The sequence below is a fragment of the Vulpes lagopus genome, chromosome X, assembly GCF_018345385.1.
Source record: "Vulpes lagopus strain Blue_001 chromosome X, ASM1834538v1, whole genome shotgun sequence".
In the NCBI taxonomy this organism is placed as follows: Eukaryota; Metazoa; Chordata; class Mammalia; order Carnivora; family Canidae; genus Vulpes; species Vulpes lagopus.
Window position 1 is genome coordinate 101481984 of NC_054848.1, and position 144179 is coordinate 101626162.

Here is a 144179-nt window from a genome sequence, read left to right on the forward strand (position 1 = left end):
CAGTATCTAAAGGCAGGAATGAGTAAACAGATGAAGGCAGCCAAACTTGGGGATACGTGATATTTGGGCAGAACTGCCTGCCATTTATTTGCAAAAGTTGGGTTAACATTTATGGCTTATAGGTACAGCATAAGAGAAATTTACTTGTCTAGAAATATTTCCCCAGGGAGTTTTGGATAAGGCCTTGACGTTCCTCTGACCTAACTTTTTGGATAAAACTGAGGTATGGAATGACTAGTTGGGATCATCTTCCTGTTTACTGAGGATGGAGGGAGGCTAGAGTGGTGTTTCTGTCTCATGGAAGCAGTTTCTAGCCAAGCACTGTTTGAGGCCAGTTGGAAGGTACAGGTCCTGATATACTCTTGTGATTCCTTGACTTTGGTGGTTCTAGAGGGGGCCTGTCCTTTCTCCATCAGTGGAGTTTTGGCAAGTGCAGGAACAGAGATGTGACCGGAAAGCATGAGGTCCCTCTGGCCACATTGGTGGTTTATGTGTCTTTTGAAGGGGCCAAGAGGATGCCTGGAGGCTTCAAATCCCCTCTGAGGAGTCAGATACTTGCACTGCCGTAGGTGTTTGGGGGATAGACTCTGGAAATGACTTTCAGGGAATTTTTAAAAAATATTTTATTTATTTATTCATGAGAGACACAGAGGTTGGGGGGCGGGGCAGAGACACAGGCAGAGGGAGAAGCAGACTCCATGCAGGGAGCCTGATGTGAGACTTGATCCTGGGACTCCAGGACCACGCCCTGGGCTGAAGGCAGGCACTAAACCGCTGAGCCATCCAGGGATCCCCTTAGGGAATTCTTCAACCTAATCTGAACATGCTACTGCCTGAGGCCATGTGCTGACTAGGCTGGCACTATCCAGTAAAGGAGCCACTAGCTCCAAATGGATATTTATTTTTAAAAAGATTTAATTTATTCATGAGAGACACACAGAGAGAGGCAGAGACATAGGCAGAGGGAGAAGCAGGCTCCCTGTGGGGAGCCCGATACAGGACTCGATTCCAGAATCCCGGGATCGTGACCCGAGCCGAAGACAGACACTCAACCCCTGAGCCACCCAGGTGCTTCACTCTAAATGGCTATTTAAATGGAAATAAGATGAAAAATTCAGTTCTTCAATCATACTAATCACTAAATAGCCATGTGGGGCTAGTGGCTACTGTACTGGAAAGAAAATGTGCCCAGAGGGAGAGAGAGAGAGAGTGTGTGACAGAGGATTCCATTGGACAGCACTGAATTAGATCATTCAGGCATAGCAGCATTGTATGCAGCTCTGAAACCAGAGGCAAAAGCCTTCCTGGTGCTTTCTAGACCTACCCAATCCTACCTGTCCTTTGAGGATTGCCTCGATTGCAGTTCTTCCAGGAAACTCATACTGACCACTCTAGCTCACAACCATGAGTCCCTTCTTTGAACTCCTAGAGTACACAAAATATATGATGACTCACTCTTACTGGTGTTATACTTTTGCTTTTAAGTAAGTCTTACCTTCCAAGCAAGGCTTCAGTGCCCTCAGGAGCAGACTGAATCCCAGACTGCCTGGCAGATGTATCTCAATGGGAGGCACTCCCTCTTTTTTATGCCAAAATGCCTATCAGAAACATTTGTCAAACCTTTCTTCTCTCCAGCTGCCTTTTTGTATGTTCTTTGCTCTTATTTATTTATAAGAATTTAAAAGTACTTATAAGAATGAGTGTGTAGGACACAATGTCATGTTTCAAAAACCATTTATTTTTTGAAGAAGGTCAGCACCCTTATCGATGTTAGGTGTAGCAGCCTCAGCTTCTGTCCTGGTGAGGGGGTGAGGATGAGGAAGATTTCGAAACATTGGCATTAGATCTTGAAAACACTTTGGACAGAGCTGATGATCCCTTCTTCATCATTTCAGACCCCTGTTTGGAAGTACTGGGCTTATCAGCACCTGTAAACAAACCAAAAAAGAAGTCTGGTCTTTTATTGGGCTTCCAATTAAGGCTGTCAGGCTAGGGGTTGATGATTTAGGATTCAGAAAGAAGCATTTATATAATAACTTCTGAGTTTTACAGTGCTTTCACAAAGAGTCTTTTTTTTTAGTTTTTCATTTTCATTCCATTGTAGTAAACAGTGGCATATTAGTTTCAGGTGTACACTATAGTGATTCAACAATTCTATACATTACTCAGTGCTCATCATGATAACACAAAGACTCTTCATTTGCTCCTTCTGACACCCTTGGGAAGGAAACCAGAGACACTCATAAGATAATGTCAATTCTAAGACATTCTTAGATGACCTTAGTGACTTCAGATGAGGTGGGCAGGTGGCAAATTGGCATTAGAGCCCAGGCTCTGATGTACATCTCTGTACTCCCTGCACTCTGATGCTTCTTGAGCCAGGCTCAGCAGTACCTTCTCCCTCATGCCATCCAATAACTATCCAAAACAGCCTGAGGAGCTAATTCCAGATGGAAAGGTAACTTCCAATTCTCAACACTGTGGGCATCCATTTCAGAATGTCCAGGTAAAAGCAGCAGTGCATTAAAAAAGGTTATCATTTCTCGCTTGCTTTGGGTAAATTTTCAGTTGACTGACACCAAATGATCTGTTTGCTGTGTGAGCTATAAAGGACTTGTGTGGCCAATGAGTCTCCATTTGGAACCATTTTTTCTGCACCACTGGTTTTGTGCAAATCCTATCATAGTTTATGTTAACAGAATGGTTACTGTATCTGTAAGGACAGAAATGAACATTTATCCATGTTGCTGATGCATCACAATAGAATGTCATGAAAAGACACAGGGTAATAAAGCACATATTTTCTTGTTTCTAGTAAACGACAAAGTTCTCCTCTAGCTTTTGCAGTTATCTAGCTTTTAATCTCTGCAATATAACCTTGGGAATCTCAAGAATCTATAATTAAAAGTAAGGTAGGAGATAGCAAATTCACTCACAAATAAGGGGGAAAGTTTAGCTTTTCAAAAAAATGATGCAGTACTGGAATGTGCTAGTAGTTGACAAAATAAGAACAACCTAGAAATTAATATGGAAAAAGTAAAAATCTGCATAGGCAAAGACAAAGGCTCAAATGGAGAGATGTACAGTCTGAAAAAGCAAGACTAAGACTTTTAGTTATAGGATTGAGCCATGTGCTACAAGGCCATATTCTGAAAATCTCATGGGAGAGGAAAAATGAAGCTTTGTTTTTGCAATTTGAAGATCTTAGGAATGCAGATGCCTGTCTCCCATTTCCCAGAAATACTAACTGGGCAGCTCTGGGGAGGGGTCAGGATTCTGAATTGCTAATAAGTCTCCTAGGTGATCCTGATGCAAGCTGGCACTAAACACCACGTTGGGACATTGCCCTGGTAGGTGCTGCATATTGTTCAAGACTGGCACTGGCTAGAATAACTGTGGACACAAAGCTCATCCCTAGGGGCCCAGTGAACCCTTTGACTAACAATTACTCCTCCTTTCAAAGCAAAACTCCTGAAAAGGGAAATCAATCAGTGGGCATGAAATTCACGGTGTATTGGAAGTAGGAGTTAGGTATTATATCAAAATGAAGCCAGCGTGGTGAGACCGTCTTGCGAGATACCATGATGCTGCTTTAAATAGCTTGTGGGCAGTATAGTGGGGCTTACATGGTTGGCACTATTCCTATGAAGAGAGAGATGTGTTTATGGCCAAAGTGAAATTGCCATGATGCATGCCAAGTGCTATAGAATGACACTTCATGTTATGAATTGATTTAGGTTCCCAATACAACCATATTTGTAAACAACAAAATACCAAAAACAAAAAAACAAACACTGTAAGCTGTAATGGGCATGTGTTTGTCTAAAAGTCCTCTTTTTCTTGTGGGTTTTCATAAACAGGCATCTCTGTAATTTCTAATCAATTCTCCTCTGTGGGCTTTTTTTTTTTTTTTTTTAACTATTTTAAGCACCAGGTTGGCATTTGTGTCTTTCTTCCTCCAAAAGCCCTATCAAAGCAAAAATGTGTCATTTGAAGTCATAGCTGCTGCCAGTGAGTTCCTGTAATGTGCAGAATGCAGGGGCTGGGGGGATGTGTCCCCGTCATACTAAAGGTACAGAAGAATGTGATTTTACTATTGGATTGGATAGACAGTTGAAACCTAGATGTGATATTTCCTACTTGCTACCAAACGCTGCAGGCTGTCCTTGGTCACTACCCATTCTGAGATATAGCCCCTGGCTGGCAGGAAGAATGTAGGATAAAAGCTACAGGACCTGTGAGGTTAGAGCCCTGGTTCTACAACTTGCTGGCTTTGCAATGTCAGGCAGGTCACTTGCTTCCATTTTCTCTCCTTGAGGACTTGTAGAGGGAGCACAGTATGGGAAGTTATTGGTCAGTGACTCTGTTTCCTCATCATTATGATGGGCATGATGCTTCACAGGGTGGATGTGAGAAAATCACTTAGCAGAATGCCTGGTACATAGCCAATACTTGATAAAGGTTACTGCCAGGAACTGCCACCCTTTTGCTGTGAGGTTCAGCTCAGAGAACCGCATAACAACTTGCAAATCGCAATACTATATACATAGTAATATTATTTTAACCCCATATTGGTGGTGGGTAAGGGTGCAAGGCAGAGCCACTCACTGCAGGGGGAGTGAATATATTTAGAATGACATAATTGATAGTTTTATTATAAAACCATAAATATGTTGTACCTGAAGTGCCATCACTTGAAGGACACAGGCTGGCCAGAGCACTTTCACGTTGATAGAGGGTGATAAACTGCCAAGACAGAGGTGAAGTACAAGCTTAAGTCTCTGTCCTTTGTTGGACAATGAACACCAGAAATATCTAGAAACCCCCAAAGCACAAAGCACAAATAACCATGTGGCATTTCTGTACCCCTGTGTTGGTACTCTGCAGGCTCAAAGAATTATCCTCTGGGATTTTCGCTGTTCTAGGCACGACTTTTCAGAATTCTTGCCAATTATGTCACCCAGGATTGGCCCCAGGCTTGGACATGTGCTGCCCTTGTAGGATAATTTCAAGGGCTCAAGTGTCCCAGGTGGCAAAAGATGCCAGCCATGCACACCCCCTCCCTCCTGGGGCCTGGAATAAATAATATGTTGTAAGTCCTTTTCGGAGGGAAGATAATGATGGAAGGAGGTCTTAAGGGGAGAAAGGTTGTCTAATCCACTACCCCAATCTCCCTTTAAATAGTTATTAACAGTTGTGAGGTCTGGAGCAAATACGTGGCAATGTGGGGCTGCGGGGATAGTGGCTCAGATGCTGGCTTTGCTCTATGGACCTTTATCACCTCCTGGAATGCTAGAAGCAGCATGATCCCAGAAGGGCACAAAATAGGCTGGGGGTGGGGGTTGCCAGGCAGTAGGGTAACCACTCCATGGTGGTGGCAGTTAAAAAGGAAGTGGCCAATCCATGAACTAAGGCATAAATACATGCAAGATGAGAGAAGTGTGTTTCCTATTGATGGTGTGGAGGGCATAGTATTATTGTAAAAGTTTGACTAATACTTCTAAGAGGATTTGAGGCACTTTATGGATTAAGACATTACAAAATAGGATGTTTAAAAGGATAAACCCAGGCAGGGACAATCTAAAGAACTGGTTCTCAACACTAGCAGCATGATAAAACCATCCGGATAAATATTAAAAACAGGCATGCTTGGGCCCCACCCCAATTGAACAGGAATCCCTGAGGGTGGGACAAGCATTTATCTATTTTCTAAGTTGCCCAGGTGACCCTAATGTGCAGCCAGGCTTAGCACTCCTGAGCTAAAGGAAGGGGGAAGGGGGCGCATATGGGGGGGGAGGAGGCAGATGCTCCTAAATGGTCTGAAATAAGTAGGTTAAGTCAATCGTTTGCAATGTTGGCTATACATTAAAATCACCTGGGTAACCTTTAGAACTCCAAAGGCCCAGGCTGCAACCCAGACCAATCAGAGTCTCTGGGAGTGAAGCTTGGGAATCAGTTTAGAAAGTTTGCCAGATGATTCCAATGTGCAGCCAGGGTTGCGAACCTCTACTCTGTGTAGTAGTCCCCAAATATAGCTGTACATCTGACTAATGGGGAGAGGGCTATGGAACTCCCAACAAAGAGACTAAATTTGGCTCTAATGGCTAAGGCTGTTCTTTCAAAAAAATATTGTTGGGCATCTGCTATATTTCAGTCCTGTGTTAGGTGGTGGACATACAGTTATGAACAAAACAAACAAAGCCCTTGCCATCATGAAGCTTATAGTCAAGTGAATATAAAGTCTACCAGAAGATGATGGCAGGAATATTTGTCTTCTTCCTTTACTGAGTCTCCGGTGCCTGGCCCATAGTAGGCACTTGATAAAAAAAATTGTTAAATGAATGAACGATTGACTGAATAGTGACTTGAGTGTTGTGAAGAAAAATAAAGCAGGGTAAGGTAAGATAGTTTCCATCTTACATGGTGTGGTCAGGGAAGGCCTCACAGAGATGGTGACTTTTGAGCAAAGACTGTAAGGAGATGGGGGAGAAAGACACACAGCTATCCGGGGATAGAGTGTTCCTGGCAAAGGAAGAGCAAGTGCAAAGGCCCTGTGGTGAAAGCATGCTTGGCATTTTAGGGGAGCAGTAAGGAGGCCAGTGTGGCTGAAAGAATGGCAGTGAGTGGACAGAGGGGTAACAGAGTGACATATGGGTAATGGGGGTTGGGAAGAGAGAGGGTGAGCAGCTCATATAGGGCCCTGTAGACTATGGTAAGGACTTTAGTATTAAGGGAAACATGATGGCTTCTTTTCTGTGGCTGACACTGGGGAATATATGTATTCATATGTACAGTGACTAATGTTTCCCTGGAGCTGAATGCAAGCAGGAATTTCTGTGCTACTCAATAAAGAACACTGAATATCTTAATGGATCATGCCTTTAACTATAATTTTGTAATGGGAAAAAACTTAGCAAGTGAGAAGAAAAATCAGCAGAGTCATGATGAGCTAGGGCTTCAGCTTGGCAATGGAAAAGCCTTTTAGCAGGCCTCCAGACTGGCCTCTAAGTGATGCTTGCGGTTGTCAAATAGATGTTAGTATTGCTAAATGAGAAGTGTCTGGAAAACTGATAAGGGGTGTGCACAGGTGTGTGCGCACGTGTGGGGGCACGCACTGGGAGGGCTTAGAGTAAACCTAGAGGAAAGCCAAAGTGATACAAAACAGAAAGGAGGGTGCATGCGGATCTATGGCTTTGGCTATTATTGGAAATTTCCTAAAATCGCCGTAGGGAAGGGGCATTTCTTGGGATCACACTGAGGAGTTGCCAGCCTTTTGGCAAGCTGCCTGTGAAGGGTCAGTGCGCTTGGGGACACTGGGAAGGGGTTGGAATCAGGACTCATTTTCTTCAAGCTGCACCCCTTTCTCTTTGGAGTATCTCTTCTCTCCCTGGCCTCACCAGGTCCCTCTCCTGGGCCTGCCTGAGGTGCGCAGTGACTCTCTTCAGCTTTTCTCTAGAGGCTACAGGAACCAAACTGAGTGGCAGTGTTCTAAGGTGCTAAGGAGGGCTGTAGCTTACTCTATGCATTTGCAGAAGGACAATAATTTAACCCAAGTGTGAGGATTTGGATGAAAGGCTTTTCAGGCACCAGAGGTTGGCCTCAGCTGGGAGAGGTTTGTGTGTGGGAAGGTGTGAACAATGGAATGCTTCCTAATGCCCCTCAAAGCATGCCACCCAAGCAGTCCCTTATTTCTATCAGGGCTTCACTGGCTCACAATGAGGGGCCAGTGAAAAATATTTACCTTAATACTGCTTGCATTCTCCATATCTGAAAATTCAAAACTTTCTGTGATAGAAATACAATATTGGAAAACAGTTATTTCAGAGACATTCACAAACTGTGGCACAAACATTATCTCAATAGTCTTATCAAAGGATTGTGGAAATGAGGCAAACAGAAAAAAGTTGAAAAGCGGTGAGATTCCCTAGAATTTTGGGCACAGGTCTTGGTTCTTTACCCCCAAACTGGGAAAGATGGTGTGTGATGTGGTGGAAGGAGCACTGGCCAGAACATCAGGAAAAGAAAGGTTTGCAACTAGCTTAGGTATCCTGACGCAACCACTCAAGCTCTGTGGCCTTCTTTGTTCATCTGTAAAATGAGAAATTAGGTGGTGGGTGACTTCTAAGGACCACTGCAGCTCCCTGGTTGTAGACAGTTGAAATAACTGAATGAGGTTGATAGCTAAAGGAATGCTAGAAAGGAAGGTAGCTGGTCTTAGGATATGGTTACTTCCTATGAAAATCCGAAGAGCCAGCTAAGGCATTATCCTGAATTCCAGGAGACATCGGCGCATTGAAATTTGGCCGAAGGAGGTAGAAATGATACCAAGAGGAGAGTTTCAAAAAGACCCACAGCTAGGGAGGGAGTGAGTAGTAAAAGGAGCAGTGGACTTGTATGGAGTCAGAAAAACTGTGTTTGAATCTTAGCTTCACTATATAGAGCTCAGTGAACACTGGTAAATTCTAACTTTTCTGACTCTGTTTCTTCATATGTACAAAGGGGATGAAACTACTTTCTCTCAAGAGGACCAGCTGAAGTAATGTATATGTATTTGATAGACATTCTATACATGTGTAATCATAAAGAACCAAGATGAGAAGATTCTCTCTGGATTACCCTTTGAGCCAAGGATTCTAGAAGAAAATACAGTAAAACCTCAGGTATCTTGAATATGAGAGAGGTCCCATTACTTGAATTATCTGATGAAACTGGTTAACCAGAATACCCACTAAATTTTATTACCAGTTGCTAGTTGTTCAAAAGTGTCTGCATGCGCTTTCCTACCTTAAAGTGTCTTGTATGCTGTACATATTTGACCTTTTTTTTGATGATTGGGGCCATTTCAATATAATTTTTTAAGTGTCTAGGCTAAATGCATAGCATCCCTTCTGGATATGTCTAAGAAGCTGTTTTGATAAAGAGGAAATGGAAAAATGGACAGTACCAGAGAGTCAGGGTCAAGTTGAGATTTTATTGTCTCCTCGGTGAAACTGAGGATGTGTATTGCCAGCCCTGACCTCGGCACTGAATTCTAAACTTAACTATCCAACTGCTCCTGTGATCTCTGCACTTGAGTGTCTAACAGCCTCAATCTCACACAACCCAAGCAGAATTCTTGCTCCCTCTCCCCTCTCCACCTTTGTTCCCCTCCCTGTCTCACCACGTGGTACCACAAGCCACTTAGTTGCTTAAGTCAAAACTAGGAAGAATCATCCTTGATTTTTCTATTTTCCCCCATCTTCAACATCCGCTCCATTAGCAGTTCCTGCTGATTCAACCTTCAAAATACATGCTGAATCTGTTCACTTTTTACCACTTCCATTGTTACAACCCTAGTCCAAGCCACCATAATTTCTTGGCTGGATTATTGTAAAAGACTCCTCACTGTTCTCTCTGCTTTAATCCTCTCTCTACTCAGCTCACTATCCAAGTAGTAGCCAGAGGGATTTTTTAAAAAATTCATAAATTAGATTATATCACTTCTCTGCTTAAAATCTTCCACAGGATTCCTATTGCAACCCAAAAAACAATCCACACTCTTCTCCACGGTCTGTGACAGGCCCTAACATGACCTGATGGTTAGCTATCTAACTCCATCTCATACCCATTTCTCTTCTCACTGGGCTCCAGGTACTGGCCTTTATTCTTTTCCTCTAACATGCCAAACTCACCCCCCTCGTAGGGTCTTTGCACTTACTCTACCCTATGCCTGGGATCCTCTGCTTCCAGATCTTCCTGTGGCTGCTTCCTTTTGTCATTAAGATCTGATGTTTCTGGACTTCTTGAACTAAACTAATCTAGCCAGCCACTCTCTATCACATTGGCCCTTCTTTCTTTTCTTCATATTCCATGAATTCCAAAAATATTTACTGAGTTCCCACTCTGTGCCTCTTTTCTAGGCATGTGGGGATAGAGTGAACAGACAAAAATACCTGTTCTCATAGAGCTAAATTCTAGGGGAGGGAGAGATCCAATGAATAAAAACATGCAATCTATCAGATAGTATAAATGCTAGGGAAAATAAAGCAGGGAAGGAGGTTAGGGAATACTGGGGTGGCAGAGAGTCCTGGGGTTGCAATTTTAAGGAAGGCACTCAGAGGAGGCTTTACTTAGAAGATGGTATTTAAGCAAAGATCTGAAGAAGACAAGGAGTAAGCTATGCAGATACCTGGGAGAAGAATGTTTTAGGCAGCTCAGCAAGTGCAAAGGTTTTGAGGAAGGAGAGTGCCTGGCATGTCTGAGGGTGTGTGTATGGCTGGATTGGAGTGACTAAGAGGGATTGTATGGAAAAGTGCTCAGAGAGAGTACAGGGAATGGGAGAGTACTGTCCAGAGCACGTGGGGCCTTGTAAGCCCCTGTAAAGACTGTGTGAGATGGGGGTACTTATTCTTATCTAGACATATTATGTTTATGTTGCCCCCTGACCCCCCTCGCCCCCCCAAGTTAGGATGAGGGTAAGGACTTTGTCTCTCTCACTCATGGCTTTATCTCCGGAACTCAGAACAGTGTCTGGCACAAAGAAAGTGTTCAGAGAGGGATGCCTGGGTGGCTCAGTGGTTGAGTGGCTGCCTTCTGCTCAGGGTGTGATCCCCAGGTCCCGCACTGGGCTTCCTACGAAGAGCCTGCTTCTCCCTCTGCCTGTCTCTGCCTCTCTCTGTGTGTCTCTCATGAGTAAATAAATAACATATTTTTTTAAAAAAGAAAAGAAAGTGCTCAGAAAATCTCTGTTGGATGTGATTGAATGAATAAACTGGACAGGTGCCAATATTACCAAAGGATAGAGGAATTAAGCATGACACAGTGCAATGAAGTTGAGGAAAACAATGCAACAGATTCAGGGTTAGGAGACTTAGGGTCTATACGCTGACTCCATGTATGACTTTGGATAAGTCACTTCCCCACCCTGAACCTTAGGCTCTTCATCTTTAAAGTGAGGTTATATTAGATGGCTTCCTTCTGGCTCTAAAGCCTATGGTGATTCCATACTGCAGACTGCACACCAGTGATATATGATCTCATCCTCTGATTATGACATGTCCATGGAATTCTGGCAAACTTAATGGTACTCTATGGTTCATCTTTTAAGATTTTATTTATTTGAAAGAGAGAGAGAGGGAAGAGAGCACAGCAGGGGGAGCAGCAGGCAGAGGGAGTGGGAGAAGCAGGCTCCTCGCCAAGCAGGGAGCCTTATGTGGGCTTGATCTGGGACCATGACCTGAGCTGAAGGTAGACACTTAACAGACTGAGCCACCCTGGCACCTCTATGGTTCATCTTTTAATAAATATTATTTCCACTTACAAATGGAGAGGATAGCTTTCTTGAGTAACTTTTTGAGTGGGTTGCAGACTTGAAATAATCAAGGTCAACTCCAGCCCTGTAGTTAGTTTCAAGGCCACCTTTATAATGAAGAGTACGCTCCCAACTGTAGACCAGTGCTGCCACTGTTAGAACCACATTGATCCTGAGCAATTTAAAAGAATAGGGGACCAAAAACTCAAGTTGTAAATATGCTAATGAGTCAGTTCTAACAGATCCAAAAGATAAAGTGGAGTCTACCCTAGCTAGATTCTAACATAAACAAATAAATTTAGGTTTAATTTTTAGCTTTAAAAGCTTTTTTATGGGGCATCTGGGTGGCTCAGTTGTTTAAGCATCTGCCTTTGACTAGGTCCTGATCCCAGCATCCTGGGATCGCTCAGCGAGAAGCCTGCTTTTCCCTCTCTTTCTGCCCTTAGCCCCTGCTCATGCTCTCTCTATCTTTCCCTCAAAAATAAATAAATAAAATCTTAAACAAATGAAAAAAGTTTTAAAAATATATTTTACTGGGGCTAAGCTAGTCCTACAAAGCTAGCATACACTCTTAAAAAAGAAATGATTAAACCCTAGTAGCATGAGCTCTGGTCCACATATAGATGTGATAAACTCATATTTCCTGTATATTTCCTACAGGAGCATGGCAATTTTAAACTCATAATATCACACCATGTACTTTATACCAAATGTATTAGGAGATCTTAGTGATTCAGAAAAAGCAAACTAGTTGGCTCATGTTAATTACTCTCCTATATTAGGTCAACCTATTAGAGAACTCAGTGTTCACTTCATGTTTCACAATAGGAAACTTTATCGATGCAAAGAACAAAGTCTCCTTTAAATAGTATCTAAATTAAGAAAAAAAATCAGTACAACCTTCTGTTACTTTGGCACTTGGATCTGAGGGACGATCATCATCATCACTAAAAAAAAGATAAAAGACATTTGATTTTCTGTGCATTTAATAAATGAAGGAATATTGGTTAAGTAAAAGAACAATCTGTCAAAATCATTATTCATATAGAAGGAAAGTTAGAATGATATGTCCCTGAGTTCTCAAATCATGTGAAAATGACTGCTATATAGACTTTTATTTTTGTTTTATATGCGCCTCTTTTCTTCTCCAGTGACACAAATAATCGAGAGTCACCTGCAGTACTACTTCTGTATGTTACAACAATCATGAGGGGAGAAAGGATCAATGGTGGGCCAGGGGCAGGTGTCCTAAAATGGCATCAGGTAGAAAAGAAACTTTAATTTCATAGTGCCAAGTGGAAAAGAATATATTTAACAATCAGGTAGGTGTTTCTCCTTCTACCCTAGTTTTTCCCATGATACAGAGTGCTACCCTTCCCAGTTTGTGAATATTCTTATAAACATAAGAACAATTTTAGGCACATTTCGGCTATTCTAGAAAAAGCGTTAATCAGACTTCAAGTCTAGAGTGCCCTGTATTCCTCCCTTGTCTCCTATAGATACTGCAGAGTGCACCCCTTCTCTTCCAGCCTTCCCCAACTTGGATGTTCTTGTCTAAAGCTCAGCCAGATTTTAAGGCTCAACTCAAACTCCACTGCTTTTGAATATTCTTCCCTGAATGCTCCACCTTACATAACCCCTCCGTGTTGGGGATCCCTGCAACAGTGCCACACTGCTGCGTGTTTAGGTACATAAGGAAACTAAGCAGGAAGCCCTTTAGGTAAGCCATCAGTGCAGGAACTACGGTTGACCTGCAGGGCCTGTCTCTTAGGTTCTAGAATCTAACACATTAAACACTTAATCTAACTATACTGATTGGACCACTATACTGGAAGAAGGAAGTAGAGACCAGATCAGTAGGGATGGGAAACAACATGAAAAGGGGACACTCAGGAAGTAACCACAGAGGAGAACAAGGGAAAGGAGTATGGGGAGTTGGAGGGGTGAGCCCCTGGCTTGCTCACATGGTTACTTGAGGTGCCCATGCTTTGCACCAACATAATTTTCATTTTGGGTTCCTATTTTTTCTTAGCTAACTCATATTGCTTTAATTGACTGTACCTAGAAAATGAAGGCAGATCCTCTTCATTGTATGAAGATGAACTCATACTTCTATGTAAGTAATATGCCGATTCAGTACTAGCTTTCATTTCTTCTCTCTGGAAAAGTGCAAGGCAGGTAATTATAAGAAGAAGATTTTGTAACAAATAAGTAAAATATAATGTTTCCTTAGTTATCTGTGTAGCATTTCTGATCAGGCACACTGGGTTGGCTCCTAAAATCTCACATGGCTTCCTAATAAATAGATCCTGATAAATAGACCTGAGTTTCTGTTGAGGCTATTGTCGTGGTGAACTTCTGGATTGGCCAGAGTTGTATGTATCTCTGTGTTTTCTTTTCTCGGGTTCACTGCAGTTTCTGGGTTAACCTAGAAATCGTTGCAGAGGGATATTCAAAGGGATTGTCTCACCAGGAAATCCTAAACTATGGGCATCTCCCAAACGCATGTACAGTGCAATTTTTTTTGATAGGGCTAACACAAGAGGATAAGGCCTGGACCAATTACTAGAACAATACAGAACCAGAGACAGGAGCTGTGTGTCAGAGTGATAGTGGGGCTTATGGAAGGAAGAATATTCAACATACTTTGAATAACTTGCTATGTTTCAGCAAGTGGGGTAATTTTTTGAGGAAAAAGTTGGTTAAGTATCTTGCCCAAAGGTCACACCGCTACTAATGGCAAAGCCAGAATTCAAACCCAGACAGGCAGAATTTGCATGAATCTTTCTACTCCCCTCCAGCCCACCTTCTGGTCTGCCCACTGGCATGGAGTTTCTGCAAACAAAACTTCCAGTGAGTACTTAGAGGTCAGAATATAAAAAAGAATGAAATCTATGATTTTAAATAATTAGATTGCTTTTCATTAAGTTGTTTCCACTTTCTGTTTTTCTTGTCCTTCTAACTAACCTAGGACCCTTTTCATGATCCATTTTTCTTCAATTGAGGTTTCTGGCTTCATCTGTTCATCATTTCCCTTTTGTTGCAAATATCATCAAAGTGGGGAGAGCCTGTCCAGATTCAGTTTATGCCCTCTTATTCCTACCCAATGTAAATTTCTTGGACTAAGTTTGTGAAACTCTATACCTTTTCTATAGAAACCCAGTCTCATTGAGAGTCCCATTTGTAACTTACACTTAGCTGTGTCTTTCTCTCCCAAAAGGAAGAATCTGTGCCAGTCGGGGATTTGGAGGTAGTCACATCAGTATTAGAAACAAGTCTTTGTTGTGTCTCCTCAGACTCTGTCCATAGAGTTGGTGATGCTTCAGTATTTGTTTTAGTTACAGTAGATCTGCGATGACAGCATTTCCCTAGAGACAGAAATTTTTTCAAATTTCTCTTGCTTATCAGTGGCTTGTGAAGAGCCACTGTGCCCATTATGGGCTTTATCTCTTCTTTTGCTTGATCATCAAACAGGTCTTCTGGAAGTTCTTCTTTCACAACATTTTGTAAAACAACTTCATCTTCATTGGAAGTTAAGCCCTCTTCCACTTTATTTTCTGAAACTTCTTGACCAATATCATGAGTTACCAACCGAATGATAAGATCTTTTTTGCTGTGGACATCTTTTAAAAGCTCCACTTTGGTGATGTCAGGCTTTATTAAGTTCTGGAATGAATTCCTACTAGCAGTCTGGAATTGAAGGGAAAATTAATATTAAAAACTATTATCTCAGTCATTTTTCCTGTGGTTCTATATAGAAATAAAGCAATTTTCACATGGTTTTCAGTTTCAATTGAGTAAAACTATCCTCAAATGCCACTTACTGGTAGAGTAGTGATATATTTAAAAGAAGAAATAAATAAAAATCATAAGCAATATTTTCTCATTTCAGTAATCCCTTTTCTTTTTCTTTCTTTCTTTCTTTCTTTCTTTCTTTCTTTCTTTCTTTCTTTCTTTCTTTCTTTTTTTTGCATCTAAGAATAGTGTCATCCAGTCCAAAGAAGGGAACCCTAGTAAGTTTTGTCTTCTGCATCAAATTTTACTTTTTACTTTCCAAGAACTGAAAAAGGCACAAATCCTTTAATTACATTGTTTTCACCATTTACCTGGAAATATCTGTAACAGATTTAGATAGGACATCTTTTTCTAAACTTCTTACTGAGGCGACAAATCATAGAGCAATCTAAATGTAGATATCTTCATGAACAAAAGACAAGGTATTGGCTGACCCTGATTTTAAAATATGATTGTGAAAGACTTTGCATGTTCACTTTTCATCCTCCACATTCTAACCCTTAAACATATTTTCCAAAGGGAGCTTCAAAGAATAACTCTTCATTCCTCCTCACTTCCCTGGTCAAATGTCACTTTCCATCTTGCAATGGTAAAGACAGATCAAGGAAAAGACAGTCATAAGTGACTTTTCCCATTTCTGTAGCCTTTGATGATGCCATAGAACCTTTACATTAATTTGGGTTATCAATTTTAAATCTCTATAAAACTGCAAACCAGAGTTTCAGATAAATGCTACCTTACAGTAGTATCTTTTGTGAGAAACGGAATCATAATCAATCTTGATTATCTGTGCTGGTGGAGAGAAATAGTGGATCAAAAGCTTAAAATTGTCTTTATGGCTCTCTATGTGTCACTGTAAGAGTCTGATAGGCCTGTGTCTGTTGTGTTAGAAGTTTTGGTATCTCAGAATAGCAAACAAAGCCTTGCTTGTCGATCACTGACTGAGGACTAGCCTGGGAATTGCCTGGGTTCCTTAAACCAATCTCCTGTTCTTTCCAAAACCTCTATGCCCACGTTGGGGATGGACAGCACTGCTATCCAGATTGTTGCAAAGCATCTGTCTTAACTGAGCTAGGCTAGGTCTATTTGCTTTCCCTGAGACAGCTTTCGCTTCCGTTATGAGTAGTGGCAGTAGTTGATTTGGATTAGATATTCTCTTCCAAATTTCTGTGGGCTATAAAAAGATAAAGTACTGATAAAGGATGTAAAAGAAGAAAGCAGGTAGCCAAAACTGACAGATGATTAAGACGTAATGACTTAGAGGTAATGTTCTGTAGTTTAGACACATAGATTTTGTGCCCAAGGAGTTACTTATATATAAATGAAAGCTACTAAGTAAATGCTAATGTAATTTTGAGAACCCAGAGAGAAAAGGACATTTTAGAGCTGGAAAGGACTTTCATCTGGTCCAAGAAACTAAGGACCAAGAAGACTCCATTAGTGTCTATGACCATCTCAGTATTTGAGATTAAAAAGTACCCATAATGTATTCTCCAGCTCTGAGACTTAGTTCAGTGGGTTGGAAAATAATTCTAAGGAAAACATGCTCCTAGGCTTATGCTCCAAGCAGGCTGGTTCTCTAGAACTTTACTCAGTTTGTAAATCAGAGACTATACCCTGAGTGTAAGTACATACCATCATCCTTGTAAGAGGCTCATTTATATGGAGGGAATTTGGTGTTATGTGAGAATGTGAGGCTGGAGGAGTATAACTCCATCTCCTGGAAAGACCATCCCTATGCCCTATTGCCCTAAGATCTGTAATATGAACTATTTTTTCAATAGTCATATTATACCAAGGACAGTGTTTTGGCATTTTTGGCCTCTTTAAAGTATATTTGGAGCCCAGATACAAGACTGCAGAAAACCTAGTTCATAAAAATAGAAGTAGGAAGACAGCTGGGTCTAGAGCAAAGGTAGAATGGGAAAGAAACTGGGTCCAGCCTGAATGTATAAGAGTATAGAGACCTGGGAAAGTATTATGTAATGAAAGTGAAATAAGAAGAAACAAGTGAATTCTAAAGTACTATTGATGAATGCTGCTAAGTAAAAACAATACTACTGTGGAGACTTACATTTGAGGATTTAAATCTTTAACCAGTTGACTTGTTATTATAACTGGCCCATTTGGACTCATATAATACTATGATAATGTATATCCATAAAACAGAACTGTGGGGATTATAAAAATTGCATTTCTTCCATGTTGCCAAATGAGGACTACAAGTCTAGGCAGTCCTGTTTGCTGGTAAGGACATCTCCCTGCATTCCCATTCTTCAGGAAATGGCAGTTTAGTCTGACTAGCTAATGGAAAATAGCCTGCCATCTTTTACATGGAGCCACACTCCTGATGGGGTGAGTCCTAGGAAAGCAGAGAATTGCTTGAATTGGGGTGTCCCAATTCTATTGGGCTGGGCAAGAGAAAATTGACCATATTTTACAAATGCATTCCCATAGATCTGCCTGAGGAGGGAAATCACAGGACAACCAGGTCTCAGTAACTACCATTTCTTTTCACTATTGCGTTTAGCACTTACCTCTAATGGTCTTAGGTTCAGTCTTCCCATCTCATCCAATGAGACACGGTTTTTTTGCTTTCGCTTTCCTGCATCAGATATGTTCACTGAGTGACTCCTCCCACTTACTGATATCCTTCTCAGTGCCTCGATGCTATATCCAGTTCTAGTTAAACACTCCAGCTGCAGTTTCTCAAGAGGTTGTGTTTTTATAGAAATGACTCCTAAGTGTTCTGCAACAATGTCTGGATCGATATTGATTGGCTGTTTCCCACGGTGAGGAACTATTTTAATTGGAAGTTCCTCTTCACTTACGCCTTGATCTAATTCTTTTTGCTCTAGCTCCGGCTGGCTTTTAACAGCATACTCATGTACCTTTTTGACAATTTGATCAATATCCAAATCGCTAAAGATATCAGCCTGTGAATCTTTGGGGCTAACTGTTTCTAATGAACAGCTGGAAACTTTACTGATGAGTAAAGAAGCTATCTCTTTAGGGAAGACATTGTTTGTACCTTTCATGTTGTAATAAAGTTCTTCATGTGTTCCAGATTGTTGCAGTACCTGATTATAAACAGAATCAACCATCTGAGAAATAATTTCTATACTTTCTGGACTTAAAAAGGTTTCTTCAGGATCAGTAGCGACAACATTAATGTTATTTCTGGAAATTTCAGCTGTCACACATTTTGTCAGTCGAGATGCAATTTTCTTTACCTCAGACTTTGATAAGTTTTTCACATCTCCGCTTGAGGCCCATGGCACCTTTACTAGTTTAGCCAAGAACAAGGCCAGTGTTTCCTCTAAAAACCTAGCGTTTAACACAGTCTCCTTTTTGGTTGAAGGCTTTTTCTTTGACTTAAGGTCATCAATGATCTTAACCACTTTTTCCATAATTTTGGCAGCTTCCAGAACTAACTCTGAACTTGATGCTTCTTCTACTTGAGGATGAAATTCTGAATTGGAAATTCCCTTCACCATTAAAAATCCTATTATATCAGAGAGAACATTGCTCTTACTCATTAAATCTTTATACACTGAAATATGGGAGCCAGAGTGCTTTAAAACACTGTTATAAACAGAAGTAACTACTTTTTCAATAGTGGTACTGTCTGCTAAAGATACAGTGGGTGATTCTTTGGCCTGTGGCACTACTGTAATTTGACTTTTAGAGAGATATTCTTGGAATGAACTTAAGATTTTTGAGATTATTGTTTGCATTTCAGCATTTAGAGAATTGTTTTGTTTCTTACCTGCTTTTGGAAACATAGATAAAAGCTTTGACAAAAAATTTACAGCAATTTCTTCTATTATGGGAAAAGGCAGTTTGTAAGCCTGTGATGGCTGAGGCTGGGGAACTTCAGTGGTTTGGATGACATCTTTAAGGATGTTTTCAACAACACTGTCAATTTCTGTACACTGATGTGGTGTTAGCTCTCCAGAAAAGTAGTTCTGCAACTGGTTGCCAGCCACTTCCTGTACAACTAAATTAACTATGGTTTCTGAAAGGATTTTGCAACCCCTGCTGGCACAATTTTGTATGCTCTCTTGAGATCCAAATTGTGGCAAGAGATTGTTATAAATAGTTTGAACCACTAATTGAATGATTTCATCATCATTAGGATGTAAGGATTGTACATATTGTACAATCATATCTTTATCTTTGGAGATCTCTGTCATAATTGTACTTACAAACTTCATTTGAAGGAAATCCAGTTCTGCGTGCAAATTATCTTCAGATGTTTCTGTTTTAGCACTGGCTACTGTTGAGAAAATTTTTGATAGAAGAGAAGAAATTATACTTTCTAAAAATTCATGAGGTAGCATTATGGTATATGGTGATGATGTTTGACATTCTTTACAGGCTGTTTGGATGCCCTTATGGACCTTTTTCATTACCTCCGTAGATTCTAGAGGCAAACATGCTGCAGCCGGAACCTCATCATAAAGTAGCAAGTTTAGCTGATGCTGAAAACTTTCTTCTATCACTGCATTAGCTAGCTTTCTTGCCAAATTTTCACCATTACTATTTATGTCCTTGTAAATGGAGTCTTGAGATCTATATTCCCGCAAAATATTGCATATAGAGGAGTGAACAATCTTCTTGACCAGCATTTTATCACTTGATGGTATGTTAGCCATAGAAGGTGCCTCATCGGAAGAAGCTGTCTTAGTTGCAGCTGCCATTTTTTTCTTTCGAGGTGCTTTATCCACAGATGGTTCTTTCTGCCTTAGAGGTACATTGTGAACTGATGAAACTGTATCTGCAGAGGGGAGGAACTGACTTCCCTGACCTGGGTTTAATACTTTAATTTGAGCATCTGAAAACTCCCTTAACAGAGAATTAATCAGTTTCATAGCTGTGTCACAGAGCTCAGATTGATTTACAGTATTGGTTACATTTTGACATGCATCATTGGTACCCCATGAAGAATTAAAAACCAATTTGTTAACTATTTCAGACAGAACATCTTCTAAAAAGTTAGCAGGAAAAACCCCACAGTTAATTTCTTGTGGATTGTCTGGTTTACTAGGTTTACTTTTAATCTCTCTATCTTTACTTTTTTTATTCTCTTCTTCTTTTGCAGGAGCACCATATTTAGCTGGATTTATTGAGGCAGGCTGGGCAAAATCCTTGACATCTACTTGGGTTATATATACTTCTTTATCACCTAAGGAATTTGGGGATTTTGAATCATCTACTGGTCCTTGGAAAGAAGATATTTCTAAAACATTTATGCAAATGCTTTCAGGGACATTTTGGACATGTTTAAGATGCAAGATCTGTTTGTCATCTGTAATTCCGTAAGGTGGAGAATCTCTCTTCTCTTGGATCTTTCTGTTTCTCACTTTGGATTTCAGAGATGATAATTCAGAAGGTGTATTTTCTTTTTCTAATGAACTCCCTCTTTTCTTTTCACGCTTCCTTTTATCTATTTTTAAATCTGGTTCCAGGACAACCTTTCTGTTTTTTGTATCATCAGTAGCTAATGAAAGATGTTGGTATATCTCAGCACCTTGCCCTTTCTCCTCTTTTATACCCAAATTGTCTTTCTTTTTGCTTTCATTCTTTCTAAGTGCCATACTCAAATCTGGCCCCCGACTATCTTCACTTTCCACATGAGTTGTTTGAGAAGTAACTTTTAATGCCTTCTCATTCTCTTTTCCAATTGAACTTTCCTTTTTCTTTTCATCCCCCCTTCTTTTATCTGCCACACCTCCACCTAACCCTGATGCTAGGGTAGTTAATTTGCCCTTCCTATTGTGAGTTATAGCAGTACATAACAGCTCCTGGATGCTGCCTGTCTTCATAGATGCCTCCGCCTTTTTGAAATTCTCTTTTCTATTAAGTGCTCCTCTGCCTATTTGTAAAGTGTGCATTATGTCTTTTAGGCCTGAGGTTAGAGGAGTAAGTGTAGGTAATTGTTCTAGTGAAGAAACTGGATTGTCCTTCAAGCTTCTATTTATTTTTGTAAAGGTATTATATGGTAGGTGTTGAACTCTTTGGATGATGTTATCCACATTTAAAAATGAAAAGAAGGTGGAAAACCAGTCTCCTGAAAAAAGTGGTTGAATCTTGAAAGCAGAGATTGCCTTTTTGGCTAAAGCAGCTATCATCTCTATAACGATGTTACTTCTGTCATCTTTTTGAAGATTGTTAGATCCATACACTTCTATGAACTCATTGTACACAGAATCAGATACTTTATTGACTGTCTCTTTATCTATTGGTGGAAAAGAAAACATTTCTCCAGCATTAGCTAGGACTTTGATTTCACTTTTTCTAAATTCCCCTATCAGGGCATTTGCGAATTTTATAGCCATGCTCATGCAGTCTTTTTCTGATACCTCTTTTTCCTTAGGGTTTTCAGCAATACTTGGGAGAGTATAAAGTTTGCGAACAAGGTCAATTATAAGATCTTCCAAAAATGTAGCACTATACACAGAAGCCTGTGGGAAGCCTTTTGGTATTTTTTCTTTACCAGGGTTCAAGAGTTCAACGACATAGTCATTTTTGGGTAAGTCACAGAGAGATGATTCTTCATCACATAAAAATGGCTGCAGATGATGGTCCACAATTTCTTTCATAATGAAACCGGCTATTCTCTTGAGGAATGAACCTCCTTTTTTGTATGTATCACTCCATGTTTCATTTTCTAATTGAAGTTTTTTCATAATATCATTACATATGGAATTAACGAAGTTCTCACTTGCCCCTAATTGCATACTTTCTACATGCTCCTCTGCTGTGGCAAGTCTAATTTCGTGTTCAGAAATTTCTGTTATAATTTCATCAGCCAGTTTTGAGGCTGCATTCACAAACTCATAATCTGGTGGCACCTCTTTCTCATTTAGTTCAGTTTCAGTCTCAGATGAAGGGAATATATGTACTAGAAGCTTGTAAGTAATATCTTCTAAAAGAGAACGCGGCAATACAGTGATGCATGATGGTAAAACATGGCTATCGTTGATGCTGTCAAGCACATTTCTGATGATGTTCTCCTCTTGGAGGAAGGAATAGGAAGAAGTTACTAATTCTCCTGAAACTAATGACTCCACTTGATAATCATAAATTTCTCCTAATAGCAAATAACATAATTTTTCCCCAAAACTGATGGCATCACTTTGTATAGCTCTATAAATATGAATCAGAGATTTATAATCATCTAATATTTTTTCATAAATTCGGCTGACAGTTTTTTCAACCATTTCTTTATATCCTTCTGAAAAATGCAGACTTTCATCCAAGTGATCTGCAACTAAAATTTCTGATGTGGTGAATTCCAGCACAATTGATTTTACTAATGTAGTAACAATGTTAGTTACGTTGGTTTTTGCTTTACATGAGTTTTTGGCAGCCAAGACATTATGAGAGAATACATAAAGGATTCTGCATAAAAGCTCAGAAATTACATCCTCTAAAAAGATGGCTGAATTCACAATAAGCAATAATTCCCTTTGTTTAGGATCTGTTGCTCTCTGATGAGAAGTTTGACCCACTGTACCTAAAGCAAGAGTTTTGTCTCCAGATAAGAATGACTCAAGATGATGGTTAAATATTTCTTTTATTATATAACTTGCTGTTTTTGTAATGGGTATATTACTTATGCCTTTTTTATCTTTTGTAAGAGACTGGTATAGATTTGAATGAGAAATATTAGTATAAATGGTATCAACCATAGCCTGGATATCTTTCTCTGAAATCACATTTTGTTTTTCATTTCCATGTTTAATAATGCATATTGCATGTTTAGAAATTATTGACATGATCTCATCAATCAGCCTCACAACTATGTTGCTGGAGTCTGACTGCAAAAAGTCTGGATCTTCTGCACTGCCCTTCAATGGATTTATCTGAGATAAAACCTGAGTGACAATTTTTTCTAAATGTGTATGTGATAATATGGTGGCATATGTTGTATAAGTCTGTCTTCGGATTCTTAATTTACTAATAGCATAATGAACTCTCTTTATCAAAGCATCAGCATTGAGTCTTGAATATGGTTTAAAGGGCAGCTTTGCTATGAAATCTGGATGAATTTGGAAATCAAAAACTTCAGCCAGGATAATTTTAGTTACTCTTTCAGCCAATGTTTTTGTGTCACTTAGAAAGTCTTTATCAGTTTCCAGTTCATATTCTTGTAAAACTTTGCTATATGCCGTGTCAATAATTTCAGTCACTACTTCTGTATGTACTGGTGGCAAACACAATTGTTCCTTAGCATTTTCTAGGATACTAACTTGAGCTTTTGAGAATTCTTCTGTTATCAAATATATGAGTTTTTCAGCTGTTTCCAATAGTTCTTTTCCTGAATCTCTTAATGGGTTTGTTTGCACAATACCTAACACCCTGTGGAATATTTTGCTTAAAACCCCAGAGATCACATCTTCCAAAAATGCTGAGGAGTAAACACCAGCAAAAAAATCCTGCCTTCTCATATCATCAAAGTGTGTATATGATGGAGGAAGTAATGACTTTCCATACACAAATGGATGGAGATGCTGCTGACAGATATTTTTAATGATAAAACATGCTATTCTATCAATAAGAACATTGTTACTGCTTATGATATCGTGTTCAACTGCTTCTTGAGACTCAGAGTTTTGCAACATATTTCTGAACACAGAATCAACGAGATGCTGAGCATCATCCTCTGAATAAACAGATTTGGTTTCTTCATCTTTTGAAAATCGAATTTCATGTTGGGAAATTTTCATCCTAATATCACTGATTAGCTTTGAAGAGATTTCACCACAATTAATTCCTGATCTGCCTTTTGGGGTTTTGCCATATGGAACAATGTTATATGTGGAAGGAAATATTCTAGATAATAGCCCTCTAATTAGGTCTTCTAAAAGTGTGTATGGCAGCAAGGTATTATATGGAGATAAATGCAGGCTTGGCTTGGTAGATTCACTGCTGCCACTAAAGATGTTCTGAATAATGTTCTCTGCTGTTAAAGTAGCATGGGAGGAAGCTGACAAATCTCCAGAAAACAGTGGGTGAAGAACATAATCAGAAATAGCTGCTACAATTAAATTGGTAACATTTTCTGCAAAAATATCACTGTCTTTGAGTTCTTCATTATCAGTCTCAAGGGTTAGCCCATGCTGTTGCAGAATATTTCCGTAAACTGAATTGACGAGTTCATCCACAGTGTCTAGATCTACAGTGGGGAAAGCCTGCTCTTGGTTATCACGAAGAATGCAGATTTTAGCTTTGCTAAAATGGTTATTTATTGAGTTTACTATTTTTTGGGTCATTTTATCCAGTTCACATTCAGTGTTATATTTTGGACTGAAGACCTTTGATAATAGCCTGGCAATGATATCTTCTACAAATGCATTAGGATAAAAGTCCATTCCTAGTGATGATGGCTTCTGGGGTCTATGGGACTCTGTGACCTCACTGATAACCTCTTTAACCATATTCGATATTTCATCCAGTGGAGTCACTGAACAAGGTAAGCCCTCTCCACACAAAAAAGGTTGAAGATGATTTTCAATAATCTCTTGAATAAAGAGACTGGCTATTCGGTCAATCATAAGTGGGCTTTGGCTTACTATGCTTTTCTGGACTGACACAAGAGAGTCAGACATCTGTAAAACATTATTATAAACAGACTCCACCATATTTTGAAGGTTTTTTTCTGTATATAGATGTTGACAGTCATATTTAGTGAGCCAAATCTTATGCTTTGAAATGGCTAACAAAATCTTATTTATTATACAGGCAGATATCTCATTAAAATCTGAAGTCAATAAATACTTCTTTCCCAAGCATGAAGCCTTCCAAGGTGGAGAAATGAGCTGAGATAATAGCTTCCTGATGACATCTTCTAAAAATGAGTGTGATAACACGGTAGTATAGCCCATTGAATGTTGATCTTGGTAATTAAGTTCTCTCAGGTTGTTTTGAAGTTTCTGTAATATATTTTCAGCTTTAAGAGGGTAATATGAATTAGGCATGAGCTTTGCTACAAAGCACAATGGGAGTTGGTAGTCTACACTCTCTTTCAATATGCCATTAGTTATCTGTTCTGCTATTGAGGCGGTAGCATGTGTCAGACGACTTCCACCAGTGACTTGTAGTGCATATTCCCATGAAACATCACTATTAACTGAGTCAACAATCTTTCTAACAGTTTGTTTATCGATTGGTGGAAAACATATCCTTTCTTCAACATCTCGTAAAACAGTGACTTGAGCATTGTTAAACTCATTCACCACGGAGTTGACATCTAATATATTTACCTCATTGAGTTGAGCTTCAGTGATGTTTACATTTTTGCTCTGCAATGAGGTGGAGAGCTTAAGGAAAATGTCTGCAATTATTTCCTCCAGAAATGTGGCAGAATAAACTCCTGTGTTCATGCCTCCTGGATATTGTGTGTTAAGAATGGCTGTTGCATTCACTTCCTTTTTACCTGGTCTTTGAAGAGGAGGTAGAGGAGGGAATTTTCCTGAAAACTGCTTACCAAATGGGGCTTTCATTTTGGAATGAATCACCCTGAGGTTATTCAGTGGTTCTGTCAAAGGCTTGCTGTCATAACTCATGAATCTTACAGAGCATTTACCCTGTCTTGAATGTTTTAATTCTGGCCTTTCTCCTTTTGGGAAACCAGGGAGTCTTTTTCTTGTTCTATACGTTAAATGCTTGTTTGCAAAAAGTGGACTTCTGGGAGGTTGGTATATACCACAGGACAGTTTTTCCATTAAAGATTTTACCAAGGTATGGGAAATAATACTAAGCATAGATTCTTGATCTGTTTCTGCCAGATTTTCCAAAAGGCCTGACACGTCATAATCCTCAAGTGGTGAGCCATGGTCGATTGTTCCCCTGCAATAATTCTCTATATTTGGAAGTATGTTGCGCAGTTGACCTTCTGCTGGTATTTCACCAGAAAGAGAACCATCTGTAAGGAGGCTGTTGGCTGTACATTCTTCCAAAAGTATTTTAATAAGTGTCTCACATACAAGATTCAGAATAAAAACTGATTTTGGGGAGAGCCCTGGGTTATTTCTAGGTATTCTATGACTTTGCTGATTATTTGAAGATAGGAAACTTTTTTGTGGTATTTTACCAGAATCCCTATCCCAATTTGGGCATTCATCTGGCAAAACCAAATTGAAAACAATATTGGAAATTTTATTGACTATTTCTTTGGAGTCACGAGTTTTTAGGCTACTGACCAGAGAGCCTAACTTACATTCCAGAGAGTTTAGTTGATTTTTCTGTACTAGTTGATTAATTTGGTGAGTAGGAGATGATTTCCAGTCTCTGGAGCCTGTCTGTCTTTTCATAGTTTTGGTTTTGTTGTGAATGGGAAAACTATGGCTTTTCAGCATGGAGAGTCGTTTGTTTCTTCCTCTGCTGTCAGGCTGGTGCTTTATTCCTATTTCTTTGGACAGAACATGGATCACTCCTATTAAGAGATCCTGAAAGAGATTGTCAAAGTCAGCCACAGCTACTCTTGGGCAATAAATATATTTTGTTCTCACAGAAATGACTTCTTGTGTAGAATCCACCTTTAAAATCTCACTATTAAAAAGGATTCGAATAATGATTTCAGAAATGCTTAAAGCAAGTCCTCTGATAGAAACTGGAAATACTTGTGAATGAATTAAAATAACCTTGCTAAAAGATGAATCTTGATTTTCCAGTGATTTCTGTTTTGTTCCATCATCTTCAGTACAATCAGACAGCCTTGACATTATATAGGAAATAACCAATTCAGTGAGATGTTCACAAAATTGATAAAGTGAAGAATCATAGTTAATGCTTCCTAGAGGCTGTTTGAATTCATATTTTTTCCTTAACAGTGTGGATGCAATAGATACTTTGTCATCAAGAGGACCTTAAAGCAGAAAACATTACAATTTTTAACATGCATTAAGGGAAAATGTTGAGCATTCAAAACACTAGCAATTTTTTATACATGAATTCAAGAAATAGAAAGACCTAGTCAAGAAAGGAACTGAGTTTTCTTCAAATCTCTATATCCCACCTGTGGAACTTTATTTTGGCCAGAAGGAAGAAAACAGCCTAATAAAATTCAGATCTCTAAGTGCTGGTTTATTCCTTGTATAGCGAAATCCTGGGGCAGATAAATGATTTTCAGCTTTAGTTGCAATGCCCTAAAGTGATTCTAGTCATGATTACAGACCTCATTTAACTCTTGAAGCCATTTTCAACTGTTTAGCTAATTATCCAGTTTGGGACTATATAGTACACAGTAAATTGAACTGGATGAAATTTCTGATGTTTGACAGTTTTTGACACATAAAAATGGTTATTTCATATGGTTCAACCCAGTATGTGCATCTCAGCATTTACAGGAAGGGAGTGCAGATATCCTATTTGTAAGCATGGATTTAGAGTATTGTACTTAAAAAAGAACTTAAGTCAGAACACTGAACATGAACAGAAGAAGTTTAAGGCCATTGTTCTTACAAACTGTATCATCAATAATTGCAAAGACTTTAACTATTTATCTCAAAAAGAAGTTGGATCATTACAGTCAACTATGTATGAAGTCTGACTATAATGTTAGAAGTCTTTTTAAGAAAATAAACACAAGACAAAGCAAACCTTCTTTGAACTGTTACCTGGGAATTGCCTTTAGGGCAACTATATGTCCCAAGCAAGACATCATCATGTCATAGCGATACCTCATGCCCAATCAAAATATCTTACTTTAAATTATGCCCATTTAATTCTATCTGTTGATAGTGAAAACTGAACAACACCTACCTCTCCAAATAAAAATTATGTAAATCTGTCAACATTTTTTTCCTTTAGCATACTGACCAGTTGAAAAACACATAGTTAAACAACCACCCCAAATCCAAGGCTATTTTCAGAGAAGCAATGAATGGAGCTTCTTGGATTTGAGAGTTACAAATAAGACTCATTGACTTTTTTCCTCTAAAATGATGCCACCTCTTTATAAGTCATCCCTCCTCACTCACCTCTGGTTTCAAAGTTCTTGAAATGTGTGACCACAGCTGTAGTAACATATCTTGCTACAAGATGGATTTCATGTTGTCCCAGTTCCTGATCTGCAGAAGTAATGACTTCAGTCTCTTTGCAGGGTTCTGTTATCTCTAACTTTGGATACTTGTCTTTCCACTTTTCTAGTAAAGTGAAATCTTCTCCACTTGCTGTAAGGTTTTTATTTTTTTCTTTGGTTATAGAGCTAATTCTTTCTTCCCATATTTTAAGCAAGCTTTTCTCATCCTTTTGTTCTTCAGACATTATAGACAAAGGCTCTGCCTTTGATATAAAAATTGGCTTCATTGTTTCTATACTTTCATTAATATGTGGGGTTTGACTTGGAAGGTCATAACTCAACAGCATGGTATTAATATTTTCGGCAGCTACACATATTTTAAGTGGAGAAACTGTTGTCTGTATTTGGTTTGGCTTAAGAACTGGTTTGGGCAGCTCATAGTGAAGAACTCTTGGATTTTTACCTTCTTCCATTTCTATAAAGGACGTGGGGTGCTGTGATGCTGCTTCCACAGAGTCACTGGATTTCTGAGATAGTTTTTGTAAGACATTGTCTTCTGGGAGAGAGCTGTTTCCCTTCACAGATTGATCAAAATGGCTGAGGCCTTGGCCTTCACTTCTACAATATAATGGTTTAAGTTCTGATTCAAGTTCTTCCAATGGCTCTGTGATTTTAGGAGTATCTTCTGCAGAGTATCTGACATACAAAGGTAGATTTGATGACATCTTCTCCTTTGCTTTTCTATCTTCCTCTGAATACAAAAATAAGCTAGGGATTTGTGGAAGATCATCCCCACAGCTAACTCCCTTTGACTTTGAAGTGAACATTTCCATCCCTGTTGCAAATCTGGGCCAGCTGGCAGTGTAGGCATTTTCAGCTACTTGGGGCAGATTTTGCTTTGGATGGCTTTTGATCTTCGACTCATAGAAATAAGTACACTGGTCCATCAGTGTGCTGATGAGCTGACTTGCCACAATGTTTTCTTCAAATGTGCTAATTGAAGATGGTTCCATTTGGCATTTTCCTTTGTCTAACCTGTTCTTAATTATACCAAGCATGTCATTGACAGTGTTAGCAGTATAAGTAAGCAGTTCTGAATGGAATGAGTGAAGCTGTCGAAGGGTGTTGTGCGTGTACTCCTGGGAAATCATATTACTTGATTTAGATTCCTTAGGAAACTTATACGGTGGTTGTAACTTGGGCAGTATTGTTTTCATTAATGGCTTCTGTTGGACAGCAAAAAAGTTTTCAATAGGTATTTTCACAATTTCAGAAAAGGCATAGATAGAGATATGTTTAAACTGTAGGTCTGCAAATGATTCTAAGGTGTTCAGAACCCCTTCCATGATCTCTTGAGCAATTCGGTGGCTAAAGCCCCCACGTATTTTGTCTTCCAACTTTGTGTGATATATAGGAACACTGTTGAGGTTGTTTGTTTTTAAGGAGCCACGCTGACTTCTAGTAGTAGTTTCTTTCTTGGTTTCTAGCATTTCTTTACCATCTGTTATGAACATCTGAGTCATGAAGTATACCTCTAATTTTTCTAATAGCTTTTTAACAATTTCCTGACCAAATATATTAATTTGTGCTTGGGAGCCCTCAGCTCCAGAAGCAGCTCTTTTAAAGTTATGGTACCTGCTTTCACAAGCCTCAAGAGGTAAGGAATTTAAAAGTGAAACAGATTGTTCTAATTCCTTTGTTTTCATTGAAATTTCATTCAAAACAGTCTCGGCTATCAACAATAGTTTATATTTTTCATTTTCCATGTCATTTGATTCTGTTTGCCATTTATCAAACATTTGTCTAAAAATATCTTCTTTAGGGAAGATTTTCTCTAGCGGAGAAGAAACATTCTCCAAAGAGAAATGGGGCTCTGGATTTGCAAGAGAGATTGTCCTAAAACTCCCCTGTGAAAGTTTGAGATCATGTGAGTATGAGCCTTTTATTTGGCTGGCCAAATTTTCATTCTTTGTAGTATATAATCCTTGCAAAACTGCATTAACTATTTTACTTGCTGTCATGATTTGATCAGAAGTTAAAGTATTTACATTTACCATTAGTCTATTTTGCCTCACCTTTTCAAATTCATTCAGAATTGTTTCCAGAATATTGATTATTATATCCTTGGCATACATTTTTAGTTCCGCAGTGGGGAGTTTTGTTCTCACTAAGGAGTTTTTGGCATCTCCTGTTGATACCAGGTATGGCAGACCAATGGCAGTATTGGACTGACTGCCTCTGAAAGTCCTCTCCCTAGGACTTAACTTGGACTTTCTTTTGGCTTTAGCACCACTAGGTCCTAGTTGTGGTTTTGTTCCAGATTTAGGTGAAGAGATAACGTTTGATTTTGCTTTGAGGTTTGTTTTAAAACTTACATTAGGGCTCCCTTTGGAACTAGAACTGCATGGTCTCAGAGATTGCACTCCATCAGACTGATCTTTAGGGGACAAATTCTCTTCTAGATATGGCAAAACAAAATTTGTGATCTTTTTGAGGACCTTTTGGACCAATTCTTCACCCACTCGTGATGGAGAAAATTGCAACAAGGTGTTTTCTAGTGAAGTGACACTTCTGATGCCTGTGTAAGAATAAATTTGCAGTATCCCATGTTCAAGGGGAACACTTCTTTCTGCTTGTTTCAATTCCTGAAAGCATGATGGATTCACCAGTAATTCATCATGGCCAGATACTTCCAATTCTCCCTTGGTCTCATTCTTTTCATATAAGGATGTCATTACTATTGAAAACATTTTTCTGAAAATGCTTTCAACTATGTCATTTGCAACGTTGTTTATATGTGACTGCAAGGTTTTCTTCCGTGTTGCTGCTGTTTTCATTTTAGAATCAAATGTAAAGTGGGGGGGTTCGTTAAATGGAGGCCAATTGTCTATGTCTTCCATTACCCTTTGATACACCTTCTTTAAAATTTCCTTAACTGCACTTAACAAAGCAGTTGTTTTTTCCTGTTTAGATTCTCCATTTCTAAATATTTCTTCCAAAACCCTTCTCAGGTTTTCTGCTTCTGACATAATTTGGTTTTGATATGGGTATTTTGAAAAAAGAGACAGTTCAGCGTTGTCTTCCATCTTTCTTTGACCCGGCAATATTTCATTTTGTACAGCTAGTTGCATAAACAGGCTAGAATTCTGCTGTGAGTAAATCCTACTTGTCTTTAAAGATATTTTATCATGTAAACTCTTTAAGATATTGTTGACAGTTTCACTTGCAATTATGTTTTCTTGGAATGAAGCATTGTTTGGATTTGAATACATCTTTTGGATTTCTATATCTATGTCATTTTTTATAAGCATCAAAATGGTACTGGTGATTATGTCAGCATAATCCCTAAGACTGGCTTGTGATATATGAATTGCAGGTTCATGTTTTCCCCTGTAATTAGAAAATGTGTAATCTGTGACCTCTTGACCAAGAATGGTTCTAGCTGTTGAGATTTTTAGTATATTCACATCTGATGGCATTTGGTTTGCTTCAAGAATTGCACTATTGTTTTGTTTACACTTTGTAAATTCTGGGCCAACATATGTTTTTTCTGTAGACTGAGTATCAGGAGTAAGTAGCAAATTAATTCTTTCTGTGGCAAAAGATTTTAATCTATTCAAAATGGCTTTAGTAATGAAGTGAACATTTTCCTCATATGGGTTGGAAGCAGATTTCTTGGCATCTTGTTTTTTAAGTACAGTTGTCTGATTATCATCAGAATAAACTGATTTCAGCTGTACATCTCTTCCCTTTCTTGCATATGGAAATATCACCTCATTCATTGAGTCTGCAACAGGAGATTGTCGATGCTCTGCTTTGGGAAATGCATCAGAAAATGTCAGGGGCAATTTCAGAGAAATAGAATCCTTTGCATTTATGCCAAGCATGATAGCAGAAGTGAGATTTTTAAGAACAATATCCACCATATCACTGGAAATCATAGTTACACACGACTTAGGAACTAAAAGCATTGAAATAGCCTTATTTACACACTTGGGATTTGTTGCAGAGTTTGCTTCTAAAGGTTTCCCACTTATGTTAAATTTATTAAGAGTGGACGCAGCAAGTAGGAGATTATTCTCATCTAGTGTTTTCTCACAGATGTCACTTAAGATACTCCTAATGGTATCTAGTATTTGCAATTGAAGTTTTTCTTGATAATCACTTTTATTGAACAGCTTTTCAACAATATGTTCTGGCTGATCTGAATTAATCTCTCTGTCAAATAGGTTTTTTTCATATTTGCCTTTAGTAGACACAATACTTAACACTGTGTTAACAATCTGACTTGGGATACTGTCAAAAACCACAATATTGTGGATTAAGAATGGACTTTTTGTTTCTTTATCTAACTCACGTTTGATTTCTTGTAAAATTTGTCTAGCCACTTCTGTTGCATATGTATTTAATTTACAGGCAGTCAGTTGACATATTGAGGTGGTCTTTCCTGATTTGTTATGATCCACTAAGCAATAGGAAAACTGATCATCAGAATAGGAATCTTTGGTTGATAGCCATGGTTGGCTTAAAGCAGTCTCATCCTCCCGTAGAGGCAAAGCCAATGGAATTGTGAAGCTGATATGAGGACAAAAGAGAGCTGTCACTTTGGAAGTAGCAAATGTTTCTAAATTTGTTAAAACTGACTGTATAATACCTTCAACTACATTCCTTTTGGTCATTTTACCACTACTAAATGTGGACTGAAATGTACATGGATTTCTGTCCAATGTGGTAGAGTGAAGAGAGGCCTTTTCTCCACTGGCATATTCAGGAAAAGAGGTATTTCCTGGGTAGGTGATAGTGTTATATGCATTTTCACTTGCACTTCTATCTGTCATGACAGCAGAATAAAGTTTTTGAAGTATGGTTCTAACAACGTTATCTGCAACAACAGTTACGTCTGCCTCAGACACTAAAAGATCCATTCTTTTATCCATAGATTGAATTGATTTTTGAGCAACTGGCTTATCACCAGGATGAGGAATGTCACATAAATGGGACTGGGAGAGAGTAAGCACATTTAATTGATCAATTAAGTCATTCTGAAAAATTTCATTCAAAATATTTCTTATAATGGGCACAACTGGGGACTTTTCTGGCTCTTTGAGTTCTACTTCAAATTTTTTAAATGTCCTTTCTAGTTCCCATTGCATAAGAGATTCTGATTTAGTCTCTTCTGGTGAGATTTCCTCCCCAGCACTTTCTTTCTCTATATCTGCAGGATCATCTAGATGTGACTCTGGGTCAGCCCCTCCTGGAAGAAAATTTCCATAAGTTGGCCTGTATCTGTAATTTTCAATCCCTTGCTCTTCTGGTTCAGTTTCATTAAATATATGAGGGGGCCCTATATCTAAAATTAAATTGACTAGATTCTTAAGCACTTCCTTCTCTTGTAGTGGCTTGGTTATGCATGTTTCCAAATATGGCAAGCTTACATTTAATTCCTTTTGAATAGCCTTCAAAATAGTACTTGATACTTTCTTTGCATGCATGTATAAAGCAGACTGCAATTGTTTTTCACATGTGTTTGTACAGATGTTGATACTTTCACTTTCCCAGTACCTCTTACTACTCTTTTTATTTTCATTGATTATAGCGCCCAGAGTTTCTAAATTTCTTTTGGCAAACTCTTTCAACTTAGCAAAAACCATTTCAAAGATACTGGAAACCATGACTTCCAGTTTATTTGGGTGCTTTTCTTTTGTGGTCCCTGTTTTGGGGGCAGTTGTCTTTCCCTTGTCGTTAGTCACCCCTTGACTACCTGGCTGGATCACACTGGACACCATGCTGGAGATTATGTCAGAGCATCTGCCCATTTCCTCAATAAGCAAAGCAAATGATATGCTGTCAGTATCAATATATTCTGAGATAGTTTTAAATTCTGAATTTGTGAAAACGTGATCCATCTCAACACTACATAATTTTCTAATGACATCTTCTAGAATTATACAAGAAATGAGCTGAATATTAGACTGCAATGCAGTTGTTCTCAAATTCTTGATCCACTCTCTGTTTTGTTCATCAGATAGGGGAGAGCATGGATGGTCTCCTATGAGCTTGTGTATCATATCATATAAAGTATCCCCAATTCTGTCTAACACTTGCAATCCGGTACATTTGTGAACTTCCTCTAGCATATGAGGACTTTGAGAAGGCACAAGTTTGTGTTGATCATTGTCAGAAGTTTCATATGAGACTTTAGACCTTAGCTTATCTGAAGGGAGCAGAACATTGCTTTTACCTGTATTTCCACTCAACAGTTCATAAATGCAAGCTGCTAATGAACCTGTCATAATGTCATTGTTTAGCTTTGTGACAAAAGAGTCTAATTCCTTTTCATTGTCAGCAAAAACTCCTGTATCAATAAAGCCTTTGGGAGGGTCACTCTTCCCAAGATTTAGATTTTTCTTATTGTATTTCAGTTCTTTCTGGATAGCATCCAAAACAATTTTTACTACTTTAGTTGTGTAAGTACTAAGGTAATATTGAAATGAAGATTTCTTGTCAGGTGCAGGTTTTGAATGGTCTGCAGAGCTTTCTGGTTTAAGGTGGTTTTGCAATTTTGGACTAATAAATGAATTTAGCTTCTTAAAAATTGTGTAAGTGATCTTATCATTAATGTGAACTGCAGGTTCAGGTGTTGATTCAGTTTCTTCAGGTTCTAACCAGGGATGTTTTGTAGGGTCTGTGTCAAGTACAGATAAAAATTTCATCTTCTTTTTACTCTCCAGCCGTATTTCTAAAGGCTCTTCATTTGGTATATCAGCATTATCTAGAGGAGTTTGAGGTACTGATGAAGAATGTCTGATAATGTGACTATAAGCTATGTGAAGTATTTTTAATACAGCATCTACAATTTCTTGAGCTACTATTTGGATTTCTGACACAGAGAACATCTTGTTCATCCATTCTTGATTGGACAGATCTTGTGGGCTTCCTGAGGTAAGAAGTGAAGCTTCCTTATCATTTTTATAATCGAAGTGACCAGAGGGCCCAGAAGATATGTCTTGGAGCATCTGTGCCAAAATACTTGTAATTATATTTTCTGAGGCTTTTTGTATTTGATGCTTTTCCTCTTGGCTGAAAAGCAAAAGGTCTTTATTCAAGCATGGCTTGTCCTTGAAAAGGTCCTTATTACCAGAAGCTGGAAGGTCAGTCTTTAATCCCCATTTGTAAAATGCTACTTGGTCTTGATAAGCTGGTTTTGTAGGTGAGTTCACATTTCTTTCGTACTTCAAATCAGCATTTTCCTTTGTTAAGCAGTGATCAGAAACCTGTTCTTGTAATTTTGCCTTTTCATCTTTGATAGATGAAATCAGTACATTTTCCACAATCTTGTCTATTTCTTTGTTTTCATCTTCAGAATAAAGAACCATGCCAGGAACATTAATGGGTGAAAAGAGACATCCATGTCTAGAATCATTAGCTGTTCTGGTGCTGGCGAGTCTGTGCTCTTCCTCAGGGCCAGAAGGACTACTCAGTCCGGGGTGTCTTCTCTTTTGGACATCTGTTTTTGCTGGTTTCTGATGTAACTGAGTCAAGACATCATCAAGTAGATGAAGGATGATGACTGTTTCCTCAGATGCAATGAGTTTCTCATTATTAAGTCCAATTTGTATATAATTTAGTATAGTGCTGATTGCTTCCTCTATATAACCAACCAGAGAGGATTGGGAAAAAATATTTGACACCAAGTTTTGTATGTCTTCTTTGCCAATCAAATTGGCTGCATCAGGTTCAACACTAGATTTCCTTTTGCTGGCTCTTTGAAGGAACGTATATCCTGGATCTTCCCTGTGTTGCTGATAAGCAGGGTCAGTCGTGATTTCAAGATGAGCAAGTTCATTTTGCTTAGAAGATGCAAGAGCTGTCAACTTTTCTAAAATCACGTGAATCATATCCTCTGCAATACCACTCATGTTCTCCACAGTGTAAGGCAGTGGAGCTTTTGAAGTTTTTTCTTCTGAAGACATGAAATGTTCCCTACTGGCTGTTAAGTCTGATTTAAAGGGAACTGACTGATTTTCTTGCGAAAATACCTCAATACATGTTTTCTCAACTGCAGACTGTAGCTTCTCAAGCACATATTCCATAATTTCAGCCGCTGCTGAGGAGATATTGACACTGGGGAGCAAGTCTCCTTTGTCAGCGTCAGTGTGATCAACCAAAGTTTCGGCCGTAACAGAAGCGAGAGTGGGGATGGTCTTGGTTAATTCAGACACCATTTCATGAAGTATATTTTCTAAAATTGACTCAGATTCCTCTTTTAGGTGATATTTAAAGTTATCAAAAACATTCTTTAACTCCTGTATCTCATTTACAACTTTTGCTTTTTCATCAGAAGACAGTGGGTGTTCTAAGCCATCTGTTTTAGTGGTAGCATCTTCAGATTTCTTTGTACCTGTTTCAGTCCGTGTGAAAAGGTGACTATCGAGTTTATAGGTTACAAGCTTGGGGGGTTCAGCAGTCTTATCACATTTAGGTTCAGAGGTTTTAGGTTGTTCTTTCCTGTGATGTGTTTTCCCTGTAACTGTTTTTCCTTTGTGGGCAGAAGATGGTTTTATGGGTGCCACTGGTTGCCCTACTGACCTGTCAGCTGTGTCTGCACAGGCCTCTGCCTGAAATTTTGCTGCCTGAATGCCTGTTTCATATAGAAGCATTTCACTGCATGTGCTGCAGCAACTCATACTACTGGAAGAGAGGGTAGTGTCATCAGGCATTGGGTAAGCAATATTTTGCAACCTTTCTTCATATTTTGTGATGGCTGGATATAATACACTGGTTACTGCAGCCACAACCCAGGTCATTATATTATGAACTATACTGTCCAGTTCTTCTGAAGTTACCTGGGAAGGAGGTAAGCAGGACACAAGGGAAATCACATATGAATTTACTCTATTGTAAGGACAGGGGCTAACCTTTCATTCCTTTATCAAACAATACATAGCTAGAATCCAGCCATGGTGTGTAGAGAGAACACAGGAAAGGATCTATTTATTTATTTTTTATTTTTTTATTTTTGGAAAGAATCTATTTAGATGAAGAGATTAATTTCAAGTTGGTTTATTCTCTGTGGCTATAATCTATTCTTTTGAATAAGATTCCCTTTGATTCAAAATCCCTTGGAACATTGATTTTCAGCATTTATTGCTGAGCATAAATGGCTTCCTGGTTAAAAAATAAAGATAAGTGGGTGTCTAGGCTCACAGAACACAAATGCTTTGGCAAGAAGTAAGACTGTGTTGATGATCCAAGTCATATTTCTTAAAAATAAAAACCAGATTATCTCTAACACAAAACAAATTTGCAGTCAAAACATTTATATGCCTTTGCAGAGATAGCCTCCTTTTATGTAGGCATCTGTCCTGCTAGTAGATAAGAGTGAAAAAGTACCACAGTGGAGGGGTCAGCCTGTGGCCTCTGTGGCCTGCCTCTTGCTGCCTTCCTGTCAGTTCACTGTGTTTTCATATATGCAGATAACTACAGCTACGTGTTAGGGATTAATTAATGGTCAACAACTAGCACTGATGATTTGGGGAAAATGAACAGGCTTTGGGTCCAGCAAAAAGTTATCAGTGTCAACTGTTTTGGAGATGGAGGCAGAGAATGGTTCATGAAGAAACACATCCATTTAGGTTGAAAAGGCTGAGCTAGAACTGGGACGGACTCAAAGGGCCAGAAGGCTGAGCAGTAGAGGGAAGCCTTCACTATGAGCTGAAGTAGAAACCCAGAGGGACCAGACCTAAATGGCCTTTCCCTCAAGGGTTAATTGTACTTATGGTCACAGCTTAGACTGGACTGGAGGCAGATGCAAAGTGTACCTGCAAAACTCTCTACTAGCTTATGTACTTCTACTTATTGTAGACATATTTTAGGAACTTAAAAATCCTCCTGCCTATAATAAAATAGTATGTTTTTAAGTTTTTGTTACCCTCAAGACAGCCAGATCAAGAATGCATACCTTCTACAGAAACTCATTTCTCAAAGCTGTGGATGCAAGTCAGTGGCCACAAAGGCTGGATGCCTGGCATTCTGGCTATGCATTATTTGATATCCTGGCATTTGGGCACCAGCTTCCCTATAATGTGGTGGTTGTCTCCCAGTTACCTTCAAAGTTAGCTTCCAGATTATTCAGGTTTAGGCTAATATTCAATGAAAAGTTAACACTTTGTCGTATGTAGCACATCTCTCCTGATCCATTAGAGAAGGTCTGACAACCACTCCAGGAAAAGCCATTTTTTTTCCACTTCAGTTCCCAAATCTTTTAATGCATTTTTATTGTTATTAAATACACAGACCATAAAATGTACCATTTTACCATTTTAAAGCATACAGTTCAGTGGCATTAAGCATGCTCACAATGTTGTGCAAACATCACCACTATCTGGTTCTCTTAATGCATTCTTTGTCACCTACTGCCCCGACTAGAAAATGGCTGTTGAGTTTGAAAAACATAGTTTGGGATAACAACATATGGTTGAAAAACACTTGTTTTACATAAACATGTCCTAAATTAAACACTTCCAGGAATAACCGCTAAACATTAATAGGTAAGTTACTTACCTTCTTGGTCTAAATTGGTCCAAATCTGTTCTAATACATAGTAACTAAGAATTTCAATATATATTATTTTCTTAATACCAGAGAAAAAAGTACAGAAGACTCACACTCTTACTCTTAAGGTAGCTGAGAAGAGGCATTTTCAACCTTGATATATATAAAATAGGAGCATTCCTAAAGTTTTTAATGAAATGAAATGAAATGTAATAAACAGAATCTGATTTTCAGCTTCTTTTTCACTATACTATTAAGCCAAGAAATATCCTTTTGGTGCCAGAAGTCTAGGTCTTTGTGTTTGTTGCATGTTCTCTGAATTGAGCAGTGTATATGTGAAAGAATGTGTAGGTGCACTATTCCCCTGAACCCCTCCCGTGTTCATGAGTTGGGGCTCATGTTCACCTTCATCTTTACTTGGTCTAAGTTGCAGTTCTCAGGTGACCAGGTCCCTTCCCTTGATGGAGTACCATCCTAAGATTTTTCTTACTCTTGGAAAAATTAAGAGACATATCTAGGCATCCTGGCTCATATGCCCAAGGGACAGGATGCTCAGCCCTAAGCCAGATCTCAGTGGTCTGCAAAGGCATTTCCCTTGATGGCTTCCCATTATGGAGCGGGTTTGTGGTATTTGATGCTTTTCTCATGATAACTAAATCTCCTAGTGCTCCTTCAACCTATCTTCCTGAGCCCTCTGCCCAAAGGGCCAATAACAGTAACTTTGGACCTCTGCAAAACTCCAGATTAACTGAGAGTGAAAGTTGAGAAGAGAAGAAGGCAAAGAGGGAGACTGACTAATGTCAACATATGATTTTGCTCATTGTGTAATTCACAGATTTTTATCTAATTTCATATTATAAAATATCCTTAACGTGTTGCTTTATCAATGAATTTCATCGTACATACTTTTTCTTGACAGCCATTCTGTTGTCTGAAAAGTAAAAAGAAATTGATTTTATTACTTCTGATCAATAATTTATCTAATGACCCCCCCCCAAATTCCTAAACATTGAATCAGATTATCTCCTTTGTGCTTGGGAGAATTTTTTTCTGTCTAGCAATTCACAAAAAATAATAAGCTTTATTTTTTTGTCTAATCCCCCTATTTAGCCTCCTACTTAGATATTGGCCTGTAGGTATAGGACATGCTCCATTACTCACAGGAGTAGAATGATAGCTGAATACACAGTAGAATAGTAAACAGCTGCTGCATAAACTAACATCTCTTTAATATTACTATTCATGAACTACTTAGCCATGTTTGTTTTCATAGTGAGTTGGGAAGAGCATGGGGTTGGGGACAGAGGGGGCCCACTAGTCCTTTCTGCCTGTTCCTCTTCATCAGAGCTTCCTGATAACCTGCTTTTTGCCCACCTCCTCAAAATTCCTAGTCTTCTCCCCTCACCCAATAGTAGGAAAAGATCCATGGATTAAAATAATGGGTTTCTAATCATATGCAACACCAAATTAGATATAGCCATTTTCTAGGTATAATATTCTATTCAATGTTTTTAATGTTTTTATTTTTTATTTTTTAATTTTTTAAAAAAAGATTTTATTTATTAGAGAGGGAGAGAGGGAGAGAGAGAGAGAGAGAGAGAGGCAGAGATACAGGCAGAGGGAGAAGCAGGCTCCAAGCAGGGAGCCTGACTTATAGGACTCGATCAAGGACTCCAGGATCACACCCTGGGTTGAAGGGGGGGCTAAATCGCTAAACTACCCGGGCTGCCCTAAAGTTTTTATTTTAATCACACAGTGCTCATCTTAATCCCTATCACCTATTTCACTCATCCCTCCCACTCCCTCCCCTCCAGTAACCATGCTTTTGTTCTCTATAGTTAAGAGCCTGTTTCTTGGGATCCCTGGGTGGCGCAGCGGTTTGGCGCCTGCCTTTGGCCCAGGGCGCGATCCTGGAGACCCGGGATCGAATTCCGCGTCGGGCTCCCGGTGCATGGAGCCTGCTTCTCCCTCTGCCTGTGTCTCTGCCTCTCTCTCTCTCTCTCTCTCTGACTATCATAAAAAAAAGCCTGTTTCTTGATTTGCCTGTCTTTTTTCCCTTTGCTATTTGCTTTGTTTCTTAAATTCCACATATAAATGAAATCATATGGTATTTATCTTCCTCTGGCTGACTTATTTCACTTGGCATTATACTCTCTAGCTCCATCCATGTCATTGCAATCTATTATATGTTTTAATCAAAATTATTTATCATCATTTACCAAATGTAAAGAAAAATATATATTACTAAATTGTAGCAAGAGAACAACACAATCATGTAAATTATAGAATACTTTAAAAGGTTAAAAAAAAAGTCCCGAGACTCTAATTACTATTTATTTTCATATTTTCCTGCCTACATGGATCACTTGCCTCTTTTCTTCCTGACCTTCCTAAAGGAAAAAGGGTACTCTATCTTCATTTTTACTTGGCCTTACTGTGTTCTCAAAATTACTTTTTTCCCCAAGGCCTACAATTCAATTTTGAGAAATACAGTTCATCTATGAAATTACAACCTAATTCCTAGTAGGAAAAGAAAAACTCATGGGTCTCAGCTGGGGTGAGGGAGCAGTAGCCCATCCTCAGATTACTACTTTTTTTGTAATGAGGAACCTGGAACATGAATCCTGATGTTGGTGATACAGTTCCTAACTTTGGCTTTATTTTTCTAAGACTGTTTCTTAGGCCAACTCCAGCACAATTTCTTCTTGTAGGTCCTCTGGAACCTAATGCATCCAGATTCTTTTTTCTGCTTTCTCTACCTCACACTACAGGCAGCAAGTGGAACCCAGAGTGTCCTGTGTATTTGTTGCTACCTGTCCCCACAGGCTTTCTGCCCCCAAAACATGCATTTAGATAAAAGGAAATGGCAAAGAACTGAGAACAAAACTAACCAGACAGATGAGAAAGACTCATATAAGGCCACTAGAAAATAGTTGTAATATCAGGTACAATCTACAGTTCACAACAAATTATCAGATTCTTGGACAGAACATGCAATTGAACAGAAACATGCAAATGAACTTGCTGTTACATTGGAAAGTTCCATCATCATTCCAGGAGTGACATGGTATTCCATCTACTTTTCCCTAGTCTTAGGTGGTTTTCCTCAATAGGTTGATGTTACTAGAGGAAACTGTCTAAGATTTAGGTCATCTGCACTGCTAACTTCCTACTTCTTAAATAAAGTGGGCAGTGATATTAATAACCATTAGTTCAGAAGCCCCAAAGAGAAGACACACTTTTTTCACAGTTTAACTTGTCATATCACAAAACTATAAATATACCTTTTTGCTTCTGACCTTCTCCATACAAACTCACTTTAGTCCAGAAGATAACTTAAAAGATACCACATGGTTGGCCAGCCTCCCCTTGAGGATTAATGTGACAAACCTAAGTTTTAGTCTGCCTAATGATGAATATCTAATTTTTTAAAGATTTTTTTTATTTATTCATGAGAGACACAGAGCGAGCGAGAGAGGCAGAGACACAGGCAGAGGGAGAAGCAGGCTCCATGCAGGGAGCCCGACATGGGACTCCATCCCGGGTCTCCAGGATCAAAACCCAGACCGAAGGTGGCGCCAAATCGTTGAGACACCTGGGCTGCCCTGAATATCTAATTTTTAATTTAATTGGTGGCTTTCTGTTTGTATCTCAGGCCCATTGCTTTGAGGTGATGCCTGATACATCTTACTCATCCACACACATAATGCCTCTATTGTCAAATCCATTTATTCATTCCAGTGGCCAAATGGGAGTTTAAAGCAGCACCTCTGTATCCTAACATCAGTGGTTTTATCTGAAAGCCAAAATCTGGGTGGTACCATGGGTGGCCTTCCTTTTTCCTGACATTTTATCCACTGCCCTGCCCTCAGTTTAATCTCTGGCTTCCCTCAAATCTCACTGTATTTTGTCGTGATGCTTTGTAAAGCACAACTGAGGTCAGAGGTAGTGCCTTATTCATCTTGGTATTCCTCTAATACCCAGAACCATACATTGAACATAGTATGTTCTCAAGAAAGTTTGGCACATAAATTCCCACTTAACAAATCTTAGGTGCATACTTCTCTCTACTCCAAAGGCCATTGTGCAGGCCACAAATCATTAATGGACTTGTGTAATGGGCACCTATTTAACTATCTTCCATTTGTCCTACATGCTGCTGTCACAGGTGTTCGGCAGAATTATTGACTTGAGGGGATCCCTGGGTGGCGCAGCGGTTTGACGCCTGCCTTTGGCCCAGGGGGCGATCCTGGAGACCCGGGATCGAATCCCATGTCGGGCTCCTGGTGCATGGAGCCTGCTTCTCCCTCTGCCTGTGTCTCTGCCCCCCTCTCTCTCTCTCTGTACTATCATAAATAAATAAAAATAAATAAAAAAAAGTTGTCATAACTGAACAAATCTATTTAAAAAAAAAAAAGAATTATTGACTTGATAATATCACATCCCTCCTCAAAGCCATTAGACTGTCATCCAGTGAATGAAATGCAGACTTCTAAGGACAGTCTTCAGCATGAAAGACCTGCTGTATTCTTTATTTTGTTTCTCCTCTCATCTTCCAACCCAATCATAAGAACATACTCAGTATCTAAATGCAAAACTTAATTATGCCAACTGTCTACCCCACTGCTATCTTATCACATTTGCTTTCTTTTGTCCTGAATTCTTTGGTTTCTAATTCTGTTTTGTTAAGCTTGCCAGTACGGCCTTTGTGTAGGTATTAGAAAAAACAGAGAACTAAGGAGTTGAGAGGAGAGAAGGGAGAGAGGTAAGTGGTAGAAGAGGCATGATGCATCTAGCATTGAGGCTTGGGAAGCAAGGAGCTGCATCAGAGAAAGAGGACTAAGTCCAAGCCCTTGAACCTGTGTTCCTCTTTGTAAGGTAAGGGAATGTGACATGGGTGCATTGGGCAGAGCCAGATTAGATGGTGTTGTTAGCTATGCTTTGTTGTGCTCTGGCCTGGAATTGTCTTAGGTATAGCTAAAAGTACTTTGATGCTATATATTTGAGGGGAATGGGGAAGAAGCTCCAAGTCATATGCAGAGCTCTTCATCTTAGCTGAACTAAGATTTTTAGCAAAAGGATATCCAGAGCATTTGCTTTTGAAAAGACTCAAGTGATTCTTAGCCCTGTAGTCTAGGGTAGTGGGAAGGCAGGAGGAAGAGGGAAGCAGGAATTAACACTTTCTAAAACTACATAATCATCATTCTTCACCTTTATTTCTTTAAACTATCCTAATATTGGGCTAGTCAGTTTCCTTTCTTCAGCATCTTTGCATCTTATGAGTACTCAGTAAGTCAAACTGACTTCATCACTCCTAAGCATAATATCCTTCTTCTACAAAGCTTGCTCTGAATGTCAACACCATTTACCACTATATGCTACTTCACCTACCCAACCATTTTCATCAGAATTTTGAATTTATAAGACCTATCCTGGATCTCATTTGATTTGAGTGTTTAAAAGATGGTGGTGTTGGATATGTGTATTCCATCAGGAGTTATTTTATATGCATGAAACATTCAAGTTTGAGGGGAATTGCACTTTAGCAGAATAAGTGGCCACAACAGTTTGAGGGCTGGAAGGCACCTAGGCCATAAAAAGAATATCCTTTAAAAAAAAAAGGGATGATGGGCAGCCCCGGTTGCTCAGCGGTTTAGCGCTGTCTTCAGCCCAGGGTGTGATCCTGGAGAACTGGGATGGAGTCCTACGTCGGACTCCCTGCATGGAGCCTGCTTCTCCCTCTGCCTGTGTCTCTGCCTCTCTTTCTGTATCTCTCCTGAATAAATAAATAAAATCTTTTTAAAAAATGGGATGCCTGGGTGGCTCAGCAGTTGAGCATCTGCCTTTGCCTTGGGGCATGATCCCAGAGTCCAGGGATTAAGTCCCATATGGGGCTCCCGGCATGGAGCCTGCTTCTCCCTCTGCCTATTTCTCTGCGTCTCTCTCTCTCTCTCTGTGTCTCTCATGAATAAATAAATAACTGAGCACAGCTGATGCCTGATACATCTTACTCATCCACACACATAGTCCCTCTGTCCTTGATTTTTGCATCATTAAAAATCTCCACTGTCCTTGATTTTTGCATCATTAGAGATCCATTACTTTAGATTACAGTGCAAATATCCTCAGGATGGGGTAACAGATTAAGTCATTAATACTATATGTAAACTAATTCATCATTATTAGAAAACCAATAACCTCAAAAGGCACAAGTAATGTATGTTTGAATGTGGACAGGGGAAAAGAATAGATCTAGATCCCAGGAAATTACTTGGAAGGAAGAGGTAGTGCTACCTGAAAGGGGAGTGAAGGCCCTGGGTATTAGGGGAGTATAGAACAAAAAAGTGAGACTAGAGGTAAGGTATAAGAACAGAAAAAACTCCACCTACTTTATAATTTTAGCTTAGTCCAAGAGGTTGCAAAAAATGAATGCAATTAGAAATATAAGAACTGATGATTCTGTGGGAGCATCTGCCCTTAAGCAGCACTCCTGTGTAATTATTAAGAGGTTAATTTAAAATAACACATTAATTTATTAAGTTTTCTTACTTACCTAATTGACGAATCACAAGAAGGGAAGACTCCTTGAGCTACAGGTGAATTTTTGGAGAGAAAAAGAAAATTACTACTTGTTGGTATCCTTCACAGGCTACTTGTAAAACTGTAATTAATGTCTATTAATAGCTCTGTATCAGGTCTTTATTCCCTGTTGTCACTACTGTGTTTGAACCCTCCAGGAACTCCAAGGGAGGCATAAAATACTTTACAATCTGGGGCCACTGCCTACCTCACCAGCCTCATCTCTGGTCACCATTCTACACATATTCTATGCTCCAGAGATCTTGAACAACACGTGATTCCCTTTGCCTGCACCCTTACTATTTACTTTATAACTCTAATATCACTCTTTTAAATTCCTTATCTTTTAGGATTCACTCAGCTTGTGTCATCTCTTTCAGAGAGCCTTCCTTGAAATCTGCCTGCACAGACAGGCATCCTCTGCCAAAGCTTCTAAAGCACCCTAAACTTCCTTCTATTGTAGGACTTACAATGGTTTACAGTGTCTGGCATATAGTAAGCACTCAATAACACTTATTTATTGAGTCAGTTCTTTAACACAGGTGTTGGATCAATGTTTGTTTATTAGTCTAACAGTCACTAATCTCTTCCCACTCAAATACTGTCTAACATGCTTTGTATGCTATCTAGCAAAGTTCCATAAGTGGAATTAGAAAATATATCAAGATAATTACAGTAAAGTAAGACTTCATGTAGAATATCTCCATAGGAATACTGGAATGGTATATGTCAATTATACACCTACATCACTAAACAGTCTTAGACAAACAGATTGCTCTGAATAATAGAAAATAGTATTACCAATTAGAGCCAGTTCAAAGTCAAGGCACATTGCTATTTATCTTTCTTCAAATAAACGTAAAGTGTATTGTGAGTAACCAGTAAAATCCAATGATCTGCTTTAAAACATTCACTTAAAATTCTATGTGCCTTCTTGAGTTTCCTTGTGTATGAGTATGTTTTTGCAGGTGTACAGTTTTGGAAAGGAAGGAGCTGGAATTAATTGTGTATGAGCCTGAAAAACTAAGTGTGAAGATAATACTGTTGTGGTGGTTTTGATGTATGTCTACGGATTCTTTGGTAATATTCGTCCAAGAAGTAGAGAGGTTAACTCTCTTCCCCTTGAGTGTGGGTTGGACACAGTGGCTTGCTTCTAATGAACAGTACAGGGTAGAAGTGATGGTGTAAAACTTCTGAAACCAGGTTATAAAATATATTGTGTGGTTTCAGCCCCTTTACCTTGGATCACTCCCTCGGGGGAAGCCAGATGCCATATCATGAAGATACTCAAGAAGCCCTATGGGGAGGTCCATCAGGTGAGGCACCAAGAACTCTTGTTAACAACCATGAGAGTGAACCATCTTGGAAGTGAACCCTGCAGTCCCAGTTAAGCCTTTAAATGACTACAGCCCTGAATGACAACTTGACCATAACCTCATAAGAGATCCTGAGTCAGAATCTCTCAGCTAGATCGTTCCTGGGTTCATAACCACAGAAACTGTAAGATAATGTGTGTGTGTTTTTTAAGCCACCAAACTTTGGTGTGATTTGTTACTTAGTAATAGATAATTAATGTGACTGTTACAAAAATAAATAATTCTTCTACAGTTTCTGGGAATATGGTGGATTAAATATCCTGAAGAGCCTGTGTGAAACCTATTACAAATGCAATGAGAATTTGATAAAAATGCAATTACAATGTAGAACTTCAGTGTAGCTCTTTAATGGCTGGACACATCTAGTAGACATAAAAAAATCTAGTAGACAAAACAATCAGTAAAGACATATACTCAATAAACGTAATTTAATATTTATTTAAAGCCATCTATTCTTCAAGAAGAGAATATATTTTTTTGGTATGTCCATGGAGCACTTTCAAATAGTGATCACATATTTGGCCACAAAGAAAACCTTAACAACTCCAATGTGTTAAAGATTTACAGGTTATATTCTGTGAATTTAATTTAAAAACTGGGACCTAAAATATTAATTTCTCAATAGTTAAGAAACATACTTATTGAGAATTCTCAGATTGACAAGGGAATTTAGAGGACAAAATATAATCTACCTAGAAAAGTTGAACTAAATAAAAGGGATCTCTGGGTGGCGCAGCGGTTTGGCGCCTGCCTTTGGCCCAGGGCGCGATCCTGGAGACCCGGGATCGAATCCTACCTCGGGCTCCCGGTGCATGGAGCCTGCTTCTCCCTCTGCCTGTGTCTCTGCCTCTCTCTCTCTCTGTGTGTGACTATCATAAATAAATAAAAAGAAATAAAAATAAAAATACCACTGATTAAAAAAAAATGCCACTGATTTTTCGGCATTGATTTTGTATCCTGCCACACTGCCGAATTGCTGTATGAGTTCTAGCAATCTTGGGGTGGAGTCTTTCGGGTTTTCTAAGTACAGTATCATGTCATCTGCAAAGAGGGAGAGTTTGACTTCTTCTTTGCCAATTTGAATGCCTTTTATTTCTTTGTTGTCTGATTGCTGAGGCTAGGACTTCTAATACTATGTTGAATAGCAGTGGTGAGAGTGGACATCCCTGTCATGTTCCTGATCTTAGGGGAAAGGCTCCTAGTGTTTCCCCATTGAGAATGATATTTGCTGTGGTCTAGCCTTGACTATTTTAACAGTCTCTTGGATGGTAGTAAGCAGCAGCATGGCATCACAGCTAGAATTGGTTGAGTACAACAGACCTGGGCTAAAACCTTGGTTTTGTCACATACACTGGGAAACCTTTGGCAGGGTAATTCTCCACTGAGACTTAGTTTATTTGTATGCAAAATGGTAAATAAAAATACTTCTGTCCTCATTAAATTGTTGGGAGGGTTAAATGAGAGGATATAAAGAGTTTTGCATGGTTAACTGGCATATAGTAAGTGTTCAATAAATGCTATTATTTTTATTGTCTTCTCACTTCTAATTCTTTTTTCCCTTTGTAGAAAGACAAATTCTGATTATATTACACCACTGCCAATATTCTTCGATAGTTGTACTTCAATAACAGGATAAAAGATTTCTTGGCATGGCCTACCAGAAATGTAATGGTCTAACCCTTCTCTAGCAGTCTAGCTTCATTTCCTGTAATTCTCTAACTTGAACTTTTAGATAAAGCAATTCTAAGAAAATTTGTATTTCTGAAAACATACAATTCTCTGCTCTTGGGAAATCTATTCCTTTTCCTGGAAGGTTCTCCTTCTATTCATCTGCTTAGAAAATTCTTTCTTATCTTTCATGTCTCAGCCCAATTGTGGCTTCTTCTGTAAAAGTTTCCCTGGCTTCCCTATGCTTCCACTGAACTACGTACATATCTCCATTACACTTATCATCATGGGTCGTGATTATTGGCGTTAGTGTTCCCCCACTAAACTGTAAAACTGAGGATAGGGACCATGACTTTTCTACGTTGCATGTACGCAATAATTAACATAATGCTGTCATGTAGCAGAAGTTCAATAAATGTTAGTGGAATGAATGGGTTAGTAGATTGCAGGATTTACTAACTGTTGCTAATGTTTACCTGACTCATAGGTAAAGCTTGATTTCTTGGCCCTTTTATCATTAGAATCAGCATATGTCACCTATTTATGCCACAAGAAAAAAAAACAATAAAAATCCTCGAAGGAGCTTCAAAAGAATTTGAACATTGGCTATTTCTCACATTTAAAATAACACATTTAAGAAAATGATTTTAAAAGTACACTTGTGATAAAAGTACATGTTTTACTTGGTTTATAGTATATGTATTATTTACAGAATTCACAGGTTTGTAGAATCCATTATTATTCTTAAATTAACTGAGGAATGCATTGAGCAGCATGGAAGGTAATCAACTGAGCAGCTAAAAAGATTATGTGTGGTCTTTAAACAAAGTTAGCTATAGGGGACATGATTTTAGAAACCTGGAAGGCAGAGCGCACATACAGGATGTGACTGTTTGATTTGGCCAAGAGCTCTACCTGCTTAGATAATTGTATAGAAAGATAAATCTAACACAGTAGACTTTATTTTTGCACAGATCTGAGAGCTAACAGAAGCCACTGTAAGTACATTTTCTGACACTGATGGAATGGGTGAAATAAGTTGGGAAATAGCGTATTCTATTATAATAAAAGTGGTCATGCTATTTCTCAAAATAAATCAAAATGAATCTCAAAATAAATGTAGCCATCTGATGTACTCATATTGTTCACATGTATTTTAAAGCCACCTTTAAAAAGTCTAAATTTATTCATTGACTTTTTGGGGCAAAGTATGTAGCATGAGGTTTGTCATTAATGTTACACTCAGGGCATACTTTTTTCCTGGTCTATAGTGAGGCTAGTAAGAAAAGTAATTCCTGATGTATGACTACTAAACTATCTCAAAGCAGTTAAGTTTCTTTTCTTCAGAAACTAAGCATACCAATTATGGATGTTGACAGAGTGATACAGTGCCCTGTACACAGCAGGTGTCCAACAAATATTTGCATATATGGAGAAGCATATTGTGGCTAACATGCTACATTTGCGCAGCTATATATAATGGAGCCTGGGGATCCCTGGATGGCGCAGCGGTTTGGCGCCTGCCTTTGGCCCAGGGCGCGATCCTGGAGATCGAGGATCGAATCCCACATCAGGCTCCCAGTGCATGGAGCCTGCTTCTCCCTCTACCTATGTCTCTGACTCTCTCTCTCTCTCTCTCTGTGACTATCATAAATAAATAAAAAAAAAATTTATAATTGAGCCTGTTGCTTAGTATGCATTTCATGTAGGACATTGCAAATGATGCTACTTTCTCCCTTAGTTGTGACGGTAGACTTTTGGGAAGATTTTGGTGAATTTCCTGCTTGATGACCTCTCTTTCAAAGCATGTTAACTTTTTAGAACAGCTGAGTCAGCTAATGCAGTGCTAATAGAGCCAGGGATATGGATTTGATTCTTAAAATGACAATCTGGCAGTCTACAAAGGCAATCTATGTTGTGACCAGAGGCTGCACCCTGAATGCTGCCAACTTCCCCCATCAGATGAGTGATCACTGCTCACAAAGGGGACAGGGCAAGGCAGCATGGCTATCTTGACACAACCCATCAGCACTAGAAGAAAATGATTCTCAAAGCCCGATTTGTTGCTTTCTCTGCAGGACACAAGTGTGTACTTTGAAGCTCTTGGAGCTCATCATTTAGGGAGCCTCTAACCTAAGGGCTAAGTGGGAGCATTCAAGTTGCTTCCGGTAAATCTCTATTAAATTGAGGCAAATATAACATTCAAACTTTGGATCTGTTTAACACATTTAAAGTCTCAGTCCTACTACTTTTGCTGGCTTACAACTTGTCACTGATCGTCCCTGTACTTACAGTATGACAACACTAACATAACTGGCAGCTATAAGCTTTGGAAGTCTGAAGTAGCACAGCATCATTACGGTGGGTTTGCATTTCAGTTTTTATAAAATATTACTATGGGGGGTTAATTTCAGGGAATAAGGCTGCTCTGAATTTTCTTTCAATGAATGAAATTGTGTTATACCCATATTGATCATAATTTCATACTTCATTTGCTCTGTATCTGGGACAAAAGAAATATTACTTGCCTCTTGTTTCAAAATAGTCTGTATGGAATGTCTGGGGACATTTGCTGTTTTAGCAGAAACTCCTGGAGCTTGAAGTGAGTTATTTTTAATTTCTGGGGGGGGGGGGGAAGAAAAGGTACCTTTTAATATGAAAAAATGATAATAGTTCTTACTGCCATAATGTCTAGAATTACCACAGTCAGGGATATATTTCTTCATGCAAGTAAAGGCAGTATCTCCAAATATAAGATGCCTTCCAGTGTCTCACTACCACTGTCTGGGACAAGCCTGAATTCCCTAACTTGTGGCCCTAAATTACTCTGTCATCTTAATTTCCCACCACTCCTCCTGCCCCAGAATGAGCTGCTTTGCACTTTATTCAGTAGGCAAGAGGGACCCACCAAGGACTTTTGAATAGAGGAATTATAATGCTCAAAACTGTATTTCGAGAAGATTACATTCACAACCCACTATAGGATAGATTAATAGGAGGAAAGAGACTGGAGGCATATTATTGCAGTAGTTAAGGGCATGGGTGGTGTGAATGGAAAGGAGGGGAAGATTTTGAGATAGTTAAAGGAGGCAGATTGGACAAAACGTGATAACTTTTGGATATAAGAACATGGGCAACAGGAAGGAGTCGAAGCTGACTCTGGCTTTGTGCCTAAAAGGAGGAACAGAGAACAGGTTTAGGGGTCACTGGAAGATGATGAATTTGGCTTTGTGCATACTGGATTTGAGATGCTGACTGGCCACCCAGGCAGAAATGGCCTAGTACTCCTGATGTGTGTATGGAATATGCATGGGAATCTTTTGCTGAGACGGACAGAGAATTAGCTAACCTCTAGTCTAGCTGTGGAGGTGGGAAACTGGATGTATTTTTATATCTGGGGATAAAGGGTGGCATTGGAGGATAGAGGCTTTCCTGGGGAGAATTCTTTGCACAAATCACAGTACTTCAGAAACTTACTTTGCCTATAAGTATAGGCAGCCCCAGCGGAGACTCTAACTTCTTCCTGCTTTGCAAATTCCAAAGGGCCTATTCACCTAGCAATCACTCAAATGTGGGATACTAACATTTATAACCATGAATAATCTTTATATCTTCCTTTATCAAAAAAATCACAGATTTTATAATCAGGGGAAAAAAGCATAACTTGGAAAACTATGACAAAACTATAATTATGTAACTGAAAGATAACAGAGCAATCATAAATATTGTTCATTTCTTACCTTCATCACTTAGAGTATGTGCTGTTTTAGTCATTTCTTTATCTTTCTGTATGGTTTAACATTCAAGAAAAAAAACATTCATTAGTAATTAAGCTTCTAAAAGAGACTTGCTGGCTATAGAGCAATTAGATTGATACAGTGTCCCCCTTTGTTCCCCACCCCTTACCTCTCTCTTCTAAGCTCTGGTCTCAATGCTAGTACATAAGATCAACCTCTTTGATGAGTATCTCTCACATGTACCTAAACTAACCTGTTCAAAATGAAGCTTATTATCATGTGCTCATGCAGTCCCATCTTTCCAAACTTGTTCTTCCTCTGTCTCCATATTTTTGGTTAAAGACTTAACAGTGCATCCAATGATCCCTTCTAGAAAGCTTAGAGTTATTCCATTTATTTCAGATAGGACCAATCCAATCCAATATAATTAGCACATTGCTTAGAATTGAAATAGGATATAAAATTCCTGACCTCAAGAAGTTTATCATCCAGTAGAGCAGACAAAAAAATATGATACAGGATAATGAGTTCTGGGAAAGAGGCAAGCCTGAGCACTACAGGAGCACAGAGAAAAGACATCCCACTTCAAGAGAACTATATATATGACAAAACATGAGAGACACCTAACTCTGGGAAATGAACAAGGGGTAGTGGTAAGGGAGGTGGGCGGGGGGTTGGGGTGACTGGGTGATGGGCACTGAGGGGGGCACTTGGCGGGATGAGCACTGGGTGTTATGCTATATGTTGGCAAATTGAACTCCAGTAAAAAATAATAAATAAATAAAATAAAAAAGAGAACCTATATACAAAAATTAAATCATCATCCACATCCTCATCCTCTCCCGCTCTCTCAATCTACACATCTATTAAGTCACCAAATTTTGACATAGTCTGATTCTGAAATGTCTTAAATCTGTGGCCTGTGGCTCACCCTCATTGCTACTGCCTTATTTTTATCTGGACCATCCCAGTAGACCCAAATCTTCCCTCTAATCTCCTCTCTCTCAAACACTGCATCTATGTCACACACTTTAACCAGATGATCTTTTTATTTATTTTTGATTTTTAAAAGACTTCTCTCTGTCTCTCTCTTTTAATTGCTTTTATTTGAGTTATCTCTTCACCCAAAGTGGGGCCTGAAATCATGACCCCTGAGATCAGGAGTCTCATGTCTTCCAACCGAGCCGGCTAGGTGCCCCCAGATTATCTTTTTAAGACCCATTTCATTCTTATGTCACATCTCTACTAAAAAGTCAGCAATGGCTCTCTACTATAGAGAAGATAAATGCAATCTCCAACAAGGTATACAAAGCCTTGGCGGCAACCTACCTTTCCAGTCTCCTCTCCTGCACTGCCCTGGCTTTGCTGGCTCATAGTGCAGCTTTCACTTAAAACTTTCACATCTGCCTGTAATAACTGCTTCACTGTAACCTATATCTGTTCATCTGGAAACTTCTAGGCAGGACTAGTCTCTAAATCCTTTGTTCTCCCACTGCATTTTGTACGAATCAAAACTCTTCTCTTATTTTATGGTAAGGACTTAAAAATATTTTATTTATTTGAGAGAGAGAAGTAGGGAAGAGCACAGAGGGAGAGGGACAAGCAGACTCCCCACAGAGCAAGGAGCCGGATATGGGACTCAACCCCCGGACCTTGGGGTCATGACCTGAGAAGAAGGCAGACACTTAACCGACTGAGCCACCCAGCATCCCCAGGATTTTTGTTTATATGTGTCTAATCCCTGGACAGTGAGTTCTCAAGAGTAGTGATGATGTCTTTTCCATCTCTGTATCCTATGTCAACTGTTTTGCCCCTTTCCCTTCTGTCTTCATACAGGCCCTGGTCCACAGCAAGTTCTTAGTAAACATTAGCTATCATCACTATCATCAAATATTTATGTCAGTTTCTGCTAAACCATATGGTACATTTAACATGAAGCTGACTCAGAGCCTTCTCTGCTAGGAAGAGGATCCAGACCTGTATAGGACCCCATAACTCTAACCGGTCAGTATTATGCCAGTGAGGAGGATATCCCATAGAAATAGCAGTTAACAAGGTAAATGAATGATCAATACAGAGCATCTACCTTTTGTTCTGTTTTATTTTTCTGTATGTCATGCTGAGAAGATATGAAGACTGATGATTTTTTGGCAGGAATCTTTACAAAAGTATGAGAATGCTGACCTGATCATAAAAGTAAATGAAAGAGAAGTTAGATAGCTTTAAAACAATTTTATCAAAATATGATTTGAGTATAGTAAAACCACAGATATTTAATACATACCACTTGTTCACTTTTGACATATGTACAAACCCATGAAACCAACACCACAATCAAGATAAACATTTCCACCACCCCCAAAAGTTTCCTTGTTCCCCCTTATACTTCATTCCTCTCTCTAGTTCTCCCTGTCTGCCAGGCAACCACTGATCAGCTGTCACTATAAACTGCATTTTCTAGAGTTTACTATAAATGGAATCAAGCAGGATGTTCTCTCTCTTTCTCTTTTGGTCTGGCTTCCTTCATTTAGCATATTTATTTTGAGATTCATCAATATTGTCATCTGCAACAATTGTTTATTCCTTTTTCTTACTATGTAATATTCTACAGAATGGGATGTGCTATTTTTTATCCATTTGCCCACTGAAGGGCATTTAGGTTGTTTGCAGGGTTTTTTTTTTTTTTTTTGCTATTATGAATAATGCTGCTAGAAGTCACATATTCTCATTTTTGGGGGGCACATATCCAGAAGAGGGATGGCTGGATCATATGGTAACTTAAGTAAGCAAACTGTTTTCCACAGTGGTTCTACAATTTTATACTCCAACCTGAAATGTCTGTGGAGTTCTAGCTGCTTCAAGTCCTTGAAAATACTGATTTAAATTAAATTATTTAAATTCTAGCTATTTTACTGGGTGTGTAGTGGTATCTCATTGTGGTTTACTTTGTATTTCCCTAATGACTAATAATATTAAGCAGTTTTTTCATGTGCTTATTTGCCATCTGTATGTCTTCAGTGAAATGTTCATGCCTTCTCCCCATGTTTATTAGGCTGTTTCATTCTATATATTACATATTTTTCTGTATTTTACTTTTTTTTTTGTATTTTACATTTTTTTACAGTGAGTATACCTTCTAGATGTAGGTCTGGAGACCTATCTTCTGTTGTGCTTACTTCTGGGGCTTAACAGATGTGAAACAGCCATTATGCAACAGGGCTATTGTTTCAAAATTTTATATTATTTTCTCATTTTTTACCTCCTAAGTACAAGAACTCTGCTCTAGTCTTCCATAGTCATCTACCTGCTTGGGGATGGAACTAGGGGAGAGGAGGTTAGAATTTTTAACAGGAGGAATGCCACAATAAATACCCAAGTAATATTCAGCACCTGTCATTCAAAAATAGGATGACACAGCCAACACAGTATTCTTTTCAAGCCATACAACTGGCTTGAGAACGTCCAGAAATTTAACCTTCCTTTTTGTGTAGCAGCAGACTGGAATACTTAGCTCAGAAAACTCTCCCTTAGTGTACTGGAGATACCCTACTCCACCAAGAAGAGTTATATGGACTCAGAAAGAAGGAAGATATGACCTAAGGAAAGTTAGTTTGGGGAGTAGAGTTCACTCCTTTTATAGCTTAGAGATGGTGGGAATGTGGAAGGATGGTGGGAGAGGCTGGAGAGCAAAGAATTCAGATGAGGCTTCACGTTTTTCTTACTTTGGGCCTTGGTTGCTTCAGACAAGTGAAGTTAGCACAGAGAGAAAAGAACTATTGTTCTGCTCCCCATTTAGGACTCTAGAAAGAAATCTCAGGCTGCCCCTCATTTGCTGCCTCCTTCTCCACACTGGGGACATGGCCCAGAAACTCTGCAATATAGTATGGTCAAGCAGAGCAAGGTTGGTCTGTCTGTCCCTCCTTCCTTCCTTTCCTATCCCACCCCCACTTCTTTTTAATTTCACTTTAGTGATGTATATAATTGACCTATAAAATTGTAACATAGTTAAAGTGTACATCGTGGTGATTTGGTATATGTATATTATGAAAGGACCCCCCATTTAGTTAATTAACACATCCATCACCCAACATATTTATATTTTGTTTTTGTTGAAAACATTTTAAGTTCTGCTTTTAGCAAATTTCAATTATATACAGTGCTGTCAACTATAGTCACCATGTTTTCCATTAGCCATTCAGACTTTATTCATCTTGTAGCTAAAGTTTGTACCTTTTTACCAACCTCTTCCTATTTCTCCTTGAGGTTTTGCTTTCTTAAGCCACTCTTGATTTCTATGTGATGGACATGCCCAGAAAGGGCTGAGAGTCTAGCTGGGAAGCTTGCCAATGGGAGTCACTGGGGAGGAGATGCGATGGCTCCACCCTCAGTGTTACGGAGCAGGCAACCAGAATTGTGGTGGAATGGAAAAGCCAGAGGGCTCTAAGCTCAGTGAGAATGGGCCAGGAGTCACTGGACTGATGGTTGAATTCAACTGTGAAAGCCCAAATGGCCAAGTACTATCTCAGTGGAGATAAGGACAGCTCTCTGGAGATCAGAGGAGGCAGAAGATATTTCATCCAAGCACCATGACTTTATTCCACCTCCATGAGGTCACGGAAGCCACTGTTCCCCAAACTTGAAAGTGCTTATAAAGCACTGGAGATCTTGTGAAAATACAGATTCCAATTTGGTAGGCCTGGGGTGGGGCCCGAGAATCTGCATTTCTAATAATCTCTTTAGGTGATGCCCATACTGCTGACACATAGAGGAATAAGAACATAAGCCACACTTCCTACCCCAGACATCTGGACACCACCTTTGGGAAAGAAGCAGAAATATGGTGTACACTTCCTGAAAGTATGCATCATTACAGGGGGGCCCCCACAAAGGTCAAGTCTAGAGGCGTATGCTAGAAAAATCAACTACTGAGAGAGAAAGAAAAAGGAAGGCAGACACTTCTATCTGGCAAATAGTACTGGCCTTACACATATTAAAGAAGCCTATGCAAGTAATAGGTTGAAATTTCAGAACGATAACACCTGCTTCTCTTCAGACTATTCTCAAAGGAGCAGGGGATCGAGAATGGGCAACATTGAGCACTATTTTCTGCTCCACTGTTGCAGAAAAATATGTGGCAGCATGAAACGTCTCTGCTGCCAATGAGGTGACAGAAGTTACTTCGAGCCTGGAAAGTTCAAAGTCTAAGGAAGGGCAAGGTTTTGAGAAGGAGTGTTGGTTGGGGTCTTGGTCCTCACCAGGTCCTTAGGGCCACTGGCATCAGAACACCAGTGGCACCTCTAGTCGGCAGTTGGCAAGGATGACTCTCCAGGCGAATGGAACAAATGAGATGCAGGTAAAAGTTTCCCTGGGAGGTAGGACTGCTGGGCAAAGAGTGGTAGCAGTGGCGGTGGCAGCCAGTGAGGAAGAGGTTAAAAAAATGCCTCGGGATCTTGTTGGCAATGGAAAAATACAGAAATGAGATTAGGAGCAGACGCCATGGAGAAGCAGGGCCCTCAACTGGGGGCTTGCAGACTTGTCAGCTGCAGAATGTGGGCTGCCCTGCTCATGGGCATATGGAGGCAATGACATGAAGTGAGAAATTAGGGAAGCTAAAGCAGGCAGCAAGAATGGCTGTAGCACTGTTGGTAAACATGACTCAAAATCCATTATTTCTAACAGAGGATAGAGGGAGGATTTTTCTGCGTTGTAAGCAGATGAGGTCAGTACCAAGTCCCATCTTCCCACAAATTACTATTTTAGCACTTCTAATCATAATCATTTCAATTTTGTTTTTGTCCTTGGTGTAGTTTCTGGTCACTGGTAGTATCATTTGTTTTATCTTTGAAGAAACTTAAAGAAACACAAGAAAATATTTATTTTTAAAATAGTGGAAATGACAAAGTAATCCAAGATAGATTCTAGGGGTTTTTTTTTTTGTGCCCAATAGGAGGAGAGGCATATGGAGTTGTAGCAAGGAACTGGAGAGGATAAGTAGTGGGGTCTCAAGTGGGAGGCAATTTGGTCCCTTGGAGGACATATGCGAATGTCTGCAGACATGGTGGTGGTTACAGATGTGGCAGGGGAGGGTTGGTTGTTCCTGTCATCTAGTGGATCAAGGCCAGGGATGCTGCTAAACATTCTACAAGGCAAAGGAGAGCTCCCACAACGCAGCATTATCTGGTCCAAAATGTCAGTAGCGGCAAGGTGGAGAAACCTTGAGAAAGAGATGTGATGGAGAGGCAGGACAATGGCTTTTACGGTATTATCTTGTATAGTTAAAGCTATACTCAGGGAAACAGAGTTGTTTTCTGGGAGAAGGGAAAAACTGCATCCTGCAGTTTTTATTTAAATTCAATTTGCCTAAATAACTAACTAAATAAATAAATTCAATTTGCCAACATATACTATAACACCCAGAGCTCATCCATCCTGCCCAGTGAGAATGATGAGAACCTGGCCTCTTCTCTGTGTGGGGATGCCAGTAATGCACTAACTATGCTGGAGATGCCATGAAAGTGCTCCTGATCATCCTTGGCTGTGCCTCAGAGCTCAGCAGAGGCAACACTATGCTCATATCTCAGCTGTGAAAGAGGTGACAACAATTCCTGTATCTAATCATTTAGATAGACAAAAGGATTCCCAACTATGTGCTGATTGGATTTTCACTAGAATTTTAAGATGTGCATGCCTGGGGCACCTGGGTGGCTCAATTGGTTAAGCATCTGGTTAAGTGTCTACCTTTGGCTCAGGTTGGGATCCCTTCTCAGTGGGGAGCCTGCTTCCCCCTCTCCCTCTGTCTGTTCCTTCCCCACTTGTTCTCTCTCTCTCTCTCTCTCTCTCTCCCCTTTCTCTCTCTTAAATAAATACATCAATAAAATCTTTTTTAAAAAGATGTACATCCCTCCGTGTCTTCATGGTGGAAGACAATGGCCTTATTATAGTGGTATAAGCCTATTTTACATGTGAAAGAGATTTCTTCATTCTCCTGTTACCTTTGTGATACTATGAACATTATTTTTAAAAATATTTCCCTTTTTAAAAACCATTTGAGCTGGCCACTCTTTAAGATGCCTACCTGGACAAATGGTAAGTATTCGTCCTTTTTAATGGCTGAGTAATGAAAGGACAAATACCTACCATTTGTCTTGACGTGGATGGAACTGGAGGGTATTATGCTGAGTGAAATAAGTCAGTCGGAGAAGGACAATCATCATATGGTTTCATTCATATGCAAAATATAAGAAATAGTGAAAGGGACTAGAAGGGAAAGGAGGAAAATTGGGTGAGGAAAAATTAGAGAGGAAGACAAACCTTGAGAGACTCCTAACTCTGGGAAACAAAGGTTTGTGGAAGGGGAGGAGGAGGGGATGGGGTAACTGGGTGATGGGCACTAAGGAGGGCACTTGATGGATGAGCTCTGGGTGTTATAGTATATGTTGGCAAATTGAATTTATTTATTTAGTTAGTTATTTAGGCAAATTGAATTTAAATAAAAAAATTTTAAAAAGATGCCTACCTGTAACTTTCTACCTACCTGAAGTAGAAGTTAACAAAGATGGAGGAAGCAATATACCTGCTAAAGTGATTTTTTTTGTCTCAGAGGCAGCGGGTACAGCCTCATTGTTTCACTAAACTACATTATGAGCTTTTCTTACTGACTCCCCTTTCCTAAACTTTCATTCTTTCCTTCCTTTCAACATTGTCTATTTTTACTCCTTCGTCCTTTAAAAACTTTCTCTTGCATACATTTTCTCTCTCATGTTTCTTTAAAAGCCCTTCATATAGGGGCACCTGGGTGGCTCAGTTGGTTAAGGGGCTGACTTTGGCTCAGGTCATAATCGCTGGGTCCTGGGATGGAGCAAGGAGCCTCTTTTCAGGCCCCATGCCTTGTAGGAAGTCTGCTTCTCCCTCACCCTCTGTGCCCCACCCCCACCCCACTCATGCTCTCTCTCAAATAAATTAATAAATAAAATCTTTCAAAAGCCTTTTATTTTCTGTACTCCTTTTAAACTTTTCTCTCTATTCCTTTTCCTTCTCTCTCTTTTGCATCCCTTCCCTCCTCTTCCCTGCTCTATCCTATCCTCCTCTGACCTATTTTATCCTATGTTATCCATCCATCCACTCTTTTTCTTTTACTATATACTGGCCCACTTTTAAAAAGTTTTCCATTTATTCCCCTTCCCTTTTTATTTCTTTTAAAGATTTTATTTATTTAGGAGAGACACCGAGAGAAAGGCAGAGACACAGGCAGAGGGAGAAGCAGTTCTCCCCACAGGGAGCCCAGTGTGGGACTGGATCCTGGGACTCCAGGATCATGCCCTGAGCCAAAGGCAGATGCTCAACCACTGAGTGTCCCATCTCTTTCCCTTTCTAACTCTCTTTGATGCACTCTTTACTGGTTTCTCCTTTTTGAAATCAGGTCTATCTATCTAGATATCTATCTTTCTATCCATGCATATCTATCCACCCATCATCCATCCATCCATCCATCCACCCACATTTACCTACCTATATATCTATCCATCTTTATTATATTGTATATTTTATTGACTTTCATGTTTTTTACTGAAGTATACTGGACACACATTTGACTTGTACTTTGTAAACTCCCCCTCATCATACACAATAGCACCTGCTTTACTTAGTCGCCCCTCCCTCTCACTCTCACATTTCTCCTTCTCTCCTTTATTGAACACTTTCCCCTATGGACTTATCGCTCATACACTGGTCTTTTCTCCCTTACTTTCCACTTCTGCTCTTCCTTTCATTCTTCCTCTCTTCTCCTTTCTACATTCTTTTTCTGTCTCTCTCCTCACCACCACCCACCCTGTTCCCTGTCCCTCCTATCTTCATTTCTCCCTCCCTTCCTCCTCCCCTCGACCCCACTTTTCCCTCCCTCCCCCCTCTCTTCCTCCCATCCTCCCTTTACTCTCTTTGTACTGGCTTCCCACTTCCAAACCTTTTGCCTTTCCTTCTCTCTTTCTCCCATGCTACCTTCTCTGTATATTCTCTCCTAGTGGCTTCCACCTTTTAACCTTTTATTATCCATCTAGCTACCTTCTACCTACATACCTACCATCTATCTGTCATCCTCCCATCTTTATTTCAATTTTTAAAAAGATTTTCTTCATCTGAGAGAGGCAGGGGGAGGGGGAGGGAGAGGAAGAGAAGAGGGGGAGAGAGAGAAAGAGAGAGAGAGAGAGAGCACAAGAGAGAGCACAAGCAGAGGGAAGGGCAGAAGGAGAAGGAGAAGCAGACTCCCCATTGAGCAGGGCTCCATCCCAGGACCCCGGGACCATGACCTGAGCTGAAGGCAGATGCCTAACTAAGCCACCCAGGTGCCCCTTTATCTCAATTTTTAAAAAGATTTTATTTTTATTTATTCATGAGAGACACACAGAGAGAGGCAGAGACATAGGCAAAAGGAGAAGCAGGCTCCCTGCAAGGAGTCCAATATGGGACTTGATCCCCGGACACCCCACCCAGGATCACGCCCTAAGCGGAAGGCAGATGCTCAACCGCTGAACCACCCAGGCATCCCTCAATTTTAATCTGACTTTTGTTAGATTGCTTTCTACCCGTCCTCCATTCTATTCTTTGTGTTCTTACTAGCCCCACCTTTTCAACTCCTCTGTGTCTCCAATATTCTATCTTTTCTTAAATTTTGTTATTTTCCTAGCCTCACCCCTGTTTAGAATTCTTCTCTTTCTTTCTTGCCTTCTTCTTTCCCTCTCTCCACTCCCTTCCTCGTCTCTCCTTTCTACCTTTCCACCTCCTGTCTCTATGTCTCCTTCCTACTCATTTCTCTCTTCTCGGCTGGATTGCTTTGTCTTCTGGTGAGCCTGCACTTTGGCCTTCCCTCCTCCCTCACCACCCCTACTTCCTGCTTTCCCTCTATTGTCTAGTCCTCCCTCCTTTCCTTTCTTCTTTTTCCTGCTCCTTTCCTCCCTCCTTCCTTCTGATCTTTTTTTAAAAATATTTTATTTATTTAATCATGAGAGACACACACAGAGAGGCAGGGACATAGGCAGAGTGAGAAGCAGGACTCAATCCCAGGACTCTGAGATCAGGACCTGAGCCAAAGGCTGACGCTCAACCACGAGCCACCAAGGTGCCCCCTTCTATTCTTCATATACTCTTTTTTTTTTTACTGGTTCCCCTTTTAAACTTTTTTCCCTTTCACACTCTCTCCTGTTACCTTTTAATATTATTGTCTTCTGTATGAGGTCCTCCTCAGAAGATCCCGTCTACCTATCTACCTGATTGCCTCCATACCTGCACCCTCATGTTTAGCTAACTTCTCTTTAGATCTCTCTATCCCCTATTCCTCCTTTCCTCCTTTTCCCTCCTCCCTCCCTTTCTGCCAGATACCCTTTACCTTTCCTCACTCCGTTTCTTTCATTGTCTCTTTTTCTCTCTTTTCTTTCCCTGCCTGCCTGCTGCCTTCTTCCTTCCTCCCTTCCCTCCTGCTCCCTCCCGCTTCCTTCATCCTTCCTTGCCTTCTCCTATTTCCTTCTTTCTTACCTGTACCCATCTGCTCACCACTCACCCTATCCCCCATCTGTGTTCCTTTCTTTGATTTCCCCTCCTACCTCTTTCCTTCCTGCCTGCCATTCTTCTACTCTCTTTTTACTACTCCTCTTTTTAAGCTTTTCCCCCTTTCTCATCTTTTTCATTATGGATCTTTGTCCTGTCTTCACTGATGCTTTCTCCTATTTAAAAATCATTTTTGGCAGGGCACGTGGGTGGTTCAGTGGGTTAAGCATCTGCCTTTGGCGCAGGTCATAATCTCAGGGTCCCAGGAGGCTCTGGTCATGATCTCAGGGTCCTGGGATTAAGCCCTTTGGCCCTCCCACTCTGCTCAGTGGGGGGGGGGGGGAGAGGAGGCGTCCGCTCCCCCCCCTCATGTTCTCTCGCTCTCTCAAATAAATAAAATCTTTTAAAAACTCAGTTTTTCTTACCTATACACCTGGATGGCTGTCTATACAGCTATGATCATCTTTCTGTCTTTTATTGTCTTCCTTTACTGCCTTCTAGTTTATTTATTTATTTATTATTTATTTATTTATTCATGATAGACATAGAGAGAGAGAGAGAGAGGCAGAGACACAGGCAGAGGGAGAAGCAGGCTCCATGCCGGGAGCCTGACGCGGGACTCGATCCCAGGACTCCAGGATCATGCCCTGGGCCAAAGGCAGGCACTAAACCGCTGAGCCACCCAGGGATCCCCTGCCTTCTAGTTTTTAAATCTCTTGCACACCACACAATTGTACTTGATTTTCTTACTGGTCTTCCCTTCCACGCTCACATCCCTCCACTGTTAAGTAACGTTTCCCCTACAGACTCATCCTGTATGAACTTTTCTTCCTTCTTTGCATCTTTCTGCTCCCTCTCTGCCTCTCTCTCTCTCATTATAACAACTTCTTTCCTTCTCTCTCATTTTGTATGTCCTTTTTTGTCCTATATTACTACTGGTTTATCCTATTTGAAATCCTATCTGCCTGTCTGTCTACCTATCCAACCATCCATCCACTACTGCTGAGCTGTCTCATCAATTTGCCTGTTTTTATTTTACTCTATTTTTAAGTAATTTCTTTTTAGATCTTTTTTTCCTCCCTGTCTTCTTCAACTGTACTTAATTCTCACAGTAGCTCCTGCTTTTAAACTCCTGTGTCCCTCAGCCTGGGTAGCTCAGGGCATGATCCTGGAGTCTGGGATCCTGTCGGCATCAGGCTCCCTGTGGGGAGCCTGCTTCTCTCTCTGCCTATGTCTGCTTCTCTGTGTGTGTGTCTCTCATAAATAAATAAATAAAATCTTTAAAAAAAATTAAAAACTCCTGTATCCCTTACTCTCACATCCTGTTTTTTATTTTACCAATTTTCCTAGCCTCATCCCTTTCAGAATTCTTTGCTTTCTTTCTCCTTCCCTCCATTCCATCCTTCCATCTTTTCCTCCCTTCTTAAGCTGTCACACCTGCTTCATATAACATCTTCCTATTAATCTTTTTCATGCTGCTTTTCCTTTTTAGTGGACTGTACATTCAAAGTCCAATCTTTTCTATGTATCTATTTTATTTTACTATATTTAACTAATTTCTTCTGTTTAGATATTGATCCCCCTGTCCATGATTATGTACTTAATTTTCTCACTACCTTCTTCTTTTCAGCATCCTCTGTCTCTCATGTCCATACTGTTACTCCTTTACCCAGACTTATCCCTTTAATAAACTTCTTTACTTCCTGCCCCTTCCTTCCTTTTATCTAACCCCCCTCTCCACTTCCCCCCATTTCTTTTAATTTCATTATATTCACTACTTTAATTTTTCCTTTTTCTCTTTTTTTTTTTTGGTCCTGTCTTTACTTTACTACTGGCTTCTCTTTTTAAAAGTTTTAGCTATGTGTCTGTACATGAATGAATGTATGTATGTATGTATGAATTCATTGATTGACCCATCCATCTAATTTTAATGTATTTTTAAACTGACCTCTTTAAAAAAATTTTTTTTAAGTAAGCTCCAGGTCTGACATGGAGCTTGAACTCATGACCCTGAGATCAAGTTGAGTACTCCCCTGACAGAGCCAGCCAGGGGCCCCTAAACTGACTTCTTTTGAGATCGCTCTTCCAAACTCCTTTGTCTCTCCCTCTCACAATCTCTCTTTTTATTTGGCTTTGTTCTACTGACTTCTCCTTTTTAAACTTTCTTTTCCATCTCCCTTTCTCACTCTTTGTTCCTTTATCTCCCCCTGTATTTGTTTCTTCTCTCTTTCACTTTTTTTCTTTGCCTGTTTGTCTTTCTTTCTACTTCTTCTAGTCTCTGTCTCCTATTTCTTTGCCTTTGTTTTCCCCCCACTCCTTTATCCAGCGTGTGTGTATGTGTGTTTCATAACTAGATTCTTCTGTTCAGTTTTCTTTTTTTCTTATTCATTCTTTCCCTCTTCTTCTCTTCATTTCTTTCTTTTTGTACCATCTTTTTTTCACTGCCTCTTCCTTTTTAATCTTTTTGGTCTTATTTTTTTATTTATTTCTGTTTTATGCTTGGTATAGTTTAAATGACTCTTCTTTTGTCTCCCGTTAAAAAAAAACCTTTTTTTCTCTTTCTCTTGCTAGCTTGCTCTCTGTTTGGATAATCTTTTCTTATTAGTCCTCAATTAAAATTTGTTCTTTTTTTTAAAAGATTTTATTTATTTATTAATGAGACACACAGAGAGAGAGAGACAGAGAGAGAGAGAGAGGCAGAGACACAGGCAGAGGGAGAAGCAGGCTCCACACAGGGGGCCCACCGCGCGGCTGGATCCCAGGTCTCCAGAATCACACCCCGAGCCAAAGGCGGCGCTAAACTGCTGAGCCACCGGGGCTGCCCTGTTCTTCTTTTTCTTTTCTTTTCTTTTTTTTCTTTTTAAAGATTTTATTTATTTATTCATGAGATACACACACACACACACACACACACACACACACACACAGGCAGAGACACAAGCAGAGGGAGAAGCAGGCTCCATGCAGGGAACCTGACATGGGACTTGATCCCGTGTCTCCAGGATCGTGCCCTGGGCTGCAGGTGGCGCTAAACTGCTGCACCACCAGGGCTGCCCTGCCCTGTTCTTTTAAAAAATATTTTTCTTTGTTTCCTTCTGTTTCAGTCTGATTTTTTGGTAATGTTTTCTCTTACTGGCTCATTTTCTCTGTCTCTCACTTTACATATATCTTTGTCCCTCTTTGTCATATCTGTTTTTAGTACAGTCTCCTCTTATTGGCTCCCTTTTAAAATTGTTAATTTTTTTAGAGAGAGCATGCATGTGAATGGGGCAGAGAGGGACAGGAAGAGAGTGAGAATCCCAAGAAGGCTCTGCACCCAGCACAAAACCGGAGGTGGAGCTCAATCTCAGGACTCTGAGATCATGACCTGAGCTAAAATCAAGAGTCAGACACTTAACCAACTGAGCTACCCAGGCACCTCCGCCTCCTTTTCAAACCTGTGGTATGGGCAATGTTGTCTACTGAGCCACTTTATAGAAGTGTTAAATTTGTTATAATGTACATGATATTGTGTGTGTGTGTGTGTGTGTGTGTGTGTGTGTATTCTTTACAATGTGAGCTGTAAATGGAAGGTACCTTGCATAGTGCTTAACATAGGTAGTGTGAACTTCTAGGATTTCCCTTTCCAAGGGTCTTCTGACTTCACCACATAAACACAGAGGGTTTTTTTTAAGCCACCAATATTAAATATATAGATATGTATCTTCTACTTAGATACTTTATCATTTATTGTCTCTCTCTCACCTTCTCTTTCATCCCGTCCTTTGTTTTCTATTGTCTCTCTCTCACCTTCTCTTTCATCCCGTCCTTTGTTTTCAAATATATTTCCCTCTGGTTTGTCTTTCTTAAGGTCATCTTTTTGTATTTTTTGTAAATGATAAGTGATCCTTTTATCTAGAAGTGCTTGTTTCTAAAATAACAACAAAATATATTTAACATTTACAAATTTAAAAGCAGCTTGCCACTGGAAATGCAAAACTGATATTTGAAATCTGATGGTTTCAAATTGAAGGGCGCCCTCATTCCTATTTTGAGATTTCTGAAGTCGCAATGAGTAAGTACTAAGCTAGGATGGAAGGAAGGATATCTTCCCACTTGTTGTCCAGCTTTAAGAAGAACACGTGGTAACAACTAGATACAATTTAATTCATTGTGCTTTTTCTGGAGATTGGTCCCATTTCCCACCAGTCTTTGAAGCCCGGGTTCAGACACGTTGGGCCTCTCCATCCACAGCTATCCTCATGAGCTTAGGCCATTTTTGATAATTCATTCTTAAAAATATCAAAATTGGCAAAAGCTTTTCCCCAAGTAGCCCGAGTTATCAGTAAAAGCTCACTTTACCTTCCGGTGAGCTTCCTCCCTGGCTTTTTTATGTTGTTCTTCAATTCTTGCTTCTCTTTTTACTTCTTCTCCAATCTTTGTCAGAAGTAACATTTCTTTTGTCTTCCATTCCTAAGGCACACAATGTTATGGTAGTTAGCAGGGGTTCTCTTTCATTATCTTTTTTTTTCTTTATTTTGTCAACAAGCAAATTAGATCAAGTCAAGGGCCTTACCAAAATTGGGTCAACCATAAGGCAAATCTTATGTTGGCCTTAGGATGGGCTACTTTTATGGCTTTTTATTGGGAATATGTTGGTGGATGCAATGGGATGACAAAAGGAAGAAAATTATTTTGCTGTGGAAACTTAATTCATGTATAAGCCTTGCTTAAAGATGGCTCTAAAAAGATGTTGGTGAGAGGGTTTTTTCTTAATTAACTAAAGGATATATCATATGTAATCGCTTGCCCTTAAATGTATTTTGGTAGAGAAGATAAATAAATAGGCTTGATTGGATTATGAGAGAATTCATGCATGATTATTTTTCACTAGAGTTAATTTCTAAAACTTGAAGAGCAGACAAGGTGTTACCATAAATGCAACAGATATGTAGTTTGTGGTATCACTTTCACTATGTTAAGTAAAAGCTTGTCGACTGTAACAGTGATAAAAGATCAATAGTGATTTATTCTATAAATTATTATTATTTAAAAAAAATTATTATTATTTTTAATAGTGGTTTAATTTTCAGACCTGAAATAGCGTTCGGTAATATGGTGGGACTGCTAAAACTGTTCATCAGTGAAACAACCATATGTAATTTCCTTTTCAATGTTTAAAATTTGGTTTTCCTCACCTCTTCAATTTGTCTGCGGAGACCAAGTTTTCTTCTGATGTGGTCTTGATGTTGTTGTTCTTCTTCCTTCATCCGGAGTATGCTCTGCTTTTCTGCCGTGTGCTCAACCTTGTCTAATTCCCTACTAATCATATCTAAATATCTGAGTAAAAGTGCAAATATAAGTGAGGGTAAATTAGGTGCTTCCCTTATGATGGTGTTATCAATTTTGATGTTCCCAAATCACCTTTCAAGTTGCTTTTTTATTTCTTGAATACAGAAAATGTAGAGTTTTTCAGGGACCTTTAAGCTAACCTGATATGCCAGCACACCAGACTGTACTAATTTTACCAGACTCTGTTATACGAGTCTGTTGTTGTGGTTGGGACAATGGCAAAATGTGGAACAAAGTGATTAAAAGCATTTCACACAGAGATGACATACAGCTCAGCAGTTCTGGGAGCATGACTTTCCAAAAACAGCTGAAATCAACCTAAAGACTGACTTCAAAACACAAGTTGATTTGAATTTCCTTTACAAATAAATGTGTACTGGCCTCTCTGTAATTCCCAAGTCTTTGAATGACCTTCCATGTACACAGAAGTCTGTGGACTACCAGTCTGGGACCCTGGTGGATCAGTGTGTATTCTGGCATATTATGACATGAACCCATGGAATTGAAGAGGTAGGGTAAGGAGAAAGAGAGAGAACTATATAGCTCATCTCTGCTTCCTGGGACCTGGGCTTGGTGTCTGAATGGGAACAGTGAATGTGTGTGGGCAGTAGCTGAATGAACACACACGACTGGTTGGGAACAACACCTGTTTGTATTAGCGTCAGGTGAAGTTACAGGAACTCTCCCTTTCTGAACCTGCAGTGACTTCAACTTAATTTTGAAACATAAGTACCTCTCTCTCTCTCTCTCTCTCTCTCTCTCTCTCTCCTCTCTCTCTCTCCTACTATCGATGTTGCCCACCCAAGCTAAGGGATTTGGACTTTGGATTTCTTCAAATTCAGTTTGGCCTACCCTCACTTCTAGTGAGTCCAGTTTCCCAGGTAGAAACTCTCCTCCCAAGCCCTGGTACCTCTTAATCAACTTTCCTTTTTCTCCACATTGAAAACTATAGGGAGTTAAATAGTGTTTAATCCTTTTTTTGGGCTCCTCCTTTCAACTCTTTCTAGTACTTTACAGCTTTCTGGGGTCTATAGTGTGTCCATGAAATATGTATCAACTTCAGTCATACCTGTGCTTTATTATCAGCTCTTGGTCTGGAGTTGCTTGTGTACCTTCCTGTAACAGCCATTCTTGGAAATGAGCATTTCCATAAGTGTCATAGGCTCTTCTGGTTTTGTGCAATTTATTTACTTGTTTTTCAATCATTTTCTGAGAGAAAAAATGGAAACCTTTATACTGGCTAAAAAAAAAACCTGTCCTTTGTAAGGCCTACCAAGTTTAGGTCTTGGTAAACCTCCTATACTTTACAAATGGTTAATTCTATTAGCCTGCATTTAAGTCTAGTGTGGCTCCATTCCAGATAAGTGAAAATATCTCTCTGTAAATTAAAGGCAAAGGTCTCATTTTTTAATCTCTTATAAATCTCTAGAGATATCATTTGATTTGTTACCTCAATAATTCTAGGTCAGGTTATTATAAATAAATATTCTGCAGAGGACCAAACCTTTCTTCCAAATTCTACATAAAAACTATCTTACAGACCCCAAATAAAACAAATTTAAGTATTAACTTACTTGTTCTCTTACATAGTTTCTTTCAAAGTCTAATTTTAAAGTGGTCAGATACTGCCTGTACTTATTCAATTCTTTCAAGGTACATATGACCTATAAAAGCAAAACCAAAAACCAAAGATATAAATAGAAAGTTGTAACAATCATAAACCTTTCCAGAGAAGAGTGTCATAAGAAGACTCTTTTTAGTAACAATTTGGGATGAAGGGTAATAAAAACACATTTTGGTAGTGGTTTGGAAGGTGGTATCTAAAATTGCTCTATCACCAAGCAATTTCTATCTAAATAGTATTATTTCAATAATCTGGTTCACATTGTAATAAAAAATTTACAATTCCCAATGAATTTGTTATTAAAACACCAGTATAATAGTGATATTTAACACCCCTCCAAATTTATTTCATCATGCTATTTTTCTGCTAGGTTTCCATTTTGTCTCTAGTCTTCTCCAAAAGTATAGGAACTATTCCTTGATAGGTATACTGTGCCTTTATTACTTTTAGAGCCAGAATAGAAGTGCTATACTACCCCAGGGAGAAAATACATGAATAAATACATTTGTATGTCTGTCTTTACATATTTGAATCATTTGGTGCTGATCTTGTGCTGTTATCCAAGAAAAAAGGTCAAGCAGTAACAAGTAGTCTTATTTAGAAATCCAAATACTGAGTAATTAATTGAGTTTTCTAATAAATATTCTTTACTATTTAGCCAAAGCTGATGCAGGTTAGTGAAGTATGGGAGCAAGTGTCTATCATGTCCCTAAATTTCTGCTGGTCAACAGGAAGGAGGCTTCAACCTACTTTATTATTGCTGGTGATGTAGCCGCCCGTCTTTAATCGCCTTAGGATATCCTTTCGCTTATGGTAAGCTTTTAAATGGGGATCATGCAGGCTTTTATAGCTGGTTTCCAAAAGTCGGCAATAAGGATCAGACAAGTTAAAGTCGAAAGAAGGCTGATAAAGCTGCAAACACACAGATTCAAAAGTATTACATAGGTAAAATGAATAAAATTTCACTTTAAACCTCAAGTTGTTTAAACCGATAGGTTGGCCAGTGAAAAATAAAACAAGCAAGCAGAACCTAAAGCGAGGGAATCTGGAAAATGGATTGATTTAGGTAAATTGAAGTGCATTTCTCTTCCCCGCTCCTCTACCAAAGCCGTCTTTGGGCTGGGGGTGGTAGCCTGAATGTCAGTCCAATTTATGAACACTGAGGTGTGGTCCTAAGAGTCCTGAAGGCAAGTAGGATGCTTCATATGTGGGCAGGGGGAAAAGACAAGGTGTAATAGGGTTCTAGCTTTTTTTTCCATTTAGCAGCTTCCTTTATAAATTTATGACTGTTTGATGCCAGCTTCTTGTCTTTCTTAATGAACCTATATCAGGAAACTGGTTTCCCTGGCTACTTTAAAAAGGCAAAGAAAGATGTCCTTCTGGGCAATGATTTAATTTACAGTGGAACTAGATAGGAAGCCCATATCTTTCCTAGAAGAGAAATGATCAACAGTGATGGCAACTTAAGCAGTGCTGCAATTAGGAGGTTGATTATTGCTTCTTCTTTTAGATGTTGACTATTGTTGGCAACAGACATGTGCTGACCAACTCTGGGCTACTGACCAATCAAGAAAGAGACAAATATCCATTTGTTGAGGCCAGGGTAAACTTTCTATTGTTGATTACAATAATTAGTTTTCGTGAACTGAAGAGTCTATTATGTCATCACTATGTGCCAGTGGGAGGTTATGGCAGAGACTTTTAAAAGTATGGAAATTGTTCTTTTACTTCAGATGTTATCTTTTCATGAAAGCAGAATGTCTAAGCTAATTGACAAAGTATTTACAATTAACTTTCAATAAAAGCAATTTAAGGAGTTTGTGAACAGTTGCTACCATAAGTATACTAATAAACAAGTTCATTTATAAATAAATTACCTGAGAATAAGTTTGGTATCAAAACGTTGAGGTATAGGTTCAGTTGTCAAGTTTGGATTAATGCATAGCTAAAGACAGGTAGGTTACATTGGTATATTTTAATCTGACTGAGAAAAACACAAACACCATAATTTTATTCTATCTGCATTCAAAATAACATGAAAGACCTTTAAATTTCCTGTTGCTGTAGTGATCTGCTAAAGTGGTCTGCAGTTGTGGAAGCAGTAAGGGCAGGTGATGGAGTGTGGCCTGTCAGGAGACAGTGGTTATGGTCTGAACTCTGCTACCATCTCCTTGTGACCTTAGATAAATCATAGCTTTACCTTTACAAGGTGGTCATGAGGGTAAAATGAGTTACGAAAACACAACACCTAAAGGTGTAAATATAAAGTCTTACTTCCTTGAGGAGATCCTGCTAAAAGGTAGTCTTCAGGGGAGCTGAATGTAGTGCCTGATCATGATTAAGTGCATATACTTTGGGGTAATCAATATAATAAAGTATAGAGATAATCATTATAATTTAGTATAGAAAAAAACTGGAAATAAGTAGTTAATAAGTAGACAACAGGACAGAATAGAATTATAGCAAATAGAAGATATTTGAGGATAGTCTTTCCTCCTTTGTCAAATATTAGTTGATCATAAAGTTGAGGGCCCACTTCTGGGTTCTCTATTCTGTTCCATTGATCTATGTGTCTGTTTTTGTGCCAGTACCACACTGTCTTGATGACCACAGCTTTGTAGTACAACCTGAAATCTGGCATTGTGGTGCCCCCAGCTATGGTTTTCTTTTTTAATATTCCCCTCGCTATTCGAGGAAAAAAACAATAGGGTACAGTTACAAAGCAGAAAGCAGTGTTATTACTTGCAATGAAATAGGTTTTGAGTATTTTTCAGGAAAGTTAATTTGTGGGAGTGTGACTCAGTCAATTTCTGTGAGGTGGGCATATATTTTATATTTAGTAGAACACTATGCGTTTTCAAAAGAGAAACTATGTTTTCCAGCAAAAAACCCTGAAAAATTGTTGTATATTAGAGAAGTATCAGAAATACCAAGAAGCCCCCAGTCATCCTTGATGATGTGCTGGATAGTGGAAGGGTAAGGATGTCAGAATTATTCCTGTAGAATCTTTTGCTATTGTAATCAAGCACATTCTCAACTAGAAAGTTCTGAACCTCCTTCAGACTTGGCCTAAATTATGGACCAGGGGGTGGGTATCAGGCAGAGGACTTAAAGTGTGTGATAAATAATGTGAGTGCAGCACACTGTATCACCAACAGTGCTGGGTAACATGGTGCAGACCAAGGGCATGTAAGTTCCAAGGAAAGATGAGATAGGTGTTGTGACAGTTGGGAAAGGCTTTGCATAGTAGCTCTTAAAAAATGGCTCAAATTGGAGGTCAGGAAGGGGAGGAGAGTGCATGCCAGGTTGTGGAAGCCAGACAGACAAAGGCACTGAAGTAAGAATTAGCAAGATAAGTGTAGGTAGGCAGAAAAGACCCCACCCAACCTTTGGAAACTGAAGCTCTGGGTTGGAGATAAGGCTGAATTGGATTGCTGGGGGCAACATGAGGTTTTCCATCATTAAAGTGAAGTTCAGACACTAATCAATTCATTTAACTTCACGTGGTATGTGAAATTGAAGTTGACTCAAAGCAAGATCGTCGCAGTGTTTCGAGTTTAATAGCAAGCTGAAAAGGGTAAAGAAAATAACTTAAGCACCATTAAAACTCAGTTTACCTTTTCACTTAGATTTGTAGTATAGAACACATTGTTGCTTCCTGGGATAATAGGCAGCTTGACCCCAAGAGGAAGATCCAAAAGATTAGCTGCTCCGACCTCTGGAATGGTTTTCTTGTGTGAGCCCTGTCAGATACAATGAGAAAGACTATTTTTAAGAACTGTTCTTTTAGTTGAGATCGATCTACTCACATTAAAATGGGCTAATACCTCCGAATAAACCAAAGAATCCTACACTCGGGGTTGAAAGAGCTCGCCCTGCTGACAACCTGGAAGGCCTCCCAGCTTCCCCGGGTTACCAGCCCGATCTCTGGGCTCCACCCGAGGCTGGTCGGTCCCGGCCACAGGCAAGCTCTCGCTATGGGCTGCCGGGCCCGGGAGCCTGAAGCGGAGTCGTCAAGCACCCGCCTCTTTCACCCCCGCTCCGATGAGCTCTCCGCCCCTTCCGTCCGCCGCCTTCCCGAGATCCTGCCCTGGAGCTAGGAGGAGGGTGACTACAGGCTGGCCACCACTCACGGTGTCGCACTGCTCTCTGTCGGCAGTTAGCCTGCTGGCGGCCGCCTTAGTGGCAGCGGCTTCAGCAGCCTTATAGCAGTTGCTGAGGTACAGATCCATGGGCACCCATCAGCCCCCAGGGTGCCGGGGGCTAGAGCTGCGAGCCCCTCTTCGTTTGTCTTCTTCAAGTACACCTTTCCCGCTCTACGCTTTGATCAAGTTTGGGCCGCCAAGACGGTGGTCGCCAGAGTAACGCGTCCTCTAGGCCACGCCCCTCGCTGTGACGCATTCTGCGCTGGAGAGCTGACGTCATCAACTCGCGTAGCCCCTGGGGAGGTGAAAGGGAGCCGGGACGGCTTGCCACTGCGGCTGCCTTGCTGCCTCGAACCTTCGGCGCATGCGCAGGTTTTAGTGCCTCAGAATTTGGGGAAGTGGTCTGAAAGGGTGGTGTGAGAGCGCGCGCGGATCACGTTTCTCGCTAAAAGTAGCACCCCTCATTTAAATTTTTTTTAATTTATTTTTTATTTATTTATGATAGTCACAGAGAGAGAGAGAGAGAGAGAGAGGCAGAGACACAGGCAGAGGGAGAAGCAGGCTCCATGCAGGGAGCCCGACGTGGGATTCGATCCCGGGTCTCCAGGATCGCGCCCTGGGCCAAAGGCAGAGCGCCAAACCGCTGCGCCACCCAGGGATCCCAGCACCCCTCATTTAGACTAAGCCAGAATGTATCAAGTTTTGTCAGTGGGTCGCTGGCTGTAATTTTTACGATTCTTCCTGGCCACCCCCCAACCAGCCATGATTCTGTTCAACACACGTGCATGTGTTGATTGTAGTAGTAATTGTGTAGTTTGTCTTAGCTCGGCTTTCCACCTCTGCGGACTTTTTAGACACCAAGCCCCCCGCCCTTGCCCTATGCATACCACCTCTCCAGATTCCACATAGGGCAATAGCTTTTTAAGGGTTCAATACTTTCTTCCCTTGTCTTCCTTTTTCCTGACTTGGGCTCTTCATCCATCTGGCCTCCTCTCCCTCCCTTTCTCTCCCTTTCTCCTGTTTCTTTTTTTCTCCCTTCCCATTAGCTTAGCCAACATTTTTGAGTGCCTCCTCTAGTACAGACACTGAACTGAGTGCTGAGGAGACAATAGTGAGTAAAACAGTTCCTGCTGCTTAGGAGCTTACTAGATGGTAATACATTAAAGGCTGAGACCACACCTGATGTGTCAGGAGTTTGTATTTTGTGTTGTTTTATGTATCTCTTTATTGTGATAAAAAATTACTTTTTATTGTGATGACATTTTAACTGTACACTTACATTTTAACATTTTAACTGCATAGTTCAGTAGTGTTAAGTATAATCTCATTGTTGTGCAACAGACCTCCAGAAGTTTTAAATTTTCCAAAACTGAAACTGTATACCCCTTAACTCCTCTTTCTTTCCCCCCAGCACCTGGTAACCACCATTTTACTTTCTGTTTCTAAGAATTGGACTACTTCAGATCATTTATATAAGTGGAATCACATGTTATTTTTCTTTTTGTGATTCTCTTAATTCACTTGGCATTATGTCCTCAAGATTTGTTCATGTTGTAGCATGTAGTAGGGTTTTTTTGCTTTTTAAGACTTTAAATTATATGTATACACCACATTTTCTTTATCCACTCAACCATCAATGAATATTTAGGTTGCTTCCACCTCTTGGCTATTGTGAATAGTGCTGCTATGGACAGAAGTGTGCAAATATCTCTTTGAGACCCTACTTCAAAGTTTTTTGGCTATATACTCAGAAGTGAAATTGCTGGATCGTATAATTCTATTTCTGATTTTTGAGGCACCTCTGTACTGTTTTCCATAGTGATCACACCATTTTGCAGTCTCACCAGTAGTACACAAGGGCTCTATTTTCTTCATGTCCTTACTGTTTTTTTTTAATGATTTTATTTATTTATTCATGAGAGACATAGAGAGGGGTAGAGACATAGGCAGAGGGAGAAGCCAACTCCCCGCAGGGAGCCCGATGCAGGACTTGATCCCAGGACCCCAGGATCAGGCCCTGAGCCAAAGGCAGATGCTCAACCACTGAACCACCCAGGTGCCCCCTCACTGTTATTTTATATTTGTTTTTTCTCCTCATTTTTTGGATAGTGGCTCTCCTAATGGTGTAAGGTGATACCTCATTGTGGTTTTGATTTGTATTTCTCTGATGATTAGTGATGTTGAACAGCTTTTCATATGCTTGTTGGCCATTTGCTGTCTCCATGTATTTGGTCCATTTTTTTGTTCTTTTGGCCATTTAGTAACAATAACTAGTATTTATTGGGAATTTACTAATTTCAGACACTATGCTCAACACTCATCTCTTTTAAGCCTCACAACACCTTATCTATGTTTGCTCCATCTCTACAGATGCAGACATTGCTTGCAATGGCAGTGGCTACTATGTGACACAGCTGAGATATGAACCCAAGTTAACTGACTCCAAAAGCTGTATTTTCTTTTCTTTTCTTTTCTTTTCTTTTCTTTTCTTTTCTTTTCTTTTCTTTTCCTTTTCTTTACTATAGAACATAGTAATCAAAAAACTTCTGACAAACAAAAGTCCAAGACCAAAGGGCTTCAGAGGTGAATACTACCAAACTGATTAAATTTCCTTGCTAGTAATAAGTCTGTTCACATTTACTATCTTTTCCTGTTTCCATTTTGGAAGATTATATGTTTCTAGAAATTTATCTATTCTGGGTCGTCCAATTTTTGGCATATATTTTTTCATAAAATTCTCATGATCCTTTGTATTTCTTTGGTGTCAGTTGTTATTTCTCCACCCTCATTTCTGATTTATTTATTTGTGTCCTCTATCTCTCTCTGATGAGTCTGACTAAAGGTTTATCAATTTTGTTGACTTTTTTCATAGAACTACCTCTTGGTTTCATTGATCTATTATTTTTTTTAGTCTCTATATCATTTATTTCTGATCTAATTTTTATTATTCTTTCCTTCCACTGGCTTTAGGCTTTATTTGTTTTTCTTTTTCTAGCTCCTTTCAGTGCAAGGTTAAATTGAGATTTTTCTTGCTTCTTTAGATAGGCTTGTATTGCTGTAACAGTCCCTCTTAGAACAGCTTTTGTTGCACCCTCAAGATTTTGGACTATTATTGTTTCATTTTCATTTGTCTCCATGTATTCTTTTAATTTTCTCTTTGATTTCTTGGTTGACCCGTTTATTGTTTATGAGCATGTTATTTAACCCCCATGTATTCGTGTGCTTTTTCCAGATTTTTTTCTTGTGGTTGATTTCTAGCTTCATATTCTTATGGTTGGAAAAGATGCACAATATGATTTCAGTCTTTTTGAATTTGTTGAGGCTTGTTTTTGGCCTAACCTGTGGTCTATTCTGGAGGACATTCCATGTGTACTTGAAAACAATATGGATTCTGCTGGTTTTGGATGGAGTGTTATGAATATATCTGTTAAATCCATCTGGCCCAATGTGTCATGCAAAGTCACTGTTTCCTTGTTGATTTTCTATTTGGATGATCTATTCAGTGGTGTAGGTGGGGTGTTAAAGTCCTCTACTATTATTGTATTACTATTGATTCCTTCCTTATGTCTGTTAATAGTTGTTTTATGTATTTGAGTACTCCTAATGTATTTTTAATATCAGCTATTGAGTTCCTAATCTCTGATTGGTTCTTTTTTATATTTTCTCTTTGTCTAAGGTCTCTCTCAGATCCTCCACTCTTTTCCCAAATCCATTAAGTGTCTTTATGACCATTACTTTGAATTCTCTATCAGGCATATTGTTTATTTCTGTTCTATTTGGCTCTTTTGCTGTGATTTTTTCCTGTTCTTTTATTTTGGACATATTCTTTTGTGTCCTCATTTTGTCCAACTGTTTTTTTCTTTTTTAAAAAACATTTTATTTATTTATTTCAAAGTGGGGGGAGAGAACAAGCAGGGGGAGTGGCACACAGAGGTAGAGGAAGAAGCAGCCTCCCCATTGAGCAGGGAGCCCCACATGGGGCTCAATCCCAGGACCCTGGAATCATGACCTGAGCCAAAGGCAGTTGTTTAATTGACTGAGCCACCCAGGTGCCACTCTGTGTTTGTTTCTATGTATTAGGAAAATCAGCTATGAATCCTGAGCTTGAGAGTAGTGTCTTTATGAAGAGATCCTTTAGTGCTCTATAGTGCAGTGTCCCCTGTTCACCTGGACCAGGTGCTTTAGGGGTCTCTCCTATGTGTGTTGCATGCACCCTACTCTTGTGGCTGAACTGCCTTTGCCTTTATTCTGGTCAACTGCAACGGTCCACTTGGTCCACTTTGGGCAGGGTGTTGTCCCCGTGCTCTTAAGGGGCCAGTTTCAGGTTGCTTTGGGCTTATAGTTGAATCAGGCCAGATGCCTGCCCACAGCCCATTTTCAGTGGCTGTGGTGGCACCAAACTGCAGGGCACTCTCCCTGTGTTGACCCCTGAGTGGCTTTTGTTGGTAAGTGTGGCCTGCAGTCAGACCAGAATTCTGCCTCCAGTCTGCTGTTGGGTTTACAGTGACCCCAAAGTACAGGCCTTTCTCTTTGTGCTGCCCACTCTGAGGTTTTTGTTGGTGGGGGGCCAGCAGTCAGATCAGATGTCTGCCCTCAGCCCACTGGTGGGGTTGCAGTTGAACTGGTATGTGTAGTTATCTTCCCCTCTCCCCAGGGCAGGAGTTACTTTGAAGTGGTGCTGGTCACTGTCATAGCTGCTTGTACAATGAGACTCCAGTTTGGAGGGATTCCTGCTGAGTAGGGCAGTTTGGATGGGGAGAATCCTTGGGAAAATGCATGGGTGGGGTTTGCATTTTGGGGTTGATAAATTAGGTGGAGAGTGTTCATGTTGGTTCTCATAGTTGTCTGGGTCTAGGCTGGGAGGAGCGGGGAGAGAAATGTTGCCCTTCAACTCTTGCTCTTAAAGGAGTCTCCTAATTATACCAGCCCCTCCAGCACCTGTTCTGGAATTAGTAAATAAATCTCCTTCCCATAGACTCCAGATACTTTTGAAACTGCTTCTTCTATGCTGTATCTCTGACGGGTTGTTTGTTATGCTGTCTCTTTAAGGGTGAGGACTTAGTTTCCTATCACTGTCTGGCTGTCCCAGAGCCAAGGCTGCTGATTTTTAAGGTACCCAGAGTTAAGTCCTGCTGGCTGTACAAACTAGTGAAGTTAAGCCAGACTGGTTTTCAAAGCCAAATGTTACTGGGGACTTGTCTTCCCAGTATAGTTCCTCCATGTGTGGGATGCCTGGTGTGGGGTCTGTTCTTTCCCGTCTCCATGATTGTGGTGTCCCTCCAATTTGTGGTTTGTCTCCCTAAGAGTTTCATTTCCAGCTGGGTCTCTGCCCCTCCCGCAATCCTGGTATGGCCTCTTCTTTATGATTGACTGTGGAGAGTCTGTTCTGCCAGTCCAGGTTGTTTTCTGAGTCAGTTGTACAGATGTGGCTGTAATCTAGGTGTATCCATGGGATGAGGTGAATTTAGTTTCCTCCTACTCTGTCATCTTCCCAGGCTCCCTCCAAAAGCTGTATTCTTTTTTTTTAAGATTTTATTTATTCATGAGAGACACACAGAAAGAGGCAGAAACATAGGCAGGGGGAGAAGCAGGCTCCCTGTGAGGAACCTGATGTGGGACTCGATCCCAGGACCCTGGGATCATGACCTGAGCCGAAGGCAGTTGCTCAACCACTGAGCCACCAGGTGCCCCCAAAAGCTGTATTCTTAATCAATGCACTGCACACTTGCATGTGTTCTTGTTTTAATTCCACATATATAATTATAACTCCCACATTTAACACTCTAGCCTGGTGATACACTCTACCACAAGCCAAACATCTCAATGTGGATGTCTGACAAGCAACTGAAATCGACATACTCAAAATTCAACTCAACCTCCCCTCAGTGAAACAGAACAAAACAAAGGCCTCACTATTCTTCCTGTATTTCCTCTTTCAGTGACTGGTACCACTTTTATCCAAGCTAATAACCTAGAAGCCTCTATTTCCCTGTAACATTGACATTCAATCTATCCCAGAGTCCTACTGTTTTTGCCTCCTAAATATTTCCCATATCTCTCTCCTTCTTGCCATTTCTTCTACAACTGCCCCAATTAAGCCACTCATCATGTCTTGTCCTCACTATTATCATAGCCACACTATTGTATCTCTTCCATCTTTCACCTCTCCAACCCATCTTTCATTTTGCCATAAGAATGATCTTTCTGAATTGCAAAGTGATCATGTCTCTCCCATGCTTAAAACTCCTAATGACGCTCAGGAAGAATGAAAGCAAAGTATAAAATATCTTTGTGGCCTGATCTTCCAAGACACTGTCACAATAACACCTCTAAAACTTGACACTACAGTAATACAGAATTGCTTTTAGTTGCTCCTCTGCATGCAGCTGGCTAGTTCATAACTCTGCCTTTGCTTATGTTGTCACCACTGCCTTGCATAACTATGCTCCTTTTTTGCCTGGTTAATTCTGGGGCCTCAGTTGGAATGACTGGGATAATCAGGCTCTCTCTTCATGAGTTTTTTTTTTTTAATCCTCTAGCAGGTAAGCCCATGCTTCTACACACAGTGGTCTTAGGGTTCCCAGCATTGAGAAAGGACAAGCCCCAAAGTACAGGTACTTTTAAGATTTTGAATCACATTGGTCAAAGCCTAGGAGAAGATTAACCAAGGGCATGGATATAGAGAAGTGTTTTAATTGAAGGTGATTAATCTAACAATGTAGCACAGTCCACCTCTGGTCCCTATGGTTCATGTTCCTCTATAAGCATAATATACTTACCTCTCCCAAGACCCTAAAAGTTTTATCCAATTATAGCGTCAGCTCCAAAGTTCTGGATTTGTCATTTACGATTATATCCAGAAGTAGCTTCTTGTTATGCCAGAGAACTATCAACTATGAACAATCTGCATTAGTTACCTATACTGGGTAACAAGTTACCCCTCCACTTAGGGGCTTAAAACAATACAAAACCATTTATTACTTCCTTGGCTTCTGTTTCAGACAGGGCATCAGAAGGTATAGTTTGTCTCTGTTCCATGATGTCTGGGGTTTCAGTTGGAAGACTTGCAGGTAGAGCCTGGAATCATCTTGAAGCTCTGTTCACTCACATGTGTGACAATTGATGCTAAATACTGGTTAGCAGCCTATCTGGGGCTGTTAGCCAGAATACCCACAACTGGTCTTTCCATATTAACTGGGCTTCCTCACAACACAGTATCTGCTTTCCAAGGGCACACACACACACACACACACACACACACACACACAGAGAGAGAGAGAGAGAGAGAGAGAGAGAGATTTGAGCATGCACCAGGTGAACGTTATGTTGCCTTTTATATGCTAGCCCCAGAAGTCGTGCAGCATCATTTTCACCACATTTTATTGGTTGAGGCAGTTACAAAAGTCCACCCAGGTTCATGGGGAAGGAGCACAGATGCCACTATCTCCAAGGTGTTGGCACGGCCATGCTCCTTCTGAAGCCTGTAGAGGAGTCCTTCCTTGACTCTTCCTAGCTTCTGGTGGTTTGCAGGCAGTCTTTGGTTCTGTGGCTTGCAGCTGCATAACTCCAATTTCTGCTTTCATTGTCACATGGAATTCTCCTGGTCATCTTATTAAGGAGCCAGTCATATTGGATTAGGGGCCCATGCTACTCCAGTATGATCTCATTTTAACATAGCTAATTATATCTACAATGACCTTGTTTCCAAATCAGGTCACATTCTGAGACACTGTGGGTGAGGACTTCAATATATCCTTTTCTGGGGACATGATTCAACCAGTAATAGTTTGCCCTTTGCCCCTTCCCCCCAAATTCATGGCCTTCCCACATGCAATTTTCCCCATTCCAATAGCCTCAGAAGTCTTAACCCATTTCAGCATCAAGGCTAAGTCCAAGATCTCATCTAAATATTTAAATTAGGTATGGGTAAGACTCAGGGTATGATTCATCCTGGGGCAAATTCCTTTCCATCTGTGGATCTGTGAAACCTAGAAAACAAGTTATCTGCTTCCAAGAGACATGGGACAGTTATAGGACAAATATTTCCATCCGAAAAGGGAGAAATTGGAAGGAAAAGAAGTGTCACTGGCTTAAAGCAATTTACAACACAACAGAGTAATTCCATTAGGGTTTCTAGTTTTAGAGTAATTCTCTCGGTTCTGTTCATTGGATCCATGTCCTCAGCTCTTAGTGGTAGCCCACCATCTGGAAAGAAGAGATGGATTGGCCCCTGGCTCTAGGTGGCCTCCCTGACCCTCACCCCTGGACAATAGCCTTACCGACTGGTCCCTGGGTGGAGGTCCCACCCCCTTAGTCTTGGGCACCTACCCTACCCTCTATAGCTGAGGAGGTGGCTCCTCCCTCTGGAAACAAGATGGTGACCTGAACTTCTTAGCCCTGGGAAGAGGCCCCAGTCCCTGAACCCAGAAGGGAGCTCAGATCTCTGAACCCAGGACATGACCAGTCCCATTATTCCCTCCCCCCACACCGTGGCCACCCCCTTTGCCTTGTCCTGAGTAGTAGCTCCACCCCCTTTATCTTAGATGGTGGCTCTACCCTCTCATTCCTGGGCAGTGGCTCTGCCCTCTAGAAGGAAGTGGCGACTCTGCTCTCTGGAACTCACGAGGCCGGGTTTGCCCAGGTGCCTGCATCAGTGGCTCTCCCAGTCATTCTTTCTTCATTTTGTTCCTCTCTGTTCCTTCTAGTCCATGCTGGTTGTGTTTGTGAGGAGGAAAATTCTCAAAAACTTTGCCAGTCTCCCCTGCATTCCCAGAAGTCAAGCCATCAGAAAAGAGGGTTCTCCACAGATCTTGTTTTTAAAAGATTTTATTTATTTATTCATGAGAGACACAAAGAGAGGCAGAGACATAAGGAGAGGGAGAAGCAGACTCCCTGCGGAGAGCCTGATGCAGGACTCGATCCCAGGATCCAGAGATCACACCCTGAGCCGCCCAGGCATCCCTCCTCAGATCTTTTTTTTTTTTTTTTTTTTAATGATAGTCACAGAGAGAGAGAGAGACAGAGACACAGGCAGAGAGAGAAGCAGGCTCCATGCACCGGGAGCCCGACGTGGGATTCGATTCCGGGGCTCCAGGATCACGCCCTGGGCCAAAGGCAGGCGCCAAACTGCTGCGCCACCCAGGGATCCCCCCTCCTCAGATCTTAACTGGATAACTGTATCTCTATTCTTAGCATCTGCTGAGATGGTTGATTGGATCCTTGAGTCACACTCATAATCTCTTAGTCAGAGAATGTCCAGCTATACCTTTTTGTTCTCTCCAGAGCATACTTTCCCAGTTTTTGCAATGTGATTAGACTGAGAATATTCCAAATCCTTACATTCTGGTTCCTTTTTGCTTAACAATTCGTTCTTTATCTCTTTCTTCTATCACCTTACTACAAGCAGTAAGGAGAAACCAGGTTGTGCTTTCCATGCTTTGCCTGGAAGTTTCCTTAGCCAAGTTCGTCACTTACAAGTTCCATTTTCCTCCCAATAGTAGAAAATAATTTGGCCAAGTTTTCTGCCACTTTACAATAAGGATCAGTTTTTTTTTTTTCTGGTGTCCAACAAATTGTTTGCTATCTCTGTCTGGGACCTCATCAAAAGCACCTTTAACGTTCATATTTCAAGCAATATTCTCCTCAAAGCAATCTAGATTTCTTCTATCATGAACCTCAAAATTCTTACAGCCCTTACCTATGACCAATTTCAAAGTCTCACTGTTAGGTATTTGTTACAGCCTTATAGTACCCCCACTTCCCAATGCCAAAATCTGTGTTAGTTTTCTGGGCATCCTTAAAGTACCACACCTGGATGGCTTCAAATAACAGAAATTTATTCTCAGTTCTGGAGACAGGAAGTCTGAAATTAAGGTATCAAGGTATCAAGGCTGTGCTCTCCCCTTCTTTGCCTCATCCTAGCTTCTAGTGATTTGCCACCCATCTTTAGTATTCCTTGGCTTTCAAGTGCACAATTCCTGCCTTCATTGTCATATGATACCCTCTCGGTACGTCTCCGTTTTCATATGGCCATCTTCTTATAAGAACACCAGTTATATTGCATTAGGCACCCATCCTACTCAAGTATGATTTCACCTTAACTAGTTACATCTGCAACATACTGAGGTTCTATGGGTTAGGACTTCAACATATCTTTTGTGGGAGGGTGGCTACATAATTCAACTCGTAACCGAGCTTAAACAAGGTTAAGATATTCTTCTTTTGTGTGGGCAGCTTGGCATGGGGAATCATAGCTGGATCAATGTAAGGAGGGAATCCATACATGTGAGTGGCATGGTGTGGTGTGTCAGATCCTGAACAGTGTGAGCAGGGCATCTACTCAGGAAAAGCCTTGGTGAGGGAATATGAGCCCAAGCTGGATGAGGAGAGCATCTTTGAGAGGTGTGCCAGGTTTCTGATCCTGAACAAAGTAAGCAAGGCTATGCTCTACATGGAGGCAGGAGGGGAGGAGTCTGGTATGGGTTATCAGAGCTACCATGGGGAAATTATTGAGACAATCAGTGGAACTTGAGGTCTGAAAATTTTCATTATTAAATTGTGATTATGTAGGAAAATGTCTTTGCTTCTATTAAGTACTAAAGTATCTGTGACATCAAATCAGCAACTGGAAATAAAGCTCTGAATTGTATCCGTCACTTTTCATGTAAGTTTCAAAATAAAAATAATTAGAAATTCTGAAACAAATATGGAAAAATATTATAAAATTCCTAGAGGCCTGAGTGGAATATACACAGGTACTCACAGTTTTCTATCTGATTATAATAGTTCCAAATAAAAAATTTGAAAATGAAAGGTAATGCATGCTTATTAGAGAAAAGAAGAAAGTAAACATGAACTCCTCACTCAAAGACAAAGTGAACACTGGGTATATTTCCCTTATGTTGAAAAAAGAGAATTATTAAAATAAATTGAACTCGATGATATAAGCTTTTGAAGGGCAGGTGATTTTTTTTCTTTAAGTTAAAATCAGATCATTTTCCTTTTTTCACTTCTAGAGAAGTTGAAGTCACTCAAGGGGTCCATTCACTTGCAAATCATGACTATAGCCACCAGAGGGCGTACTCTCATCAAAGACCATACAAAATTCGGAAAATAAAATACTGTCTTATTTTTTGAAATCTAACAAAACATTCAAATGAGCTTCCATCCATCTTTTGCAACATCAGAAGGGTATCCTGGTATCCATTTCATTTATCTTATGTCTGCTTACTTTACTTTTAGAATTAGAAGATGTAGTCTGTGGGCTACATCTTCTAATTCTACCTTTCTGCCCTAGGTAGTAGCACAAACCTTCTTGAGGTTCTTGCAATTTTCTCACATTTTCACGGAGGTGGAAATTGCCACAACTACCCTGTCAGTGATTTTGTCCTAATAGATCACCCTCCCTTTGGAACTATGAGACTGGTATATATATATATTTTTTATAGATTAAAGGTTTTCTTTTGTGAGTTTGATAGTTTTTGAGAAAAAGGTAAAAAATTTTTCATTGTTCAAAAGGTAAATCAATCCTGATATTGGGGTGTTTCTGTGTGTGGGGGGTGCAGAGCTGGGTTTATTTGAGGAGGTGTTTAGGGGTGGCAATACTTTCTGGGGAACTCTGGCCTTGAACCAAGCTCATTGCAGGACCCAGGATTGTACCAGTTCACGGGTGCTATGATGAATACATAATTTGTACACAGAAAGTGTCAGTGCTGAGAAAGACCTAAACAAACAACATCATTTTCTATCTGTACCTGGTAAAATCCTAGGATTCCACAAATGTATGATATGAATTTTGTTAAGTTTTGAAGCCTGGGGTGCCTGGGTGGCTCAGTCAGTTAAATGTTTGCCTTTGGCTCAGGTCATGGTCCTGGGGTCCTGGGAGGGAGTCTGCTTCTCTCTCTGCCCCTCTCTCTGCCTCTCTCTCGATTCATTCTCTCTCTCTTGCTCTCACCCTCTCTCTCAAATAAGTAGATAAAATCTTTTTTAAAAAAGGAAATTTTTAAGCCCACACTTGTCCTGAAGGAAAATGTGTCCCTTTAAATGCTAGCCTAGCTTATTCTTCAGTAGACCTCAAAATAATTATTCTTGGTTTCTCAGTACTCATAATTAAACTTCTTTTAAATTTCATTGATTAGTAATAATAATAGCTGATATTTACCAAATGCTTGCTATGTGGCAAGCACCTTGCGTGCATCATTTAATTTAAGAGTGCAGTTAACTTTTATTTTCTCACTTTATAGATGAGGAAACAGGTCCAGGGTTGGGGGTGGGCAGTGATTCTTTTTAAAGTAAAAATCAGATAGGTCATCTTCATTTTTTTACCATTAAGTAATTTGATGATTTAACTTAGCTCTTTCGGACATCCTAAGTCTTATTTACTTAGCCATTAAACTATATGGCTTTTTCAAGTGGGCAGTTTGTAAAACTGTTCACCACCAGTTCCAGCCTGTATGCACTGGGTCAAACTCTCTGCTATTGTAATAACAGAGAACGTCAAATGAGAAGACTTGATGGAAGCTGTGTGGAAGTTTGAGGGGCAGCAAAGTAGGTCAAGTGTGGCTGGAGTAGAGTGAAGGGAGGGGAGTAATAGAAGGAACCAGATTCATAAAAGGGGAAGAGATTTATAGGGACTTAGAGACCTTTGTAATGCTTTTACTCTGAATGAAAAGTGGAGCTATTGCAGGGTTTAAACAGATGAAAGACATGATCTGACTCAGAGGTTTATTAGCAGGATCATTCTGGCTGCTGTGTTAAAACTAGGCAGTGGGTAATCAAGGGTAGAAACTAGGAAACCAGTTAGGAGGTATATCAGTTTTTTTGGACCGTAAATAAATACCATGAATGAGGTGGCTTTAAAACGATAGAAATTCATTGTCTCACTGATCTGTAAGCTAGAAGTCTGAAATCAAGGGCCATGCTTCCTCTGATTATCTGGGTAGAATCTACCTTTGCCTCTTCCTGTTGGTTGTTGATCCTTGGAATTCTTTGGCTTGCAGCTGCAGCACTTCCATCTGTGCCCGTGTTGTCATGTAGCTTTCTCCCTGTGTATCTATCTTTACATGGGAATCTCCTCTCTGTGATTCTCTCCTCTCTTATATGATTCTCATATAACCAATAAGGACACCGGTTATATGGGATTAAGGGTCCATCATATTCCAGTATGACCTCATCATAACTTATCTAATGATATCCGCAATGATGCCTATTTCCAACTAAGGTAACATTCTGAGGTACTAGAGGTTAGGACTTCAACATACCTTTTTGGGAGATGCATTTAACCCCAAACAGGAGGATGTTGCAGTAATCTTGGCAAGAGATAAGAGGAGCTTGGGCCAGGGGGACAGGAATAGTGGTAGTGAGAAGTACTATGAATAAGTGTTGAAGGTAGAGCAAAAAAGCTTTGCTGATGAATACAAAGTGAAGCCTAAGATAAAGAAGAGTGCAAGCTGACTCCAAGGCATTTGGCTTAGGAGACTGAAAGGATGAAATTAGCAAGAACTGAGATAGTAAATGTCAAAAAAGACCGATTTAGGGGAAAAATTATAATTTGATTTTGGACAAATTAAATTTGAGATGCCTATTAGACATTCAAGTGCAGATGTCTAGTACTGCAAGCAGGAAGCTATATGAGCCTGGAATTCAGGAAATGATTTGGAGCTAGAGACAAAAATTTGGGAGTGATTTCTAGCAAGCATGAGAACCCACTTACGACCTGAGGTCATGAAGCTTCAACTGAAACTTGCTCCAGCTAGGTAGGATCAGTTGCTGGAATGCAGATATAAGGAAGATGGAGAATCCAATTAAGTCTTGGTTCAGATTTTTCTAGGTAAGTGTCATTCCAGGAGAGGGAGTTGAAGAGTTGAGAAGGGATGCCACAGAGTGATTATAATAATGGACCATGGGATCTAACTTGGATAAACATGGAAATGATATGAGGGGGATAAGAGAGAGCAAAAAATAATGGTTAGGGGTAGGAGGATCGGTGGAGTAGATTTATTAAAGGGAATTAGAGATGAGACTGGGTACTAAAATTGAGATTTTTAAGGTGCTGCGGTAATTTGTAATGTCAAGGTCTAAGAAAAGAGTGTGTAATGGATGGCTGAGCTTGGTAAGAGAATAAGATCTTTGGATTGGAAGTGAAGCAACTGAGAATGGATGGATTTGGATGGATTGTTTGCAATGTAGACAATGCACACATGTACATAGACTCCACATGGGTATTGAAACCTCCAAGAATGATGACATGAGCAGTTGTGAGAAAGAGTGAACCTAAAACCATCGATGAATAGGGAGATCAAATAGGAGGAGAATAGATGACTGCAATAAGGAGGGGTAGTAGGTGATATGGTCTGATAGCAAAGTGATTAAAAGGATCTGGGCCAGGGAGTTTAGGGAGCACCCATGAACAGAAAGTGCAAGAGCAAGGACATATATCCTGCTTCTCAGCCCAGTGGAACATTGTGTATGAAGAAAAATAGCCACCACTTGAGAAGGCTGTACAGGAAGCAGTGTCTTCAGAAGGAAGTCAAGTTTTGGATAAAGCATGAAGTTCAAGGGAAATTTTAGGGAAATTGAGGATGTCAGGGATTTTGCAGAGAGCAATACAGAATGGTTGGGGAGGTTTGGGGAGAAGTGGTAGACCGAGTCTGATTAGGTATTCATTTTCATATGGAAAAGAAGGTGAGTGAAAATAGATGATCAGGTGGTTTGAACTTTTGTGATGACTGAAGTAAATAGACATTTAGAGCATAAGTCCCAGGGATCTCTTGGCTGAGGAGCAGTTTTAAATGTGGCCTCTTCTTGGGTCTAGTGCCTTATTCAGTGCATAGCAGTTGGTAACAGAGATTACAAGGTGAGGTGGAGTGGTGGTGTCAACAGGAGCATGCATGACATTGGGTACTCCCATCACCTTCTCAGGAGACATGTCAAGTCTGGAAAAGGCTTGATCTTACCCATAGGAATTGTAATCCTCAGGCCTTCCTTTTAATCATGTTGGGTAATTGCAATACTTCTTTTGTTTTTTTTTTTTTTTCACATGCTGATCATCACTTTAAAATAGTGCAATGATGTTTGTTTTTGTAAAAATGATACATGATCATTATAAAATATTCAAGAACTGGAGGAAAGCAAAATGAAAATAAACCTCCACAAATAACCATCATCAATGTGAGGTGAACATCATCTCACACAACTGTGTGAATATTTACTTTCGTAACTATTTTACATGCTCTTGAGTTTCTTTTAAATAATATGGGCCCACTCTGGAAAACTGTGTGGAGGTTCCTCAAAGAGTTAAAAATAGAACTGCCCTACAACCCAGCAATTGCACTGCTGGGGATTTACCCCAAAGATACAGATGCAGTGAAATGGCAGGACACCTGCACCCCGATGTTTATAGCAGCAATGTCCACAATAGCCAAACTGTGGAAGGAGCCTCGGTGTCCATCGAAAGATGAATGGATAAAGAAGATGTGGTCTATGTATACAATGGAATATTACTCAATAATTAGAAGTGACAAATACTCACCATTTGCTCCAACGTGGATGGAATGAAACCATTATATGGTTTCATTCATTTGGGGAATATAAAAAATAGTGAAAGGGAATAAAGGGGAAAGGAGAGAAAATGAGTGGGAAATATCAGAGAGAGTGACAGAACATGAGAGACTCCTAACTCTGGGAAACGAACAAGGGGTAGTGGAAAGGGAGGTGGGCGGGGGATGAGGTGACTGGATAATGGGCACTGAGGGGGCACTTAACTGGATGAGCACTGGGTGTTATGCTATATGTTGGCAAATTGAACTCCAATAAAAAATATACAAAAAGAATAATATGGGCCCATTATTATAAAGTTTGAATACTATACATTTTCTAATTATCTCACTTGACAAATGAGGACATTGAGTTCCAGAGACAGGAAAAGACCTGTCCCAGGTCGCTCATCCAGTCAGATTCAGTTGGGTTTTTTTCCTTTTTTTAAAAGATTTTATTTATTTATTCATGAGAGATACAGAGAGAGAGAGGCAGAGACATAGGCAGAGAGAGAGAAGCAGGCTCCATGTAGGAAGCCTAATGTGGGACTCGATCCCGGGACTCCGAGATCACACCCTGATCCAAAGGCAGATGCTCAACTGCTGAGCCACCCAGGCGTCCTTGGGTTTTTTTCCATTAAGCAGTGCTCCTCTCTTTTCTTGCCATCTACATGGCATATCCTCTGCTCTTTCACCACAAAGATATCTGAGTAGCTCACTTTGTCTTTTGATTTGAACATTTATTCATCTAGTCACCCAACAATATTTACTGAATGCATGCCTTATGTCAGACAAAAATAGTAGCTATTGGGGGTGTAGTGGTGAACAAAACAGACAAGATCTCTGAAGTTGTGAAACTTACATTCTACAGAATGCACAGAAACTTATGCTTTACTCCTTAACTTTATCCAATCAGCCCAAGACTCATATGATTGTTTATAACCCCAATCCTTCATTGACGATAAGAAAACAAAATAGAAATTGTTAGACTTAAAATAATACCACTAGCAAATGGGAGTACCAAATGAGTAATGGCAAGGAATAGATATTAACAGAATTCATGAGGTCTAGAACACTTTTTTGTAATGATTCTTTCTTTGAGAGAAAGAGAGAGAAGGAAAGAGGGGGAGAGAGAGAGAGAGACAGAGAGAGACAGAGAGAGAGAACAGGCAAGGGGAGCAGCAGAGAAAGAGGGAGAAGCAGGTTTTCCACTGAGCAGGGAGCCCGATGCAGGACTTGATCCTAGAACCCTCTCTGGATTTAGTACTCGATGCTTGGAATGCAAGCAGATGCTGAAAGCTATTAACGAAGCCCTTGAAGGGAGGCCCATTCATGTACATTGTAGACACGAGGCCAAAGTTGAATGTAGTGGCCAACTGAACAGCTGGCAGGGGGGCAGGGAATGAAGAACGTGCTAACATTGGTCGCAAGTTGATGGGCAATGGGAACCATATCATCTGCAACAGTGTCCCTAAATTCCTATAGTTTTTGAGACAGAAGCAATACTTAGAGCCTTTTAACCTTAATTGTTAAATGACTGTGTTGCAAAACAAAGAAATATCCTGGTATAATCAAAATAAGATTGATTTCTATCATGCCTAACATTGGAAAATGCCAAGGCTTTCACTTTTTAAATTCCTTAGTTTCAAAGAATAAGCCATAGTGATGTATGTCTGATTAGTGCCAACTTTCTAAACTCTTCAATGTTAACTCACTACTCTTCATTACCAAACACCACATGTGCTCTTTCAGCTTAGGCATGCCAACCCAGCTGCAGAAGACACAGTGGTGATCTCTATCAGGCCAACAATCAGGTATTTGCCTTCTAATCAGATTTCACAAGAAACCTCGATGAAGTTGTTATAACCAGACATGAAATAATTAACCTTTTCTAATTTAAAAGACCTAACAGGGGATGGTCTCTGTGACAGGTGTAAAATTCCATTCCTTCCAGAAAATTGCTTGCCCAGCAGATGCTCCTTCTGACTGAAATAGAAATTTCATTTTAAAACAAGGTTCATCTTTTATCATGAATATTGTACATATGTGACATATTAAAGTAATGGCTTTCATTGGGGCACCTGGCTGGCTCAGTCGATGGAGCGTGAAACTCTTGATCTTGGGGCCATGAATTCAAGCCCCATGTTGGATGTAGAGATCACTTAAAAAACTAAACTAAAAAAATAAAGTAATGGCTTTCCGTGCAGTAGTTCTGGCCCAATCTTGTGATCACTAATACTCATTGTTCACATACAGATGATACATACACACCTGTTTCCATTCTCCATCAATGAATTGCAAGAGCACTTGAGTTCTAGTGCTTAGAGTCCCTGGAAGTCTTATAATACATCATAATATCAGGCTTTCTCAGAGAAGTACAATAGGTTAGTGCACCAAAGCCCTGATTGAAAATAAAAATTGTCTGGGGAAAATATCTATTTCCAATGCCATAGAGAAGAGTCAAGAGCAAGAAGGAGAAACTATTTTTGTATCATAGTGCAAAGATATAGAAACTTTTGACCTATCATTTGGATGTGACCTTGGGCTTAACTTAAAACAACTTGAAGCAATTTTTCCTACATGAACCCAGACTCATGTACAGAAAATTTCTTCAAGTCAAGTCCAATATGAATATTGCATTAATCCAACAGAGACCTGTGGATGTTAAGAGGCAGGCTTTAGTAGCCTGAGGTGGCCTTTGAAAGGGAGAGGTGCTTTGCACAGAGACCTAGTTTTCAGGGGGAGGAGTTGGGTGGATGATATCAATGGGAAAAATGATGGAGTCTGCACCACCTTTGGGCTGAGCATGCTTAGGTTTGAGAGGAAGTTAGTGAAGGTGAGAGGGTTGATGATCTTCGGTATGCTAACCTTGCTGAGGGATAACTGGAGGTGACATTAGGGTGGCAAAGCTGGAAGGGGTGTAGGGGTAAAGGCTTCTGAAAGGTCAAGCAGAGCATGATGGCTGTGTAAAATAAAATTGTTTCTCTTCTCTTTTTCTTGCCTTGATTTCATTCTCTCTCCCTGTTCCTCCTGGGATAGAGGTGTAAAGGATGGATTTCAGAGAGTCTATGAGCTCCTTGAGATTTCAGGGAGGGGAAGGATCTGTACTTTGTGTAAGCTTCTCCGAGTCGCTCAGATCCAGAACTCCCCAAAAGACAGAGGGTGGCTGCTTCTCTCTGTTCTGCCTCCCATTTAATCCAAGGTCTCTCTCTTATTTACACATAAAATGTAAGCAAAGTTTTCTTTAGTTACTTTTATTTATTGAACAGTTTTACCTTTTATTGTGAAAACAAGTGAATGAGATTTCTTCTATTTCTTGCCCATAAAACCTAACGTAGTTAATTTCTTTCAAGTTGTCCTTTGCCCTCTTTGGGACAGTTGCTCTTAATAGAAACATGATGGTCCATCCCTTCTATGGGTGCTTTGTATTTTTCCAGACCTACTGAAAAATAATATTCATGATAAGAATGGAGCAATTTTTGAGCTTACAGAGTAAACCAGGGATTTAACATACATTATGTTATTTAAAAATAGTGCCCACCCATCGAAAGATGAATGGATAAAGAAGATGTGGTTTATGTATACAATGGAATATTACTCAGCCATTAGAAATGACAAATACCCACCATTTGCTTCAACGTGGATGGAACTGGAGGGTATTATGCTGAGTGAAATAAGTCAATCGGAGAAGGACAAACATTATATGTTCTCATTCATTTGGGGAATATAAATAATAGTGAAAGGGAATAGAAGAGAAGGGAGAAGAAATGGGTAGGAAATATCAGAAAGGGAGACAGAACATAAAGACTCCTAACTCTGGGAAATGAACTAGGGGTGATGGAAGGGGAGGAGGGCGGGGGGTGGGGGTGAATGGGTGACAGGCACTGAGGTGGGCACTTGACGGGATGAGCACTGGGTGTTATTCTGTATGTTGGCAAATTGAACACCAATAAAAAATATATTTATTATTAAAAAAAATAGTGCCCACCCCACTGGGCTGTCGTTAAGGTTGAGTGAGCTCACATCATACATGAAGTGTTTGGTGCAATGCCTGATACATAGCAAACTGTCAATAACAGTAAGCTATTGTCTCTGTTATTGTTACTATCACTGCCATTGCGACTATCTCTGCCTCTACTGTGAAATACATCCAATAGCCTTGAAAAGACAAAGTTCAGGGTCTAATAACCAGAATTCTTGCCAGATAGGGCAACATGGCTGGGTATAGGATAGTACAAGGTTCTTGGGATATGGCAAAGGAACAATAGTTTGGAAGCAACAGGAGTAAGGAATAGGCTGACAACTGTCCCCAGTCTTAGCCCTGGGGAAAAGGCATGACTACTTCTGAAGATGGTATTTAGCAAGGCTGACTATTGTAGTGAATAAGAGGACATCCAGATTTAGGTTGCAGCCCTGGATGTTTCATTCAACTAGCTGTATGACCTGTAATAAATCACTTCACTCTTTAGAGACTCAGTTTCCTCATAGGTCAGATGGGGAAGCTGAAAGAGCTTAGCTTGGATGCTCGTGTGATGCCACATGTGAGATGACACATGTGTTAACCTCAGAGTGCCTGCTACCCAGTGAGTGCTGTTGCTATTATTATTAGCCTTTCAGCCACCTGCAAAATATTTTTGCATTTATAGTTGCAAAAATTTTATAGTTGAGAAAGTTGAGACTTAGAGGGCTTAAACAGCTTGTTCAAGGTACAATTAAAAAGCACAAGGCTAGAATTTGAACTAAGATTGATCTGCCCCAAAGCCTGTGATCTTTATGCCACTCCATGATGTTTCCCAGACACATTGTTCTTATCTCAGAAATGAGAAGCATTTCTCACAAGGTGAGAGCTAACCAGCCCCAAACATGTTCCTTAGCCTTTGAGCTACCCTGGCTGCTCATTTCACTCGCTTTCAAACCCAGAGAAAAGGAGCTGTTTGTTACCTACAGTTTGGTGGAACTATATATTTTTCTTCTCCAAAGCCTGTGTCCCCTTTTCATTAAATTAGTGTTATTTCCATGAAACAAAGGTGTTTCTGATGTTTCAGCCTTTTCATCTCCCGCTAAGCATCTGCTTTCTGGCAGCTTTTTATTTTCAGGTGGATTACTGCTGCCCCAAACACAAGGGTCTCAGGTCTAAGGATTTTCTGGAGTCTTAGTATCTTTGTGACAATGATGCTAGCACTGGACTTGGAGCATATAGGAAATCCAAAATGTCACATTTTCAGAAGACCTATATGCTTTTTTCATCTCCTATGTGACACTGCACTCACACCTTTAGCTTTACTTTTTTGGCATATGGTGCTGCTGGCTCTGGCATCTGATAATCTCTGCAGCTTTGATGTTGCTTCTTCTTCTTCTTCTTTTTTTTTTTTGAAATAGTGTGCCCTTTTAGGTATCACTTGCATATGCCTTGTTTAGTACTGCTGGCATATGGTGCTCCTAGAGCTTCACTATTCTTACCCAGCAGAGGGGTACAAAGGGGCATATTTGTCTTGTTGAACTTGGAGAGAGTGAGGACCTAGTAGGATAAATGTCTCAGAATGTATTGGAATTATGAGTAGGAATTATTGATTGCATGGTCTGAATTTATTTGACAAAAATTTACTGAATGTGTGTTATGAAGAAAAGAAAGCACTGTGCTGAATACAGCAGGAATACAAAGACATGATCTCTCTCCTTACAGATCATATGAGTTAATAGAGGGCTAGAACAACCTTTAAAATATTTGTAGAGTTTGAATTTCCACCAGGAAAATACAAAAAAGAAAAAAAAAATCTTTGGGGATCCAGTGCTGGTAGGACCAGAGAAAGCTTTACAAAGGAAGTGATATCTGATCTGGCTCTGGCACAAATTAGGTGCTCAAGAAATATTAAAATGGAATTAGATTAAATATGATAAAGGGCATCACAAATGGAGTGAATCATGTGAGCAATATTGTGGAGGCAAGAACAGTCACAATGTCAGGATGGCTATTATAAAACAAAACAAAACAAAACAAAACAACAAAACAACAAAAGGTAACCAGTGTTGGCAAGGATGTGGAGAAATTCGAAGCCTTGCACACTGTTGGTGGGAAGGCAAAAATAGTCATTACGGGAAATGGTATGGAAGGTCCTCAAGAAATAAAAAAATAGAACTACCATATGGTCCAGTGATCCCACTTCTGTATATTTATCTAAAATAATTGAAGTCAGGATCTCAAAGAGGTACCTATACCATGTTCACTGTAGCACTGCTTATAATAGCCAAGATGTGGAAACAACCTAAATGCCCATTGATGGATGTATGGGTAAAGAAAATATGGCATATACATGAATGGAATACTGTTCAGTCTTTTAAAAGAAAGGATTTCTGCAAAATGTGATAACATGGATGAGCCTTGAGGACATTATGCTAAGTGAAATAAGCCAGTAGCAGAAACAAGCACTGCATGATTCCACTTATACAGGTATCTAAAATAATCAAATTCGTAGAATCAAAGAGTGGAATGGTGGTTGCCAGTGGCTGAGAGAGGGGGAAATGGGGAATTACTAATCCATCAGCAGAAAGTCTCAGTTAAATGAGAGAAATAAGTTCCTGAGATGTGCTGTACAATATCATGCCTATAGTTAACGACACTGTATTGTACAGTTAAAATTTTTCAAGCGGGTGGATTTCATGTTAAGTGTTCTTACCCCAATAAAATAAAATAGTCACAATGTATACTGGAAACAGGAAGTGGTTTAGGCCAGAGTAAAAGAAGTGTGTCAGGGAGGAGTTGGGGGTGAGGCTGGGAAGGAAGATTATGGCCTGGAATGCCAGGCTAAGGAGTTTGCCCTTTATTTAGCAGGCATTAGGGGGCCATTGAAGATTTTTGAGCACCAGAATAATGACATCAATTGGTGGTCAATGTTTTTTTGTAAAGCAACAGTTTGAGAGAGGTCACGAGAATGAGCATGAAGCAAAAGTCACCATATTGGTTATCACGATGGCAAGACCTCCCTAAAGAATACTTTTGGTAGAATGGTAGGAGGAGAAGACAGATTTCAAAGATGTAAAGGAATGAGTGTGGTAGCAGAGGGAAGGTGAACGAGCCTTAGCAACTGATGGCCTGGGGGCCTGAATGGAAGGCTTATGGACTCAAGCATCTTTGAAGGCAGAGAGGAAGGGGCCTGTGGGGAGAAAGAGACTAGTTAATTCGTACAAAGAAATCATGGAGGGGAGGGCTGAGATAGGAATTAGTGGAAGGATTTTCCTTGGAAAGGAGCATTGTTTTCTTTTTCAGATATGGGAATAAAGGAAGAGAAATGAGAGTAAATATTTTGAGGAAGAGAATGAGCCACAAGAAAAAGAAAGAGCAACAAAAGTTTGTTCAGCATATAGAGCCTTACTGTTTTGGCAGAATGCTAAGACATGCTTCCCAATGCCTGTCCCTCCTGCAGGCTTCCTGCAAAAGATATATGGCCTGATTGATTCTCCCCAGCTTCTGTCAGAGACAACTTGACAATTGGCTCAGCTGACTCAGCCCTTCTTGTAGTAAGTTGATATAATTTCTGGTGGGCTTCAAAGACAGTATAAATGGCTCTCCCCAGAGCACAGGCTGTGCTCAGCACCTAGGCAGCCTAATTACACAACCAATTAAACCTCTATCAGTTGAAAGGAATCGATGGCAGTTCAAGTTCTGCTTGAGTAGACTTTGCATTCCCACATTTACACACATTACAGCCTTACAGTCAAGGAGTTCCCAACCACTGCAAGGGGAAGATGTAAACATGACCTTAGAAACAGGAGGTGTTTTTACCTTCCCAAAGGGGGAGTCCCAGAAGTTCTCCATCATTAAATAGTAGGCAAGATCCCTTGAATCTTTCTGAACAGAAAGGAGTCCAGGCAACTCTTTAAACAGTGGGAAGCTCAAACTTTTTGCTCTTTTGCACCCATCTGGACACAAGCATGTTGGTTCTTCAATATCTGTCCTTCTCAGGGTTGCTGAAGTCCCTGGGTGTTGAGCACAGTAAGACAAAGTCTGGGTTTTCCCCATAGAAAGCTTACAACTCTCTTTCAAATACATCTTTCAGAAACTAATTTAGCTGGTTCCACTGAAATGAACTGGGAAATAACCCAACAGAAGGATTGAAGTGGGGGAAGTGGGTGGGCAGAGAAATGTGTGCCAATTTTATCACTACGTTGGGAGTGGCCACCCTGAGCTTTTTGCTTTCCATAAGAGAATGTTGACTTTCTGAATGCAACACATTTTCCCATCTACTTAACTGTGTTATTTAAATAAATTGCTTTGCTCTTGAGGGACCTTGTACTCTTTGGCTCTGTGCGAAGCTCGTAGATTGGAGTCAGAAGGAGCTGTCAATATGGAATCTAATAGAGTTTTAGAGTGGGAATATTAGGGGTCAACCACAACCTCATATTAGTTATCACATCTTGTCATTAGATGACATGGATATTACTATAAAGAGTAAATATGTGGGGAGCACGAAGATGAAAGTTATAAATTGGCTAGAAGAAGTAGGAGATTTCAATGTGAAAACAAATGCTTCTATTTAAGATATGAACAAGCACACTCCTAAGACTCCTTGCTTTACCCTTAATCTCCTATCACTTTATATTCTTTTAAATACTGTTAAGTTTGGATTATTCACTGGCTTTTTTTTTTTTATGATAGTCACAGAGAGAGAGAGGCAGAGACACAGGCGGAGGGAGAAGCAGGCTCCATGCACCGGGAGCCTGATGTGGGATTCGATCCCGGGTCTCCAGGATCGCGCCCTGGGCCAAAGGCAGGCGCCAAACCGCTGCGCCACCCAGGGATCCCTCACTGGCTCTTTTAAAATGAGGCCAGGGCTCTTTCCTCAGTGGCCCCAGCTGACAAGAGTTCAGCGTTGGCAGACTAATTTTAATAGTGGCCCAAACAAACTTAATTAGGGAGACTGCTCTGCTGCCAAAAATCACCTACTGCATTCCAAAGCCAATGCTGAAGGGCTTGCGAATTTCCTATTATTTTATATCATCCGTATTATGGCTTTCCTTCTTTGCTGCAGGGGCAAGGCACTCAAAAGCTTATTATTATCCTAGCTTTCCCCATTAACCAGCTGTGTGACCTTGGCTAAATTACTTAACTCCTCTGAACCTCAGTTCCTCCTATGTAAGAGGGAGATAATAGTTAGACTTAACTTTGAGGATTGTTAGTGAGTTCAGTGAAGTAATGCATTTGGAGTGGTTAGCCCAATGCCTAACACACAGTAGGTGCCAAGTAAATTATAGTTGTTAAATGTTTTTTTAAAGATTTTTTTATTTATTCAGAGAGAGAGAGGAGAGAGAGAGAGAGAGAGAGAGAGAGAGAGAGAGAGAGAGAACATGCAAGTGAGGCAGGGGAAGAGGAGGGGAGAGAGAGAAAGAATCTGAAAGAGACTCAGCACTGAGTAGAGCCTGCCTTGGAGCTCAATCTCATGACTGCAAGATCATGACCTGAGCTGAAACATAGATGCCTAATGGACTGAGCCACCCAGGTGCCCCTAGTTGTTTAATGTTAATAACAACCACTTAAAGCAAATATGTAATGAATTGGATATGTGTGTACTTTGGTAGTTGGTTCATTTTATTTGACCTGATTAAAGGTGTTTTGAAAAGGAAAGCATAAATGTGAGTATAGAGGGTTAAGAAATATATATATCCACATGTCTATTTTCTTTGCACCCTAGAGTTTCATAATTAAGGTTTTAAACTAAGTTATAATAAGGGTGTAATAATCTGCCATTGTTAAAATCATCAAAATTCAAGACTGCAAAGAACCTCCGTGTTTTGTCACCCATAATTTATAACATCACTATTACTATTGATAACAATACATTTTAAAAAATATATTAAGCAATGAGACCTAGGAGCCTATATTTGATATTAGCTGAGATATGAAACATCTCATTTCTCTTTGATCCATCATTTCTTAAATGGACATATCAGAAGAATTGGCACCTGGATATTCTGTAAAAATTTAGTCTCTTGGACTTCCATCCTCAGACATTCCAGTTCAGGGGGGTTGGAATGGGGCCCAGGAATCAGAAACATCACAAGTGATTGAGATGCCAGAGTCCAAAAGTCAGACTTTGAAAACCATGGGTCAGTGAGATCCATCCTCTCCCTACCCCAATGGCATTCCTGGGTATTCCACAGTGTAAATCATTCTGCAGTCTGAGACCCTCTAGTGTCCTTTAGCCGGCATGGCTTTAGAGGCCCAGTTCACCTCTACTCTTCTGAAGAGAAGAGATGACTCCTTAAGCAAGGTTTGCCCTCTCCTCCTGAAATGAGGTCCCCCAGCACCCCACATCATTACCATAATTGTCTCCCAACTTCTGATTAGATACAAACATGACATCAGCAATCATGTTTCATCTTCAACTTGTAATTGGATGCAATATGGTGATTATGCATCCTGATCGAAGGTCATTTCCATGGGATAATAAGTACTAACAATAATAGTCTCCTTGGGATGTTTTTTGCTTTTGTCTTATATGTCCCGTCCCAACTTCCCTTTCTCCAGAGTATCACTTCAGCATCTGCTGCTGTTTTGCCTTGATTTTTCTCATCAAACACACACACACACACACACACACACACACACACACACACACACCACATACACTCTCTTCTGTTGTTAACTGCTTCTCATGGCTAGTCCTCCTTCTTGGGCTCTCCCCTTCCTCCAACAACCCCTCTAATCCTCACAGTCACTTAGGATGGATTGATAAGAATGATCCATGAATCACTTCTGTAGAAGACTTTCATTTTCCTCCATCAGTGTGTAGCATGTCTCTCCCTTTTTTTTGTCCTTCTCATTGTCTCTTATATTAACAGAAGACAATTTTAAAAAAAAAAATTTATTTATTTATTCATGAGAGACACAGAGAAAGAGAGGCAGAGGCACAGGCAGAGGGAGAAGCAGGCTCCATGCAGGGAGCCTGACATGGGACTCGATCCCAGGACTCCAGGATCACACCCTGGGCCGAAGGTAGGCGCTAAACCGCTGGGCCACCCAGGGATCCTCTAGAAGACTAATTTTAATGGTCCATGGATCATGCTCTCTCTCCCTCCCTCATCCTTATCCCTCATCCTCTCCTCATCTGTAAATGGGGAAAAATATAAGGAGCTTAGGCTTGGAAGCTAGGTAGTCCAGTTCTGCCATTTACTAGCTGTGTGAACATGGGCAAACTACCTCACTTCTCTGAGCCAAAGGTGCCTTGTTTATACGATGGGAATTATTGTGCTTAACAGTATGTTGTACTTTGCAGTATTGTTTGAGGCAATAAATGATACATATAAAGTGCCAAACTCAGCGTGAGCAGTCAATAAATGCTGATCATTATTTTAATAACTACTACATAGAGGTAAAAAAATGAGATAATGTGTCTAAATAGCTTAGAACAGAGCCTGAGTAGTTGTACAACCATTAACTGCTCTCTTGTCAGTTGCTGTTTTTGGAAAACAGAATGGAGAGGCAAAAAAAATATCATTGGATCCTAAACCAAGGATTTAAGGATTCTTCATAATTGTGCCATCTTGCTTCAATGAAGTCAAATTGTCGAATGCTTCCAGTGTGCCTGACCTAATTAGTGCAATAGACCACATTTTCTGTTTCTCCTTAGAAGGCTCTGTGTCTTCCTCACTGCGTGGCACAAGTCATCTTCCAGAAACTCTTACATTATGGTCTCTATGGCCCTCTGTGTGGGCTGCTCCAGGGCTTTGTGATGGTTGGTATAAAGGCTATTTTTGGAAATCATTGTCCACCTTCCAACCTCTTTCTTTCCTTTCCTTTCCTTCTTTCCTTTCCTTCCTTTCCTTTCCTTTCCTTTCCTTTCCTTTCCTTTCCTTTCCTTTCCTTTCCTTTCCTTTCCTTTCTCTCCTCTCTCTCCTCTCCTCTCCTCTCCTCTCCTCTCCTCTCCTCTCCTCTCCTCTCCTCTCCTCTCCTCTCCTCTTCTTTCTTTTCCTTCTTTCCTTTCCTTTCCTTTCCTTTCCTTTCCTTTCCTTTCCTTTCCTTTCCTTTCCTTTCCTTTCCTTTCCTTTCCATCTTTTTTCTCTTTACCCTGCATAAATCTGATGATGGCATTCAAGACTGGAGAGGATGCTAAATCAAATTCTATATTCCTATGCCACCCACCCTGTATTTTGATGAATTCATTTTTTTAGTTTGCTTTTCTCTAAATAAAAAAAATCATGGTATATCAGAATTCAGAGGATGTTTAGAGACCATAAGTCCAAACCACTTGTTTTTGTTAAAGATTTTTAAAAAATCTTTATGAATAAGAGAGAGAGAGAGAGAGAGAGAGAGAGAGAGAGAGAGAGAGGCAGAGACACAGGCAGAGGGAGAAGCAAGCTCCATGCAGCAAGCCCGATGTGGGACTTGATCCTGGGACTCCAGGATCATGCCCCAGGCCGAAGGCAGGTGCTAAACCGCGAGCCACCCAGGGATCCCCTGAAAACCACTTGATTTTTTTAAAATTTTATTTATTTACTTGAGAGAGAGCACAGAGGGAGAAGGAGAAAACACAGAGGGAAAGGGAGAAGCAGGGTCCCAGCTGAGCAGAGAATCTGACGTGGGGCTCCAGAACTCTGAGATCACAACCTGAGCTGAAGGCAGATGCTTAACGACTGAGGCACCCAGGTGCCCCTAAACCACATGTTTTAAAGGGAATTGACACTCAAAGATGTCAACTTATTTGTTCATCGCTAGGCAGGGGATTCATGACATATCTGAGGCTAGACCAAGTCCCTGACACTAGTCAAGAGCCTGTCCTCCTGCTTTTAATTTATTAAGCTATAAGTTATAGACAGTTCTGATTTTTTATTTATTCCCAAAGTTCTCCATTTTTAAATTGTTTCTGACTCTCCCACTGGGAGTTGAATCATGTCCTCAAATATGATTTGTTGAAGTCCCAACCCTCAATACTTCAGAATGCAACTTTATTTGGAAATAGGATATTTGCAGAGGTAATCATGTTAAAATGAGGTCTTTAGAGTGCACCCTCATCCAGTTTGACTGGTGTCTGTATATAAAAGGGAAATTTGGAGACAGACACACAGAAAAGATGATGCAAAAACCCACAAGGAGGGCAGCCCAGGTGGCTCAGCGGTTTAGCGCCACCTTCGGCCCAGGGTGTTACCCTGGGGAACCAGGATCCAGTCCCACATTGGGCTCCCTGCGAGGGGCCTGCTTCTCCCTCTGCCTCTGTCTCTGCCTCTCTTTCTCTCTGTGTCTCTCAGGAATAAATAAATTTTAAAAATCTTAAAAAAAAACCCCACAAGGAGAAGATGTCCATGTGACTGGAAGGATGTGTCTACAAGCCATGTAATGCCAAGGATTGTCAGTAAATACCAGAAGCTAAGAAGAGACAAGGAAAGATTCCTTTTCATCAGAGGAAGCCTGGCCCTCCTGACATCTTGATTTTGGACTTTTGGCCTCCAGAGCTGTGAAACAATACATTTCTGTTGTTTTAAGTCACCCAAGTTGTGGTAGTTAGTTCTGGCAGCCCAAGGAAACTAATACACCCAATTTGAATACTTTCATAATCCCCAAAGGGTAGATATTAATAAATCAGAGAAGGAAATTTGTCAAAAGAGTAAGTACACAGCACACAAGACTTGTCTGCTTTAGATTACATTGTACTGTACTTGTACTTGGGAGTTAAGCAAAATGTCCAAGTGTCAGTGTTACGATTGCTTGCCCAAACCTTCTACTGAATGTGTAAAATCATTTTATTGTTTTGTTGCTTGTGCTTATTCTGAGATTTGGCGGATTTGTGAGGAATATGTTTTGGTTGGTGATTACATAGGGCAGATGTGATGGCCAACACCATTTTTTCTAGGCATAGTTATAGTTTTTGAGGATTGTTATAGGTCCTCTGCTTGTGCAGCACTTCCCAGATATACCTTTGTTTTTTCTATCTTGCTTTTTTAAAAAAGATTTTATTCATTTATTCATGAGAGAGAGAGAGAGAGAGAGAGGGAGAGAGAGAGAGAGAGAGAGAGAGGCAAAGACATAAGTGGAGAGAGAAGCAGGCTCCCGCAAGGAACCTGATGCGGGACTCAATCCGGGACCCCCGGACCACACCCTGAGCCGAAGACAGATGCTCAACTGCTGAGCCGTCCAGGCGTCCCTCCATCTTGCTTTCAAGCCAATGTATCTGGGCCCTGCTAACATAAGGTCTTTTATATTATTGCCTTGTTAATACAGCTGTAACTGTAGTTTCGCAGGACAGCAACAGGATCCAAGAATAGTGTTTTATTGCCAAGCATAAAAGCCAAAAAATTCATACCAATAACTACCTTCTTCTGGCAGTAGTACCATTACTAGGAATTGTCAATACACAGGTAGTGCTAATGTACACTGGAAAATACTCAAACCAGACCTCATGACAGATACTTTGGAGTTTTCATAAACAGGGATCTTTGCTTGTAATCTTCTTGATGGTGTTTTCCCAGGGCTGTGTTTGTAGTACTGATGAAACTTAGCTGGCAAACACTGTGCTGTGAAGATTGCATTGAAGTTGGGGAGAAGAAACAGAGGTCTAGCCATGACTAAAGCAATTGATGATGAAAATTGGTAAAACTTTACAGAGGGCATTATTAATGGGTATGTGAAGCAGAATGAAAACAGTAAGGGCTGGGGATCCCTAGGTGGCTCAGCGGTTTAGCGCCTGCCTTCCGCCCAGGGCGTGATCCTGGAGTCCCAGGATCGAGTCCCATATCAGGCTCCCTGCATGGAGCCTGCTTCCCCCTCTATGTCTCTGCCTCTCTCTCTCTGTCTCTCATGAGTAAATAAATAAACTCTTTAAAAAACAAAACAGTAAGGGCTTTGGCATCACCCAAAATCTTGGGTTTGAATTCTGTGTGACTTTAGAAATATGACCTGAATTTACTGAGTCATATATATATATATAACATATATATAATGTTAATATAATAAATATATTAAAATATAATTATATAGATCATATAATAATACAAATATGAAAAATTCCAAATACTCCAAAGGTAAAAAATAATAATATAACGAACATAAATACACTCATCACCAAGTTTTAAAATAATTATATATTACAAATACAGTTGTAACCTCATATATGTCCTTCCCCAGGTACATATGCCTCCCTGCTCCCTGACCCTGGCACTCTCTCCAGTCCCACCACACTCAAAGCTATTCATACTGAAAACTCAAAAAGACTCTGACATATAGAGAGTAAGATTGCTTCTGAAATGGCAGGGGTTGCTAGAGACTCTAGTGCAGGGTTTATTCATATATCTAGGAAAAGATTAGCAAAAGGGCTTGTTTAGGGAAGTCATGGATGATATTTCTATTTTTAAAATATAGATTATGTCAGGAAGATACTAGATTTCTAGTAGGCTGTGTGGTTTTATAATTTTTTAAAAATATTTTTATTTATTTATTTGAGAGAGAGACAGAGAGAGCCTGAGTGGAGGGGAGGGACAGAGGAAGAGGAAGAGGGAGAAGCAGAGCCCCTCCTGAGCAGACAGCCCAACATTGGGCTGATCCCAGAACCCTGAGATCAGACCTGAGCTGAAGTCAGATGCTTAACCAACTGAGCCACCAGGGGACCCCAGGCTGCATGGTTTTCTGAACAAGAACAGATTAGTTAGTTCCTGTAATGAGTTCTCAGTACACATTGGTTCTGTGTAGCTGTGATGCTTAAGTTTCTGTATCTACTTAGCTGTGCCACAGTGCCCAGATATTTGGTCAAACATTATTCTGGGTTATTCTGTGAAGGTGTTTTTTGGATAAGATTTACATTAGTGGCAGGCGGGCAGGGTGGCTTAGTCAGTTAAGAGTCCTACTCTTGATTTCCACTCAGGTCGTGATCTCAGGGTCATGAGATAGAGTCCCGTGTCAGGCTCGGTGCTGGGTGTGGAGCCTGCTTAAAATTCTCTATTTCCCTTTGCCCCTCCCCACCCTCAAAAAATGGCCAAAAATAACTTGGTGGACTTTGAATAAAGTTGATGACCCTCCATAATGTTGGTGGGTCTCATATGATCAGTTGAAGGCCTTAAGAGACCAAAGCTTGATCTCTCCTGAGCAAGAAGGAATCATGCCTCCCGACTGCCTTTGGACTAAAGCTGCAACATCCACTCTGCCCTGGATCTCCAGGCTGCCAGCTTGCCTTGCAGATTCTGGACTCACCAAGCCTTCGTAAGCAACAGAAGCCAATTCCTTAATCTCTCTCTCTCTCTGTACAGACACACACACACACACACACACACACACACACACAAACACACACACTTTTGGTTCTACTTCTCTTGAGAATCCTGACTAATACAGTGGGTTAGGCAGCCCCTCTTTTGTTTTCTAAAGGGTAAAATGGTGGGTGCTTTCTAAGAATCTTATTGATTCTTATGTTTCCAATATATATGCACAGCTGCACATACCTTATTCTTTATGTCACTCCTCAGTGCAAAAATTCTCCATGGCTGGCTCCTTCTGTTTTTTTTTTTTAATTTTTTTTAATTTTTATTTATTTATGATAGTCACAGAGAGATAGAGAGAGAGGCAGAGACACAGGCAGAGGGAGAAGTAGGCTCCATGCACCGGGAGTCCGACGTGGGACTCGATCCCCGGTCTCCAGGATCGCGCCCTGGGCCAAAGGCAGGCGCCAAACCGCTGCACCACCCAGGGATCCCTGGCTCCTTCTGTTTACCAGATTAAGTAAAAAATGCATTGGTTCAGCATTCCAAGTTGTTCACAGTTCTCCTATTCACTATGTTCTTATACTCCTATACTCTAAATTGTATCAAACACCTCTGCAGTAATTTTTCTTAAATTTGGACAATATTCTCTCTAGTCCCTGGATATTCTAAAACCAAATGAGGACAAATCTTATCATGTTTCACGTATCTTCTAGAAGTTGAAAAATTGTAGGAATAAGACAAGTACAGCCCTTTTTTTCATGGAGCTAGCTTATACTCTGGTAAGGAAGACAAAGAACAAACAAATAAATGAATAAGCAAATATGATAATTTCAGATAATTAAGATTGAAGAAATTGAGCTAGAGTAATATGTACATAGTCATTTTAGATTGGTGGCCAGAGATGTCCTCACTGTGGGGGTGACATTGGAGCAGCTTTGACTCTTGCTAGTTGGGGACACAGGGAAGTAAACAAAAGGTATAATTTGGGGCATGAATGTTTTGTGGGAGCACAAAGAAGCAGTACATAACATGGGCTGGGACGAGGCAGAGAAGATGTCCTGCAAGAAATGACATTCAAATTGAAATCTATAATGTAAGTCACAGTCAGGGAAAGGAAAAAAAAGTGTGGAGGGGGAAGAGGCAGGAACATTCCAGGCACAAGCAGTAGTTTGTATGAATATCTAGAGGTGAAGAAGGGCATGACTTTTGGGGAGACAAAACCAGTTCAGTTGGTTGAAACTTAGATGTGAGCATGGAATGGTGAGTGATAAAGCTGGAGAATTAAACTGGGCCAGATCATAAAGGGTTTTGTGGATTATGCTACTAAGGTTGAGGTACTGAGATGGGGTTTATTATCATTATTAGCTTCTTTCTATACATAAGGAAACTATGTCTCAGAGAGGGTAATGATTTGCCCTTGATTTCATAGCTACTTAGTGGCAGATTTGGGACTGAAATCTAGGTCTATCTGAGTCTACTACACTATGCTACTTTGTAAGAATTCAATGTAATGATTAAATTCTTCATAGAGAACACTGAGTAATGTGGTTTAGCTACAACATATGATATATATAGGAAAATAGTGAGTGCAGAAAACTAGAAAAATACACTGAGCTCAGAGTATAAGGGGAGGTGCTTAAATGCCTGTCTGATGAAATCACTTGATTATTTCAATTTTACAGATGAGGAAATGGAAGCTAAAAAAGTAAAAGTTGTTCATGGTTTCACAGTTTGTAAGTGGTAAAACTGGAAGTTAACTGAGGTTTAACTGGTGCCAGAGTCTGAGGTCTGTACCATTTCTTCAACATGGTTCCCTACTCTACTTTCAACTGCTTTCTCTACATTATCTCTATCTACTCAGCCATGCAGAAAAACAGAAAGCAAGTCTCCACACACTTTGAGCACTTATTATGTGCCACAAACTGTATAAACTCTTCTGCATTCAGCAGATCATTTAGTCCTTCCAGCAGTGCTATAAAGGACAGCATCATATTTACTTTCATTTTATAAATGAGGCAACTGTCTCAGAGAGGCAGAGTAACTTGCCCAACATTTTACGGTGATCATGTGGCATAGCTGTGTATGTAATGGTGATAGTTGAAGCTCCAGGAGATGTGTTTACTGAGGAAGATAATGAGGGGGACAGAGGAAAGAGAGAGGGAGAGAGAGAGAGAGAGAGAGAGAGAGAGAGAGAGAGAAAAGAAGAAGAAGAAGAAGAAGAAGAAGAAGAAGAAGAAGAAGAAGAAGAAGAAGGAGAAGGAGAAGAAGGAGAAGAAGAAGAAGAAGAAGAAGAAGAAGAAGAAGAAGAAGAGAAAGAAGAGAAGAGAAGAGAAGAGAAGAGAAGAGAAGAGAAGAAGAGAAGAGAAGAGAAGAGAAGAGAAGAGAAGAGAAGAGAGGAAAGGAGAGGAGAGGCAAGTAAAAGGGAAATGAAGCTGCCTTAGTCATCTTGTGCTGCCATAACAAAATACCATAGATTAGGAAGCTTAAAAAACAGGAGAGTTCTGGAGGGTGAAAGCCCAAGATCAAGGTGCTAGCAGATTTGGTTCCTTGGTGAAAGCTCTCTTCTTGGCTTAGAAAAGGCTGCCTTCTTGATGTGTCCTTGTGTGTGTGTGTGTGCGTGTGTGGGTGTGTGTGCATGTACGTGCGCGCACGAGAGAGAGAGAGAGAGAGAGAGAGAGAGAGAGAGAGAGAGAGAAAGAGAGAGGATGCAAGTGAGCTTATAAGAGCACTAATCCCATCATGAACGCTTCACTCTTATGACCTTATCTAACTTTTATTACCTCCTGAAGGTCCCATCTCCAAATAGCATCACATTAGGGGTTAGGGCTTCAACATAGGGATTTTAAGGGAACACGCTTCAGTCCATAGCAGAAGGAAAAAGAAGAGAAGAAAAAGAATGAAAGTGTGAATAGAACCTGAGAGAATGTCCACATGAAGAGAGAAAAGGAGGCAAAGGAGCCCATGGAGACAGATGATGGTCAGAGGAGTGGTACGCTCTGGAGGTTGAGGGAGGGAAGGGGTTTTTGGAGGGCAGGGCCAAGAGTCTTGGATGTTTCTAAGTCACTGCAGTGGACAAGCTCACATGGATCTTGTTGCTGGATTTGGTCACTCAGGATGCTTCAAAGAAGTTGGAGCCAGTAGGCTGGTGGGGATGGAGGACAGGCTGCAGAGGATTAAGGGAGAAGAAAATAGGGTACAGGTAAATGCAGAGGTTGGATGGAAACAGGGCAGAGAGAAGAAGAGGAGATCTCTGGTTGAAGAAAAGCAGTTTCAATGGGGGGAGGATACTAAGTGATTTTGAACAACTGACAGGAAGGGGATAGAAGAGGAGAGACGGAGGTTCAAGTAAATCAGAGGGGTAAGCCCTTGGAGTTACTAGGAAGGGAGGGGGTCTGAGCAGAGTTGGAGAGTTCAGCTTTGGACAGGAGCTTGTGTGTGGTACGACAGACACAACACAGGTTTTATAATATTCCAGATTTGGTTTTTGCTTCCTGGTTTGACTATTTCATAGTTTATGACCTTGTTTATATCATTTAATCTCTCAGCCTCAGTTTCCAAAACTGCCAAATGGAGGCAATAATAGGACTTCTTTCTTTTTAAAATATAATAATAATTTTTTTTAATAATCTCTACACCTAATGTGGGGCTCAAATTCAAGACCTTGAGATCAAGAGTCACATGCTCTTCTGACTCAGCCAGCCAGGCACCCCAAAAGGACCTATTTCTTAGGGTAGTTGTGAGAATCCAATAAGATAAAGCTGGGAAATCATCTAGCATACAGTGCAGCACCTAGGAGTGTTCGATAAAGGGATGATGAAGGAAAAAGCAGGGATATTGGGAGGAGTGAAATAGTTAACATGAATGAACTGGGCTCATAATTCAAAAGGTAGCCTGAGGAACGTTGTTCCTTGCCTAGATGGGGTCCGCCAGCACCCCACTGTGGTAAATGTTAGTGTTGCTCACTACTATTGGTGCTTTTTTTTCCTGGGCATAGAGTAGAACTATACTTTTCTCCTCTCTTGAAGTTAGATGTGATCATATGACTGATTTCAATTCTCTAGTAGTCTCTTCTCTGCTTTGTCAAATGGGGGAAGCCCTGTGATAATGGAAATGCAATACTGAGCCAATGAATGGAGGACAGCTATCTGAGACGGTCACCCAGACCTGCAGTGAGTGGAAAAGAAAAAACTCACCTTCTTTTAACCCATTGAGATTTTGAAATTGTTTACTGTTGCAATAAAACCTGGCCTATCTTAATTTATATGGGAGCAAAGGCAAAAGCAAAGCATCTCTTTTTTTTTAAAATTAATTTTTATTGGTGTTCAATTTACCAACATACAGAAAAACACCCAGTGCTCATCCCGTCAAGTGTCCACCTCAGTGCCCGTCACCCATTCCCCTCCAACACCCGCCCTCCTCCCCTTCCACCACCCCTAGTTCGTTTCCCCGAGTTAGGAGTCTTTATGTTCTGTCTCCCTTCCTGATATTTCCCAACATTTCCTTTCCCTTCCTTTATATTCCCTTTCACTATTATTTATATTCCCCAAATGAATGAGAACATACACTGTTTGTCCTTCTCCGATTGACTTATTTCACTCCGCATAATACCCTCCAGTTCCATCCACGTTGAAGCAAATGGTGGGTATTTGTCGTTTCTAATTGCTGAGTAATATTCCATTGTATACATAAACCACATCTTCTTTATCCATTCATCTTTCGATGGACACCGAGGCTCCTTCCACAGTTTGGCTATTGTGGCCATTCAAAGCATCTCTTAATTTAATACCTAGTAATGTCTTTGAGGACACAGTATGAAAAGTGAGGATAAAGTTAATGTGACCGATTTTTAACAACTTGCCAGAATTTATAATCCCCCAAATTAATGTTCTTGCCTTCAAATTAGTCACTGTGGGATTATATAATAATTTGAATGATGTTAAAAACAGTTATGAAATTGCTTTTACAACCTAGCCTCAAAATTGATTAATTTAGTCATTTATTATATGCCAGGCACTGGGAATACAGAGATGAAAAGACATGTTCTTTCCCCTGCAGGAATTCATAGTGTTGTATCAGGAAAGATATAAAGTGTTCTAAAATGTGTAAGTGTTGCAATGCATGGCAGGGTCATAGATGAGGAAATGGTTAGTTCTACCAGAGAGATTCAGAGAAGGCTTCATAGATGAGAGATGACCAGGTGTTCACTAGACAGTTGGATTGGGGGTGGAGGCAAGGCTATTCGGGACAAAGGAATAACAGAAACAAAGGCATGGGGGTTTGAAGTAGCATGGCACACTTGTGTAAGTGCAGATGTTACTGTGTGTCCAGAGCCTAGTGTGATGAGGGGGTGCCAGAAGACATGAGGCTGGCAGAAAGACATGGGCACATCACAGAAGGCCATCCATCGTGCTAGCCAGGATTGTAGCATAGGCAGTGTGATTCTGAAGCCAGTGGTTCAAAATCCTTTTCTGCAAAAGAAAAAAGATAATGGGGACACCTGGGTGGCTCAGGCGGTTGAGCATCTGCCTTCGGCTCAGGGTGTGATCCCGGGATCCGGGATCAAGTCCCACATCGGGCTTCCTGTGAGGAGACTGCTTCTCCTTCTGCCTATGTCTCTGCCTCTCTCTCTCTTTCTCTCTCTCTCTGTCTCATGGATTAATAAATAAATCTTAAAAAAAAGAAAAGAAAAGAAAAGAAAAAAGGTAATGGCACCACTGCTTATTTAGCAGGATATTAATGGTGGTTTCCTAATGCCTCAAAGTTTATCACTGTTCTGAAAAGTGTCACCTTGATATTTGTCTCCTTGGGTTTCTGATTAAGTACAAGTCTCGCTACTTCCTTAATGGCTTCCATTCTGTTTTCATGTTTTTGTACTATTTTTGGATTATGTTTCATCTAAAAACTCGTTTAAAATTATTTGGGAAGTAGGTATGAATGCTCAATCAGAGTATCATACATTGAACTCTAGAGCTAAAAGAGGCTGTTGCATATAACCCAAGGCAAGGTGTACTGAGTATCAGCAGAGACCACTCTTTTTTTTTTTTTAATTAACTTTTATTGGTGTTTAATTTACCAACATACAGAAAAACACCCAGTGCTCATCCCGTCAAGTGTCCACCTCAGTGCCCGTCACCCATTCCCCTCCAACACCCGCCCTCCTCCCCTTCCACCACCCCTAGTTCGTTTCCCCGAGTTAGGAGTCTTTATGTTCTGAGACCACTCTTATAGGTGGAACTTTGTCCTCCATCCTCCCAACACTCACTTATACTTAATTTTCCCATGTTCTGTGTGTGTGATGGGATGAGCCTTGGGAAGCCACCTCAAATACCATGCTGTCATCTTAGATCTCTCATTCTAGGAATTCAGTTCTCAAATACTGCATGTGGATGAATACTGGGAGCAACCAGCCCCAAATATCCAAATTAAATTTCAGTTCAGTCCCTCTAGTTTTACTAGTTTTTCTCTTTAAACTTTATACAAGATGCTTGTTCCTCCCCCTACCCTTTTGTATTTCACAGAGTTTATTCAGAGTTTTTTTTTTTCTTGTACTATATATACTCAAGGATAAGAAAATGTTCTAGACATTTCAGGCAGAATAGTGATTTCTAGGAATCAATTTACACATTAATTGGGTCAAGTATCCAAATCTTAGTGAAAAATGACAAAGCATTTGTCATCTGCTCATATCACAAAAGCATTGCAATACTCAGTGACTGCTTTGGAGACCAAGAGTTGAGTAAAAATTTTGCAATGTCTGTTCCTGGTACATTCTGTTCATAAATCATTGTCTAAAAGTTCAAGGGTCACATGATAGTAAAGGGGTAACCCTTTATTAAAAGCCTCATTGTGAAGATGAAGTGTTAATGTAGATTCTCATCTTGAGAATTATAATTGGATAAATAAATAAGTATATAAACTATAAGCATTTTGATTAAAATATGCCATTTTCAGTGATTATATTTCCTTACAGTTTTGAGAAATTGAAATCAAGCTAATTGGTATATAATAGACTCACTAAATAATTCATGGTGCAAACACAGGATAAAATATTCTATGGTTGTGGTTGATAGAATTCTTTTTTTTTATAAATTTATTTTTTATTGGTGTTCAATTTGCCAACATATAGAATAACACCCACTGCTTATCCCATCAAGTCCCCCCCTCAGTGCCTGTCACCCAGTCACCCCTACCCCCCGCCCACCTTCCCTTCCACCACCCGTAGTTCATTTCCCAGAGTTAGGAGTCTCTCATGTTCTGTCTCCCTTTCTGATATTTCCCACTCATTTTTTTCTCCTTTCCCCTTTATTACCTTTCACTATTTTTTATATTCCCCAAATGAATGAGACCATATAATGTTTGTCCTTCTCCGATTGACTTATTTCACTCAGCATAATACCCTCCAGTTCCATCCACGTCGAAGCAAATGGTGGTTGACAGAATTCTAAGCCTCCAAGTTTCCAGTTTATGGTATACCTAGCATAACGCCCTTCCCTAAAGTGTGAGCAAGGCATAAGAATATGATGGGTAATTCTCCCTTGACTAGGTTATGTTATGTGATAAACATGATGAGATGGTCACTCTCATGTTTATACTGTAGCAGGCTGGACAGAGACTCTCTTGTCTGTTTTTGAAGAAGTTAGTTAGCTTGTGAGAGGGGCCATGGGATAGGATCTGGGATTGGCCTCTAAGAGCCAAGAGCAACTCTTGGCAGACAGCTAACTGGAAAACAACCACAAGAAACTGAATTTTGCCACAAACCTGAATGAACTGACAAGAGGACCCTGAGCACTAGATGAGAGCACAGCCCTGGCTGACACCTTGATTTCATCCTGGTAACACCCTAAGTAGACGGCCTAGCTAATTCATGCCTGGAATCTTGGCCCAAAGACAGCATGAGATAATAGATTTGTGCCTTAAGCCAATAATTTTGCGATGCTTTGTTATTCAGCAATAGAAAACTATACAATAACCACTTGAAAATGTGTTGATAAAAATTTATTCATTGAGTTTTGAAAAGACAACATTAAAAATAAAGATACAAATTTTATTTTATTTTATTTTATTTTTTTAAGATACAAAATTTTACATGTAATACACCCTTAGAAGAGCCAAGGAAAATATATAAGAAAACACAGGAAAGAAATATTCTAGCATATCAGAAGTGGTTGCTGCTGAGATTTTGGATGACTTCTTTGGCTCTTTTTATATGTTTCTATGTACATATTCTAGAGTGAAAATATATTCATTTGATAACCAGAAATAATTAAGAATAACCAGAATTAATTAAGAATTAAGAATAACCCTAAGAATTAAAAGTAAGAAAAATATAAATATTAAGAATATAAAATTTATTGAAGAAAAAATATTTATTTATTTATTTATTTATTTATTTATTTAGAGAAGGTTGGGGGGTGGAGGAAAAGGGAGAGGGAGAGAGAGAATCCTAAGCTGGGCATGGAGCCCAATGTGGGGCTTGATCCCATGAGCCTGAGATCATGATCCAAGCTGAAATCAAGAGTCTGACACTTAACCAACTGAGCCACCCAGGTGCCCCTCTGTCTTTGTTTTTGTTTTTAAAGATTTTTAAATATTTAAGTGATTTTTACATCCAACGTGGGGCTCAAACTTACAACCCCAAGATCAAGAGTCACATACTCCACGGATGAATCCAGTGAGGCACCCTGAAAAATATGCTTTCCTTAAAGATGTTTGTCACAGTAATTTTACTTGTATTAATATAAACTCATGACTCAAAAAACATATTTCTTATCTCTGTCTACTAAAATGACCTAGAAGTAATGATATTTCAGCATCAATGAGCTTATCCAGCATTCAGACATTGATTTCTAAATACTATTTGCTACTCAAAGAAAACAAAGATTCTTTATGAAAATAGCTGATTCTGGGGTTCAGGCAGGTAAAGTACAAGATGTCTGGGACATCCTGTTGTGCCAGAAAGCAGCAAAATACTCAAAGAGTAACAGGCTCATATCAAAAGACCATGGGAGACAACTTGAAGAGAACCCTCTGGTCAAATTTGGAAGAATTTGAGCATCAAAACAAGAATTATTATAATTGTTTATAACACATTGATTTTTTAAAAAATTCATGAGTCCATTGTGATATCTATGTCACATATATATCTCTCATTTATCTTGCTACCTCTCATCATCAGTTGTAATCTATATTTATATAAAGGAATAGCAGAGAAAAGAAAAGCTCTTCTTCATAGTAGAATGTCAAAGAATGATAGAATTAGAGATATCACTATTTTATAACAGTTGATGTAATAATTGCTGGCTAGGTCAGGCAGCAATCAATGGTGTATTTTAAAACCATCAGATAAAAGATTGGTAGGAAAAAGGCATATTCATATGGTGCTGAAAAATCACTCCACAGTTTACTTAGTCATTGCAAAAGGAAAACTGTACCTTAATGATAGATGGAGGTCACCACCTAAACCTGACAATCAAATAATTAATCATGGTATGATCTGATGTTGTATGCCTCTGTTATGGACTGAAGTGTGTTCCCCCGACTCCCAAATTCATATGTTGAAATCCTAACTTCCAATGTGATAGTATTAGGAAGTAGGGCCTTTTTTTTTTTTTTTAGGAAGTAGGGCCTTTGGGAGGAGATTAGGTAATGAGAGTGAACTTCTCATGAATGGGATTAGTGCTTTTATAAAGGAGACACCACGGGGGGGGGGGAGGGGCAAGATGGCGGAGGAGTAGGGTCTCCAAGTCACCTGTCCTCAACAAATTACCTAGAAAACCATCCAATCATCCTGAAAATCTACGAATTCGGCCTGAGATTTAAAGAGAGACCAGCTGGAACGCTACAGTGAGAAGAGTTCGCGCTTCCATCAAGGCAGGAAGACGGGGAAAAAGAAATAAAGACACAAAAGGCCTCCGAGGGGGAGGGGCCCCGCGAGGAGCCGGGCTGAGGCCGGGGCGAGTGTCCCCAGGACAGGAGAGCCCCGTCCCGGAGGAGCAGGAGCTGCACCAACCTTCCCCGCGGAAAGGCCTCCCGGGGAATTGGAGCAGGAGCCCCAGAAAGGCGGGGATGCCCTCAGGCTCCCTGGGACACTAACAGGCACCTGCGCCCCGGGAGATGCCTGAGCTCCCTAAGGGCTGCAGCGCTCGGTGGGACCCGGAGCAGCTCGGAGGGGCTCGGGCAGCGGCTCCGCGGAGGGGGCTGCGGGGCGGGAGCGCGAATCCAACAGCGCAGGCTCCGGAGCACAGGGCGCCGGGACACAGCCCAGGATCCGGCCTCCCCCCGGGACAGACAGAGGCCGGGAGGGCCCAGGACAGCAAGGACGCTCCTGCCCGGAGCTGAGCATATCAGCGGCCCCGCCCGGAGCCCCCAGGCCCTGCAGACGGAGAGCCCCGGAGCTACTGCGGGAGCTGACTCCAGGGTCCCAGAGCTGCCCCCGCCACTGTGGCTTCCTCCCGGGGCCTCACGGGGTGAACAACCCCCAGAGCCCTGCACCAGGCAGGGGCAGAGCAGCTCCCCCAAGTGCTAACACCTGAGAATCAGCACAGCAGGCCCCTCCCCCAGAAGACCAGCTAGAAGGACGGACAAGTTCCAGGGGAAGTCAAGGGACTTAAAGTATAAAGAATCGGAAGATACTCCCCCGTGTTTTGTTTTTTTGTTTTGTTTTGTTTTGTGCTTTTTTTTCTTTCTTTCTTCTTGATTTCTGATTGCTTCCCCCACCCTATCCCCCCTTTTTTCCTTTTTTCTCCTTTCTTTCTTTTTCTTTCTTTTTCTTCTCTTTTTCCCCCTTTTTTTCTTCTTTCTCTTTTTTCTTTTTCTCTTTTCTTTCCTTCTCTCTCTTTTTCTCCTTTTCCCAATACAATTTGTTTTTGGCCACTCTGCACTGAGCAAAATGACTAGAAGGAAAACCTCACCTCAAAAAAAAGAATCAGAAACAGCCCTCTCTCCCACAGAGTTACAAAATATGGATTACAATTCAATGTCAGAAAGCCAATTCAGAAGCACTATTATACAGCTACTGGTGGCTCTAGAAAAAACCATAAAGGACTCAAGAGACTTCATGACTTCAGAATTTAGATCCAATCAGGCAGAAATTAAAAATCAATTAAATGAGATGCAATCCAAGCTAGAAGTCCTAACGACAAGGCTTGACGAGGTGGAAGAACGAGTGAGTAACATAGAAGACAAGTTGATGGCAAAGAGGGAAACTGAGGAAAAAAGAGACAGACAATTAAAAGACCATGAAGATAGATTAAGGGAAATAAACAACAGCCTTAGGAAGAAAAACCTATGTTTAATTGGGGTTCCCGAGGGCGCCGAAAGGGACAGAGGTCCAGAATATGTACTTGAACAAATCAAAGCTGAAAACTTTCCTAATCTGGGAAGGGAAACAGGCATTCAGATCCAGGAAATAGAGAGATCCCCCCCTAAAATCAACAAAAACCGTTCAACACCTCGACATTTAATAGTGAAGCTTGCAAATTCCAAAGATAAGGAGAAAATCCTTAAAGCAGCAAGAGAAAAAAAGTCCCTGACTTTTATGGGGAGGAATATTAGGGTAACAGCAGACCTCTCCACAGAGACCTGGCAGGCCAGAAAGGGCTGGCAGGATATATTCAGGGTCCTAAGTGAAAAGAACATGCAACCAAGAATACTTTATCCAGCAAGGCTTTCATTCAAAATGGAAGGAGAGATAAAGAGCTTCCAAGACAGGCAGGAACTGAAAGAATATGTAATCTCCAAACTAGCTCTGCAAGAAATTTTAAGGGGGACTCTTAAAATTCCCCTTTAAGAAGAAGTTCAGTGGAGCAATCCACAAAAACAAGGACTGAATAGATATGATGACACTAAACTCATATCTATCAATAGTAACTCTGAACGTGAACGGGCTTAATGACCCCATCAAAAGGCACAGGGTTTCAGACTGGATAAAAAAGCAGGACCCATCTATTTGCTGTCTACAAGAGACTCATTTTAGACAGAAGGACACCTACAACCTGAAAATAAAAGGTTGGAGAACCATTTACCATTCAAATGGTCCTCAAAAGAAAGCAGGGGTTGCCATCCTTATATCAGATAAATTAAAATTTACCCCAAAGACTATAGTGAGAGATGAAGAGGGACACTATCTCATACTCAAAGGATCTATCCAAAAAGAGGACTTAACAATCCTCAATATATATGCCCCGAATGTGGGAGCTGCCAAATATTTAAACCAATTAATAACCAAACTCAAGAAATACCTTGATAATAATACACTTATACTTGGTGACTTCAATCTAGCTCTTTCTACCCTGGATAGGTCTTCTAAGCACAACATCTCCAAAGAAACGAGAGCTTTAAATGATACACTGGACCAGATGGATTTCACAGATATCTACAGAACTTTACATCCAAACTCAACTGAATACACATTCTTCTCAAGTGCACATGGAACTTTCTCCAGAATAGACCACATACTGGGTCACAAATCGGGTCTGAACCGATACCAAAAGATCGGGATAGTCCCCTGTATATTCTCAGACCATAATGCCTTGAAATTAGAACTTAATCACAACAAGAAGTATGGAAGGACCACAAACACGTGGAGGTTAAGGACCATCCTGCTAAAAGATGAAAAGGTCAACCAGGAAATTAACAAGAATTAAAAAGATTCATGGAAACTAATGAGAATGAAGATACAACCGTTCAAAATCTTTGGGATGCAGCAAAAGCAGTCCTGAGGGGGAAATACATCGCAATACAAGCATACATTCAAAAACTGGAAAGATCTCAAATTCAAAAGCTCACCTTACACATAAAGAAACTAGAGAAAAAGCAACAAATAGACCCCACCCCCAGCAGAAGAAGACAGTTAATTAAAATTCGAGCAGAACTCAATGATATCGAGACCAAAAGAACTGTGTAACAGATCAACAGAACCAGGAGTTGGTTCTTTGAAAGAATTAATAAGATAGATAAACCATTAGCCAACCTTATTAAAAAGAAGAGAGAGAAGACTCAAATTAATAAAGTCATGAATGAGAAAGGAGAGATCACTACCAACACCAAGGAAATACAAACGATTTTAAAAACATATTATGAACAGCTGTACGCCAATAAATTAGGCAATCTAGAAGAAATGGACGCATTCCTGGAAAGCCACAAACTACCAAAACTGGAGCAGGAAGAAATAGAAAACCTGAACAGGCCAATAACCAGGGAGGAAATTGAAGCAGTCATCAAAAACCTCCCAAGACACAAAAGTCCAGGGCCAGATGGCTTCCCAGGGGAATTCTATCAAACGTTTAAAGAAGAAATCATACCTATTCTACTAAAGCTGTTTGGAAAGATAGAGATGGAGTACTTCCAAATTCGTTCTATGAGGCCAGCATCACCTTAATTCCGAAACCAGACAAAGACCCCACCAAAAAGGAGAATTACAGACCAATATCCCTGATGAACATGGATGCAAAAATTCTCAACAAGATACTAGCCAATAGGATCCAACAACACATTAAGAAAATTATTCACCATGACCAAGTAGGATTTATCCCTGGGACACAAGGCTGGTTCAACACTCGTAAAACCATCAATGTGATTCATCATATCAGCAAGAGAAAAACCAAGAACCATATGATACTCTCATTAGATGCAGAGAAAGCATTTGACAAAATACAGCATCCATTCCTGATCAAAACCCTTCAGAGTGTTGGGATAGAGGGAACTTTCCTCGGCATCTTAAAAGCCATTTACGAAAAGCCCACAGCAAATATCATTCTCAATGGGGAAGCACTGGGAGCCTTTCCCCTAAGATCAGGAACAAGACAGGGATGTCCACTCTCACCACTGCTATTCAACATAGTTCTGGAAGTCCTCGCCTCAGCAATCAGACAACAAAAAGACATTAAAGGCATTCAAATTGGCAAAGAAGAAGTCAAACTCTCCCTCTTCGCTGATGACATGATACTCTACATAGAAAACCCAAAGCCTCCACCCCAAGATTGCTAGAACTCATACAGCAATTTGGTAGCGTGGCAGGATACAAAATCAATGCCCAGCAATCAATGGCATTTCTATACACTAACAATGAGACTGAAGAAAGAGAAATTAAGGAGTCAATCCCATTTACAATTGCACCCAAAAGCATAAGATACCTAGGAATAAACCTAACCAAAGAGGTAAAAGATGTATACCCTAAAAACTATAGAACACTTCTGAAAGAAATTGAGGAAGACACAAAGAGATCAAAAAATATTCCATGCTCTTGGATTGGCAGAATTAATATTGTAAAAATGTCAATGTTACCCAGGGCAATTTATACGTTTAATGCAATCCCTATCAAAATACCATGGACTTTCTTCAGAGAGTTAGAACAAATTATTTTAAGATTTGTGTGGAATCAGAAAAGACCCCGAATAGCCAGGGGAATTTTAAAAAAGAAAACCTTAGCTGGGGGCATCACAATGCCAGATTTCAGGTTGTACTACAAAGCTGTGGTCATCAAGACAGTGTGGTACTGGCACAAAAACAGACACATAGATCAATGGAACAGAATAGAGAACCCAGAAGTGGACCCTGAAATGTACGGTCATCTAATATTCGATGAAGGAGGAAAGACTATCCACTGGAAGAAAGACAGTCTCTTCAATAAATGGTGCTGGGAAAATTGGACATCCACATGCAGAAGAATGAAACTGGACCACTCTCTTTCACCATACACAAAGATAAACTCAAAATGGATGAGAGATCTAAATGTGAGACAAGATTCCATCAAAATCCTAGAGGAGAACACAGGCAACACCCTTTTTGAACTTGGCCACAGTAACTTCTTGCAAGATACATCCACAAAGGCAAAAGAAACAAAAGCAAAAATGAACTATTGGGACTTCATCAAGATAAGAAGCTTTTGCACAGCAAAGGATACAGTCAACAAAACTAAAAGACAACCTACAGAATGGGAGAAGATATTTGCAAATGACATATCAGATAAAGGGCTAGTTTCCAAAATCTATAAAGAACTTATTAAACTCAACACCAAAGAAACAAACAATCCAATCATGAAATGGGCAAAAGACATGAAGAGAAATCTCACAGAGGAAGACATGGACATGGCCAACAAGCACATGAGAAAATGCTCTGCATCACTTGTCATCAGGGAAATACAAATCAAAACCACAATGAGATACCACCTCACACCAGTGAGAATGGGGAACATTAACAAAGCAGGAAACAACAAATGTTGGAGAGGATGCGGAGGAAAGGGAACCCTCTTACACTGTTGGTGGGAATGTGAACTGGTGCAGCCACTCTGGAAAACTGTGTGGAGGTTCCTCAAAGAGTTAAAAATAGACCTGCCCTACGACCCAGCAATTGCACTGTTGGGGATTTACCCCAAAGATTCAGATGCAATGAAACGTCGGGACACCTGCACCCCGAGGTTTCTATCAGCAATGTCCACAATAGCCAAACTGTGGAAGGAGCCTCGGTGTCCATCAAAAGATGAATGGATAAAGAAGATGTGGTTTATGTATACAATGGAATATTACTCAGCAATTAGAAACGACAAATACCCACCATTTGCTTCAACGTGGATGGAACTGGAGGGTATTATGCGGAGTGAAATAAGTCAATCGGAGAAGGACAAACAGTGTATGTTCTCATTCATTTGGGGAATATAAATAATAGTGATAGGGAATATAAAGGAAGGGAAAAGAAATGTTGGGAAATATCAGGAAGGGAGACAGAACATAAAGACTCCTAACTCGGGGAAACGAACTAGGGGTGGTGGAAGGGGAGGAGGGCGGGTGTTGGAGGGGAATGGGTGACGGGCACTGAGGTGGACACTTGACGGGATGAGCACTGGGTGTTTTTCTGTATGTTGGTAAGTTGAACACCAATAAAAATTAATTAAAAAAAAAAAAAGAAAGAAAAGGAGACACCACAATGCTTTCTGGTTCCTTTCAGCATGTGAGGACATAGCAAGAAAATGGCATCTATGAACTCGGGAGTGAGACACAGATTTAGTCACCAGACACTAAATCTGCATCTTCCTTGCCTTCAGAACTGTGAAGAATAAATGCTTATTGTTTAAGCCACCCAGTCTGGTATTTTTGTTATACTATTTTTGTTGACTTAGAAATTGGTACTGAGAAGTGGGGTGCTGCTGTAAAAAATAAGTAAACATGTGGAAGCAGCTTTGGAACTGGGTAATGGATAGAGGCTGAGTTGTGTGAGGTGTGTTTTGAGGTGTGTGCTAGATATGTGAAAGGAATTTTAAAGGCAATTCTGAGAGCTTGTTAAGAGAAGAGAAGAAGTGTGGAGAAAGCCTCAGTCTCATAAGGAAAACCTAAGTAATCATAAATCATAAAATCATAATCATAAAATCATAAATCATAAAACCTAAGTAATCATAAACAGAATGTGGATGGAAATATGGGCAATGACCATTGGACAGTGACAGAATTCCACTCTGATGAGATCACAGACAGAAATGAGGAACATGTTATTGAACAACGAAGAAAAGGTGATCTTTATTATAAAGTCACAAAGAACTTGGCTAAATTGTGTTCATGTATTAGTGTTTTGTGGAAGGTAGAACTTCTGAGAGATGAAATTGGATATTTAGTTGAAAATAATTATTTTTAAGAAGATTAATTAATTAATTAATTTGAGAGAAAGAGAGAGAGTAGGTGAGGGGCAGAGGGAGAGAGAGATAATCTTAAGTAGGCTCCACACCAAGTGCAGAACTGTATGCAGGGCTTGATCTCATGACCCTGAGATCTTGACCAGAGCCAAAACCAAGAGTTGGTCACTCAACCAACTGAGCCACCCAGGTGTCCCTAGCTGAAGAGATTTCTAAGCAAAATGTTGGCGTAGTGGTCTCGTTTCTCCTGACTGCTTATAGTAAAATGTTAGAAGAGAAAAATGACTTGAGGACAGAATTGTTAAGCAAAAAGGAGACAGAGCCTAAAGATTTGGAAATTTTTCTATCTCTATTACAAAGAATGAGAGGGTACATTCAAAAGAGAATCCTAGGGGTGTAGCCAAGCGATGATTTGATAAGGAGATTATAATGGATATGAACCGTTGAGTTAAACAGCCATCTCAACAGAAGCATATTTTTCAGGGTGCCTCACTGGATTCATCAGTGGAGTATGTGACTCTTGATCTTCGGGTTGTAAGTTTGAGCCCCACGTTGGATGTAAAGATCACTTAAATATTAAAAAATCTTTAAAAACAAAAACAAAGACAGAGGGGCACCTGGGTGGCTCAGTTGGTTAAGTGTCAGACTCTTGTCAATTCTTCAAGACAAGAGAAGAATGAACTCCTCTTCCCCAAGGCAATTCAGGGATCATCAGGGCTTCCATTCCCACCAGGACCCAAGGGCCTGGGTGGTGGAGGAATTTCCAAGGATGAGGCTGCCTCTTGTTCAGGCCTCAGGAGTGGGGCCACTGCAGAGGACTGTGTCATGGGAAGCCCCCTACCAAGTGGTAGGGGTGATGTTGCCACTGAAGTGGGTCTGAAAGGCAGAGCATCAAGCCAGAGAGGATTATTTTCAAACCTTAAAGTCTAATCGAATTTGCCCCATTAGGTTTTGTACTTACTTGAAACCCATTACCCTTCCTTCTTTTTTATTTCTCTCTTTGGGAATAAGGAAGTCTATCCTCTACCTGTCCTACCATTGTATTTTGGAATCATATACTAATTAATTACTACTGTATGTTAATTATATTTTTAAAAAAATAAATAAATCGAATTTCATCAAAATTTAAAAATTTTTCCTTCGTAGGATACTATTAAGAAAGTGAACAGTGTATAGAATGGGAGATAATATTAATTTTTACCGCATTCCATAGACTCACAGCTGGAGAGAAATTTACCTCTAGATGAATGAGACCTTGAGTCATACTCGTATCTGATTTAGATGTATTAAGATTAGACTTTGGACTTAAGACCTTAGAATTGATGCTGGAACCAGTTAAGACTTTTGGCACTGTTGGGATAGAGCTAATGCATTTTGCATGCAAGAAGAACATAAATTTGGGAGGATGAGGGGTGGAATATTATGAACTGAGTATTTGTACCCCCGTAAATCCATATGTTGATATCCTACCCCCCAATTTGATGGTATATGGAAGTTGGGTCTTTGGGAGATGATTATATCATGAGGGTGGAGCCCTCATGAATGAGATTAATGCCCTTATAAAAGAGACCCTAGAGACCTCTCTTGCTTCTTCCACCATGTGAAGACACAGTGAGAAAACAGTTGTCTATGAACCAGGAAGCAGGTCCTCACCAGACATCAAATATGCCAGCACCTTGATCTTGAACTTTCCAGTCTCTTGACTGTGAGAAGTAAATGTTTTTTTAAGCCATTCTATCTATGGTATCTTTATTTTACAGCAATGTGAATGGACTAAGATAGTCTCCTAATGTGATGCAATATGATGTACACAGTACCACCAATGAAGTTTTCTTGCTCCAAACATTTAACCTGAATCTAATCAAGCCTCTATCAAATGCTGTCCAAAAGAAATATAATGGAAGCCACACCTGTAATTTTAAATTTCTAACAGCCATATTGAGAGTAGAAAGAAATAGATGACATTAATATTAATAATGTATTTTACTTAAATATATCCAAAGTATTATTTCAGCATGAATCAATACAAAATTTTTTGTTTTTTTTTTAAGATTTTATTTATTTATTCATGAGAGAGAGGGAGAGAGAGAGAGAGAGAAAGGGAGAGAGAGGCAGAGACACAGGAAGAAGGAGAAGCAGTCTCCATGTAGGGATTCCAATGTGGGACTCGATCCCAGGTCTCCAGGATCACACACCGGGCCAAAGGCATTGCCAAACCACTGGGCTACTGGGGCTGCCCTCAATACAAAATTTTTAATGAGATATTTTACTATTTCTTTTACAAGTCTTCAAATTCTATTGTGTATTTTATACTAACAGTACATTTTATTTTAGTCTAACCACATTGTAAACAGTCAATAAGTGCATGTAGCCAGTGGCTAACATATTGGACAGCACGGCTCTAGATCTAACTTCAAGTTTATAAGAAACTCATGGGATACAGGAACAAATTAAAGCCATCAGAAGGAAACAATCAGATAAAATCCCGAATGTGGGACATCCTATAAGAAGTTGTGCCTCAAAAAAAAAAAAAAAAAAAAAAAGAAAGAAAGAAAAAAATTGTGCCTTAAAAACAGACACATAAATCAATGGAACAGAATAGAGAACCCAGAAATGGGCCCTCAACTCTATGGTCAACTAATATTTGACAAAGCAGAAAAGACTATCCACTGGAAAAAGGACAGTCTCTTCAATAAATGGTGCTGGGAAAATTGGACAGCCATATGCAGAAGAATGAAACTAGACCATTCTCTTACACCATACACAAAGATAAACTCAAAATGGATGAAAGATCTAAATGTGAGACAAGAGTCCATCAAAATCCTAGAGGAGAACACAGGCAACACCCTTTTTGAACTTGGCCACAGTAACTTCTTGCAAGATACATCTTAAAGGCAAGGGAAACAAAAGCAAAAATGAACTATTGAGACTTCATCAAGATAAAAAACTTCTGCACAGCAAAAGAAACAGTCCACAAAACTGCAAGACAACCTACAGAATGGGAGAAGATATCTGCAAATGACCTATCAGATAAAGGGCTAGTATCCAAGATCTATAAAAAACTTATTAAACTCAACAGCAAAGAAACAAACAATCCAATCATGAAATGGGCAAAAGACATGAACAGAAATCTCACAGGGGAAGACATAGACATGGCCAACAAGCACATGAGAAAATGCTCCGCATCACTGGCCATCAAGAGAAATACAAATCAAAACCACAATGAGATACCGCCTCACACCAGTGAGAATGGGGAAAATTAACAAGACAGGAAGCAACAAATGTTGGAGAGGATGTTGAGAAAGGGGAACCCTCTTACACTATTGGTGGGAATGTGAACTGGCGCAGCCACTCTGGAAAACTGTGTGGAGGTTCCTCAGAGTTAAAAAGACGGGATGAACACTGGGTATTATACTATATGCTGGCAAATCGAACTCCAATAAAAAAATATACAAAAAAAGGGAGTTGTGCCTGGACTCAGTGAAAAGTCAATGTCTTAGGTAAAGAAAATGTTCTTGATTAAAAGAGTGTTAGAGACATAAAAACCAAATGCATTTCACAAACTGTTTTTACAAAAGCTATAGATATTTTAAGGACAATTGGGGAAATTTTAATATGAAATAGATATTACTAAGGAATTATTGTTAATTGTGTTTGGTATAATAATATTGTGGTTATACAGGAGAATGAATTCTTAGGAGATGCATGGTGAAGAATTTAGGGGTGAACTCTAATGATCTCTGTAACTTTCAAATGGTTCAGCAAAAAATAAAATGTGTACATCTACTATCTATCTATATAAGCCAAGTATGGTAAAATGTTAACAAATGTTGGATCTAAGTAGGAGAAACATGATTATGCACTGTAGAATTCTTTCCACTTTTTATCAAAATTTTTTTAATTGTGAAAAATTTGTTCTATAAAGAAAATTCTGGACTAGATGGAGATGGTTCTACCAAAGTTCTACCACACTTTCAAGGAACACAATTGTATATACAAAGTAAATAATTTTTCAAGTAACTTATGAGCACATACTTATGAACACATACTGTACATAGTGAGATATATTCTAACACACAAAACTACAAAGACAGCTTTCCTCATTAGGTTTATTGCTAATAGTATTTCAATTTTGAAACAATTTTTTATATATCACAGGATAAAGCAAATAAGTTTGCTAATGTTATTAGGAACTGAAATTTTCACTGTAAAGGAGTCAGAAATATATATTGATGGAACTACCTAGGGATTCTTGAGATTCACAGTGGTTTTCAGGTGAGCTCTTAAGAATCACTTACTTTAGTGCTACAGGGTGAGAACTCTGGCAGCAGCTTCCCTGACTTTTGTTCCTCTAGCCCTTCTGACAGACATGTAAGTCTGTTTCCTTGTATTAAAACTCTTCATACTTGGTATATGTAGAGTGACTTCTGTTTTTCTTGACTGAACCCTGATTAATAAGGGGAGCTATTTTAGTTGTGATGCATCCATACCCTAACTTAGAGCCCTTTACAGTGTCTGCCTTATGTGGGTTAGGTCTCCTTTAATACTCCTTAACTTAGGTGGACCTTGAGCCTTGACTTCTCTGCACTTTGCTCCTTGAGACTGTGGAACTGATGCTCAGAGTGTACAGTATCAGCAAATGCTCTTAGGGCTCAAGCGGCTTTGGTATTCTGGTATTCAGCTTACTTCTCTGAGATCAGGATTTCTCCTGAAAGTATGACCTTGCATGTCTCACATTATTCTCTATTTGTGTAAATTTTTTAAAGGGAGTGTTTTTGTTTCTTATCCAGGATTTTTTCTTGGTTTTTGGAAGGTTGGTTCTTCTGAATAACCTAGTCTGTTATTAGTGGAATGGAAGTCCCCAGAAGCTTTTGAGCCTAATCAGAGAAGGCCCCTAACAGGGATATGCTAATGGAAAGAATTTTAGGCAGTGTGGTAATCCAATAGAGAGGATATATTTAAGGCAAATGGCCTTTTCAGAGTCTTTCCACTTAAACCATTTATGCAGCTTTCTAATCCATGTTGATGGTCTTCCTCATGGCTTTACAAATCCAGTAAGGTTTCAATTCTTTGCATTTATAAACTATAACAATGATAGATGTAAAGCCACATTTGTTTTTAGAGCTGTGTCTGCTTTGGGGTTGTGGTGTCCTTTGGAAATCTGATGAAATCACATACACACAAAACAGAGTATACAATTTTAGGGGGTTCATAGAACCTTTGAAGCCCATCAATGGGTCCTAGGTTAAAAAGTTGTCATGTAGAAGGCATCTAAGTCACTCAACTCTCGAAACCAGCAATCTTAAAAAGGGAACTGAAAGAATAGGCTAATGTGTTAGGCCACTAGGGGCATTGTAGCTCAGAAATGCTCATGCTTCTGTACTTTTGAATTGAGCCAAGTTGCCTTCTCCCGGCTGCATCAACACTTGAGAAACACTAAGAAAATTGATGTGGCACTGCCTAAAAGAACTTTTTTTCTATTGAATTGACTTTCTTGAATATTGAAGATGAGAAGAATAGAGTGTGAAATTGAGCTTATTCACATGAGCGGTTCCTGAAATTCCAAGCAGTTTGGAAGTTAATTCTTCAGCTGGGGAACTCTCTCTCTGCATCCTTCCTACTCCTTTTAACAAGAGAAAGAGTTAAAATTCAGAAATTTTATTTCTGAATAAAATGAATGAAGACTCCTCTTTAAATTTTTCCCTCTTCTGCATCTTGGATCCCTATAAATTATAATCTTTGAAAAACAGTGGCTTCAAGTCCAACTTGGCATTCCTTGCTCTAACATTGTATCAGAAAGAATTCAGAAAAGAGTGAGATTTATTGCCAAGGATTCACATTAGTCTCTTCAAAAGATTATGTAGGTGAGGGTCCAAAAAATGGGATGAGATGGTGCTCCTACGCTGAAGGTATACTGTTTTAAAAATCACTTTCTCATCTGTTTAGATTCTACCATTTAGCATTTTCACACAAATTATGCTTATTGTAGAAAAATTAGAAAATAATGTAAGGGAAAATAAGTGGGAAGATATGTGTAGTTAATGGCAACTACCATTTATTGAGCACTTATTATGTCCTTAAACACTATCTGATTTAATCCTCAAAATCTGATGAGATAAATACTAATCTATATAAATACTCATCTCATTCTTATTTTATAGATGTAGAACCTGGGGTCCAAAGTCATATAGTTAAGAGATAATAGAGTTGAGATGTGAACACAGGCAGTTTGAATCTGGAGCCCAATCACTTAACTACTGTGCTTTTATATTTCTACCCCAAGTGCTGCTATTTAGGGTGGCAACCCAGTACAGAGAAATTGGAGTCAAAGACCTTGGTTTCAACTCTGGCTCAAGCTTTAATTATCCATTAAAACTTGGGCACCTTGTTTAATCTATTCCTGCCAAAATTTCAATGGCTTCCAATTGCGTTTAGGATAAAAATAAAATTTCCTTAGTCTAGCATTCAAGGCCCCTATTCAATTCTGGTTTGTTCACTGTTTTTGAATATCAGATCCACTTGAACTTCCTGTCTTTACTAACCCTTTGGAGTGAATTTGCTTATATCCTGATTCATCCCTAACCAAGCTATGCCCTTCATCCATATCTGACCTCTGATTAGGGTCATTAATTATTCAGAAAAATTATTATGTTCTAGACACTGGGCTAGGTACTAGGAATATGATGGAAAATGAGACAACCATTATTCCAGCCTCAAAGACTTTACAGTCTGGAGCAAGAAATAGAGGCTAAATGATTTTTAAAAAAACCAATTAGGACTACAAATTATAATTAAGTGCCATGAAGGAAAATGACAGAAGAAGAACCTATTTAGATGAGGTGGTCAGTAAAGGTCTTTCTGAGGACATGATATTTAAGCAGAGAAATATAAAGAATAAGTAGCCAGCATTGTGACACTTAGAGAGAAGAGCATTCTAGACAGAGGATAGAGCAAACAGAAAGTCCTGAGGTAGGAACCAGCTTGTTTCTGCATTATGGAAGAGAACGAAAGCCAGTGTGGCTAAAGCAGAGTGAACAAGGGTAAGAATGGAACAAAATTAGGCTGTAGAGTTATACAGGGATAAGTTCAAGCAAGGTATTGTAGGTGAAGGCAACTAGTTTTCATTTTTGTTTTATTAATGAAACCAAAAGCCATTAAAAGCTTTTAAATAAAGGAATGATATGATCTGCTTTGCTTTTTGGAACAATTTCATCAGCTGATGTGTAGAAGGTGGTTTTGGGAGAGCTAAATTGGAGATAAAAAGACATCTTACCAAATCTGACTCAAGAAGGAATAGAAAACCTGAATTTTTAAATAAGCATTAAACACATTGAATCTGTCATTAAAAATCTTCCTGTGGGGATCCCTGGGTGGCGCAGCGGTTTGGCGCCTGCCTTTGGCCCGGGGCGCGATCCTGGAGACCCGGGATCGAATCCCACGTCGGGCTCCCGGTGCATGGAGCCTGCTTCTCCCTCTGCCTATGTCTCTGCTTCTCTCTCTCTCACTGTGTGCCTATCATAAATAAATAAAATTAAAAAAATTTTTTAAAAATCTTCCTGTGAAGAAAAACCTCAGGTCCAGATGGCTTTATCAGTGAGTTTTACCAAATATTCAAAAATGAAATAATCCCAAACTTGCACAAACATATCCAGAGAACAGAAAAAGAGGACACTTCCCAACTCATTTTATGAAGCTTGATAACAAAACCCAACGAGAATACTATGAAATAATTACAAACATTCCCTGACTTATGATGGGTTGACTATTTTTCTACTTTGCAATGGTGTAAAAGTGAAACAAATTCAGTAGAAACCATACTTTGAATTTTGAACTATGATCTTTTCTCTGGCTAGTGATATAGTGATACTCTGTGAGCTACAGCTGCCAGTCAGCTACAGTGATCACAAGGGCAAACAACTGATACACTTAGCAACCATCGTGTACTCATACACCCATTCTGTTTTTCACTTCGAGTACAGTATTCAATACATCACATGAGATATTCAGCACTTTGTTATAAAATAGGCTTTGTGTTAGATGATATGCCTAACTTTAGGCTCATTTAAGTGTTCTGAGCACGTTTAAGATAAACTAGGATAAGTTCTGATATTTTGTAGGCTACATGTATTAAATGCATTTTTGATTTACGATATTTTCAATATACACTGAGTTTATTAGGATATAATCCCATCATAAATTGGGGAAGATCTGTATAGGTCAATCTCATTCACAAACATCGATGCAAAAATCTTAAGCAAAATATTAGAAAATTGAAAGCAGCACTGTTTTAAAATATAATGACCAAGTTAGGTTAATTTTAGAAATGCACGCTGGCTTATCACAAGAAAATAAATTGATGTAATTCTGCCACCTTGACAGATTTGAGGAAAAAATCAGATGTAATCTCAGTATATGAAAGATAATAATTTTTCCCCAAGTCAATCTATATAGTTTTAGTGTAATTAAGATTTGTTATAAAACTATAGCAACTATGACAGGTGGTATTTTCATGGCGAGAAATAAATAACCCAGAGTACAGTTCAGAGATACAGAGACACCTACACAAATTAATGCTTCATGTAAAACTGAAGTGGCATAACAAGTGTGCATCTTTCAATTAATAATGCCAAAAAATTGGATCTCCATAGGAAAAAAAACTAATCCTTATAACACACATTAAGTATATTAAAATCAACTACAGGAGGAAAAAAGACCTAAATGGGATGGCAAAATTTTTATAAGTTAACACAGGAAGATACTTCATAACCTCAAGGTAAAGAAAGTTTACAAAACAAGAAAAAAGTAGTAAGCACAAAGGAAAATATTAATAAAAATTGAACTGCAATAAAATTAAGAACTTTTAATCAAGAGACATCATAAGAAAGTAGTTAAAAGACTGGCCACAAATGTAAAGAAGATTTTGCAGCATTTATAAAGCCATAGAAACTCATGCCCAGAATATATAAAGAACTCTTAAAGATCAGGGAAAAAGGAGAGACAACCTAATAGAAAAATAAGAGACTCAAACACGCACTTGATAAAAGAAGAAATTCAATGGCCAATAAACATGAAAAAGTGCTCAACTTGATTAATAATCAGGAAAATGAAAGTGAAAACCATAGTGAAAATGCACTAAATACTCATTTGACTGGCAAAACATTTTAAAGTCTGTCAGGAGCAAGATTTCAGGCGGTGGCTAAGTGAAAAAATAGACAAATCCATTCCTCAAAAAGCAACTACAAAGCTGGATAAAATGGCAAAAACACCATTTTTGCATTTTGGAAATTAACCAGCCATGCAACATTCTGAGAGGTATTTAATTTATACTTGACAAACTGCTGAGCTTTGAGTAAGAACAGTGAGTATCTCTGACATTCTGGCCTAAGGATGTACCTATCCCACGTTAGCTCCATTGGTGTGAAAGTTCTACCAGATCTTGACATGGCAGCTTCTCTGCCACAGTTCAGGGGTAGGGCTCACACTTTTGAGAAGAGAGCAATGCCCATACTTAGCATCACTGTCAGTGAAATTGACTTCTAGGAGGTTGGCTAGTGGGAAAAGGCCAATGGCTTGGCTCTACTTGTTTGAAGTTGTGGTTGTAGTTGTGACTAACAACCTATTCCCAGCTGAGGCTGCTCAAATGCATAGCAAAGACCTGGAGAGCATCACACTAGTCACCCACTATTAGCCGACTCAGGCTGTATGCATGCTTATAGGAGATTCAAAAGGGCCTGGCAGAAAATAAAACTAGGGGCAGATCTGAAAAGAGTCTGAACTTTGAATGCAGTCTCCTTCCAAAGCACAGATCCACAGATGATTCTGGCTTGGGTATTTGAGCAGAACCTCTGACCATTAGGCTACATGAATACAGAGGCAACCTCCAGGAAGCAAGACTTAAAAAATTAAAAAAATAATATTGAAAAACAACTGATTAGAAACATCAGTGACCATACCCTTGCACAATGCAAGGGTGACAGATTTAACAGATTTAGTCCAGGCAAGTTACTAAACAGAGAAACAAACAAGCAAAACAACAACAAAAACATTCAGGAGAAAACTACCAGAATACAGAGTGGCTACAAAATTTATCTAAAATGTCCAGTTTTCAGGTTAAAAATAGAGCTACCCTATGACCCAGCAATTGCACTACTAGGTGTTTATCCAAATGATACAAACATAGTGTTTCAAAGGGGCACATGCACCCCAATGTTTATAGCGGCAATGTCCACACAGGCAAAATACGGAAGGAGCCCAGATATCCATTAACAGATGAATGTATAAAGAAGGTGATATATATATATATATATATATATATATATATATATATATATATATATATATCTCCACTATATATATAAATATTCCAGTGAAATATTACTCAGCCATCAAAAAGAATGGAATCTTGCTATTTGCAATGATGTGGATAGAACTAGAGGTATTATGCTAAGCAAAATAAGTCAGAAAAAGACAAATATCATAGGACTTCACTCATATGTGAAAATAAAGAAACAGATGAACATAGGGGAAGGGAGGGAAAATAAAATGAGACAAAATCAGAGAAGGAGACAAATTGTAAGAGACTCTTAACTCTAGGAAACAAACTGAGGGTTGCTGGAGAGTAGGTGGGTGGGGAGATGGGGTAACTGAGTGCTGGGCATTAAGGAGAGCACTTGACGTAATGAACACTGAGTGTCATATGCAACTGATGAATCACTAAGCTCTACTTCTGAAACTAATGATACACTATATGTTAATTAATTGACTTTAAATTAAAATGTCCAGTTTTCAAGAAAAAAAAAAAACTTACAAATAAACAAGAAACTGTGACCCGCACCCAAGAAAATATACATTAGTGGGAAATGTATCTGAGTGTTCCCAGCAAACAAAGAATTCAAGGCATGTATTATAAATATGTACAATGAACTAAAGGAAACCATGTTAAAAGAACTAAATGTGAGTCTGACAACAATAAGTCAACAAACAGAGATTCTCATTAAGGAGATAGGAATAATAAAACCAAATGGTAAGGGATGTCTGGGTGGCTCAGTGGTTGGGTGGCTGCCTTTGGCTCAAGTCTTGATTCCTGGATCCGAGATCAAGTCCCGCATCAGGCTCCCCATAGAGAACTTGCTTCTCCCTGCCTATGTCTCTGCCTCTGTGTGTGTGTGTGTCTCTCATGAATAAATAAATAAATCTTTTAAAAAATGGTAATTCTAAAGTTGAAATTCATAATAACTAAAATGAAAAAATGTATTATAGGGGCTCAATAACTGATTCTGGATGACAGAAAGAATCAGTAGACTTGAAGATAGATAATTTCAGTAGAAATTATCCAACACAAACGGTAGAAGGAAAAGCATTGAAGAAAAATTAGCAGAGACCTGTGGTACAACAGTAAGCCTATGAATAAACATGTAATGGGAGTAGAGAAATACAGGAGCAGAAAAAGAGTAGAAAGGGGAAGGGACAAAAAATATTTGAAGAACTAATGGCCCAAACCTTCCCAGAGTTGATAAAAATATTAATGTACACATCCAAGAACCTAAAAAAAAATCTCAAGTAGGAAAAATACACCGAGATCCATACCAAGACACATTATAGTCTAACTGTTTAAAGCTAAAGACAAAGAGAAAACTTTGAAAGCAGCAAGATAATAAAAACTCGTTATGTTATAGGGAAACATCAATACAGTTATCAACTTTCTCATTACAAGAAATAGAAGCCAGGAGTCAGGGGGATAGTATGTCCAAAATGCTGAAGGAAAAAGGAAAACCTATTTAATGAGAATTTTATTTATCATTAAAAATCATTTGAAAATAAAGACACAATAAAGACATTTCCATATAAACAAACACTAGGATATTTTTTTGTTAGTACACCAGTTTTACAAGAAATCCTTAAAGTTAAAAAGAAAAAAGAAAACCTGAAAGATATAAGGATTTAAGAAGGTCCTTCTGGTTGAAAAGAAGTGACATGTGGTACACTCAAATCCACAAGAAGAAATGACATGTGCCAGAAATGGTAAGTATGTGGGGTAATAAAAAAAAGACTATGGGCAGCCCCAGTGGCTCAGCGGTTTAGCACCCGCCTTCAGCCCAAGGCATGATCCTGGAGACCCAGGATCGAGACCAATGTCGGGCTACCTGCGTGGAGCCTGTTTCTCCCTCTGCCTGTTGTATCTCTGCCTCTCTCTGTGTGTGTCTCTCATGAATAAATAAATAAAATCTTTAAAAAAAGACTATATTTTCTCACCTATTCCCTTCTTCAAGACACAGAAGATCACATAAAGCAATAATTATTATATTACTGGACTTAAAATAGATCTCTTAGCAGAGATCTAATACATATGGCAATATTAGCACAAAGGTGAAGGGAGTCAACTGATTTATATTGGAACAAAATTTCTCTAGTTTATCAGAATTTAGTATTAACTAAAATAGATTGTGATAAATATTGTAATCCCTAGAACACCCACACCCACTAACAAAACAACAAAAAATAAAGTAAAAAAATTGACAGAGGAATTAAAATGATAACTTAAAATTGCTTAAAAAACCCATGATCCAACTATGTGATACTCACAGAGGCATACTTTAGATTCAAAGACAGAAATAGGTTGAAAGTAAAAGATTAATATCAAACAAAATATAGTTTAAGAATATTACTAGAGAAAAAGGACAGGCAGTTCAAAAACATAAAAGAATTAATACATAAGGGAGGTATAGCAATTATAAATATATATGCACCTAAGAACAGTGACTCAGGAGGAATAAACAATTTGACAATTGTAGTTGGAGATTTCAATATTCTCAATAATTTGATAGAACATCTAGACAGAAAATTACATGATATAGAAGACTTGGGCACTATCAACCAACATGACCTAACTGATATTTATACAATACTCCACTCAACAAGTCCATAATATATATTCTTCTTAAGCACACATGGAATATTCTTCAAAATAGAACACACTAGCCCATAAAACAGTCTTAATAAATTGGAGAGTGTTGAAATCATTCAAAGTATGTTCTCTGATTACAACACAATTAAATTAAAAATCAACAAAAGAAGGAAGTCTTGGAAATCCCCAAATATTTGGAAATTAAATATCACACTTCTAAAGAAACCATGAGCAAAAGAAGAAATCACAAGGAAAAGTGGAATATACTTTGAATTGAATGGAAATGAAAACACAACACACCAAAATTTATGGGATGTGACTAATAGCAGTGCTTCATATGAAAATTATAGCTTTAAATGCCTATATCAGAAAACAGTAAAAAAAAGAGTCTAATAAACAATCTAAACGTCTACCCTAAGTATCAACACAAAACAAAAAAAGGAGCAAACTAAACTCAAGGTAAGCAGAAGGAAATAACAATGATGAAATGGAAACCAATGAAAGAGAAAACAAAAATAATAGAAAAAATCTGTAAAGACAAAAGTTGATCTTTGAAAAAACATGAACAAAAATGACAAATCTTTAGCTTGACTGGCTACCAAAAATGAAGGAAAGACACAAATTACCAAAGTCAGGAATGAAAGAAAAGGACCTCTACTGACCCTCTAGAAATTAAAAGAACTATAAGGAGGGGTATTTGTTTATTTTTTTTTCTTTTCGGGGGGAGGGGGGGTATTAGTTTTTTAAGGCTGGTGTAACAAATTACCAAAACCTAGATGGCTTAAAACAACACAAATTCGGGCAGCCCTGGTGGCACAGCGGTTTAGCGCCGCCTGCAGCCTAGGGCGCGATCCTGGAGACCCTGGATCGAGTCCCACGTCCGGCTCTGCATGGAGTCTGCTTCTGCCTCTCTCTCTGTGTGTCTCTATGAATGGATGGATAATCTTTAAAAAAAAAAACCAACACAAATTCATTGCCTCACACTTCTGGAGGCTAGAAATCTGACATGAATGTATCAAGAGAGTCACACTTCATCTGAAAGCTCTAGGAGAGAATTTTTCATTACCTCTTCCAGCTTCTGGTGATTGTTGACAATCTTTCGCATTCCATGGCTTGTGGCATAACTATAATGTCTGTCTTCAGAAGGCTTTTTCCACTATGTGTGTGTCTACTCTGTGTCTTCATGTGGCCTTCTCATAAGAACACTAGTCCCAATTGAATGAGAACATACACTGTTTGTCCTTCTCCTATTGACTTACTTCACTCAGCATACAGTGTATGTTCTCATTCATTTGGGGAATATAAATAATAGTGAAAGGGAATATAAGGGAAGGGAGAAGAAATGTGTGGGAAATATCAGAAAGGGAGACAGAACATAAAGACTCCTAACTCTGGGAAACGAACTAGGGGTGGTGGAAGGGGCGGAGGGAAGGGGGGTGGGGGTGAATGGGTGACGGGCACTGAGGCGGACACTTGACAGGATGAGCACTGGGTGTTATTCTGTATGTTGGTAAATTGAACACCAATAAAAAATTAATTTATTAAAAAAAAAGAACACTAGTCATTGGATTTAGGGTCCAAATGGTCAAAATCCAATATGACTTCATTTTAAACTAATCACATCTGTAAAGACCTTATTTCCAAATCACATTCTGAGGTTATGGATGAACATGAACTTTGGGATGAACAATACTTTGGGACACTATTAAATCAAATACATATGGTATTATAAACAATTTTGCATCAACAAATTGGACAACTTACACAAAATGGACAAATTTCTAGAAATAGAAAATAATGAAGGTGATTCAGGAAGAAATAGAAAATCGACCAATAACAAATCTAAAAAAAATAATACTTAAAATTTTCCAATAAAGGAAAGTCCATGTCCAGATGGCTTTACTATGAAATATTTAAAGAAGAAATAATACTGATTATTGACACTTTCAGAAATAAAGGAAAAAGGATGATTTCCCAACTTCTATGAGGTCAGTATTTCCCATAAAAGCCAAAGATATCTCAACGAAAGAAAAGTACAAATCAGTATCATTCGTGAACACAGATGCAAATACACTTAACGCAATATTAGTACGAAAGAATTCCAATATGGTCCCCCAAGGTTCCCGGCCCTAGATGTACACACATATTTTTTCAGTTATTTAATCAAACACTGATTTAGATATTGCTGTGAGGGGGGTTTTAAGATGTAACTAAGGTCCAAAATCGGTTCACTGATAGGGAAATGATTCAAGTGAATCTGACTTAATAACATAAGCCCTTTGGGCAGCCCGGGTGGCTCAGCGGTTTAGTGCTGCTTTCAGCCCAGGGCCTGATCCTGGAGAACTGGGATCGAGTCCCATGTCAGGCTCCCTGCATGGAGCCTGTTTCTCCCTCTGCCTGTGTCTCTGCCTCTCTCTCTATGTGTCTCTCATGAATAAACAAATAAAATATTTTAAAAAATAACATAAGCCCTTTAAAAGCAATGAGATTGGGGCACTTGGGTGGTTGAGCATCTGCCTTTGGCTCAGGTCATGATCCCAGGTCCTGGGATAGAGTCCTGCATCAGCCTCCCCACGGAGAATCTACTTTTCCCTCTGCCTATGTTTCTGCCTCTCTCTGTGTCTCTCTCATGAATAAAAAAATAAAAAATAAATAAAATCTTAAAAAAAATAAAACCAGTGATATTTCCCTGGCTGGTCTCAGAAGGACAAGTCAGAGAGCTGAAGCATGACAAGGATTTGGTATGCTATTGCTACTTGAAAATGGCAAAAGCAAGAATATTGGCAGTCTCTAGCTGCTCAGAGCAGCTCTTAGATGTTAGTCAAAAAGGAAACAAGTGCCTCAGTCCTACAATGACAAGGAACTCAATTCTCCCAGCAAGAAAGAGCTTGGAAGCATGTTTCTTTCTCAGAGCCTCTAGATGAGACTCCATTTGATGGATGCCATGATTTTAGCTTGTGAAACCCTGAACAGAGACCCCTGTCATAGCATGCCAGACTTCTGACTTACAGGACTGTGAGCTAATAAATGGGTGTTGTCTTAAGCTGCTGAGTTTGTGGTAATTTGTTATGCAGCAATAGAAAACTAATATAATTAGCAAACCAAATTCAGTAACATAGAAAAAGGATTATACACCATGACACAAATGAGATTTAGTCTAGTAATGCTAGATTAGTTTAATCTCTGAAAATCAATTAATGTAAATACTATATTAATAGAATAAAGAAAAAAGACACACGATCATCTCAAGAGAAGAAAAAAAGAATTTGACAAGAACTAACACTCATTCATGATGCAACAAACCAGAAATCAAAGGGAACTAATTCAACCTAAAAAAGAGTAGCTACAAAAAAATCCAATTAATATCAGACTTAACATTGAAAATGGAATGCTTTCCCATAAGTTTGAGAACAAGGCAAGGATGTGCGTTTTCAATATTTCTTTCAATATTGTACTGGGATACCTAACCAATGAAATAAAGCAAAAATAAATATAAATAAATGAATAAGTAAAATGCATCAAAATTGGAATGGAAGAATTAAAATGGCTGTTATTCACAGATTGCATGGTCTAGAAAATCCCTAGGAATCCACAAAATACTTATTAGAAGTAATAAGTGAAAAAAAGAATAAGTGAGTTTAGCAAGGTTGTATGATACAAGGTCAATGTACAAAAGTCAATTGTATTGCTACATACTAATAATAAACCATCAGATATTTAAATTAAGAAAATAATTCCATTCACAATACCATCAAAAATATTTAGGAATACATTTAGCAAAAGAAGTGAAAGATCTATACAATAACAAACACAAAATATTGTTGAGAGAAATGAAAGAAAACCTAAGGAAATGGAGAGACATTTCATGTTCATAGATTGGGATATGCAATATTGTCAAGATGGCCATTGCCACTAAATTGATCTGTAAGTCACTGCAATCCCTTTCAAAATCTTAGCAGGGCTCTTTTTGTAGAAACTAATAAATATATCATAAATTTGTATGGATATGCAAAGACCTAGAAAAGCCAAAATGATTTTGAAAAAGAAAGACAAAATTGGACGAATATATTACTCAATTTCAAATTTCACTATAAAGCTACAGTTAACAAGACAATCTGGTGATGGCACAAGGATAGATGTATAGATCAATAGAACAGAATTGATGATCCAGAAATAAGCCTTTACCCTCAGGTCAGTTGATTTTCTACAAAGGCATCAAGGCAAGTAAACAGGAAAAGAAGTCTTCTTAACAAATGATGTTGGGATAGTTGAATATCCACTTGCAAAAGGAATGAATGTGGACCCCATCAAGGTCATATACAAAACCCTGCTCAAAATGGATAATCAAGCTAAATATAAGAACTAAAACTGTAAAACTTATAGAAGAAAACATAGGAGAAAATCATGGCCTTGAGAACTCATGACTGTGAGTTGTTAGATACAACATCAAAAGAAAATGTATAAAAAAGTTGATAAATGGATTTCACAAAATTAAGAACACTTGTACTTTAAAAGACATCAGAAAGCAAGTGTACTCTTCATCATCTTTTCCAGAAAAATGAAAATCTATATTCATACAAACTTCTTGCAAGATACATCTATAAAGGCAAGGGAAACAAAAGCAAAAATGAACTATTGGGACTTCTTCAAGATAAGAAGCTTCTGCACAGCCAAAGAAACAGTCAACAAAACTAAAAGGCAACCTACAGAATGGGAGAAGATATTTGCAAATGACATATCAGATAAAGGGCTAGTATCCAAGAACTATAAAGAACTTATTAAACTCAACAGCAAAGAAACAATCCAATCATGAAATGGGCAAAAGTCATGAACAGAAATTTCCCAGAGGAAGACATAGACATGGCCAACAAACACATGAGAAAATGCTCTGCATCCCTTGCCATCAGGGAAATATGAATCAAAACCACAATGAGACACCCCCTCACACCAGTGAGAATGGGGAAAATTAACAAGACAGGAAACAAATGTTGGAGAGGATGTTGAGAAAGGGGAACCCTCCTGCATTGTTGGTGGGAATGTGAACTGGTGCAGCCACTCTGGAAAACTGTGCGGAGGTTCCTCAATGAGTTAAAAATAGAACTGCCGTACGACCCAGCAATTCACTGCTGAGGATTTACCCCAAAGATTCAGATGCAGTGAAACGGTGGAACACCTGCACCCCAGTGTTTATAGCAGCAATGTCCACAATAGCCAAACTGTAGAAGGAGCCCTGGTGTCCTTCGAAAGATGAATGGATAAAGAAGATGTGGTCTATGTATACAATGGAATATTACTCAGCCATTAGAAACGACAAACACCCACCATTTGCTTCGATGTGAATGGAACTGGAGGGTATTATGCTCAGTGAAATATGTCAATCAGAGAAGGACAAACATATGGTCTCATTCATTTAGGAAATATAAAAATTAATGAAAGGGAATAAAAGGAAAGGAGAGAAAATGAGTGGGAAATATCAGAGAGGGAGACAGAACATGCGAGACTCCTAACTCTGGGAAATGAAAAAGGGGTGGTGGAAAGGGAGGTAGGCAGGGCGGGGTGACTGGGTGATGGGCACTGAGGGGCACTTGACAAGATGAGCACTGGGTGTTATGCTATATGTTGGCAAATTGAACTCCAATAAAAAGAAATTTAAAAAATTTTAAAGAAACTATACATAAATGTTAATAGCAGCTTTATTTATTTATTATTTATTTATTATTTATTTTTATAGTCTACGTATTTTTGTTCGGGTATAATTAACATACAGCATTTTATTAGTCTCATGTGTACAATATAATGATTCAACAATTCTATACATTACTCAGTGCTCATCACAATAAGTGTACTCTTTTTTTAAAAGATTTTATTTATTTATTCATGAGAGACACACAGAGAGAGGCAGAGACACAGGCAGGGGGAAAAGCAGGCTCCATACAGGGAGCCCAATGTGGGACTCTATCCTGGGACTCCAGGACCAAGCCCTGGGCCGAAGGCAGGTGCTAAACTGCTGAGCCACCCAGGGATCCCCAGTAAGTGTACTCTTAATTAACTTCACCTATTTTACCCATTCCCCCTCCCACATTCTCTCTGGCAACCACCTGTTTGTTCGCTTTATTTATTTATTTTTAAAATTTTTTAATTTTATTTTTTAAAGATTTTATTTATTTATGAGATACACACACATAAAGAGGCAGAGACACAGGCAGAGGGAGAAGCAGGCTCCCTGCAAAGAGTAGAATATGGGACTTGATCCCGAATCCTAGGATTATGCCCTGAACTGAAGGCAGACTGCTGAGCCACACAGGTGTCCCTAAAAATATTTTTAAAGATTCATTTTTTTATTTATGTGTGAGGGAGTTAGGGAGAGGGGCAGAGGGAGAGAGAGAGAGAAAATCTCAAGCAAACTCCCTACTGAGCTGTTCTTTATATTTGAGTCTGTTTTTCAGTTTGCCTGTTTTTTGCTTTGTTTTGTTTCTTAAATTCCACATATGAATGAAATCATTTGGTATTTGTCTTTCTCTGACTGACTCATTTTACTTAGCATTATACCCTCTAGATCCATCCATGTTGTTGCAACTGGCAAGATTTTATCCTTTCTAATGGCTGAATAATATTCCAGTGTGTGTGTGTGTGTGTGTGTGTGAGTGTGTGTGTGTGTCTGTATTTGTGTATCATATCTTCTTTATCCATTCATCTATGAGCAAACACTTGGGTTGCTTCCATAACTTGGCTATTTTAAAAAATGCTGTAGCAAACATAGGGGTGTATATATATTTTTGAATTAGTGTTTCCATTTTCTTTGGGCAAATATTCACTAGTGAAATTACTGGATGATAGACTGATTTTATTCTTTAATTTTTTGAGGAACCTCCACACCGTTTTCCACAGCGGCTGCACCAGTTCTCATTCCCACCAACAATACATGAAGGTACTATTTTCTCCATATTCTCACTAACACTTGTTATTTTTTGTGTTTTTTATTTTAGCCATTCTGACAGGTATGAAGTGATATCTCACTGTGGTTTGAATTTGTGTTTCTCTGATGATTAGTGATGTCGAGTATCTTTTCATGTGTCTGTTGGCTATCTGGATGTCCTCTTAGGAAAAATGTTGGGTTTTTAAAGATTTTATTTATTTACTCATGAGAGACACACACACAGAGGCAGAGACATAGGCAGAGGGAGAAGCAGGCTCCATGCAGGGAGTCTGATGTGGGACTCGATCCCAGGACCCCAGGATCATGACCTGACCTGAAGACAGACGCTCAACCACTGAGCTACTCAAGTGCCCTGGAAAAATGTTTAAACATGTCCTCTGATCATTTTTAATTGAATTATTTGGGGTTTTTTTGGTGTTGAGTTGTATAAGTTCTTTATATATTTTGCATATTAACCCCTTGTTAAATATGTCATTTATAGCAGCTTATTTTTAATAGCCACAAACTGTGACAACCCAAATGTTCTTCAACAGGTGAATGACTAAACAGATTATCCATCCACACCATGGACTACTACTCAGCAATGAAAAGGAATGAACTATTAATACACACATCTAGTTGGATGAATTCTGAAGGGAATTATGCTGAGTAAAAAGACCCAGTCCGGAAGGATTCCAGACCAAGATGGCAACATAGGAAGCTCCTGAATTTCCCTCCTTCCATGATGCACTGAATGTATGGCTATATCTGGAGCAATTCCCTCTGAGAGAAATCCAGAAACTAGATAAATGACTTCTAAACATTCGCGACTGAGAAGATATCAATGTTGAAACATAGGAAAGGCTGAGACACACTCTTGCTAGAAACCCCAGCACAGAACCTTAAAATTGGGAGGGAATTCCCAAGTCATAGTTTCTCCCTGAGGAACAGAAGGTTTCGACCACACATCTAGTGGCCCAACTTTTAAGATTCCCACTTAAGGGGTGGGCTCCCAAAACACCTAGTTCTGAAAACCAATGGGACTTCTGTTTATGAGATTCACAGAACAAGCTTCTAACACTTATAACTGCTTGCACGCAGTTCTTAACAGCAGGCAGGCATTCACTGCAGTAATCCTCCGAGGTTCAGCGCAGAGGGAGCAAGCAAAAACGCTCTTCTCTCAGTCTTGCCCTGGAAAGGGTTTTACTGTGTACTTTCCGAGGTGCTGCCTGGGCTTCTAATTAGTGCGCAGCTAGATGGTGACTGCAATCCTCCCTGGAGTCCGAAAATGCTGATGGGCACTTCCCTGATCTTCTCCTTCTGGGTGTCTACAACGATAAAATCAAGTTGCCAGTGTATCCCTGGAAAGACACTGTCTACACATCTACTGCCATAATTTTTATGTCTGCCATCTGGGGGATGGGCCCTCAAATCACTTATCTCTAAAAGCCAAGGGGCAAATTGAACACCAATAAAAAAAAAAGCCAAGGGGGCTAGCTAGCATTCATGAGTCTCATAAAACTATAGCAAATAAAAACACAGTTTTTAAACAGGTGCAGGAGCATGCTCTCCCACATAGAGAGAACTCACAAAATCCATCCATCTCCTGGTTTCTGCCTGGAAGCAGTTTGACTAAACTATTACCTGAAGGTCCATGGTCAAATCAACTTGGCAATCTTCCAAGACTGAATCATGAAGAAATTGAAATTTTGAACAGCCCAATTACTGACAGCAAAATTGAATGGGTAATGAAAAAAAATCTTAACAAACCAAAGTCCAGGACTAGATGTCTTTAGAGATTAAAGTCTACCAAACATTTAAAGAAGAGTTATATCTATTCTAAAACTTTTCCAAAAAAATAGAAGAAGGAAAACTTCCATATTCTTTCTATGAGGCCAGCATTATCCTGATACCAAGGCCAGACAAGGACACTACAAGAAAGGAAAATTAGAGGTCAATATCTCTGATCATTATAGATGCAAAAATTCTCAACAAAAGATTAGCAAACTGAATTCAACAATACACTAAAATGATTATACGCCTCGATCAGGTGGGATTTATTCATCAGATGGTTCAACATATGCAAATCAATCAATGTAATAGACTGCATTAAGAAAATAAAGGATAAAAATTATATAACCATCTGAATAGGTGCAGAAAAAGCATTTGATAAATTTCAACATCCATTCATGTTAAAAACTCTCAAAAAATTGAGTATAGAAGAAATGTACATCAACATAAAGGTCATATATGGCAAGCTTTCAACTAACAGCATACATAGTAGTGAAAAACCGAAAGCTTTTCCTTTAAGATCAGAAACAGGACAAGGATACTTACTCTCACAACTTTCATTCAACTTAG

The 144179-nt window shown here is 39.5% G+C and overlaps 1 protein-coding gene across 11 annotated transcripts; it reads right to left on the reverse strand.

Annotated features, from left to right (window-relative positions):
- Positions 1–1731: 1731 nt before the first annotated feature.
- Positions 1732–73874, reverse strand: LOC121483013 (fibrous sheath-interacting protein 2-like). Of its 11 annotated transcripts, none has more exons than XM_041741224.1 (22): positions 73654–73874; positions 73138–73263; positions 70271–70432; positions 69471–69560; positions 68966–69105; positions 67743–67884; positions 66907–67017; positions 66355–66475; positions 54116–54213; positions 52033–52078; positions 50821–50912; positions 48769–48829; positions 45223–45259; positions 39576–39600; positions 28075–36961; positions 17623–26960; positions 14483–14980; positions 13352–13449; positions 12191–12237; positions 7742–7785; positions 4680–4746; positions 1732–1928 (listed from the first exon to the last, which is right to left on the reverse strand). In XM_041741224.1, the coding sequence occupies exons 1-22, from the start codon at positions 73750–73752 to the stop codon at positions 1786–1788; spliced, it is 20472 nt and encodes a 6823-aa protein (XP_041597158.1). In that variant the 5' UTR covers positions 73753–73874; the 3' UTR covers positions 1732–1785. The 11 variants fall into 11 exon arrangements, with proteins under 11 accessions (XP_041597158.1, XP_041597157.1, XP_041597159.1 ...); XM_041741223.1 differs by having other exon boundaries at positions 66310–66475; XM_041741225.1 differs by lacking the exon at positions 69471–69560 and having other exon boundaries at positions 66310–66475.
- Between the last annotated feature and the right edge of the window lie 70305 nt (positions 73875–144179).

Bases quoted from the DNA above. Each gene is read 5' to 3' on its own strand.
- LOC121483013 (XM_041741223.1), bottom strand. From the start codon at position 73,752: ATGGATCTGTACCTCAGCAACTGCTATAAGGCTGCTGAAGCCGCTGCC. The intron at 67,018-67,742 runs GTGAGGAAAACC...TGTGTGCCTTAG, and splicing joins TCCGCAGACAAATTGAAGAG to GAATGGAAGACAAAAGAAAT. The intron at 13,450-14,482 runs GTAAGTTACAAA...GCACTTTTCCAG, and splicing joins AGAGAAAGACACAGCTAAGT to AGAGAAGAAATGAAAGCTAG.